This window comes from Lepisma saccharinum, chromosome 6, assembly GCF_977018435.1.
Source record: "Lepisma saccharinum chromosome 6, izLepSacc3.1, whole genome shotgun sequence".
Taxonomy (NCBI): domain Eukaryota; kingdom Metazoa; phylum Arthropoda; class Insecta; order Zygentoma; family Lepismatidae; genus Lepisma; species Lepisma saccharinum.
Window position 1 is genome coordinate 2,013,765 of NC_139234.1, and position 144,179 is coordinate 2,157,943.

The 144,179-nt window shown below is 38.4% G+C and overlaps 5 protein-coding genes across 5 annotated transcripts in view; 3 read left to right on the forward strand and 2 right to left on the reverse strand.

Annotated features, from left to right (window-relative positions):
- The first annotated feature begins 601 nt into the window (after positions 1-601).
- On the forward strand, positions 602-10,482 carry LOC145989188 (venom serine carboxypeptidase-like). Its single transcript, XM_083124492.1, has 6 exons — positions 602-930; positions 1,990-2,173; positions 6,673-6,819; positions 8,721-8,795; positions 9,409-9,575; positions 9,904-10,482. The coding sequence occupies exons 1-6, from the start codon at positions 649-651 to the stop codon at positions 10,432-10,434; spliced, it is 1,386 nt and encodes a 461-aa protein (XP_082980618.1). The 5' UTR covers positions 602-648; the 3' UTR covers positions 10,435-10,482.
- Positions 10,483-15,704: 5,222 nt separating this feature from the next.
- On the forward strand, positions 15,705-47,775 carry LOC145988500 (acylamino-acid-releasing enzyme-like). Its single transcript, XM_083123364.1, has 13 exons — positions 15,705-15,880; positions 19,124-19,341; positions 21,016-21,179; positions 22,186-22,343; positions 26,574-26,841; positions 27,714-27,856; positions 31,537-31,708; positions 33,743-33,994; positions 36,367-36,507; positions 38,523-38,743; positions 43,387-43,466; positions 46,368-46,577; positions 47,440-47,775. The coding sequence occupies exons 1-13, from the start codon at positions 15,866-15,868 to the stop codon at positions 47,573-47,575; spliced, it is 2,178 nt and encodes a 725-aa protein (XP_082979490.1). The 5' UTR covers positions 15,705-15,865; the 3' UTR covers positions 47,576-47,775.
- Positions 47,776-48,427: 652 nt separating this feature from the next.
- 128up (GTP-binding protein 128up) lies at positions 48,428-66,615 on the reverse strand. Its single transcript, XM_083124493.1, has 8 exons — positions 66,462-66,615; positions 63,520-63,685; positions 61,780-61,910; positions 59,690-59,929; positions 57,732-57,900; positions 55,304-55,433; positions 51,091-51,213; positions 48,428-48,707 (listed from the first exon to the last, which is right to left on the reverse strand). The coding sequence occupies exons 1-8, from the start codon at positions 66,501-66,503 to the stop codon at positions 48,605-48,607; spliced, it is 1,104 nt and encodes a 367-aa protein (XP_082980619.1). The 5' UTR covers positions 66,504-66,615; the 3' UTR covers positions 48,428-48,604.
- Positions 66,616-73,126: 6,511 nt separating this feature from the next.
- The window catches only part of LOC145988501 (uncharacterized), a 77,704-nt gene continuing 6,651 nt past the window's right edge, over positions 73,127-144,179 (forward strand). The window contains exons 1-10 of the mRNA XM_083123365.1: positions 73,127-73,202; positions 80,668-80,757; positions 87,273-87,371; positions 117,590-117,685; positions 122,633-122,728; positions 123,784-123,853; positions 124,959-125,095; positions 129,275-134,845; positions 137,441-137,636; positions 141,980-142,132. Of these exons, the coding sequence (XP_082979491.1) occupies positions 80,674-80,757; positions 87,273-87,371; positions 117,590-117,685; positions 122,633-122,728; positions 123,784-123,853; positions 124,959-125,095; positions 129,275-134,845; positions 137,441-137,636; positions 141,980-142,132 (6,502 nt within the window). The 5' untranslated portion in view covers positions 73,127-73,202; positions 80,668-80,673. The remainder of the gene's footprint in view (positions 73,203-80,667; positions 80,758-87,272; positions 87,372-117,589; positions 117,686-122,632; positions 122,729-123,783; positions 123,854-124,958; positions 125,096-129,274; positions 134,846-137,440; positions 137,637-141,979; positions 142,133-144,179) is intronic.
- Positions 96,739-106,278, reverse strand: LOC145989190 (insulin-like growth factor-binding protein 2-B). The gene is made up of 3 exons (XM_083124494.1): positions 106,183-106,278; positions 100,801-100,912; positions 96,739-98,487 (listed from the first exon to the last, which is right to left on the reverse strand). The coding sequence occupies exons 1-3, from the start codon at positions 106,236-106,238 to the stop codon at positions 98,068-98,070; spliced, it is 588 nt and encodes a 195-aa protein (XP_082980620.1). The 5' UTR covers positions 106,239-106,278; the 3' UTR covers positions 96,739-98,067.

Below are 144,179 nucleotides of genomic sequence, written 5' to 3' on the forward strand. Positions count from 1 at the left end.
AAACTTGCGAAGTGACCATTTAATTGTTCACTTAGTTAATCTTATCAAACTCTTCCAAAAGAGAGACCAGAAAACCCCATATTATCCTCTTCGATTGCCTTTTATATTCGATTTGTCTTTGTGCCATACCAAAAGAAGCAATCGTCCATTTGTTCGAAGAAAGCTAATAACCAAACACAATGAAATATGTAACAAAGATGTTACGCAAGAGATTACATCTTGTGGAACTCGATTCACCAACAAAAAATATGAACTTGTCTTCTAAGTTTTGTAATCTCAAATCAGACGAGACAATGTTCGTGATTTATGTCCTTCACTTTTTACTATCTTTTAATGTGTCTCTCAAGGTTACCTTATCATTATACTTTCTCACGAGGCACCATAAATAATAGATTGATAAATATCTTTTGCAATACAACATTATAAATTATATTAACAGAGCTGCAATGTGATAATATATAATCCATATCAGTCCTCAAACTTAAGTGATTCAGCATGAACTCATTGTCTGAATACGAGACAGTCCAAAGGTGTATTGTTGTCCACTCTTTCAAACATTTCCACATGCTAAACACATGTCTACCTGATTCTATAAAATACATGAAATTTGTCTATTGTGTTGATATCGGCCATTTTTCGCATGTAGCCATGTTGAGGTATCTCGTATTGGTTTTCCTGTTCTTGGGTACAGGATCTGGCAAGCATGTTTCGAATCTTCGAAGTATTTATCCAACGTGGGAGCCAATGCCAGTTGAGGGTGATCCAGGCGAGGCTCTTTTCCTTACTCCGTTGATCCAGTCTGGTAACATTGAAGAGGCACGGAATTTATCGAAAGTTGGCAACATTTCCGAAATCCCTAGTTATTCGGGATATTTGACTGTGAATGAAGATTTCAACTCGAATCTCTTCTTCTGGTTCTTTCCAGCCGAGGTAAGTTAACACTAGATAGAACTTGCAAAGGCAAAAGAGCGAGCGGGGCGTGCCTCCTGGAACCCCATTGGTTTTTTTTTTTTCAAGAATAGTAACTTATAATCTTAATGATGTGTTTCATATTAATAGCAAGAAGGAAACTCTTAATAGGGTAAAAAAAAATTAGATTAGGCAGAATTGTGATTTCTTGGCGCTCCTCTGGCATTAGGAGTATCAATAACAGATTTTCGATATGTAAATTATCTGTTTCTTTTTGTGAAGTTCGTGACAACAGCCTCCGAAACGTTGGTAAATCATATCTCTTTTAAATAACAGTGGTTAAAAGTCCAAATAAACCAGAATGAATAAATCACCACTGATTAGCTACAAAAAAGAACATAATCTAAGCATCATGTTAGGGAAACATTACTATGGACTATCACTGCTCGAATGGGGGGAAGATGCCCTTTTTACCAAACTTGATCAAGCATCCCCCAGCTAGGAATTTCCATTTCGAGCAATGGAACTTATTAAAGTTGTATAACTTTTGCATTATTGATTGAATGATTGATTTGCTTTATTTTATTTCGGTTTTTGTGCCACTTTTGGCTAATTTGCGAAGATTGGGATGAGTGATGATATGATGAAATTGATGAATGTACACTCACAAACATCCATGCCCAGTCAGGGATTCGAACCTGGGACCCCTCGCGTAGTAGCGCGATGTGCTAACCACTCCGCCACGGGGGGCGGATACTATTTTGCATTACTTTCAATGACTGTGATCATAATCTAAGCTAATTTTGGTGTTTTAGAAAATCGAAAAATACACTTTGTAATATAAATTATCATTATCTTTGAATAATCTAAACATTAATGTGTAATATCGATTGTACACGCTTACGCCCACATGCTATATAAGAGTACATTAAAAGAAGATATCTTCTAGAATAATTAACAAGTAACAACATTTGTACAAAGGAAGATATATATATATATGAGTTGATCAAGCGCTCTCCCCTTCCCCCGTTAATTTACGTTGCAGGGAGTATTGCCAAATTAATTCCATGGTATTTTCAGACAGACTATGAAAACGCTCCAGTCGTTCTTTGGCTTCAGGGTGGTCCTGGATCTTCTTCACTCTACGGTCTCTTCACAGAAAATGGACCTTTCACAATATCAGAAGACTACACCTTGGTGAACAACCCATATTCGTGGCACAAGAATCAGTCACTCATCTACATCGACAATCCAGTAGGAACAGGTAATGTTCACACGCAGTGACAAATTTCACTCAAATTGTATTTCACCTAATGAAGTTAAGATCAACCGCGACAGGTTCTCCTGAAATAATTCTTGAAGCTTTCCTGGTGGAGAATGATGGAAGAGTTTTTTTTCGGGGGGGGGGATATCAGCCAGGTGATTTCCGGATAGGTTTCCGAGCTTGCGAGAGCTAACATCACTCTTATCTTTAGGGATTGAAGTGCGGAAATCACCCGGTTGATATCCCAAAAAAAAAAAAAAAAAAAAAAAACTCTTCACCAGGTTCGCTTGAAGTTTGCGACTTGCAGCCCAATGTATAACCTTCAACGAGATTTCATGTTGTAACAAAATATTATCTGTCTAACAGAAATTTCATAAATTATTTGAGGACTCTCTCTCTGTGAGAACATTTGGGTCCTTATTTCTTCACATTTCTAGTTTGAATTGTTTATTTTACTTAAGGTAAAAGGTTTTGCATGCAGGAACTTTGCATACAACAGGCTCGAAATTACGTAGGATTCTGCTTTGAAATTGGCACATCAACAATGTTCAGTTTCAGTAGAGTGTTTATAGTTTAGAGTGTCCGTGCATTTACTCTATTTCAGTATTTATTTTTCCAAGCACACAGTCAATTACGGAAAACTCATGGTAGGTTATGATTATGTACAATAATAAAGGAATAAGTATGGGAGGGAATACTGTAGTCCTCACTTCCCAGTGAGATGATTCTTTTTTTTTCAATTCAACTAAAGGTAATTTTTCCTATCAGTGATGAAAGCATTTCTTGATTAGTTGCTTTCTTCAACCCGTGAATCATTGCTAGTTGAGTAAAGGAAGTGACAGAATGGTACAGTAAATGGGTACAGAAGAATTCTTTTCACCAATGATAAAGTAAAGTAAAGTGTTCCCCTGTGCTTAGCACCACGCCATGAAGGCGTATAGGGGGTGTAGGGGTAACGCCCCACACTTTCTTGATCCGGTCGTGAGTGGGGTGACGTGATCAGCACCACGCCCCTGACCGCCTTTACCCCCCAGGGTTTCCCCCAGGTACCCATGTTATTCGACGCTGGGTGGGCGCCGGGGCCGCTTCCAACCGTTAGAAAAGTTCCCGGATTTGAACCGGCCGGGGATCGAACCCGGGACCTTTAGCATGGTAGTCAGACGCGTTACCGACTGAGCCACCGCGGCCACCAATGATAAAATGTTTTACTGTTGAGGAGGCTTTCAAATCGGAAAATGACAGGGTGCATGCCGCAAGTTCATGAGAAGATAATGGGAAGGATGGTCCAGAGGGGTCACCTTCCTGCTTCAATCATGATGTGGTGGGGGTGAGTTATAATGACATCACCGAGCTCCATTTCTGCGAGAAAGGGTTAAAAACTTCAGCTTGAGTGTCCCAGGAGACAGCCATGGGCATAATGGTCAAGGACCTAAGCAACACTCTTTTTCATGGTCAGGAGTGGAGCTTTCAGCAGGATTCTCCACCAGCTCATAAGCTACAAACAACCCAGCAGTGGCTTGAGACTAATGTGCCTGATTGCATTCTTCCTTAGATGGGCCATCTGGCAGTCCAGAGCTCAACCCTCTAGATTACAAATTGTGGTCTGTACTTTAAGACATGCTTGCAAGACGACACACCCCTGTATTGCCAGTCTGAAGTGCTCTCTTGTGAAGGCAGTGGCAGATTTCCATCTCAAAAGAGTTTAATTATATTCTTTTTATCAGTAAAATACCAAAGACAGACTTTAAGTAATGATAACGTGTTTTTCTTTTCAATATCTGCTACACACTATTGTTTAAAGAATTGCTTTATTGCCTTACATAATTTTGTACAATTATGAAAACTATCATCAATTTTTTTAAAAAATGTGTCGTGGTTAAGCTATCAGAATGGTGGAGACCAGATCATTTTTAAAAGATGAAATTCCAGTATTACTTAAAGGATGGCAATTTATTGATATGGTGTAAATAAATAGGTCAGTATTTCATCAGTAATTTGTCATTATTTGGTCAGTTTTTTCGTTCAGTTAAATCAGTAATTTTGACCGCTTTACTAGTTTACACCCCTGTGTATGGATCTCCTCACGTTATGAACTTCTGAGGTGCCAGCATTTGAAATGGTTTGGCTATCCCTTGCATTGGAAAGAGACAAAAGAAAGGAATGAGAAAACGAATAAATCGTCTTTGCTCAATACATAGCAGTGAATTGTGGTGGGTGGATGTTGTTGAGCTTAGAATTGAAAAAGAAGAACTGAGATAAAAACTGGAACACTATTTCAGGAAGAAATCCAAAATGTAAGTAGTAACTTGCTTTACAACGGCATGCTATAGATATTCCATGTTCCGATTCAATTTCAATTTTTCTTTATTAAAGGGCGAGGTTCAGCCTGCGGCTGTTCTACCACCTAACCCCGTGTTCTACCACCTAACCCATGGTGCATAGGTAGAACAACTTTAGAACCTCAGAAAGTGCGCTTGCTTTTAACACTGTCTTGTTGCGAGGAGGCTGAAAGTAGTTTGTGCTTTGCATCCACCTGCAGAACTATTTTCGAAGTAGGATGACCCAAAAGCGTCTTAACTCTGTGGCGTTGCGTGAAGCACATAAGGAAAAACTGCATAATATTGACACCAATTACTGGTGAGAAATCAAAGCCGCTGAGACGGTACTGATGCCGTGCAGCCTCCAAATTTGAATTACAATCGTGGGTCTGTTCTCGAGTTACGGCCAGAAGGGTGAAGCGACTTATAGCCTCAGCTGGCAACCACCTGGAAAGATGGTCTTAGTAAATGCTATTTACGAGTAAAATTGTTGGGATCGAGGCATCGACTTTTAAAAAACGAACTTACCGGGCCGCGGGCTCCCGAAGGTTGAGAACCACTGCTCTAGAGGGGCTACGTATTACCAGATGTTCAAACATTTTGACAACTCGAGTAACACCTGCTACTTGCAAGTCCACTGAACTTCCGGGTTTCTAGCAAAATACACAAGGAGAAAAACGAGAGATAACAATTATAATTTAATAAGGTAGAAGATCTTGCTGTTACTAGTATCCTGATCCAGCGTCCAGGAAACTCACGGTCCAGGAAATCCCTCACTTCTTTCTCGCAATGGCACGGTGCTCCTATCGCTTAGCGCCTTAAAATCCCAGGACATTACTCCGCTTGTTTTTTTTTTTTCTGTGAGGTTTTGTAAAGTTTTAAGTATACCCAACACAAGTTCGTGACCTTCCTGTCACATTTGTGCTGTAATCCGGAATGTGACGCCAGTAATGCTGTAGAACACATGGGCGGAGCTTCAATATAGGTTGGACATCTGTCACGCAACTAATGGTGCACATATCGAAGTGTATTAGGTATGTAAAAAAAACTTTTGGTGTTACTCTGTAGGTAGAAGAAAACTGTACCCAAATACCTTAATAAACTTACAAGTTATTATTTTTCTCTTATTATACTTTTAAGACGGACGTACTCTATGTATGGCCGTGATAAACAGATTCGCCTGATAATGGCCAATGCACAACTAACTTCAGATCGGCATGTTTCCCTGAATTCCATCGAAGGTCTCGCGATACACCATAAAATAAACATTCATTTTTTTAAAACTATGATAACTTAAGTAACTCTCGCCGCGGTGGCTCAGTCGGTAACGCGTCTGACTACCATGCTAAAGGTCCCGGGTTCGATCCCCAGCCGGTTCAAATCCGGGAACTTTTCTAACGGTGGAAGCGGCCCCGGCGCCCACCCAGCGTCGAATAACATGGGTACCTGGGGGAAACCCTGGGGGGTAAAGCGGTTAGGGGCGTGATGCTGATCACATCACCTCCACTCACGACCGGATCAAGAAAGTGTGGGGTGTTACCCCCACACCCCCTATACGCCTTCATGGCGTGGTGCTATGCACAGGGGAACACTTTACCTTTTTTTAACTCTCCGCACCTCTTCATTTTTCCAAAACATTACTTTAAAGAATGATGCTAAAATATTTAATTGTGTTAAGCAATTTCACTAGGATGTGTCAAATGTACAAACATGCTTCAATTGGTTCTCAGTTCCCTCATATAAACCCGAAAGTCTCTTGGGCCATTGAAAAAAATCTGTTAGTTCGTTTGTTTACTCAGGAACAGCTCCTATTAAATTGTTCCAGATTGTCCAATAGAGGTTTTTGAACCAAGACTGTATATATAAAATTTTGCAGGAAGAATTTGGCAATAAATATTTAATTTAAAATATAGTTTCATATTTAACTGTTGTCTATGAAGTACGTCTTATCTGCTGAATCATCAGATCCAAGGTGCATTCGGAAGTTTTTCACCAAAACTAACTTTGGCATTCCACTTTTGATACCAATTGGTGGTGTGTAGCATGCCTCAATTTATCCTTAACAACTACAGCAAGGAATAGCTGTGTACCGCATTAATTTTGTAACTATGATATTACAAGACACCAGAATTTTCTTTTTTTCGTTAAGGTTAAATTATATACGTTTTTGGTTGCTTACAGGCTTCAGTTTCACCGAAGATGCCAGAGGATACCCAAGGAACGAAACAGCCGTCGGAAGGGACCTCTATGAGGCCCTGGTCCAATTTTTCACTCTGTTTCCTGAACTGCAGCAACGTGATTTTTTCGTCAGTGGAGAATCTTATGCTGGTAGGTAGGAGGGTTGACGCACACATGAGGGTTGTATTTTAGTAGAAAATATAGGTTTACTAATATTTTATTGTCTTCTGATAGTCACTGCATTCAACCGATTCCAGAAGCGCACTGATACGTGCTCAGTTCTAAATTTGGAACTAAGATGAGCCATTTTCTTTACATCATTATAAACTAGGGCTCAGCCGATACCAATTTGAACCGATACCGATGCCGATACTCTCACTGATACCCACCGATACCGATACTTGTATAATTCCAATTCAAAACAACAAAGGCTAGTTATTACTAATTACATATATACAAATATGAATACATATATATATAATGTACGAGTATAATTATTATTATTATTACATTTTATAGATATGTATTTCTGACAAGCTGCGATGAATAAATTAACCTACGAAACGATGCTCTGTTGCAACGATGCATCTCAACTTCACAGTCTTTTTTTAGATCAGTGACAATCGATCAGATTTTTCAAATATGAGAGAAATATTATGAGAAGCTAAGAGCGCGATCGTCCCCCGTCCCCCCAATGTTGAAAAATTAGATCATGCCCCTTCAACTTCCTCTAAAACTAAGGGATCACTCTTCCCAAACTAACATTAAATCATCCGTGGACACAAGAATAATTGGCGATTTACCAGCCCCGGACCTACCTCGTCTCTTTTATGTACTTTAACAAAGATAATAAAAAATAATAAGTGAAATGTAAGGAGAGAATGACAACTTACCAATCTCTTGCTTCCATATCAGGCGATTGACTTCGGTACATTGATATTTCGAGGTTACTTTACTTTCGACATCAGCAAATGATTTCTAAAAAAAAAGAAAAAATGCATAGTTCTATCCCTTGGTGTGGAAGGAAAGCGAAACCCATCACTACAGTATTCAGAAACTAAGTGCAATCAACTGTTGTTCAAAGAAAAGTATTCCCTTGCCGCGTTCCCTGTGTCGAAACCATGTCAAAACACGCCTGTTGAAACCCAGTTAGGCTATACAGGTCAGGACAAACAAAAGTCTAAAGTTGGAAATGAAAAGGGGGATTAGCCCAGGTATTTGAATTTCCAGGAATATGCTACGTGTCTGAGACACGACCACCACCCACATGACCGATGACTGTCTTGACTGCGGGGATCTTAAAGAGAAAGATGTCCACAATACACCAGGTGCCTCGTTGGCTGCAAGGACCTCATTGCGATTATTGTTACGCGAGGCTACATCTGTAGGATCAAAGCCTGGTAGACTTCGAAGGAACTCCTATGGGAATAATTTCACGTTACCCTTGATTTGCAAGATACTTGACCGCGAGTCTTATCTGCGTATGGATCTTTGCCACGTACGTACTTGCTGTTCACGAAACTTGAGTCCACGTTCAATTAACAAATGCACAAATTCGTATTTTTTAACCTTTCTTCAAAGCCAAAGTAAGTTGGAAAAAGTGAACGAGCCTTTAAAAAGAAACAAGTGTTGGTTTTGGACGAGCTCCTATCGACTCAAAAACGATGGTATCGGCTGGTATCGGTGAAAAAATTTCAGCCGATATTTACCGATACCGATACCACTGCTATCGACCGACACCGATACATCGGTATCGGTATCGACTCATCCCTATTATAAACACTATTTATTTAAATGCACAATAAATATTTATTGTTCCAAGATCAATGTCATAATTTAACTGACCTTCTTTAGATGGCTGAAGTCATCTCGCTATCTCAATACCGATAGTTTCGGGTTCTAGTCCCGAGCTAGTCATGAATGTTCTCTTGTGACTGTTTCTTCATCAGTTTTATCTAATCATCATTCATTCTCATTGATACGGTTACGAAAAGTGAGAAGAGAGCTTCGCACAATAAGAAAAACACAAATAAAATGTACAATATTTTCAGGTAAATATGGACCAGCAATTGCATACACAATCCACCAAAACAACCCAGGCGCAGCTTTGAAGATAAATCTACAAGGTAAGCGTATAAGTAATAAATGCATGCATGAAACAATATAGCAATAAGAACTATTCCCTCCGAAAATGTATTCTAGAAACTTTTTTTAGACTAAGTTTCATTACACAAACTTGAGCCACACCAGATCCAAAGCAACGTAATGTTCAGTTCTGGAGATGAAATCTTCAAGACATTGAGTGGCGGGCATTACATAGTCTCCGACAATGTAGATTAGTTGTTACGTTCTCTTGAAAGAATATAACCACAGAAAGAAAAATATTGTTTGTAGTTTGACATTGATATTCTTCACATACCCAATCATATTCAACTACCAGTCATAAAGTTCAAGGCAGGATAATGGGAATATGGCGAAAACCTTATATTCTTTTTATGGCCTTCATTTTACCTGCAACTTTGCATGAGTAACTTGCGACGCTTCAACTATTACTCAACTATAGCTAAGTTTAGTGAAATTATTTTTTGTCAATGTAGTATGCACGGACTGCACTTGAAAATTACGCTAATACAAATTAGTTGTCTGGCTCTATATTAATTAAAGCGCCTCTTTCAAGAAAATTTAGCTTCTTTTTTAATTTGCATAAAACAAATATTCCATGATGATTTCTGTTTTCAGGCATGGTGATAGGGAATGCTTGGAGCGATCCCTTACATCAAACACCTTATGGCGACTATCTCTACCAGCTGGGGCTTATTGATGGCGCTACAAGAGATTATTTCCATCAGTTGGAGAATGAGACTGTTCAATCAATTTTGAGTGAACAGTACGTTGAAGCTAACAATGTAAGTATTACCCAAGATGTCAAGTCGAATTTATAGTCTTAATTATGCTAATCAGCTGCTTGGGATTTCCAAAACTGGTGGTTAAAAGAAGGGAAGATAAGACTTATCTTGCACACAAAACGCAATCTGTTCAATTGTTTTTATCTATCTTCATTGTCAGCATATGCCCCGTTATTATACCTACTATATTCTAAAAACATTTTTTCTGAAAAACTGTACACTTGGACGGAGAAATTACTAGCTGCGAGACTGACAAAATTGCTTCACAGTATCAAAGCACACTGTCATTACAATTCATAATATCTGATAAAATTTAATTACATTTCAGATAAATGGAGTCTTACTAGAGACTTTTTCTACAAGATCAGGAATTTACGACATATACAATTATCTATACGAAGAAGAACCAGTCATAGGAGGTGATTATTACGTTTATGTTCAACGGGAAGCAGTACGTGCTGCCCTCCACGTCGGAAATTTGACTTACAACAACGGTGGCGAGTCGTACGATGCATTAGAAGAAGACATTCAGCATTCAATTAGGCCATGGATCGAAGTTTTAGCAAACAATTATCGAGTACTTTTGTTCACTGGACAAATGGATATTATCTGCGCATATCCATTGTCTCTCAAATTCTACGAAGCTATGGAATTTAACGCTGCAGAAGAGTACAAAACAGCTCCTAGAGAAATTTGGTATGTTGGAGAGGAACTTGCAGGTTACATCAAGACAGCTGGAAACTTTAGTGAATTGTTGGTAAGAAATGCTGGCCATATGGTGCCTATGGATCAACCAGTGTGGGCTCTTGATCTGATAACTCGGTACACGAGAAATTTGCCCTTCAGTAAGAAACTATGAATATCTATGTGTAATGTTAGTATTGGATAAATATAAACAGAGCATCTCCTCATAAGCATTTTTATTTGTGTTGTCAATGGTGTAGTGCCGGTTCTGTACAAGCAAATGTAGGCTTGCTGTTAAAGAATTTATCATAGCCTATATTTACGGTACTGTGTGTTTCACCGTAGCGCTTCTCTTTTTATCAAAGACAGTTTTCGAAAGCAAAGCAGTTTATATGGTGTCGCACATCACTGCAGCCTCTTACAGCATTTACAATCAACCTGGCCTGTGTGAGCTCTTCATCCCGTTGGCCATACCAGGCCACTTCAATCTTGTAAAATGTCTGGGGAAAGCTTGTAACCCAAGCACTCTATATACACAAATGTTAGATTCTGAATATTGTACATGACTTGGTTTGGGTGATTTTTCAGGGATATAGCAATTTGAAAACGTGGTGGCACGTTTGTTCGTTCACAAATCGTTTGTTTCGTGAGATTTGTATTAATTTCACGCAACTTGGCAAACAGAATTTTTGTAATTATAAGTTAATTTTTAATTTTGCTCCCAGTCCGTCGCTGATATTATCCTCATGTTCATTAGGCATTGACATCGAGACCGGCCTTAGGTGGGTGCTGGGCCTGATGCATTACGCGGAGCCTGTAACTGAAAATTTTCAGAAGTCTGAAAATCAGATTTTTCTTCTTAATCTGATGTACAGCCCTACATAATCACAACATAGACATTATTAAAATTAATAAACAATTAATTTATATATTTCGTATAATGTCCTAAGGGCAACAAGCGGAACATGTTTAAGGTCAAAACCAACAATTATGGGAGGCTACTAGAAGTTTCTCAATTAGTGCCCGCCACAGTTCCAAATGCCGTGTCGTTTTCTGCAATCCACATCGATCCCTCGAAAATTACCTTCGATGTTTCGGCAAAGATGTCATATTTTCCGGTCTACTCCGTAACACGATGTTTCATTGCAGCATCTCCCAAATCCTGAGATCTGCGGATGAGAACACACCTACTGGCGGAGTGCTTCTTCATCCGTGCTGGGTTCCACACTATCTCCTGCCTGACGCCTCGTGACCTCCGATGTCTGCGGGTGATATATCATCAGCTGACAGAACGCCTCGCACTTTCTTTTGTCAGTTGGTGTGTCACCTCAGCCATCTTGTCACTATCTTTCTTTCCTTCTGTCTGGCTATGGGCCTATATAATAATTTAATTTCTCTCTCTTCCGCGTTGAATGTGTTTTTAATCGCTGGAATTATATTAAAACTGGTGCAGTGGTTGTCAACTGCTTGTTTGGTGCTCTGTTTCAACGCTTCAATCTTGCACTATGTAATATAAATAATTTGCCTGCTAAGATCTGTGAATTACAGTCTACAATACAGAAGTGACTTTACACACACACACACACACACCAACATACATAGGACACAGGGTGTCGCGTAACTTCAGGAATGTGTTTCACTTATGTAAACAATGAAAATAGTTTATATAAACATAGGCCCGGACATACTTGGTTCCCGAGTTATGTGCTTTCACAACATGTGCTAACCGGAATCTTCTTCTCCCACAGGTGGTGTCCTAAAACACATGATACTGTTTAACACAGTGTGGTAGTTGTCTAGTACTTGTGGGGCCATTTAAGAGCACTGGTGTATTCGTCTTCGGTGGCAGATGTGGACACTCCCGGCAATCGAATTGCAGCAGGTTGAGAGACAATACGAAAAACGCCAAGAATGTGGGAGCGTGTTCGGGCGACGCGATGCGACGTCCATATGCGGCCTGTCTTGAGGCAGCAGGTGGACATTTTGAACGTCTCCTCTAGGGTACTGTGAGAAAGATTTTCCGGTTAGCATGTGTTGTGAAAGCCTATAATTCGGATACCAAGCATTTCCGGACCTGTGCTTATGTGAATAATTAGACTAAAATTGGTAAACGCTGTAAGTGCCACAATAATTCAAACACCGTTTTCTACGTTAAACTGTGAAATGTGCCATGCTTTATAATGTGGTAAGCGTGAAATGTGGCTGGAAGCCCTCCAAGTAGTTCAAAGGGTGTGTAAAGAGGTCACTAGTGCGCACGTTCTTACGGGCTGATATGCGGAACGATGCGATTTCCCAACACTTTCGCTTTTGGCACTTACAACGTTTACCACTTTTAGTCCTCAATTTTCATTGTTTATGTATGAGGAACAGATTCCTGAAGTTATGCCGCTTACTATGGGGACAGCTTGTGTGTGTGTGTGTGTGTGTGAGTGTGTGTGTGTGTGATTAGGGGAACTAACTGTAGACCTTCACACTACATTAACAAGAATGTATCCTCTTTCTAGCAAATAGAATTCTGGTACAAAAGAATCAAGTTTAATTTACACCTGAAAAGCACTAAATTACTGTAAGTGAAAATCTTTCTTGTCAGAAACCATAAAGTAATAAGAAGAATAGCCTATTGTTCTTAGCTATAAATTTCCTAGTAGATATATGACATACAAGTGGAAGCTTATCTGTTAACAAATATGCAGTGCGTGTCCTTGTTTCAGATTCAATTTCTATTTTCATAGAAATCTGCACACAGTTGGGAGCCATGTACACTTGAATATTTCTTAAGGTCTACTGGAGACTTATTAGACAAACTTTCAAGGAGAGCTCGTTGAAATCATTGAAGAGTGCTGTGTTGGGGGGGGGGGAGATCTTATTTCGCAGATGAGATTCACAATGCCTCTCCCGGTTCTCTGGAATGCCGAGCAGCGTAGAACACGTGATGCTAAGAGAGAGGGAGACGAAACGAAAATTGGTATGTGCGCAACGGCAAAGATATGTTTGTTGCACTCTACGCCAGTGCTTCTTGACGATGATTATTCACTGCTCAACAAATAACGAAACCCACACAAAGCAATACAACTGTCTGCTCGAACATTGTCGACGACCATGACGCTAATTATAAAAATCCATCAACATTTCTTTTTTAGCATGAAATGTCTCAAATTTAAATTTGGTTTTCAAGAACTCCTGGACTTTTATAAAAAGGGACAAATAGTTTTTTTTAAAAAAAATAATACCGACAGGACGACCGGGACACGCCTCTGAAATGGTACTGTCCTGGTCAAAGCGGGACGTATGGTCGTATGGTCACCTTAAGTTTAATGTTATTGGTGGAGATCTGTTATGTTAATGATCTTTTGAAAGAGAGGGTGTGTGTTTTCAATATTAACCTTGTAAAGTATATTTGAAGTCAAAACCAATTGCTCATTTTTTGTTGTTAAAAAGAACCTCTCCCCCGTAAATTTTTGGTGGGGAATTTTTGAGAACAAGATTGTTGGTGGGGGAATGCCCCTGTCTCCTCCAGGATTGCGTAACCTGAGTTCCACTTGCTTGCATCTGGGAAAGGGGGGAGTTGGTTGAGGCTTGTGCGATGAGGGAGTGTACGTTTAAATTTAGAGCCAGAATGACTATAACTTGAACCTTTGTGATGAATTTTTAGGGTATGTTGAGGAAATTTTGGGAGGGCTGTTGGGGATAAATCATTGAGTTAGTTCATATCTGTTATTGGTCAGGGTTAATACCCCTCTTAAACGAAAGATGTATATATTTTTTCATCTATAAATTTTGTATGCAGTGTGTGACAATTCGTAACACCTGGATTTAAGGTGCTGATTTCTCTGGGCCTCACTTATCGCACAAAACTTGAGCAACCTTGTGTTCTGACGTCACGGGGGACAGATCTTTCATTTTAGGCTATATGCCTACGTTGTTAGGTTAGGCTAGCTATGTTTAGTTCTCTTAGCCTAAATTATAATTTTTTATTGTATCTATGCTAATGGAACGTAACCTAACAGGCCTAACCTAACCTCGTAGGCAATCTTTATCTGACGTCAGAACACAACGTAGCAAGACTGTTGTGCGAAGAGGAAGACCCCTGATTCTCTTTTCCGATTCCACGAGCAGTGTTGCCACATGAAGGGAAATTTCCCTTTTTGAAGGGAAATTTGGAGCTAATTTTAAGTGAAAGGGGAAAAGGGAAATTCGATTAAAAATAGCAAATTTTCAGGGAAATTTTAAGACAGACTCAACATTAATTAGTATATTAACCATTATAAGAGATTCCAGTTTTGAAAATGAGAACTTATTTTAAAAAAAAATTGTCGTATACTTTGTTCTGAGAGGAAAGGTGGAATTTGGGTTGGTCCACATCTGGCTACCGTTTGGGGCCGGAGGTTATTGACCATTCACCCTTATGTTCCGGCTTTGGGAGTGGGAGTCTGAGGGTTTTGTTTATGTAAAGCTTTCCGTGGTTCTCTGAATTTTGCCTCAACACTGCACGTGCAAACCATAAAGTTCTCTTGGTCGCAAATCTTTACTTCAGTCTTCATTGGACACTGGGTTATTCGTGTGCGAGTGCGATTGATTGGTGGAAGGTTGTGTCCGTCTTGGACGATGAAAGAACAAGGAGAGCAAATTAAACTATCTGCAGCTCCAGAATATATTACAAAACGTCGTGGAGAATTATTGCAAGATGAAAAAACACTGCGGAAACAAGTTAAATATTTCCGTGCGGAGTGGCAAGAAGTGACCAACATTTCCTCTTAGACTCAATGGATTAAATTTTATTAAAAAAAAAAATACTTGCTGTGTTTTAGAAGTTTTCACCTAATATGTGAAATTTACTCAGGTATGTACTATATTTTTAAAAAAATAAAACGTGTATACACATGCGCCGAATTTCAAAATTTTGATCGGGAGGCAAAAATGTGATTTTCCACACAAACTCTTCATATCTAAAGGAAGTAACGTTTCATCTGCGCCTTACTAGAACAGCCTTACTAGAATACAAGACAAGGGGTATTGGTCTCCCTAAATGCAATCTCTGTTTGTGTGTTTTGCTTTTTACTTAAGAAATCTTCAGTTTCCAACTTTAACGTAGTTTTAGCTTTCATCTCAAAATGAAAAAAAAATGACTTGGTTTAGCAAAAAAAATATAAATCTTCCAAAAAAAACCTTTAAAGTTTTTGATTTTTATTGTTTATTGATTTGGTTTCTTATACTTCACTTTTCTGCCACTTTTGGCTAATTGATACGGCGTCGTAGCATTTAAAAGTTAAATTGTTTAACATTTTATACATACATACGAACATGGGTCAACGATAATATTTATTATTATTATTATTATTATTATTAATTCTTTAGATGAAGGGAAAAAATGGGCGAAAAAGGGAAATTTTACCCCTTGTAAAGGGAAATTGTGCTTACAGATTGTGGCAACACTGTCCACGAGTCCCAGTCGCCAGTTCCAAAGGTCAGAAACACTGTTGTATACTTTTTGGTTTGAACAAGGGAACTTGGCGACTTTACTTAAGATTAAGTGCAAGTGATAAGCATGTACTAAGAATTTGTCAAAGGCAGAATAGTCTACCGCCCTGCTACATTTATCGTCGGAAATGGAAATCACCCAGGTAAGCTTGTAGGGAGTTTAATGTTAATGATGACAAATTTCGTAGAGAGACTGATTCATTTGAGCGAATACGTCAATTTGAAGAATATCAAGTTAATTAATCGTTGTGTTTAGATTACTTGTTACAAGTTAAGGGTAACACTTATTAAAATTTCGGTAACCACCAAACGTCTCTAATTCCCTTATTTTCGTATTTTTCACATTGATACTTACATATTCTGCATTCGTAAGGATTCTTCTATTTCGCGTTTCGTTTTTTGCACGCAGATAATCTCAATTTTCGAAATATCGAGTATTTTTATTTTGTTCGCTTTCGCTTGCGTTGCACGCGATATGACGGAGAAATCTTGACTAGCGTAGTCCATGATCAGTGGTTATGCAGTGTTGCAACCTCCTTCATGGAAAAGTACCTACTTTCGTGTTACTGATTTTGTATTTTATTCCAGGTTCGAAAACTCCACGAACCATGCACGGATAGACCCACAAACCATTCATAAATATTAGCCCCACGAACCATGCACGGCAAGGTTAAGTTAGGTTCTGTTAGGTTAGGAAACATAGTTAAATTTGTTTTTCAAAATTAGAAATTTTTTACGAACCATTTTTTTTTTCGTGTTCGAAAACCCCACGAACCATTCATAAATAGCCCCACGAACCATTCACGGATAGCCCCACGAACCATTCATAAATAGCCCCACAAACCATTCACGGATAGCCCCACGAACCATTCATAAATAGCCCCACAAACCATGCACGGCAAGGTTAGGTTCTGTTAGGTTAGGAAAGATAGTTAAATTTGTTTTTCAAAATTAGAAATTTTTTACGAACCATTCACGGATAGCCCCACGAACCATTCACGGATAGCCCCACGAACCATTCATAAATAGCCCCACAAACCATTCACGGATAGCCCCACGAACCATTCATAAATAGCCCCACGAACCATGCACGGCAAGGTTAGGTTAGGTTCTGTTAGGTTAGGAAAGATAGTTAAATTTGTTTTTCAAAATTAGAAATTTTTTACGAACCATTCACGGATAGCCCCACGAACCATTCACGGATAGCCCCACAAACCATTCATATATAGCCCCACAAACCATTCATAAATAGCCCCACAAACCATTCATAAATAGCCCCACGAACCATTCATAAATAGCCCCACGAACCATTCATAAATAGCCTTAGAGATACTGGGCGAAGGGGGGGGGGGGTTATCACCCCCATCAACCTCACATTGAGTACGCCACTGATCCTGTGCACGTCATGTTGTCGCAAGTTTGTAATCAGAAATAATGAACAGTAACTCACGTTTATTTACGTTCTAGAACTGTTACACAGTTACAAAACTGCGCATTTGGAAACACTGACCGGTTGTTACGTCATGAAACGCTCGCAAATATTTGGTTCACGTAGTAGACGGACATCAAGGGAACAGCTTTCGTGCATCGGAGCGACATTAATGTCGAATATTACATGATTTATCGGCAAAAAAATTTCAACGAGGTGAAAGCAAACTCCCAAGACCTTCCTAAAGTATAAATAAACCCATTTCGGTAAGTACTTTCTCCTGTAAAATTGAAGAAATACGTTTTGGGGATACGAAAATTTTACCCTGCCACCATTTTCTTTCTGCACGAGAGCACAATATGCTCTCGTATTGTCCGTATATGCTAAATTGAACGAAAGGAGTGCTAATGGAACCTAACCTAGTAGGCATACCTTGTCACCGTGATGGTTCGTGGGGCTATCGTGAATTTTTGGGCTAGTGTCAATTGTTTTTGGGGCTAGCGTCGAATAACATGGGTACCTGGGGGAAACCCTGGGGGGTAAAGGTGGTCAGGGGCGTGATGCTGATCACATCATCCCCGCTCACGACCGGATCAAGAAAGTGTGGGGCGTTACCCCCTATACGCCTTCATGGCGTGGTGCTATGCACAGGGGAACACTTTACCTTTTTTACCTTTGCTACCCGTGGATGGTTTGTTGGAAATAAGGAACAACAGTAAGTACTCGTTAATGTAAGAAATAGATATTTTCGTTAGAAATTCATGATTTCACCTAAAGAAATGTTCCGAAATGCAGAATAGTACATTAGCAATGTAAGAAATTGCTAAATAAATCATTGATAGGTGTCTGCGGTATAGTAAAGTAGTACCCAAGTTATGTGCTTCAATTAAGTGCTTGTTTTTTGTTTTTTTTTGGTCCATCTTCGTCAAACGACGAGTCAAGTAGAACTTGATGTCATGTAAATCTACCCAGAAGGATTTTTTTTTATCATTTCAATAAACCGTAAGAATTGACAATATAGAGAAAGTCTGTAATTTTGTTAATTTTTGGTATACTTACAAAGTAACCAAGATGTGAAGTCGTTTAATGAGCACTGACTCTAGGTCAGTATAGCGTGAATAATAGACATAGAGTTTAGACTATATACAACACAGGTTGAATTTAAATTGTTAAAACATATATCTTTGTAATTTAAATGTAATAGGTTTTTAAGACACAGTAAATAAATTTTCAAGCCCGAATTCACAACCCACCAAACACCTCCCTGAGACCCAGCAGTGGGTTGAGAAACGATGCATCTAGATTATTGCCGAGAAATTTATACTTTATTGTTTGAATGCAAAGTTTTATTCTCTGCTTACACCATGTTATGTTAAGAAGTTACTTCGTTTACATTGCATTAATCTTTAATTTTTTTAGTACAAAATGAAGAGACAATGTACACAGTAAGTAAGAATTGTCTTATCTTTATGAAAATATTATTTTTGTGTGTTGAATAAAAAGGTTTGCCATGACTTATTATGAGGTTGTTTGATTCCAGATAATATATTTTTTAAATAATTCCCAGCTTGGTTTGTAAAATGTTAATTGATAAGCTGTAATTAAATTGGTCAGTAATTAGTATTTGGCAGGTTTCTTTTTACCAGTCAATTAAGTAATTTTGACACTTTGACTAGTTTACGCCATCTCCCCCCCCCCCCCCCAAGTGGTTTGTATCCTACTTGAACTGTAGGTCCAATCCCAATTAGCCTATCTGAGCATAAAGTGGGCTTACAACAAACTTTGACTCTTAACTTTGCACACCTGTAGAACCAACCTTATTCAGTGAAATCATAAGTTTCCATTTCAAAACAATGCTACCGCATATGAAATGTACTTGTTACATGATTTTATTTTTGTGTTTTTCAAATTTATGTAATAATATATATTCTGATTCAAAAATTGTTTTACTTTTCAGATTGATACAATAGTGAATATATTTAGGACTGTTGCACGCATTCCATTTGTAGCATCTGGAAGACTCTTGAAATCAAGCGAACCATTCCTCGCAATCAGAGCATCATGGTCACAGAGGAATCTGGAGAGGAAGAAGTCTATGAAGTTCCAGGGAACATACCTGGTTCATGGGAACAAGGATTTCATTCAAAAGTTGCCTGTAGTGGATGTTTCCACTGAGTAAGTAAACCAGTTTTGTTCACTGGGAAGTCAAGAATTTGCCATGGTTCCCACCAACCCTATAATCCTCTAATAGTCAATGAAATCAACTTATGGGAACTGTACCCTAAATAGACTCATTTAAATAAAATCTGTACATTATAGTAGGATGGATGTATGAAGGGAAAAAAAACTGTTCTGTAAGGAATTTTGTTTATCAACTAATTACATTTATTATCCTATGATTATTGTTCGACAAGCCTGTATATATCATTTAAATGTATTGCCAATGTGGAGCCAGGCTTGTCGAACAATAATCATAGGGATAATAAATGTAATTAGTTGATAAACAAAATTCCTTACAGAACAGGTTTTGCACCTGTCACGTTACATGAGATCCAGCTCCTTACCATAACAAATAACATGAATGTAGTGTCGCATAAGTAAAATCTTAAAATATTCTGACTTCCGTTAAAAGCTGAGGTTGTAAAAGGGCACCCAGCACACACAAGGACAAAAAGCAGGACAACACACATAATTATACTGGCCATGGGGCCAGTTGCCAGAGCCTCGTTAGACTGCAAAAAGCAGTCCAGGGAGTTCTACATGGAAGTGAGGTTAACGATTGGATATACTACATGGAAGGTCACCCCTTATACCCCAGTTTCAAATTAGAATGCAGAGGAAATGTCCTTACATGTACATCTTTGCATTTTAGAAGTTTCCTTCAGTACATTCACATTGAAAAAAATAGTGTTTTTTTTTGTTTTTTTAATGTTCACAAGAAATCACAAGGGAGGAATTCAGAACTGGGAGTGAATTGACAATATAGAGAAAGTCTCCAATTTTGTTAATTTTTGGTATACTAACTAATTTTGGCCTCCTAATCACAAATCTGTTGTAAAAGACCAGGGGTCACGTCTGGAAATTTAAAAAAAAAAGCAAATTGATTTTTTTTTATATATAGGTGTATATGTGTAGTTTTACGAACAAAAATGTAATCTCCTGTCATTGTTTCCAACCATGCCGTTGTTTTACAAGAAAATGATTTATGATGTTCAATTTTAGTACGAACCCTATTTTTTCGATGAATTTAGGTGTGGAGTGAGTGCTAATGGAACCTAACCTAACCTTGTGTGAATGGTTCGTGGGGCTACCCGTGGATGTTTTTGGGGGCTAATGTTAATGGTTTGTGGGGCTATCCGTGGATGGTTTTTGGGGCTAAGGAATAATGTTTCATCAAAATGTACAATTTCCAGACATGACCCCATTTTTTTACAACAGATTTGTGATTAGGAGGCCAAAATTAGTTAGTATACCGAAAATTAACAAAATTACAGACTTTCTCTATATTGTTAATTCTTACCCAGAAAGGTCATACACAAAACACACCCTCTTTCTTTCTTACTCATCAACTAACTGTATAAATGATACAGCTATAGTCTCTCAACAATTATTGTGGTTGGAAGGGAGGAAAGTCATCGCCTGGCATATTGTAGTTAACTTTTCTCAATTTTTTTTTGTGGACATCTCTGATAGTAACACTGTCTCCGCTCAAGCATTCCCAGGTCCAATCCCAATGGAGGCACATTACGTGGTGGTTTTTAAACTGTACGCCAGGTTCCCATTGGCCTGTCTGAACCTAAGGTGAAATTAAGCAACTCAAACATTTTTTTTGTTGTTGTTTCCTTGCAGGTTAATTTCTGATTTTTCTCCATCGGAAAAGTTCAGAGCAATAGTTCGTGAGCTCCCGCAGGAAAGCAAGAAAAATCAGTACCTGGAGATTTGGACGGATGATCACCTGAAGTTAAACTTTGATTTGACTGCATTGGATGTTCATGGTGATGTGAAGTGTGCAGGTACATAATTTCTGAATCTCATAATTTTTATTATTATTATTATTCATTTTTGTTACTACAAAACATGCTCAATATATGTACAATCCTCCTCAGGAAGTACTGGTGATACCTGTATCAGGAAGTGGTGATACCTTCTACCTCTTAACATCTGATTTTTGAACAGAATTGGATTTCTTTGTCTGAAGAAGACCCTGATACAGGGTCGAAACATTACATGTATAGTGTTTTTGTAACATGGAAACTGGTCTTAATTGTGTTACCATCTGAATTTTTTTGTTCTGCATCAAGTCATTAAAAGCTCCTTGCTTCAAGTACACGAAACATCAGCTTCAAATCAGGTAAGCAGCAGAGCGCGAGTGTAGGGTCATTTGCATTGAAAGGTTAAAAATAACAGAACTTTTCCTTTGACATCACCCTATTATAACTGAGCCAATTAAATTATACATATCAATCAGTTATAAAATGTTATGGTTTAATTAATTTTCATTGTTATTAGTAGGACTTTGAAGTTGATGAAAAATCATATTTTTTTTCTGAGCCTTGAAAACAATGCTAAACTTGATATCAGCCCATTTCCCTTCAGTTAGAAGCAGATAACATTGTTTGTATTTTGCATTTTTCAGCGGTTAGGTCATTTTTCAGTAATTTTTGTCTTTTTTTTGTTGCATTTTCTTCATTTTTGAGGTTTATTTTTCTCCTTCCCTGTTGTTTTCAGAAAAAAACATGTGGTGTATTTTATGTTAACTTGAATTAAAAATAAAGAAAACTGCATTGTTTTTATCCATTGACTTCAATAGCTTAAACCACCAAACAACAGGCTTTATCAAATTATTCAACTTTTCTCTTGTAATTTATGGAAGAAAATTCGAGCTCTCATTTTCAGAGCAAAAATTATTTTTAAGTATTTTTTTTATTAATTTTAAGGCCATTCTGTAGGTCATTTTTTGAGATTTATAGGTCACCAACTTCAGAACTCTAGTTATTAGCTAATTACTCAACATTTCAGAAGAGTTTGCATCATTAAAATGGTCGCCTACGGAGGATAAATTAGTGTACGTAGCAGAAGAGAAACCCCAGAAAACAGAGCCCTTTTACAAACCTAAGTCAGAGGAAGGAAAAAATAAGGCGGAAGAAAAGGATGAAGCTAAAGCACCAGCCTTGCAGGTAGGCGTTGAAAATTAAAACAAATTAAAAGAACACACAAAATTACAGCACCACTATAACACTAACTGAATGTAACAATGCAACCCATGTTTGAACATTTATTTATGCAGTGGAACTGTGATTTTACATTTATGGACAATTTACACCTCCCACCTTCCATATACGCTCCCATACATATACATTTCCTACGTTTGTCCGTAGGTTAAAAAAAATATGTAGTACCTGAAGTTCTGTGGAAATATAGCACTAACAATTGGCAATAGATTCTTCAAATCATCGTAATGCCCATTTCTCTTTAGATATATTGAGTTTATTTGTTATCAATTATTTACAGAAGTTAATACCTGGCCGTTATGCAGAAGAATCCCATCTCAGTGTACCCTGTCCCCCCATCCCGAAGAAGTGTGTAGACTCTTGTAGCTACTGACTTCAAGGAGTAAAGAAAAATAACCTTTCGGTACCAAAAAGGGTGGCCGAAGGTATGTGTGTTGTGTACCTGGTTTCCCACATGCAATAAACCTGAAATAATGTGAAAAGATCAAGTGTGGGTATAGAAAGAAATTAAAATCCCCGTCGGTTCACTTAGTTAAAGGAAAGCTCTCCCAGCCACTCCCCCGTAGAGAAGAAGATACTTCTTACATCGCGGTACTCCGCGAAACATTAGAAAGCCACTGCTCAGTTCCCTTCCTATTTATAGGTCCTGCTAATGACCTAACTCGTTACTGGAAACTTCCGCTGGTCAGCTGTCCAGCGACACATCCGCCTATCCCAATGGCCAAGGATTCAAAACCATTACAGAAATACACATATATACAATTTCTAACATAAAAAGTATCAAGTAATGATCTCTCATTACAGCCTTCTGGAAAATAAAATTGTAGTTACTGTAATTAACTGGCTGTTTTTTAAAGTGTAAATGTTTTAATACCTATACCTCTGCAAATTATATTTGTAGTCATAGTCATCTTAGATGATGCTTGCTCTGTGGCTGGGTGCATTAAGTGGTCGACCTTTGGTCACACAACCAAAGTCCTCAGGTGGGCATGGATGTTCTTGATATGGTCCCTTTATCAATTTAATCTAATAGTCACTTATCCTCTGTATTGCAATTTGCCAATTGTGCCAGAAAATCAACGTAAAGTAACAAATACAGGGTGAGGCAGTCAAGCGGGAAGATTTAAAATATTCACAAAAAATAGAGAGAGCAAATATAATTGATTTTTTGAACATGGTTGTACTGTACATGAGTGGAAATTACTAGTATACCTGAAAAATGTTCATTTTTTGAATATGGTGTCTGTAAGATGGCGTCCTTGGTTTTGTACACATTGTCAGAGTCTCAGAGTAAATCCACCCATCCAAAATTAATCTACACACACTCCATGAAACTCCTCTCCATTCAGAAAAAGTAACAGTGTAGTGTGCATTATCATCTCGTAGAATCATCGGTCCCTACTTTTTCGAAAATGAACACTGTGACTGTAGACGCTCTACGTTATGCTGACATGTTGGTAACCTTTTTCCTGCCTGCCCTCGATGGCTATGACCCAGATGAAGAAACACTCTTCCAGCAAGATGGTGCAACTAGCCCTACTGGCAGAGTGTCTATGGATGTGCTGAGACTCGCATTTCCTGGTCGTCTCATCAGTCGATTCGGCAATATTCCGTGACCTGCCTGTTCACCCAACTTGGCGGCTCCTGACTTTTTCCTTTGGGTTACCTCAAATCCTCGATGCAATACACTTACATCTTTCTCAAGAACTATGAATGGAACGAAATCTAGTCTTGGTTATAAGTAGAGCCCAGATTTTAGGCAAAATGCCCATTCGTTTCTGACGCTGGTAGACAAAAATTGAAGACAAAAGTACACCGATCCGAAGGTTCTTAACATTCTGAACAATACTTTATGTTGCCTTTTTTTGCCTATTTCACCTTATGCTGCCTTTTTTGCCTCTTGTCATTCCGACAAGGCATTTTTTAAAATTATATTTCTCTTCTTCTATTTGATTTCGTTTTTCAATAACCCTTGTTATTCAAATTATTATTTGTGAATACATTTTTAAAGATTTAAGAGGAATTTAAGTCCTCTTCAATTTTTAATGCCTCTTCTTCAATTTTCACTGCCTCTTTCTGAAACTTGACAGCCTTTTTTTCAATTTTCTGTTGCCTTTTTCCCTGCCATTTTTGAATACTTTTCAGTGCCTGAACATCCGGGCTCGTAGTTATAAGAAATAATTGACGACAAAGTTATAACAGCTGCAAGTACAGGATGGTTTGTTTTTTAAAGTAGGCATTAAACGAAATAACTGTTGTATTGTTGCACTTCAATTCTGCTTTGCAAGAATATCACACCAACTTTATAGAAAAGTGCTGGACAAGACCAAAAATCTTTCTTGGTGCATAGAGAGTGTCAAGACAAACAACTTTTCTTGGTAACATTTTGTTTCAGTACTACAAACCCTAAGACACTGTTTTCTGTCCTGTATACATGTAATCATGCAGCATTGATTCAGAGTTGCCACTGTCATTCACTGTTATCTTGGTTAACGGCATGGCCATGCGGTGTAGGGTGCAAGCTTTGGGTTCTGGCTACAAGACGCACACAGGTTCGAGTCTTCAGGGGGAAGACTAACAACTTGAATTTCGGCCTTTGGGGCCAGTGCCCATCTGCCATCATGAGGAATTTGCTGAGAACCCAGTCATAGAGAATGTGCAACAATGACTGGGGGTCCATCGTGCTGACCACATGTAACTCCGTAACTGGTGGGAGTGAGGTTGGCGATGGGTAGGTAGGCACTTGTCCTCACGGGATGTTACATCACAGTTTATTTTCTAATAGGGATTTAACCGATTAATCGGTACTCTTATTGGTGTCTGCCAATATAGACATCTGTTTATCGGTAAAATTACAGATTATTTTACTGATCCGATATATCGATAAATATCTGATAATTTAGTGCAAAATTTTGTGCCATTTTGTTGTAATTTTTATGGATAATCTCCATGCCCTACTTTCTAAAAAAGTAAATGTCTAGATGTGCAATTTCTTTTGCACTGCAGTCACCTTGAAACACATTTAATAAGGAGGTCAATGAACCTTTCAGGTTCTTCAGTGACCATTTCTAATTTTATATCTGATCAGTAGAATATCGGTTATCGGTATCGGTAAATTTTATGTCGGTTCTTTATCGGTATCGGCCCATCCCTATTTTCTAACGTACTAAAAGCAATAACATGCTACAGATACAGGATGAAAGAGCAGCAGGGTGTAACAACTGGGTTTAAGCACACTCCTTAAAATTATGCATATATCACTATCGAGGCATCATGTTGGCCTTCTGTTTTGTGCCTTATCATTGGATAAGGGTTTCAAACATTTTGTCTAGAAGTCTTCACACTCCAAAGCTCAACTTTGATTGCTCACACACACTCCAAAGGACAATGAAATGTTGTTTTTGAACAGAAAACTTAAATGTCAAGTGACAACCATGAAATTCTGGTGCATGGCTGCTACTTACAGGTTACAAATTGGCCTATTTTCAAGATCTGTGAAAGTTGATTGGTGTTGTACAGCAACACCATCTGCCTGTCTCTCTGTGAGTGTTTGTTTGTTTGTGTTTGTGAACATGTTTACTATTATGTATGTACATAGATATTATTGAAGAGGATAAATCACATTAGAAATTATGCACTTCCTTTGTGGGTCTTAAGTTACGTAAAGACACACACATTGTAAATTGTATTCAGTACCTGATTGTTTAATCAAGTTTTACTACTTATGTATTGCAACTTTCATTACATTTATAGCATATGAGAAATACTCGTTTGTAATATGTTGAAACATTGAGTAACTAAAAGATTACAGTTTTATTCTTATTGTCTTTTTATCTACAGTTGCCTTTGTGGCTACATTGAATGCTGAGGTGAAAACATTATTATGTCATCACTGATGGTCCCAGGTTCATTTCTTTATTTATTTGAAAAATTCTGAATACAGAGAAAATCCATTTCATATCAGGATATCAACAGAGGAAAAAAGAAAAAGAAATTAACAAATGAGAATCACACGCACACACATACACACTCACACATGCACACATATATTCAATTTCGTCTAATCATTGTTTGTCCTCATTGTAGCAATTAACGAAAAGAGGCAGAAAAGTGATACTAAAAATACAAATATAGACAGTCTGTAAAGATTTCAGTAGCTGTTTATTGTTTTTCTAGGGTGCCGAGTATTACTTCAAAGAATCATGGGGCGAGCAGATGTCTGACACTTACCAGACAGTCATTGTGCTTTGCGATGTGGGCCAGGAGAAGCTTTCCGTGATGACGGGCCTCCCTTCGGATTGTTCTCCTGGTCAAGTCACTTGGACTGCAGATGGCAGCGCTGTAGTGGGTGTTGGCTGGAAGAACACGTTCCGTCGCCTGGGGTTGATTTACTGCTCTAACAGGGAGAGCGTTGTCTTTCGCTTGACTCTCGATGGAGTTTACAGTAAGTAACAAATGGGTAAAAAATATTTTAAGTATCTCATTCGTAACCTCTCAAGTGTAGAATTTTCTGAACAAGTGGAAAGTGTAGTTTTTTTTAGAAGAATTCCGTTGAACAAAATTAACTGAAATAAAACACCAGTAGCCTTCTTCTTATATGTAGTATTTTTTTCATAAAATTGCTTTCATATTGCACAACAAATGTAAATAATTCAATTATACACAAATACAATTATACATAGCATGTTGGCTTGTATGCACTTCAGGTTTATGGTCCGGTGTGGATGTCTTTGAAACATGTGCAACTCAATGTCTGCATCACACAAGAGAGAGAACTTTTGTTACATGTAACTTGTATTATTTCTTCCTCTTTTTGTCTTCTTCTTCTGTTACTGTTTTTGTTTTTACTACAGCTAGCACAATCTCATCTAACATGAATATTATGTAACATCTGGACAAATGTATACGCCACCTGTAGTCGAAGCAAACAAGGCGTATATATACGCCATCTACACTTAAGGGGTTAAAGTGAAGATTTCATGGTGGCCAGATATTATGAAAAGACGCACACACACACATACTCACTCCCTCCCTCTCTTCCCTCCCCCCTCTATTCCAGCATGTAACTCCAAAATATGACTCTAACCTACATGCCAGTACCAATTTTAAGGTCAATGTTTTAAATGTTATGTCCATGACTATGTATTTCTGCCCAAAGCAGAAGATGTATTTCAAATTTCTGCTCAGCTTTGTATTTCATAAGGTTAGTTTTGAGAACAAACATTTTTGCAAATGCAAAAATGCATTTTGTGTTGCTTATTTTTTATTTTAAATGAAACTAGATCTGTAAGAGCATAATTACTTCATTGACAACAGGTGTTCTTAGCGATGAAGGAGTGTCCGTGCGTTCACCAAGAGTAAGTCCTGATGGAAAGTACATAGTGTGGCTGCAGGGAATTGTAGGTGGACCTCACCATGGGACTCAAGAACTGGTCTTATACAATACCCGGACCAAACAGGTAAGAGGTGCATTATTCCGTGCACTGTACTTGCACTTGGCCCTTGCAATAACACATTTTTGTATTTATGTATTGCTGCCTTAGTGGGCGAAGCAGGTTGAGTGATGGATGAACAATCTCACCACCGAAGATACTGATTTCCTGAGAAAATAGAGTACTGATTAATCGGTCCCATCCCTACAAGAAACAATTAACTATGTGGAAAATGACTAAACAAAGTATGTAACATATACAAGTATTGGACAGTGAAACTGAAACACCTGCGCATATAGCCTGGGATGTTCGCAGGGCTCACCAGAGCCATCTGGTAGTTGAAATCGTACTTAAGGGCAATGAGTCACGTTTGCGAGTCCTTGGTAGTCACTCCAGTAGAAGAGGTTCATCATTGAACGTCAAATCGTGTGTGTAGAACGGTATAATGGGGGAAATATCCTACTTCAAAAGAGGGCAGATCGTAGGGGCGCATCTAGCAGGTGCATCTGTGTCCAAAACTGCAACACTTTGACGTCTCACGAGCTACAGTATCTAGGGTGATGTGTGCATATGAACAGGTAGGACGAACCACATCCAGGAGGAGCAACTGCAGGGGACAACGGAAGTTGTCGGAAAGGGACCTCAGGGCATTGACTAGGATTGTTGCATAAAAACTGAAAATCACCGCGTCGACAATCACCGCAGAAGTGAATACACATCTCACAGAACCTGTGTGCACGAAAACAGTCCGTCGATACCTGCATAAGGGTTGGCAGGGTTGCTATCCCGAAGCCTTTCATCAGTAGCACAAATGCCATATAGCAGGTTCAGTGGTGCCAGACTCATAAAAACTGGACGTTGGATGACCTAAAACGTGTCATATTCTCGGATGAGTCCAGCTACACCGTGTTCCCAACAACAGGGAGAGTGTTCGTCTGGAGAAGTCCCTCTGATGCATACAACCCAGACTGCTTGGTACCCACTGTCAAACATGGAGGCGTGTCCGTGATGGTGTGGGGTGCAATATGTAACGCTTCTGTAGGGAGGCGTTAACTGACCCGACTTGTTGGTAATGATCGTATTGGAAGCGCGTGGTAAAATTACCCTCGTTAGCACCTACACCTATAGAAGCGATACAAACACAATCTGATGCGACGTTTCCGTTGCCTGTTTGTTCCCAAGTGTTGAGTAGGTCACAGAAAGATCGCGTCAGGTTCCATTAAACATAGGAATCCAACAGAACGGGAGAAATCGTAAAGATTCCGTTCCTTTTTTTTTTTGTCAGTTAGGTTGCAAATTGGAACTTATTATAACATATAAAAAAAAAGACAAAATACAAAGGTACTCAAGCACAAAGAATACTCGCACGTAAATAGTGCATACCATATCTCCATAGAACAGTTGCGTGTCAATATATATAAGGCGTCGCTAATAAAAGGTTAAACGCGACATTTCAATTATTTACTTTTTTCAATATTTGACACGTTCAAAAAAATGGAATAGAGAATCAGTTATCCATGTAAAGCAATATTCTCATCTCTTATACAATGATCTAATCAAATAACCACAAGGAGGTCATTCAAATAGGGTAAAACTTCCAATCAAACGAGAACAATTCAATTTTAATGCCTCTTAACAACTTCTGTTTGATTTTATTTCCAATAACAAATATAAAAAAGACCCATCAGGACTTACATTATCACTTACGCCTCCCAAGGAGGAGTATGTTAAAAAACAAGTGCAATATAAAGATACGATTATAAATATATATATATATATATGTATTTATCAAAAGATACACTATTTGCGTTAAAAACGGTTGCGGTATACGAACCGTGGGCAAACGGGGGCGTAGTTAAACAGAAGATTCAGGATAAGCTCCCGACGATTCTTGAGCAACAATTTCAAATGTGAAGAGGACCCTTTTGTCTTATGATAGTCCGTTCAATTCCCCTTTCCTTTTTTTTTTGTCGTATTTTAATATGAGTATCGTACATAAATGTAACACTTCATACGGGACACATTTAAGTCGATTTTGTTTGGGAACAATTAAGAATAGTCACTATCCAGCCAATCAACCCGTAGCACTCGTTTATTGCACTAGATTGAAAAAGGGAAAAAAGGGGGGGGGGTTGTGAAAGAGACGTCGAACGCGAGTTGCAATAATCAAAGTTCTTAAAGCGAGCAGACACAGGATATTTGATAGTAACGTCCACTTTACCTTGGGTGTGTTCCTTCGGAGGTTCCAGTCAAAAACCATGCACTCTCGACCATTCGGGTACCTATAACTGCAGTCAAGTTTTCCCATTCGAGTCCGGAAACCGTGGCTGCTATAGAATGTCTTCCGTCTCCGTGGTCTCAGTAGGTACCCGGAAGGTACTGACGTTCAAGGTGAAGCGTTCCTGTGTCGCTGCTAATCAGGCTGGTAGGCAACTGCGTGAAGTCTGGAAGCGAACTGGTTGTGGTCCCGATCGGAATCATCGGGGAAAAAGGGAAGGGGGAGAGGGAATGTAGTTTTCATTATCACCAATAGACTGTGACACGATCCAAACGCCGTAGAGCTGTCGTCTATTGGGTTGGAGAGTTTATTTACACAAAATAAGCTCCGTAATCGTACCCAAGTGGTACGTGTAATATTCACTAATGAAAGATAGAATATGGAAATATTACAAATATCGTGGCAGACTTTGGGCCCACTAATTGTTCTCGAGGGTCATGTCACTGCCAAGGACTATAGCACCATTCTGGAGGACCGTTTACACCCTATGGTTCAAACACTCTTCCCGGATGGTGGTGCTGTGTTTCAGGATGATAACTGCGCTATTCACACTGCTAAACTTACCACAGAGTGGTTCGATGAGCATGACAGTGAGGTTGAACATCTGCCTTGGCCCGCTCAATCGCCGGATCTCAACATTATTGAACCTGTATCGGGTTTGTTAGAGTATCGTTTCCCTCCACCATGTACACATGCTGAACTTGTCACTGTGCTTCAGGAGGAATGGCTCCAAATCCCTCTGCACATGGTGCAGAACCTCTATCGATCCTTCCCACGTCGTGTTGCTGCTGTACTGGCCGCCAAAGGTGCCCCAACACCTTATTAAATAAAAATTATGGCTTTCTACCAGGTGTTTCAGTTTCAATGTCCAATACCTGTAAGTACCTTCTTTAATTCATTGGGTCTGATGATACAAGTGAGAAGTTTGTGAAACTATCTGTTATTAAAACAATTAAACTGATTATTTATAAGTAAATAAGTGAAAAATAATATAATTTCCAGCACAAGACATAGGACAGTTCCTTATGTCAATTTTTGAAAATAATATTTTATGCTGTTCCATTTTATTTCAATTTGTACAATAAATTGATGAAGTAGGTGAAAAACAGACATGTCGAAAACTATCTTCTTAACCTGCCTCAACATATTTACACACCTTATTTTCATTTCTTCACTTTTTTTGTAGTGGTATTTTCAAAATGAAGTTCACATCACATTTTATAACTAAGTTCAGCCTTAGTAAAATGCTAGTGTAAGTATTATTAAATTTTCTGCAACCTCAGTACACATTTTTCAGATGACTGGTACTAAAGAACGTGTATTCTGGGAGTGTTTTATAACTTTTTGTTACACCAGAAAAGGAAAGTGCATTGAGAAAATGTCAATCAGTATTCTACTGTATTTAGTTTCTACTCCTCCTTTCTTACAGAAGCAGATAATAATAGAACGAATTGACACGGAAGCAAAATCCACAAACGGATCCTTATTTTATGGTTTGTACTGTCTGTCACTGCCCCAGCGATGTTGGTCCTCTGACGGGACGCGAATACTGTTCAGCACGCCCCAGAAGGCACAGATACGCTCATATGTGTATCACGTAGGTAAGTGACTCCCAAAGATCATAGATGGAATAAGACAGTTTGTTTCTTGTTTACCGTATATATGCCTTGTGATTCTGAATACTACTTTTTCGCAAACTCATTAAAGGATGCCTGTCATGTTAACTCTTGTAGTAGACTTTTGTATATCAGTTTAGTATACCATACGTAAATGTTATCTTTCAGAAGCCTAGTGCTTCCTTTTGTTTCTTCTTTCATGTAATCACATGTTATGAATGTATTAATTATTTATCTTGAATAAATTTCATTCTCTTGAATAACAAGTGAGTTTAACTGTTGGAAGTTTACGTAGAAATTTTCAGCAAAAAATTCAGGATCGACCAGGACTCGAACCTGGGTCTCTGGTATACCGTGCCATTGCTCTAACCACTGAGCTACCAAGCCAGTCTGGCCTCGCCTGACTTTTCGCTATCGCTGTTTTGGAAGTTTGTTTTAAGTGGGGCAACCCTGATGGGTAAAGACAGTCAGAGCATGGTGCATATCACATCACCTCCATTATGACCAAGATCGAGATGTCCTACATCCACACTCCCCTGTCTTGACTTCAAGACATGGTGCAATTACCTTTAACTACCTAGATAAATTGTACTAGAAGTTCTATTGTTTTTCTTCTATTTGAGCATATCCTCTTTGTATGTGTACATCAATATTTCATGTTGTAAAAATGTTCTTCATAACTCATAATAAATTTTGTGTATCTAAGTTTTTTGCACATATCTACATATCAGTTGTGTTTATTAATACTATGAGCTTTAATATTCATAAATTGTAAGTCCATTTGCTTTGATTTTACATGTGCCATTTTTTGGTGTGTGTTAATAGTACATAATTCTTTTAAAGGAAATAAACTAATAAAAAGATGTGGAACAACAACGCAAGTGACATCTATCGAATCAGCCTGAAATTAAGTTCACCAGCTGTGGTTGAAGTTTTCAATACTAAGACTAAACTAAATAACTTGGGTCATTGAATTTTCACGAAATGTGAAAAAACAATGTAATTTTTATGATCGAATTATCCCAGTGGTGAAATATGCATAAATTTTATTTGCAAATTCATTTTTTTTAATTTTTTTTTATTTTTTTTTTTTTGCGAAATGTTACCAACTTAGATCAGAAACACAAAACATGACACTTGAAGCTCTGTATTTGTGTTACTGATTTGTGAGGGGCAATACATATGAAGGAGCAATCGTAAAAAAAATATACATCACATCATAGGCTTAACTTGGTGGGGACAAAGCCCCCCCCCCCCCCAAGAAAAAATCAGGTTTATTAAAATTTACAAATTTATCTGAGGAGCAAAGTAAAATAGATTAATATTTGTAATTTCGCAAATGTCAAAGTTACTTAGCAAATAACCCTGGATGCCGTTCTCATGCTATGGAAAACTTTTTGATTCTCTTCCCCAAAATTAAGCCCCAGGTTTGATTCTACCCCCTCAAAATTAGGCCCGTTTAATTCTTCCCCCTCAAAATTAGGTCCATGTTTAATTCTGCACCCTCAAAGTTAGGCCCCAAGTTACACCCATGCATCACATGAAAACAGGGCAAGTAAAATGGTGCATTTTTTAAATGGATGCCCCCCTCCCCTGTGTCTGGAGTGGTGCCCAGTGGTCCCTAAAAATTCTAAACTGGGAAGAGATCGAGTGACACCATCTTGGATAGGTCTATTAATTTCAAGCAATTTTGGAGGGAAATATTTTTAATACGAGGCACTGTATTCATAAATGCGTGCCCTGAAACGTATTTCTTTACATGATTTAATTAATCCACAATTGAAGAAATAGCAATTTACAGCAATTTTTGTGTGGTCCAAAAATTGTTTTTCACAACAGGTTGTATACCACTGATCTAGCATTTTTTCACCACTTTTGTTAATTTTTATTTACCATAATTTCATGTCCTTAATAATAGCTTTCATGGATGATTTTCTATATAGTTCATCTCCTGTGTGTGCCAGATAGTAAGTAAAATTCAAAGTTGATAAAATAAGTTATCTTTTTCTTCTTCTTCAGAAAGCAAGACAATAACAGAAATTAAACATGCGAGCAGCCTTGCTATACTGGACGTGTCAAAAGATTATGTTCTCTGTGTGGGAACGTCACTGTTAGATCCTCATGCTCTGTTTGTGGGGCAGCTTCCTCCAGAAGCGCAGGAAGAGAGAATGACCCTTGAGAGACTCACAGGGTCACTGGCAATTACAGAATTGAATGAGTCTGCTTTCCAGTATGTCATCATGGAAGATATGGATGCCTTGGGCCACAAAAGTAAGTACTTTTCATTTAGTTTTTTCAATAGCTTTTGTGTTTTGGTTAGACATGCCAATGATATCTCTATCCAATGTACTTATATATTCCAAAGTGAACACAACAATTATTCATTACCATGCTGTACGATTTAATATTATAATGATAGCATTTTGCAAATTGTGCTCATCAAGAAGCCAATATCTCAAAATTGTGATGAGTGTGTATAGCAGTAGCATAGCATCCTAGTATGCCCATACGCCCGGCGTTCCCAGATTTAAAATTTAAAAAATGCGTAAATGCTGTAAATATAAAGTAAAACGTGACTAATTATGTATATGTTTGAACATTATGGCATTATAAAAGCTATTTTTTGCTATCCATCTACAACGCTCCACTAACAGCTCTCGTTGTAGCATTCTCTAATGTATTTCTTTGCTTGCCGGATGTTGGCTAGGTTTGGCGTACAGGACTCTGCCTGCCTGGAGGCAAAGAGGAGGAGGGAAAGCTTGTGGCTTGGGTCTCTACAGCATGGGCGAAATGCTGTCTCCTACGCTGGCGTACGGAACACCTGATTGGTTCTAGGGCCCGTGTGGCCTTTCCTGCCTTTCGATGCAGACGACACAAGTAGAATTCCTACCCAGTTTTTTGTGCTCGTGCCCATAGACAAACCTCGTGCCTCTGTTCGTGCTGTGTGATGCTACAATATGCAATATTGACTGACGTATGTTTACCAAACTCAAATATACCATTTCTTAATGACCACTGCATTGTGTAATTTATCGCAAGAACAGTGAAGTGCATTAAAAGCAGTTTTTGTCAAACAAATTGGTAAAGTCTGGACAAAATTATTTTAAAATGTTCATCAGCATTCTCAAGATGCAATAAACAGTGGTCTGAAACTCTGAATTACTAATAGGCACTGTTACGTCAGTAGAGTGTACGATTGTTGGATCATCCACCCACCTTCGTCTCAGAGTGCACTAAGATGTCAGAGGTTTCTGGTTCGAACACCGGCCTACGCATGTTTGTTCTTTGCGAGTGTCTCTTCATCAACTTCATCAATATCATCTCTCATATTCATATTTGAGATTAGCCAAAAGTGATAGAAAGCGAAGTAAAATAAACCAAATCAATCAATAGTTGTATCATCCACAACAATGAAGTCTAGTGTTGTTCTAGAGGCGCGTGTGATTCAGGTAGGTATTTTAATGACTTGTGTCATGCCGAAAGGTTTCATTGATTATAAAATTCAGTTCTGCTACACATGTGTTACGTGTGGAGCAAAATACTCCGAATGGTGTACAGTGTTTCTGACTTGAGCAATCTAATTAAAAATGGTATAAAACACCAGTGCTCCAAGCATTTGTTGCACACTGAGGCATCTCATTCTCTAGATAAAACAAGCATGGATCATGTTTTATTGGAACCCAGCTGACTTCATGCAATAAACACAATGAGATTGTGATTTTAAATAGACAATACCTATTTCAGCTAATTCCATAAGTAAACTCTTAAGCAAAAAAAAAAAAAGGCCTACCCTTCTTTCGGACTTGGCGTTCCCACCCGAAATGCTCATGCTACGCCACTGGTGTATAGGTAAGTATTGGGTATGAATTATTTAACTCGTACAGTGTTCTGTCAAGCAATGTGGATAGCAAGTACTAAAGACTGAAGTCATGAACTTCACTTCATTTGTTTGATAATATTTTTCATTTATCTAGTTAAGTAAATTCCATATTTCGAAACTTGCCCAAATAGTTAAAAATATCTTCCATCATCAACATTGCTGACATGTGGTTTAGTATTTAAGTGCTAGGTGAAAATATTGTGCCTCTTGTAACAAAGACACGTACGTATTGTCAAAATTCAGGTTCTGATAAAATTGTCTTCAAAGCTCCAATTTTTAACAACTTTCAATGAAATAATTAAATTGAGATCAAATTTTAAGCTATTTGGAATTCAAAAAGAAAAATTTCAATTTTTCCAGAAGGTTACATACTTTAGAACTATATGCAATTTGTATTCCTGTCCAGATATTATTAGAATAATGAAATCAAAACGACTTAGTGGGCAGGCCATGTGTTTACGAATGGGGGAGGAAAGAAGAGTTTACAGGATTCTTGTTGGGAAACCTGAGGGTAAGACAAAGATGGAGATATAACATTGCGATGTACCTAAAGGAAATTGGTAAGGATGGAAAAGATTGGATTGATCTTGCCCAGGATAGGGACAGATGGAAGGCTTGTGTTTCTGCAGCCATAAAGCTTCAGCTTTAAGAAGTCTAGAGAGTTAGTTAGTCATCTCAAGATACATCAGTCCATTTTGACATATTGTGTTTTCCCCTTGTTTTTTTAAAGTATTAAAGCCATAAACGTTTCCTTCAATTTCAGGATATTGCTCAAGCATATTTTATGGACCACGAGAAGATTCTGTAAAGGAGAAGGTGCCTCTTATTGTTGTACCCCACGGAGGACCCCATAGTGTGATAAGTGATGACTACAAGACAGGGTCAGCCTTCTTTGCCCTGCTGGGTGAGTACTTCTGTATTTGTACTTCTACATCTTACTTTCTTCAGGGGACAAAGCTGAAAAACTTAGAATGCAGGAAAATGTAAAATTGAGAAAAATTTTGTATCATTTTGCTATGTTGGGATCATCAAGATTGAATGTAGCGGGAAAATGTAAAATTGGGGTTCCACTGTATATTGTTTCATTATTTATACACTCATGTATTATGTTCAACTGCAAATCGTCAAGAATGGTGATACCTGAAACTACTATCCGTGACAAAAATATTGAGCCCTCGGTTTGCGTGCTTGTAAAATTGTACTCCGTGGGAGGAAAAAGTCAATTATAGCTCATTGGAAAGCTATAAGTGTCTGCTTTCAGACAAAAGCAAAACAAATCAATTTTAAGTCCGTCTGTTCTGTATTCAGACATATATGTTTGTAAAAGTGTAGTTTTTTCGTGTTTTTTGCATTAGTCGAATTCAATTGTGTGTAGCTTCGTGTAAAACCGTTGTAAAAGTATGATTTTTTTGTTGATTGAAGCTGGTTTATGTGGAAATATCTCAGCCAAATATAATGGTATTATCATCTGTGGAACAGCCACAATTAATTATGATGTTGCAATCTCAGTAATGGTCGGCCCAATGGTCATGAATTGCATATCAAAATGATGGCCGTGGAAAAATAATCAAATTCCCATATCTCATTCTTGCACACTGTGCGAATTGAAAACAACAGAGAGAATTGTTTTTCTTGGCAACCGGTTCCCACGCAATTCACGTCGTTGCTAAGAACGCACAGGGAGCAAGGGAGCTTTGTTGCCAATCCTCGCTGCTTTCCCTTTAAACTCAGTGTCCAAGCAGCTTTGACATGGGAAATGAGCCGAAACAAAGTGTTGCGCAAAGGAAAGCTTTGTAGAGATGCCGAAATTTTATCTTGTCGGTCCTGCCGTGAATTATTGTCTGGGCTCTCGTATATACATGATAATTGTTAGGTGCATTTTATCCAGGCAGTTGGTCTCTTCCAAGTTCGCATGTTTGTTCGACACAGAGTATTGAGTGATTGCAGTTCTTTGAAGTAATTTTTTGTTGCATGAAAATGGCAAGACGGTAATATCATAGTGGTGCAAAAGAAATGGCAGTCAGTGCCAAGAGATATTTCGACCAGGAGAAACGAATGGACGCATGTCACAACATAAACCAAAGTGTCAAGTACACGGCAGAGTGTCACAGTGAGAAAGGTATGTAAAGAAGAAAGGGAACAACAAAAAGTTGCATCAACTAGAAAGGAAGGAAAAGTAGGACCCAATATTCTATTGAGCGAGCTTTTGCAATGTGTGGTGAGAAGAAAGATACACTGCTTTTATTTTAATAATGCAGTTCAACAGAATCCATTATGAACAGCATTTTATACTTTTACTTTCACTCATTATATTCATTGACAATTTATTAATGTTTTTAGTCTTTCTGACTTTCTTAATGAACCCACAAGTCCTTGCTTATTACAAGAGTTGCAGCTGTGAAACAGACCAAAATATAAAAGAAACATTCATTTGGGATGTATAGCAATACATAAACCAATTTGCAAGGTTTTTGCTTAAAATATTTAAACATTACATGAGAATATTAAAATATGTAACGTATAATTACAAAATCCATTTTCCCCCATGATACTGGTGCAAAATGCATAAAAAAGAATTCAATTTTCCATAATTTCTAGGATAATTTAACTCCACGAAAGAGTCCTGCAACATTTTTGAAGACCCTGCAAAATACCCAAATTCGTATCTTCTGGTATCAGTGAAGAAATTCTAACCTATGCTTTCATTATACTTGTAAAGACTTCTCAAGCAGAAACATGTTTCGTGTCATTTATAGTAGACTAGCGGTTGGTAAATGTTTAACCAAGATATTCCAGGTAACGCTCATGGCTAGGATGCATTTGAGTAACACTGGGGCCCATTTTTACATGACATGTAGATGAAGTCATGAATACACGTGAGGGTGTGCCTAAAATGGATATTTGTGTATATTGTTGCAGGTTTTGGAGTTTTGTTTGTGAATTTCCGAGGATCCATTGGATTTGGCCAGGAAGCCGTGAACTCGCTTCTCGGACGAGTTGGAGAAATCGACGTGAGTGACGTTCAAAATGCTGTGAAAGCGACCCTTGAGAGGTTTAAGTTCTTGGACAAAGATAAGGTTGTATTGTATGGTGGCTCACACGGAGGATTTCTAGTTACGCATCTCAGCAGCCAGTTTCCAGTAAGTGCATTGGCATTTCTGCGTAGCACATTCACGAGTACGATGTTCACAAGGATTGAAAATGGTCATTAATGTCAGTTTTTTAAACATGGTCAGGAAAGTCAGTTTTTATGTGTGGGAATGTATATATTTTTTTTAATATATATAATATATTAAATATATATACACATGACAAATTCCTAGTAAGGTGACAGATTTTTCTTTACATTTTTTTGTGGATGGGCTGATATGAAGTTTTGGCCAATACCGATAAAGTTTACTTACTTAGTCGCGTCCTCTTCTACCTGCCGGTGTCGAGGGGTTACAGAGAGTTCTCCAGACGTTTCTGTCCATCGCCTTTTCCTGTGCCTCTTTCCATCTTATGCTTCGTTTCTCCAAAATCTCTTTGACACTCATATTCCATGTCTTTCTTGGTCTTCCTTTTGGTCTTGTTCCTTGTGGACGTGCTTCCCATATCTGTTTTGGCAGTCTCGTCTCACTCATTCTGCTCAAATGGCCGAACCATCTGAGTTGATTATGTTCAACTGTTTCTTGTAGTGGCTGAGCATTTAAAGATTGCCGGATGGTTTGGTTCCTTATCCGATCTTTCCTGGTTTTCCCACTTATTCTTCGAAGGTACCTCATTTCCATTGTTTGTACATTTTGCAGGTGTTTTCCAGTCATTGTCCAATTTTCACTGCTATATGTAAGTGTTGGTATATAAATTGTTTTATATACAGTGAATTTTGTTTGGGTAGATATTTCTTTTTTGCCTATAAATCCTCGGTTTATCATTTGATATAGCTTTCCTGTCTTCATGATTCTATCTCTTATTTCTTCCTCTTCTTTTCCTTGACTGTTTATAATTACTCCAAGATACTTGAAATTTGTCACTTGTTCTAAAGGTTTGTTATTCAGTTTTAACTTATGGTTTGTCTTTTCTCTGCTAATTATCATTGTTTTAGTTTTCTCCGTATTTATTTCCATATTCTTTTTCTTTAATTTTTCATTAAGAATATTTAGGTTATATTGTAAACTAGCCTGTGTATTAGCTATTAGTATAATATCATCAGCGTATATGAGCTCTGTTAGTTTAATTGATTTCATATTCCAGTATCCTACATGAAATTGTTTCATTTTTATATGGCATTCCTTTATTACTTCATCTAATAGGATTATAAATAGATATGGTGATAGTATATCTCCCTGTTTAACTCCTGTTGTTATTTCAAATTCCTCTGACTGGTGGTTTCTCGTCCTCACGTAGCATCTGCATCCTTTGTACCAACTTTGGATTGCTTTTATTAGGTTTTTATCCACTCCTTTCTTCTCTAAAGATTTCCATATCTCATTCCAAGGAACTCTATCAAAAGCCTTTTGTAGATCTATAAAACATACTTGTGCCTTTTTATTGTATTCTATTGTCTTGTCTGTTATTTGTTTGAGGGTGAAAATATGGTCTTGTACACTTCTTGCTGGTCTAAAGCCTGCTTGACTTTCTTCCAATTGCTCTTCGACATATTTTCTGAGTCTGTTCTCCAGGATTCTTGAATATATCTTCCCTGGCACACTGAGCAATGAGATTCCCCGATGGTTTCTGCATTCTCTGTTATCCCCTTTCTTGAAGATTGGGATTATTATTTTTTTGTGGATGGGCTGATATGAAGTTTTGGCCAATACCGATAAAGTACCAACATAAAATTTACTGATACGGACAACCGATATTCTACCGATCCGATTTAAATTCCAAATGGTCCTTGAAGAACCTGAATAGTTCATTTGCCTCCTTAATAAATGTGTGTTTCAAGGTGACTACAGAAGTTGCCTGTTTAGACATTCACTTTTTTAAAATATGGGGCATGGAGTTTATCCATAAAAAATTATAACAAAATGGCAGAATTTTGCAGTAAATTATTAAAATAGTTATAGATATATTGGATCGGGAAAAAATTTTGCCGATACACCAATATGCCTATATCGGCCGATATCGATCGAGTACCGATTAATCTATCCCATCCTTACAATTTTTCCTCACCTGGTAATAACTATTATCATACTTGGCCAAGTAGCCATTTATGAGAGCATTTCTTCAACACTCCATAATACTGAAAATTATGTATAAATGTGTATTTTTTTCTAGTTTGAAAGATAGGTTTTTCTTCTCTGTTCCCTACTGTTGTTCACCATGTTACGTTGTCTGTGTTTTAAGTTTATTCATCTTGATTTGTGTGTGTGTGTGTGTGTGTGTGTGTGTGTGTACAATAGAGTGCTGCATCGAGGCTTTTTTGCTCAATTGTCTAATAGTTCGCACAGATGACGCTAGATGGCTTACGAAATCAACTGTTTCTTTGCTCGAGCGAATAACGCTCGAACAGGCAAACTATCAATATACGCTCAAAGTCCAGTAGTTCATGTACAACCGTAATTTGTCTGTGGTAGTAGGCCTTCAAATATACTTCGTGCAGTGAAAAGTGCAGTGAAATTGAAACTTAAGTGAACGTAGTCATCATCTCCATATTAATCTTACCAATACATAGCAATATATGCAAATGAATAGATGACTGTGAACTGAAACTACCAGAATGAATTTTACACATATATTTGTACTATTATTGTCACTGATATATGATGTTCTATATATTCGAGCATATCACGCTCGAGTTTGGGAGATTCGATCAAGTTTGAGTGAGCGAAAGTGGTCCCATGCAGCACTCTAGTGTACAAGATGAAAACAGTGTCTCAAATTGATGAAAGTTGTGTGTGGATATGTCTGTGCCATGCAGATGGATACCAGGTAATAATATTTTGTTAGTGGAATTCCACTTTTGAAATGCTAGATAGACTAATTTATCAGCAATTACATAGGCTATCCAGAAAGTAACTTACGTTTCGGAATAAGTAAAACCCAAGTGAAGGGAAACATTTTTCATTATATACATTTTAAAGTCAAACTCTTACACTATTTTTCAATCACCGGTGCACCAGCTTATTAATTTCATCGTCATAGAATTTTTTGCGGCCCAATGGTCATGAATTGCATATCAAAATGATGGTGCAAAAGAAATGGTAGTCAGCCTGGATCCTGCGAGAGCCCAGACAATAATTCACGGCAGGAACCGACAAGATGAAATTTCGGCATCTCTACAAAGCTTTCCTCTGCGCAACACTTTGTTTCGGCTCATTTCCGTGTCAAAGCTGTTTGGACACAGAGTTTAAAGGGAAAGCGGCGAGGCTTGGCAACAAAACTCACTTGCTCCCCTTGCGTTCTTAGCAACGACGTGAATTGCGTGGGAACCGGTTGCCAAGAAAAACAATTCTCTGTTGTTTTCAATGCTTGTTTTGAATCGCTGTTCTTAATTTTTTTAATGTTTCACACAATCTGAGGTTATTGTTGAACCACATTTGAGGAAATCCACCAGAAGCACACCCTCCCTGCCCCAAAAAATGGTCACCATGATCTTTCTTGCTGACAACGTTTGCACTCCATAGACTGTTTTTTTGTCTCACAATTTACGTGTTTTACTCAAGTCTCATCCCCAGTTATGACACAATTTCGTACGCCTCAAGAAATTTGAACGATGTCTTGCACCAAATTTATAGTAGCCTAGCTTTTGCGTCACAATCTCATGCAACAAACTTCGTGAAGTTTGAGGAAACTCAAGCAAGAGGCTATGTAATTGTGAAGCGGCAGTTTTCATGAATCTGCATTGATTTTTGCCACAAGTTCATCAGCCACAATGCTCGGTCAGCCACTTCGCTCTACATCGTACACATTAGTGCAGCCATTTTTAAACATATTGCACCACTGCCTCACTCTGCCTTCACTCATTACTTCGTTTTCGTACACCTCACAAAGTTGCCAATGAATTTCTATTGGTTTGTGATTTTTCGCCAACAAAAATCTAATCACTGACACTTCACAACTTGCGGGATTTTCGATTGCAGCAAACATTTTAAACATTTTCAGTTAACACAGCAGAAGCAACACGAACCGCACACTACAACAGCTGGATGCATACTGAGTGAGGGGATGCTCTGACACCAAGATGGCAGCATTAGCCCCGCCCCTTGCCCCACTCTATCAAAAGGTAAGTTACTTTCTGGATAGCCCACATACATTATAATCATCAGCAAGACGTCAGAATTATGGGAACCAAAAATAATTTAAATGACAGTGAAAATGAATTTGGAAACCTGTATTTCTCTCATCAAAAGATGTACTATCAAGACAGTAACAACATCTAGTGATAAACTATCAAAATTTGCCATAAAACATAAGAGGTAATGTGTTTTTTCAACAACAGTTAACCATCTTGGAACTGATAACAAACTTAGTACGGTGAAACCTCGATTTTACAATTTCAAGGGATCCATGTCAAAAAAATGTTAAAGGCAGGAAAATGGAAAATTGAGGAAAATTTTGTAACATTTTGCTATATTGTGTCCATCAAGATTGAATGTATAATGTGGGAAATGTAAAACTGAGGAACGTAAAATCAGGGTTGCATTGTATTTATACATGGGTGCATTTTTCCAACTTCATTGGGTCTAATGGTGCAAACAAGAAGTTTGTACAACATGTTATAAGAAATCAGTGTGCTGTGAATAATAAATATAAATTGAAATTGTTTTTTTTAGCACTACTTATTCAATTCTCTTTGCAGGATTTTTACAAGGCTGTGGTGACAAGAAATCCCGTCGTGGATATCGCAACAATGTTTACTATTAGTGATATACCTGATTGGTAAGTAGCTTCATACAACTTTTCCAAAAGTTTCTAGCCAACTCCTTTTAATGAATCTACACTATGTTGCCATTCGTCACCGGACACCCCATACCAGTACGTTAATCCGATCGCAGCACCACATCAGTATCGTGTAGGACCACCTTTCGCCGCAATGACGTCCGCAACCTTTCGAGGAATACTTTCCACCAATTTGTGATACGTGTCGACGGGAATCTTGCCCCATTCCTCCGGTAAAGCGGCAAACAGCTCAGTGGTGTTTTTTGGGCAGCATGGCCTGGCTCTCAAGCGGCGCTCCAACTTGTCCCAAAGGTGTTCAATGGGGTTGATATCTGGACTTTGGGCTGGCCAAACAAGTTTTTGCACACCCATGTCCTCGAACCATGTGTTGATAATGCCTGCCGTATGACACGGAGCTTTGTCGTGCTGAAACAGATATGGGCCAATACCAAATTGTTCCCACAATATCGGTAGCACAGAATTGTCCAGAACTTTTTGGTATGCATTGGCATTCATGTTTCCCCAAACTAAAACAAGAGGGCCAAGACCAAACCACGAAAAGCAGGACCACACTATTGTTGACTTGTAGGTAAAAATTAGAAGGTGTACTGGAAAACGAAACATTACGGAGACAGGATGTTCTCGTCAGTTTGGAATGCAGACCTTACAAATTCCATTACTTGCCTCGTCCGTGGAAAGGTACCAGCCTGACAGACGGATATGAATTGACAGGTATTGGAATTTGTATAGCGAAGCAACCGAACCGATCTGAGAAGATCGGAAGAAAATTTCGAGATCAGTTTTGGATTGTAAACATCGAGGAAGACAGAGTGCAGGTATGTACCTGGAGGACGGAGGCGTCACTCCGAAATTATAAAGGTCTGAGCCTTGTTACACAACCTCTCGCTACTACCTTTTCTTACTTACATCCCAGTAATAAAATAAGGGAAGGAGGAAACACTATGATGCCACCTCCGCCGAATTTCACTGTGTGTACGATACAGTCCTGTAAACAGTGTTCACCGGGCATACAGCACACCCACACACGTCCATCAGACCACCACATCTGGTAGTGCGATTCATCACTCCATAGGACAGATTTCCATTGTTCGAGAGTCCAGTGGCGGCGTTCCTTGCACCACTGTAACCGACGGGTCGCATTGCGGGCTGTGATATGCGGCTTGTGAACTGCTGCGCGACCATGAAAACCAAGTGCGACAATCTCCTGGCGGACAGTACGATCACTTGCAGCACTACTGGAAGCCAATCAAAACTCCTGTGCCACCATCTGTAACGACGCCTGCCGGTTTGACTTCACCACACGTTTCAAGCATCGACGGTCACGATCTGTTAATATTTTCGGTTTACTGGGTCTGGGTCGGCATGTCATGACCCTCTTGCTTCCACTTCACGATAACATCACTCACTGTCGACCGGGGTATCTGAAATTTGTTGGAAATCTCACGGGTCAAATGCCCAAACCTGTGGGCTCCAATGATCATCCCTCTTTCCACCTCATTCAATTCGCGCGTCTGTCCATATTGACTGCTGTAGCTGGTATGAGTGTATTCTCAACCGGTAACGCCTTTTATTGGTTGTATGACGTGTACAGATGATCCCGAGCACTTTTTGAGGGGTGTCCGGTGACTAATGGCAACATAGTGGATATGCTCATTGAATTGTTTATTGTGTTTCTTCAATTACAGTTCTAACCTAAAATACAACATTTTGTAACATTATTAAACATATCTATCTATGAGACTGTTTCTTGTTCATAAGAAAATTATGACAGAATATATGTTGCATGACTTCATACAAACAGAATATGATTTTTTCTGGGGGGAGGGGGCATTGATACAAGGACTTAAGAAGCAAAGCTTTACTAAAAACATTATTTGTCCTCTAGTCTAAAATCTTATCAATGTTGTATATCTTGGTAGTGTCAGCATAAAAAGTTGTGGGAAACTAGAACATGAGAAGGCACTTTCAAAATAAAATGTAGCAAATAATTTATAATTTTGTAATATTGGACAGGCAGTTATGCAGATTTTCAAAGGGAACATTGAGCTCCAAGGTGTTCATAAGAAAAGAGCTATCTTTAAAATATGGTGTTCCTTGCAAATTAAGCCATAGGTTTCATGTTTCCACTCAAAAAATATGCTGTAAATAGAGTAAATGTAAGTGTAAACATTATGGAAAATTATTTGAAAATACCTGGGGGAAAAGTCAGTAAATTTGATTTAGTAACATGAGCTTGAACCTGATATTGAATACCAATTTTATGGTAGTAATTGTGCTGAACTGAAAATGCAAGTTTTCGCAAAAATATCTGAAATGTGAACAATAATAATAATTGAGATTGCTAGTTATCATTTTCCTTTTACATAGTTTACTTGCTTGTAATGACCATAAATTAAAAGAAAAATTCTACTATGCAAGCTACAAATACGAGAAGAACCCTGGTTAGCAGTATTGATGAAACTAACAGGGCATTTGTTTTTCATATTTGTATGTGCTTTTATATCATTATTATTATTTAGTGTTGCTTTTATGCCACTCTTCTTTGTTCATGGCGAGAACGAGTGATGATATTAAATTGATGAAGGGAACGAAGAATACCCATGCCGGGAACAAACAAAGCAATGACGCAGTACTATCTCTGCTCCAGATGCCGTACCCTTAGTGAATGAAGACAGTCTTCGAAATTAATAGGATTTAACCATTAAATTGTGCAACGTGGAAATACAAAAATTCAAAATTCCACGTAAGTAATAACCTGATAACTTTTGTGGTGAAGTTGAATTTCAACCACTAAACTCACTCGACCACTGAGACTGTTTTTTATATGTAAATATCTCGAATATAATTAGGTGAAGTTATAATGAGTACATATTCTTACAGGTGTGCAGTCGAGATGGGTTCGTCATATGAAAAAGTCGAGTATTCCAATTTGGACATGCTGCAGGAGATGATGAAGAAATCTCCGCTTTACAATGTCGACAAGGTCAAAGCTCCTACTCTTGTGGCTGTAGGCAAGAACGATCTCCGTGTTCCACCCAGTCAGGGGATTTCCTACTATCATGCTCTGCGACGAAAAGGTGTCAAAACCAAGTGAGTATTAATGTAGTTTGTTATTATTATTATTTCATAGCACAAACATGGTTAGAACTCACTTGTATAAATAAAACCCAAATTCATGTTTTGTGAAATACATTTGCCTGTTGATTTGGTGATTCATTGCCTAGACTACTGATCAGTAGAGCCACATATTTATGGGGAATAAAAGATCAAGATTTCAGTACTAAAACTTAGCATTCTTCGGGATCAAAGGTGGTATATGAAATGCCATTCCGGTGTTAAAATGGTAAATAAACTATACTTATTACACAAAATTAACATTTCACTTCTAATAGTACATTTATATAGTTATCAGATTATTAAGTTTATTCCTATGTAAAGGAGTCCATATTTGCTTCTCAAATAATTACAGCATAATCAAATTTCCATAACGAGCAGGATTATTCAGACCTTGGAAGGGGTTGCATTATTAAATAAACCCTAAATTTCATTTGAAAAATATGAAAAATTAACTGTACTGATCTATTAGTAGATTTTTATCGGGAGTTGAATAATTTTCATTACTTTGGCAACAGTCTTGCGAGGACAAATAGATTTTCTAATGAAATAGGTATCTTATGCAAAATTATGAAGATTTTAAATCAAAAATCTTGGTATATTTATGCAGCATAACCCATTGCAGTCACTTAGCTACATACATTAAGGAGGTGACAATAATTCAGATTCTTCATGGAACAACTTAACTAAATCAACAGAATATCAGTAAATTTTATTGGTATAAAAAAAAGTTCTTGAAAAACAAATTTTATAGAAACAGAACTTGGTTTTAGTTTAGGTGTATAGTAATTTTTGTTACAGAAAGTTGTAAAATCACAGAATTTTAATTATTTTGCAGATTGATATTGTATGATGACTGTCATCCACTATCCCAGGTGCCTGTGGAAATTGATAACATAATCAATGCCTCACTCTGGTTCCTGCACCACCTGGGCTACTCTATACCTGAATCTCACAAGAAAGCTTTCAGTTAAAGCTTTGCATTGCTTGATATTTCTTTCATAGGATTTTTTTGTATTTGTTATACATTTTGAAAATCTTAACAAGACTTTGTTTATTGAGTAAGGTGAGAAATGATCATCACTAAGTGCCACCATGTTGGAATTCCATTGATATCAAATGTAATGTAACTTTGCACTTTTTTCTGTGCAGATTATATTGTCTGTTTAAAATATCACGGCTATGTTCTTTCTTTCTTTTTGACCTTTACCACATGCTGGATGGAAAGTTGTACCTTCTACAAGAGAGAAGTAATAAGTGAGCAGCTTGAGAGTAAAACTTAATATCCCTCGCTACATTCAAATGTGAGATAACATTGGGTTCACTTACTGCAGTCTTCTGTTGCTCACACATTACTGAACAAAGTCCATTCAGTAGCCATTAATTAACCCAAATAGCTAGGTAAAAGTACAATGCAATGGGTGGCATTTTTCTCAGTTCCATACTTTTGTGGGTTATTAAGTTTTACTCAAGAACCTCCCATATGTACCTGTGTATATGAGGTAGTGGAAGCAGTATGGAACATTTGGGGCTAATGTTGCATTTATTTGAAGGTACTGTGCAAAAGCTACTTTTCTTAGTAATCATCAAGTTTAAATACTTGTAGCATGACACCAGTTTTGCTAAGCCTTCTTTGACACATTCCAGTCAAATGCATTTTGGACTTCCTCTTGGGAGTGATATTACCGCTTTGCAAGGCACTCTTTTACAGGACAGAAAGCATGGAAATTATTAGGTGAAAGTTGTTCCCCCACATACCATAGTCTACCTTTGGCACTAAGGCAACAGTGTTCTCTCTCCTACTCAATACATATAGGATGAAAATAAAGTAGTACGTATATCTTTTCAACCATACAATGTATTTTCATGCATGCTGCTAACAGGGTGTTTCTCAAAATGGCAAAAAAAAACCATACATTTCAAAGACAGATTATTATGGTATCAAGACATGATTTTGTTTTTGTGGCTACACAGTAGTCAGGAAATATGATGCCTTCCCATCTTCACACCTTCTTCACGATCTGGACAACATCTTCGTCAGCAAGCAAATGGTCTTTCCCAACTTTCTGAGGCTGGTGCTTCACGGAAGATCCCCACACAAGGGCACTGGAAAAAAGATTACGTCATTTATAAACATATCCATAAAAACTATAGTGTTTTATAGATTTAACATTACTTCTACATGACTTATTTTAAAAAATACAAAGTTCACAAGGGAGGGAGGGGAGTACAGTTTATTTTACAAAGAGCCAAATGAGAGGGGTAAAGACCTCCCCGACGGCGTACTGGTAACGTTGTTGCAATCAAGAGGTCCTGGGTTCGATACCCGGTGGAGGCACATAGTGGTTCGGATACCACTTCAAACTGTAGGCCCAGTCCCAATTAGTCTTTCTGTGTGTGTTTAAGTGGACTTAAAACGAGAGGGATATATACACTACCTGACAGAAGCTAGAATTTTACACTGGTGTAAAATAGTTCCATCCAGGTTTCTTGGCTATTCCGATTTTACTTTTCCTTAGTCTTGTGAACAAGATCCATCAAAGAAATCAATGAATTTTGTGTAATTGTTCTGCGAAAATACAAGGAAAACTAATAATTTATAATGGTTTAGATCAGTGGTTCTCAAACTGTGGTATGTGTACCCCCAGGGGTATGCGATCAGCTTGGAGAGTGGATTTTCATCCATGGTGTACCTAAAAGACAAGTACCAAAATTTGGAGCTGAATCTCTGATTGAAAGTTTCAAGTGCACGCAGGCACATCCTTCTCACTAGAAACACTGAAGTTTTACAATAAAAACTCCAAAATTGCTTTTTTTTGTTCTTTACTTTTTTCAATAACTGAAAACATTATATGAAAATTAAAAGTTTTTTTGTATACTTCATGTAATTCACATTTTTATTTTTGTGACTAATCATAAAGATTGCAAACATAGGAATACCCAATAACATACTGAACGTTATGATAAACGTTCAAACGTTGTACCAAAAAAAATTGTAGAAAGAGAACTAATATGAGTAGAGGGATAATTTTTTTTCGTAACAGACCTTTTATCAGATGTAAAATTCATACATTTCACCTCCCAATAATGAAAGTTTAAAAGAAGAAGAAAATATCTAAATTTGATGCAAAATTTCATATTTGGCACCCTCTCTCTGGCCACCACAATAGACCAAAGTTAACGTGAAATGTAGCAGTGGTCCATTTCTACATTCCATAAGTGTAGAGTGAATAGCCATGTGATGATGTGTTTAGTGTAACTTTGCAAGGAAAATTAAAAACCACTAAAAATAATTGAATTATTTTGCATCTACAAAAAGTAGGTATGCGAACCTTCAAGAACAACATTGATATGAAGGTATGACATACCAGAATGAGAACATAATATATTTATTGTTACTATCTTTAACAAATACACATGTAATAAAGACAAAAATTAGAAAATTAAAAAAACAAACTTGCAGTGTGCAATCCTCTGACTACCATGCGAGAGTCCTGGGTTCAATATTCTGTGGGGGAGAACCAGGATTTTTTCCACCTGTTCAAGTGGCTCTGGCACACACCCAGCATTGTATAAAGTGGGTACCTGGAGGAAACTCTTGAGGGTTAAAGGCAGCCAGGGGCATGGTGCTGATCGGCCGTGATCAAGAAAGTATGGGACCCAACTCCTCACCCCCCCTATACGCCTTCATGGCATGGTGCAAAGCACAGTGAGCAATTTTACTTTTTTTTTTTTTTTTTTTTTTTTTTTTTTTTTTTTTTTGCGCAACAATTAGAGGTCCAGCGGAAAACCCCCAGTTTTTAAAATCACCTGAAAATTGCTTTTTTTTGTTTTGTTCTTTCCCCTCCAAAATTTGGGGATGTGAATTACATGTCCTCAATCTTTTACCTTTTTCTGTAGGTTTACCTGCAAATTTGATGCATCCAGCATCCATAAGGCCGATGCTAGAACTGATTTTCTAGCAATATATTCTGTAAGATGCCTATGTTGCTTTTCATATACGTTGTTACTTTTGTCCCCAACAAGTATCTGCCTATTTTCAATGCAACTTGGCATGAGTGTAGGAACAAACCACTGCTGCTGCTTCTCGCATCGCAAGAAAAAATAAAAACAACTAAAAATAATTGTATTGTATTGTTTTGCATCATTCCTTCATATGTACATAAATGAATAAACAAGACTGCCAGTAGCTAAAGGTTAAAGGTTTAGTTTGATTGAATGGTTTATTTTACTTCACTTTTCTGCCACTTATAGCTAATTTCGAAGATGAGGATGAATTTTTTGAAGGAAAACTCCCATGCCCTGGCTGGTATTTGAACCCAGAGTCCCTGGTATCATAGCATGTTATGCTAACCACTCCACCCCAGAGGTTGGTTAAAGAAAAGAATTGCAAGTACAACAACAAAAAGGTACATTCCATTATTAAACCAGAACTACACACTACTCAAAATAAAGTACAATAATTAGCATATAAAATTCTCATACTTACTATTTGAATTCTTTTGCAATAGATCGATGCAATTTATTGCAAAAGTCCTCCACTAACCGCTTATCAGAGTGTAAGACAACTGGTGCATCATAGTCTGGAAGCTGTCCCTTAGGCTTAGTATATCTGTTCAGGAAAAAAAAAAAGTTCTCAGAAAATTTGAATGCCCGGCTCACGTAACGCACACCAAAACAAATAACTTATGAAGCAATTTGCATTAATAATTTGTTTCTGGGCACATAAAAAGGTTGTTTTGAGGGTCAGAAAACAATGGAATTTTGTACTTTATCATTTAGCTTTGCTGTATATATTTTATTCACTGGTGATGGTGATAATGAATGCTAATCTTAGTGCATATTTTATGAGATGGTTTAAAATATACAGTGGAACCAACATTTTCTGTTCCCGGATTTTACATTTTCCCGCATTATAAATTCATTCTTGATGGTCTCAACATAGCAAAATGTTATGAAATTTTCCTCAATTTTACATTTTCCTGCATTTTAAGTTTTATCACTTGGTCCCCTAAAAAAGGTAAAAATCGAGGTTTCACTGCATACATAATCTTTCTTATTTATACGAAATGTGATTTTTTTAACTGTCTTTTCTACACATTCCAAACAGAGGACCTGGAGAACAGAAAATTTAATAAATACAAACCAAGTACAGGAAAACCTCGTTAATACGATATTGGTTAATACGAAGTACCCTTTAATCCGAAGTTCTTCCCATTCCCCAGCCGATAAGATAGGATTTATAATGTATTTCAGTACGGATAAATCGAAATACGGATAATTTTTAATACGAAGTTGTTTACAAGACCCTTCCGAGCTTAATTCGAAGTAGACACCTGCCTATGCGTAAGTCGACACGAGAAGATCGAATGTGGAGAGAGCTTGGACGTTATTTTTAACTTGACCTTGACATGTTTCCTTGTCCTAAGAGCTGCTGACAACTCGAGGGAAGCAGCCCGAAATGCCCGCTGGACATTGACATTCTTTGTCTGTGCATGGGAGGTCAAGCTCTTTCCCAGCTGAATGCGCCACCTTGGAAATATTCACCAGTGCTAGATGAGAAATGCGAGATAAGATCGCACGAATGTTCCAAAATACAAGATGCGTGGCACCTGGAAGTCTCACCCATCTGCCTGGCTCTGAGCTCGAGATACAGCAATTTCCCGTGAGCGAGCAACTTTTGGCCCGGTAGCCGACAACTTCCGGTAACCACTTTCATTAAAAGCATGTTCTTTGAGCCCTGTAGAACTTCATAAAAAAAAAGGGAACTGTTACAGATAATCAAAGCCGCATAGGCCAACTAAAGATCGTCAACCCGCTTAATGCGTTGTCATCTAGGTTTCCCGCAAAAGTTGACGTCGATCTTACCTATGTTGCAACTCCAGTTTCCCGCTTCATACGTTTCCCAACTGTGCCGGTCATAAAATTTGCCAAAACAGTGTTTTGTTGTCTGAGTGACTTCTCCCCTTTATCTATCAGCAAACGGGGGGTGTTTCGGCCACAATTTTTTTGCTCGTGTGCGCACACGGGCTCCTTTCCTTTGGCCTCTAAAAAAAAAGCAAACAGTTCTGAATACCTTCTTTAAAACGAACAAAAACTGCATGATAAGTAAACGAAAAGTGACCCCCTTCCTTCTTCTACAACAGCTCATTATCCGCCACTGGTGTGCATGGTAATGTGATAATTGCAGAATTCATGTCTCTCTTTCTTGTTTGAATGCAGCTGTCTGGATAGGAAATATTGCCCGTATTATTGTCTGTTGCATGGTAAAAGGTAATGCAAGGATCATTTTTTTTTTCACACTGCTGATAAAAGTTCGGTCTTCAACAAAACTGCGTTATCTTTAAAATGCCGATGATTTCCCTTCTGCCACCTGCTGCTCTAACTTCCAGCCCGTCTCATTGTGTTCACGCTGCAGCTGGCGCCAGTGTTTAGTCTAGCGTCTGGAAAGCTCTCGCTTGCCGATAACTGCAATGACTCATCCAGTGCGAAGGAATAAGCTTCATTGTTTTGAATCTCGCAAAGCCATATAATCCCCGCTTTTCTTCAGAGTTAAAAAAAACAACAATAACAACAAAAAACCGCAATGCTCATTGTAGGAATATGAGAGGAAAAGTTTTGGCGGAGCGAGTGTTTGACCTCCAGAATACTCCTGAAACCTACAATAAATTGTCGATTAATCTGAAAATACGCAAGTTTCGTAAAGCTTGTTTTTAGTTCATTTTATGCTGATGAGCTAAGCGGGACTAAATATACAGTTTAAACTGGGATCCAAACCAGAGTGATTATCGAGTGCTGTTTAATGTGTCCTAGGATACACATTCGGTGCAAACAGATCGCAAGTTGTGTGTTTACTTTTTCAGAGCGGATTACAATGCAAGTTGAGGAAGAGTTAGAACTGATCACTGCAAAAGGGGGGGGGGGGGCGAATATGAAGTTAACTGAAGCAAAGAATACGTGACTTTTTTTACGATGTTGTTTTAGACAGCCGAACCAGAACGAAATTTACAGCCCCGATTTTTTTGTTTTGTTTTGTGCCAGGGAAAGGTTGTGTTCTATCCCAAGAGAATCTACTCTTACCAGTTAATGCTGTAACGGAACGCACATAAAATCCAATATTCATTCTGTCCGATTATCTCCCGTCTCTTGCTCGCGCCAGTGTGACTACTGTCAAGATTCTTCCGAGTTTCACTTCTTGCAATAAACGAGATTGTTTTCCTTTCCGTAAGTCTCCGTGCAAACGGGTTTTATGAACTAAAATTGTAAGAATTTCGTAGAAGAGCAACTACTTTGCACAATTAAAAGAAAATACCGTTTTTTATAAGACTTTTTGCCACGACATGCATCCTGTGCATAACCGGTTGTATAACTAGGTAGGATAAATATTGTGTTAACAGTCTTAAGCTCCGTGTTCTCATTTTGTGTAACATTTTTTACACTTTCTTTAAAACGTACAATATTATTATATAGTACATATAAAGCTTATTTTTTGAGCTGCCACCAAGTATAAAACATCCTTTGTGGGGGTAATTTATACTCTACTTTATTTACACCTGAAAACAGGCGCCATCTTGAAAAGTTTGGATAACTCGAAGTCGTTTAATTCGAAGTTGACATTTTTTGGTCCCTTCAACTTCGTATTAACGAGGTTTTCCTGTACTCTCTCTATCCACGATGGTCACTGAAATTAATATACCAAATAATAATCATGGAAAACATTATGTCACACACCTGAAGAGAAAAAACACAATCTGCTTCATGGACAAATTTAGTACTCGCACTTGTTTTTAGTAATTAAGTTGCCACTGAAACAATGTCAAAAAAACATTTACTAAATTACATTTACTGCAGTCCTCTTAACATTAGTATAAGGATTGGTTTCCAGATGTCAACACACTGTTAGGTGTAGGCCTTGACAAATTAGACATGGAACAAAACATAGTGGAACACCAAGGATGTTTCAAGAAAACTTTTTATGGTAATATGTGTTCTGTGAAAACCAAATTTCACCAAATATCTGATTATTTCGGTCTGCATAAGCACCCAACAGAAAAAACATAAGATCATGTGATCAGTGCTGCTGGCTTATTTGCTTTGAGCTATGTGAAAGGTAAGTTGTACATCAACAATTCGACAACCACTGATAAGCTCAAAGAAGAAATCTACATAAAAGGCAATATTATGCCAAAGGAGCCATGACTGGTATTTGTCTGGCATTGTCTTTCACATCCAATTATAATCAATCATACGATAAAATAAAGACATTCACTTTCTCTTACTGTGTGTTTTTTACACCCAAAAAAGGGTTTTGTATGTTTTGAAGTATCCCCTCTCCTCAGGTTGTCTAATCTTGATTAGTCACACAGTCTGGGAGTATAAATTTTCTTGAAAGAAGCTCAATTCATCTCCTTAATATTAGTGGTATTCTGCAGTAAACATGGTGAAACACTGTTATGAAAGTATTTTCATATTTCTGCAATGCTCTTCTCCATTTTTGTTATCAATTCATTTCAAAGGTCAAATGCCTTCATTTTTGTAGTAATACCATCTCACTGGATAGAGGTTTCAGACATAATTCAATACCAGTGGGTAAAACAGAAGACGCAAGCTATATTGGATGATGCTAATCAAGTACTAATGAATCCTACTATTCAGGATTTTAAAATTCAAATAAGTCTGTGTATCACTAGAGGTATACTTACATCCTTACAAGTTTCAGATATTCCCACATCTTTTCCAACAGATCATCAAAGTTCCACTTGTGATGTGCAGAGATTGGTACGCAGTGAGGTATCTTGTATATTATGTCAAGTTCTTCTATGCTAATCTGATCTAGGGGAAAAAAGGTTTAAAAATGTCATGTATAAGCAACAATACGACATACTCCTGTAAAATAAAAGTAGTCAAGATTAGAATATACTACATTCAGTGGTGCAACAGCCCTTTGAGGACCAGGGCCTGCTGAACTGTAAACATCTGTCTTGGTCTCGCCTCAAAATATATAGCATATACAATATGTCACAGAAAGAACTTTCATGGCATATAGAGGCCATTATGACAAACAAGGTTTTGTTTAACAAACAAATCCTTAAAATGAAATAGAAATTTACCCTGAATATATGTAACCACACAGGCTCACAACTGCCACTAATTACTTAACTTTGTAAAATTACTATAAACAAAATATATGATTTGTCTGTAAGATATGAGGTACGTATCAACTTGGTGTCTGAAGAAGTCCTACAGTAAAGTATACTAGACGCTCGCTAAACGACGCACGCTTTTAGAAGCAATATCGGGCGGGGCCACACAGAGGGTGTGCGTGGCGATCAGCCAATGGCAGGAGTGCAACGTTGTACAGTTAGGAGACTGCGGCATGGAAGTTAAAAGCTGTGTTCTGTATTTTTCTTGCGCGCAACAAGTTTTCATAAAATTCGCCACATTAAGGTTCATCATAAGATGGGGAAATACATTTTTAACCTGACTGTCCAAGTCCCATGAATTTCCGTCGCCTACAGCCGGAGTTATCGTTCCTTGAAGAAACAATGGAAACATCACCTATCATTTTCTTCCGCCTGTTTTTTTCGTTGCCACCGTGTTGACGCAGCTGAGTTGTTGTGTCTAGGGAAAACTGTGGTTGTTAAATTCGCCTCGATATAAACAATGACCCTTCATTGTTCTGGGCGTTCTCGAACATTGAAAGTCTGTGTCAGTTTGAGTTCAGCGTTTTCGTATCAAGGCCGGTGTAACATTATTCGCTTATCGTTCACTTGTGCGCCACAAAGAACAGTTTGTGAAAAGATTAAATACAGCCCTTTCGTGCAATAGTGGTGTTTCGTGTGTTCTTTTTATTTTAAATAATGTCACTCTCAAAACCTAGCACCAGTAGTACAGGCTCCAAGCGTGCAAAATCTAATCATTAACCTCCAGGAGAGTGATTCGGAAATGAGTGAAATCAGTGACACGGAGACCGAGGAAGACGACGAGAGCGGTGATGACGACCTGGCAGTTCCTTCAAGCTTCTGTCAGGTATGGGTTTCTCGTATATGCTACAGTGATATGATATTATAATCCTGTGTAGAAATATTCACTATATTATTTCACTGTACTCATATACGTATACTGTGCATGCATTATCAAAATAATGGACACATCGCAAATTTTCTGTCCGTCCCTTGCGCTAGCAGTTAGTTTGGCAACAGCGCAGTAGGACTGGCTGGGTATTGGCCGAACTCATGTTCCTTCTAAAAGCGTGCGCCGTATAATCCGGCCATTCCTTGCACATATGGGTGCCGGATTATTGAGAGGGTTGGAAATTACGTACTAGTATGTAGTTTAAACACAGGGACTATACAGGCTGTACTTTATTAAATCCAAAGACACTGTACATTCATTTACATAGAAAATTTAGTCGTTCAGTGTGTACATATACAGTAGTATCACTCACTATGAAACATGTCACGAATTTTTAGTTGTCGCAATGATGGTACGCGACGGCGGCATGCTTTATCACGCACAAGCTGTTGAACACAATAATTCATTCAGGCCGGATGTTGGCCGGATTAGCGAGAGTCTAGTGTAATTTTGGTTTAGGTAAATGTTTCAAATAGAATACCAAAGTCTCACATGACCAAGAACCTTGGACACTAAGCATTAATCTTGTCTCAGTTTTCCAAGGCCTGCCTTTTTCTTGTTCTCATCTTGATTTTTACAAGGCTATCTCTGTAATATGCATAGTGCTGGCTAGTATTTCAAAGTATCTCCCACATTGTCCTCACCATGATGGGTCACACTCATATGGTTGAAGGACTTAAAAAAAAAAGAGGTGAAAATGTCCTTTAAATGTCTTAAAATATGATAAAATGTTGTTGAATGGCTTAAAATAGGTGAAATCATGGTTTAAATTACTTACAATAGGTTAAAGCATGGTTCAAAATGACAAATAGGTTAAAAGTATAAAAAGTTAATACCATAATCACGTAGGGAAAATGCCTAGCTGTTTTCAGCTAAAATACATTGATCTTTTCATCATTCTGAAAAAAAATTGACAGTAAAATTCAGAATGAATGACTGTATGTGCACAGCATATTTGGTACCACCTAACCTTATAACGAAAACTGGTTTACTTACCAATTTTATTCAGCAAATATATGCAAGGAATATAAATCCGGTTCCCTTCTATCACATCTATTAGATCATCGCTGGTTGCATCGTATCTCAATGAGATATCAGCATTATGGATGCGGTACTCAGCCAGAACAGACTTCACAATGTCCACATCTAACTCAGATTGGGGTACCTGCGTAAAACAACACATACCTGTTCCTCAATTCACATTCCTGTTCAGACAAATATTAATAATAAAGTAGAATGGTGACTAACACTTTTAAAAAATAAAGAAATTACTTACTTAGCTCATCTAGGGGTGTGAAGGATCCTGAAATTTTCAGTAATGGGATACGAAAAAATACCATCCCAAACGAAGAAATTTTTGAATCATTAAGAGTTGAAAATCTCTTGGAAATGGCATTTCTCATTCAAGTAATGCACAAATAATCATTTCAGGAAGGAAAAGTGTGTTGAATTAAATAATTTTCAGTGTTTTTCCACACCCCTTCTCCTAACGACTCTCCTGCTCTTCGATAACTAAATGTATTATCCATGTTATTCATTTGTTTTTTTGCTTTGCAAGAAATTACATACTTGTTACTATTTAAATTTATTTTAGGGCAAAGAACACACCATCTATAGGCTCTTAAAACCTTTGAAATACACAAATATAAATTTTAAAAAATCCCCCAAAACAGAAGTGATCATGTAACATAATTAATGATTTGTAGACAATACAATTTTGTTCACTGGATATTTTTCTACATTTTCTGCAGTAAATATTGCAATAGTGTGTGTCACTGCATTATACTTGAAGGTATAAAGTTACTTCCTGCAAGATTATTTCCAAGCTGTTGCTAATCTCCAAAATTTCCATTCTACCGTACTTTACAGAACGAGAAAGTTGCAAATATAAACAGGATTATACTCTGTCCCACCTTAGCTCTGGAGCAAGGTTGCGCATACCAGCAGTGAATGGGGGGGGGGGGGTATCAAGTGGGCAGAGCGAAGCAGTACACGTTGCTGCGAAGGCTGGTAACTGCAGTCGTTTCCCCCTCCGCACAATCCCATTCCCTCTCGTGTTTATTGGTGGAGCTGTTTCGTGTCACTACTTGCACAGACTTGTTTTTGTTTGCTTGTTCCAGAGATGCCTGGGACAGAGTATAATACTAATTTACTAGACTGTGCGAGAGTAAGCTATTCCAGCAGCTAATTCAGTCTGAAATAGTTCCATTAATTGCAGAGAGATGGCACTAGTTATCCTACATCTACAGGCAACCTGATGTTAAGGTGTACTTGGAACGGACATATCACACATACTGACATCTAAGTTGTGGAAATTGTGGAGGTCAGAGGTTTCCATGGAAGCTTTTAGACTGAACCGAGAAGAAACTGACATGCAACATGGGGATTTCACACAAAACAAGAAATACAACCATGTACTGCACATGCACAACCAACAGACACATGCAACATGATGCAAACCACCACGGCAGTCCAGTCCAAGTGACACGAAGGTAACAAATGCAGCTTTTCATGTCATTTAACAAGAAAATATTGCATTTATTTCTGAGGTGACACGTGTCCCTTGTAGCTTCAGTCTGAAAACTTCCATAGAGCATCCACACAGAATGCCAAATCCTTACAAAAATGTTAACCGTCAGAGAATGGAACCTGTTTACAACGTAAACCCTCTTCAGAGATGAGGGGTTTTCAAATATGTGCTTTGCAAATGTGTACAACAAATAAAAATAATAAATGTCCCTCCAATGCTCATAAAAATTTGTTTTAGGTACAATCACGAACACTGCCGGCTTGTAATGAATACATTGACTTTCAATGGAATCGTTACAAGCCGGCAGTGTCCGTGACTGTACACTTATTCTCAGGTAGGCTAACTGAGACTGAACGTGTAATTTAAAATAGGATCAGAACCACTATGCTCTCCAATGTTCACATAAAACAAAAGGTAAGGATACCAATGTTTGAAGATTAATTCCACCCTTGTCCTTCTTGCGGAACCCAATATTTGGTGGAGACTTGTTCAGACGAAGACCGAAGCCTTCCAATTCGTGCTCGATCAGCTTCTTGTGCTGAAGAGGTTTTAGAACATCCAGGACGATGAATATAAGGCTGCACGTTCGAGCGACTGCTATCACCTGCCGACCTCTGCCCTTTCCATCCTTGGCTCCTTCTATGATGCCAGGCAAGTCCAGCAGCTGAAAGACAGTGTTGTAAATCAATACCGTCGCTCACATAGTTGAGCTGTTCGCACATGGATATAATGCCTCAAAAGATTAATTCTACTTTCAATTGTGATTTGTTATTTCTAGGGCCGCATATTTATGGTGACTGAAAGATCAAGATTACGATTAAAAAACTATGCACATTTCGGAATCAAAGGTATATAAAATGGCATTTTGGTGTTAAAATAAATAAACCTAACTATGATTTAAAAACTACACTTATTAGACAAAATAAACATTACCGTTCTAAGAGTATATTTATATAGTTATCACAGTATTAAGATTATTCCTGCATAAAGGAGTCCATTTTTGCTTATCAAATATTTACAGCAGAATTAATCAATTTCCCATGACTTGCATAACTCACAGTATAATTCAGACTTCAGAAAGTGGCGCGTTGGTATATAAACATTAAATTTCATGTTTAAGAGTTTATTGTGCACTTCTGATAGCATCATTTTGTGTAAAAACATGTCAGAAAAATGAACTCGAACCTTTCAAAAACATGAAAAATGAACATTCCAGTGGGGTATCTCACATTTTGTGTTTCCGTCAAAAACAAAATATTTGTGCCTCTAGTTTTTCCTAATACAAGGTGTGTTCAAAAAAAGACCGGATTGTTGGAATAGCAACTTTACCTGAACATGTACATCTTATTCATGTTTGTCCCCTTCAAAGTACTGTCCTTGGCTGGCCACACACCGTTCCCAACGTTTCTTCCAACTTTGAAACGCCTCCTGGAACGTTTCTTCCGGAATGCTCTTTAGGTCCCTCGGACATTTTTGTTTGATGTCATCAATTGTATCAAACCGACGACCTTTCAATGTCGATATCAATTTTGGAAAGAGGAAAAAGTCTGCCGGAGCCAAATGGAGGCTGAGGAATCACCGTCATCGTCTTTTGGCCAAACATTCAGTCACAAGTAGAGTTGTGTGAACCCGCACGTTGTCATGGTGTAGCATCCAGTTTTGGTTCCGCCAAAGCTCAGGCCTTTTCCGCATCACTGCACGTCTTAACCTCTTGATAACCTCCACATACAGTTCCTTGTTGACTGTTTGTCATTCGTAATGAACTATTCCTTGCCAATCGAAAAATGTTGTGAACATCATCTGTTGACGTGGATGGTCTCCCACTTCGAGGATCTTCGTCCATCGAAGTTCTAATAGTTTTGAATCGAGTGTACCAGTCACAACACTGTGATTGGCTCATTGCTTCATCACCGAAGGCTTCCCGAAGCATTGTGAACATCTCGCTGTGGCACTTTTACCAAGCTTGAAACAAAATTTAACGCACACACGTTGCTCCTGCAAATCTTTCGTTTTTCACAGCCACAAAAGTCCCAGTGACCGCTGCAGACTCTGACACGTGTTGCTTGCGCGCGTGAATGGCTTGCACTGAACTCTGGGCCTTGTTGCAATGTACTTCACAAAGATGCGGCTAGATGGCACAACTGTGTTTATTTGATTCCACCAAGTAGTTTGCGCATAGTGCACTCAATTCGGTCTTTTTTTTAACACACCTTGTACCTGATACCTTTATGCCAATGTAACAAAGTTCCAAGTGTCCACTTCATATATAATAACACTTCATTAAGTATATCAAAAGGGATGCTGCAATGGTATGTAAGCAAATCAAACTTCATAAAATTAACGCTGTGGTAACGTTGACAATTGCATAGAATTTGACAGTTTTTATCACTCAACATTTTGGCACATTTTGCATTTATCTCTTTCAAAAGTTATACATCTATACACAAGAAACAAAACTTTGGCAACAGGATATTGAACTTGTTGAATCTTTTGCTTCAGAAGATAATGGCCTACCTGAATCTTTGCTCCCTTGTACTTGATGCATCCAGGAACAGTTGTTAGGGTGGTGAATTCATAAGCTGCAACTTCTGAGTACACACCAGCAAGATTACTCAGCAGGGTGGACTTTCCGACAGACGGAAATCCTGTATTTGGGGACAAATAAAGAAAGATTTAATTACTTAAATTAATTAGTTTTTTGAAAATTTTCATGTAGCATTGACTTATATGTTCATTAGTATGTAGAAAAATGTAGAGAAATATGTATGCAAACAATGGAATATCCAAAAAGAATATTTCTACTCACATTCCACATTCTGAATTTTTGACAAAATTAAATATTTAAAGCATAGCTGTTGTCATGTGTCAACAATGCAAGGTAAAAACTCAACTTGGGGTCCCCCCTGATGGTGTTTTGATTGATTGAATTGCTTTATTTTACTTTGCTTTTGTGCCACCTTTGGCTAATTGTGAAGATGGGGATGAGTGATGAGATAGGCTATGATGAAATTGATGAATGGACACTCATAAACATCCATGCCAGGATTCGAACCTGGGACTCCTGGCGTTGTAGCTCTATGTGCTAACCACTCTGCATCAGGGGCCGGCTCCATCCCTGATGGTGCAATGGTAACATTGTTGCCATGTAATCAAAGGGTCCCAGGTTTAATACCTGGTGGGGGCACATTGCACAATGATTCGAATCCCACAAAGCACATCTCTAACTGCAATAGTAAGCGAGTTAAGACCAGTTGAAGTTCATAAGGCACTGGCCAAAACATAAACTTCTCCCCTCCATAATTCCAAAATTTAGAGCATTTTGAGGTTTGAATTTCATATCTATATTACACCCATTACGGTGAACTATGTACTGTGATACTTTGGCATGCAATAACCCATCTATATGTTGATTGGGCAACAATGTAGTATGGACACAACACCTCTCACTCGTTTATTTCCGCATTTTTAACATTCGTACTTACGTATTCTGCATTGCAAAAGATTCTTGAAGGTTGCATTTTTATTTTTTCACGAAAATAATTTAAATTTTTCACATTAACAGTAATTATTGTTCTTTCTCTTTTCGCTTGCGTAACACACAATATGGCAGGCTCAGCTTGAGTCGCGTTGTGTCTCATCAGTGGATATGCAGTGTTTCCAACATTCTTCACCAAAAAATACCTACTTTCGTGTTTGTCACATGTGCAAATTGTACATTATGCATGGATTTTTTAATTTTTTTTTATTTTAACTATGCTTGCCTAAACTAACCTTACCGGAAATTGTTTGTGGGGCTACCTGTGCATGCATAGTTAAATGCACAGGTAGCCCCACAAACCATCTTCAACACCCTCCAACAACCTAAAGACACATCCTGGACAAGTCATCTTGTTCCAAAACAATGGAGTGGTTGGAAACACTGACAGGGAGTTACATCATCAAACGTACGCAACACCCGGTACACGTAGAGAAAGCAAATGAAAGCAACGTCTATTGTGTATCGGAGAGATATTTTTCTTGAAAAACACATGAATTCCTGGTCAAATAGATTCCACGACGAAACAAAACACTTCCACGAACTTTAAAAATGCTACAGAAACTCATCTCAATAAGTAGTTTCTTCTGTAAAAATGAAGAAATATACTCTGCCCATACTACATTGTTACCTTTTGATTGTTAGTTGCTAAACATGAAAACCTCATATCCCTACACATGGCAGAAATGCAACACATTCTATATACTCCGGTAACTTACCAACAAAACCTATTCTTGCATCTCCAGTCTTTGCAACATCAAACCCCTCACCCGTTGCACCCCCACCACCTTTTGGGGTGATAAGTTCCCTTCGGAGTTTGGCAAGACGAGCTTTCAATAAACCCAGATGCCCTGCTGTTGCCTTATTCTTCTGGGTGCGGGCCATCTGAAAGAAAAGCAAGACTTAAGACAGAATCCTTAACTGAAGGTGTCTGAATTAGCAGGATTCTAAATGGGTTGATATTTATTTTCTTCTCTTCACTTTCTGTTTCCAATTTCAACTTAGTCTGATAAACTGATAAACTTACTTGAATTTTTCAATCTTCTGCTTTTATTAAAACATGATGAAGTTAAGAGCCTATGAAAACTTTCAAATATTTATGAGGCCCTTAGATATTCAGTAAATTGCATTCACAAGAATCTTGCATGTTATTGCACTGGTGTACATAGAGGGTGGGCAGATGGTGTTACAGCACCCTCCAAAATAATCCCCGGTTGCCATTTTTGAGAGTGGAAAGTTCTAATTATACTAAATATCCTATTGCGTGTGCCTGCCCTCTGGAAAGAAGCTTATGCTACCAACCTTTACCATTCCAACACCTCCCGAAAAAAAAAAAGTTTACCAAATTGTTGAGAAACTACACAAAAGAAATACAACTTGCTTAAGTTCACGGTAAATTTCTCGTATCGGACAAACGGATTTCTTCAAATTTACAGGAGAAATTACTTACCGAATGCAGTTTCTTTAGACTTGTGGAAGTTCGGGGAAGTGTTTTCTTGCATCGTTCATTGAATTTTGCCGGTAAATCATCTATTTTTTCGATATAAATGTGTGACCTTGCACGAAAGCTCTTGCATCCATTTACTTCCAGGTGCATGTACCTGTGCGTGATGACGTAATCCCGGTCAGTGTTTCCAAACATGTGTTTTTGTAACTGAAGATGGTACGTTTCCGTAAATGGTTCGTGGGGCTATGCGAGAATGGTGTGTGGGGCTACGCATATTTTTTTCGAAACCAATTTTTAACTATTGTAACCTATACGTGACCCCATCTAACCTAACCTTACCGCAAATGGTTTGTGGGGCTATGTGTCAATGGTTCGTGAGGCTATGTGTCAATGGTTCGTGGGGCTATGCGAGAATAGTGTGTGGGGCTACGCATATTTTTTCGAAACCAATTTTTCACTATTGTAACCTATAGTGACCCTACCTAACCTAACCTTACCGGAAATGGTTCGTGGGGCTATGCGTCAATGGTTTGTGGGGCTACGTAGGTATTTTTGGGTGCAGTGGGGTGGAAACACTGCATGCCGAGTACGGTAGTGAAACTGTGACCGCCATTTTGCGTGTTACCGAAGGCAAAAAGAAACAAAGGAAACTTACTCGATATGTCGCAAATAGAGCTTATTTCCGTGAAATAAGCGAAATGCCACCTTCAGCAATGTTTCTCAATGCAGAATACGTAAGTACGAATATTCAAATTAAATGAACTAGCAAATTTCAGCCGTTTGTCCGATACGAGAAATTTACCAAGTTCACTATTCACAAAATAATTACTCAAGTCTCTGAGGCTAAGGATGTTGAGTGGTCAACAACTTTACCACTGAAGGTTTCTAGTCCAGGAATGGGTGTACCCTTCCGAGTTCCGGGTCAAGTTTAGACTCTAATTCAGGACTAATAATTGTTCACACACATTTTTAGCATGGTTCTATTTCTATTCATGTCTATACACACATCCTTAATTGTCATAGCGATTACTTACTAAATGTTTTCTGGAGAATTGTTTGTGGCGATTGAAAGGGGTTTCTACTTCAGACCTGTTACTGCATGATGAGCTAGTAGCTCCATCTAGTTCGCTGCACTTTTTGACTCTCTTTGCACCGAAGCATCTAGTTGGTTGCATGGTGCAACACAGAGTCGTTTAGTTCATTGATTTGGAGTCAAGTAGTGTATTTGGTGTCTGCACAACCTTCTGGACCAATGTATGTATGGTGTATGGTCACGTGATGTGTGCTAACTAATCAAATGACCGTTCAAAGCAACAGACAGGCATTTGTTGAATCTTCTGAACTGGAACACCGCTTTCCATCTAGTTGGTTGAACGTAATTTCCTTGCACCACTATGACACTGGATACACCTGCACTGCTCGGAGTGTCAAAAAGTGCAGCCAACTAGACGGGGTTATTGTGTTGTTTTGTGCTCTTACAATTACAGTCCCTAAATACCTAAGTGGTTATGTTAGGTGGGTCAGGTTTGGGACTCTAACATTAAATTACATTGTGTTGAATTGGGTTGGTCAGGTTTAGGGCTCTTAGCATTAACATAATGTCACTACAATGCTATCAACAGCTGATCGCATGATATATAATCGCTATCACAAATCCCTTTGAGCCTCCCACATCCAAGAAGACTGTAAAAGAAGAATGTAACACTGAATGGCGATCTTGCATCATGTTTTCTAAAAAAAAAAAACAAAAAAAAACACTACTTGGTGAAACTCTAAATTGCGCTTATTCCTTTTTCGAAGCTTCAAACATACTACCCCAACCATTTCCAGTATTCTACAAGTCTTCCTATTAGTTCTATAAAACTTGCAAAAATCATAAAACATTTGGAACCATTACCCGTCTGTTCCTTCATCAATTCAATGTAATTATCATTCATAGTCATGGTCGCAATAGAAAATTATTACTGCGTCAGCACGGACAATTGCCAACAGCTGTATCAAGAGTGGAACTTTGGGAACAGTATATATCTTGAAGCTGTTCTGCAATTGGGTTTAGGATTCCAAAGATTACTTGAAGTAACTTTGCCAGCAAATGTCTGTTATATGTAACACGTTAATTTATCTAATATTGTAACGTGTGCCGTGTGTTCAATGAATTGCGATGCCATTCTTAACCCTTCCTGAGAAAATAAAAGCTTCCTTAATTTAACTCACCTCAGCCTCAATGGCTGCTATTTTTTCTAAAATAGTACTCATTGTTGTTTTATAAGATTTTCCGGTTAAATATTATTTTTTACTTAATCTTCTGCATCACGAAAGTACGCGAAGGTAAAACACACACAACAGGACAAGCAGGTTGGGATATCGGTTATCGAACCATAGTAGATCGATTTCACCATACGTTCCGATTCGAGATTTCAATCGATAGTTGCAAGGCTTCACGTTCGCTGATTTTTAATCATTCTTTCATCCATCAATGCATCAATCAACCACCGGGCCGCGATTTTCAGAATAATGCCTTTCAAACGAGACATCACCATTTTCAAATCAACTGCAATAATAGATCTATCTGCAAAATGATTTTTTTAAATAATATAATCTGAATAAGACAAACATTTCATTTCATATTCGTGATTGTGTGGAAAAGCTCATACCATCTCTTACCCAGAACGCCTAAATAACATCCATAGGCGGGCGCACGGGGGCCAGTTACCCGCCTTAATCACGGACGTTCGCAGATATTTTCCACGAAGGGACAAGCAAGGTATTTTTCCATGGGGCACATTAGCCCGATAATAGTGCTGCACACTTAAAAACACCACTTGAATTTGAAATTATCACATTCCTGCGTCGTCCCCCCCACTATACAATAATTCAAGTAAATTACTATGTCTGAAATCAAATTATACGTGTGAAATATGTACATTTAGGTTGACATTCGTTTTCGAAGGGGGGAGGAGGTGTGGCCATCCTCCCCCCCCCCCCGCACTTCCAGACTTTCCATGCCCCTACATTGTTATACTTTCACCTAGAAATTTTGGTGTAGAGGAATCTTGTCGCTGTTATTAATGATATTATAGGAGAAAGTGAAGTATTTTCAAGCCGATGAATGTTCATAGCAACTATGTGGGAAAAGGGTGCAGTGGTGCAACCACAAGGGGCAGCGAGGGGCATTGCGTGATCCCAATCTTGGACGGAAATCAATTCTAGGGGAGAAAACATTGAATTAAAACTAAGCAAGCCTAGCAGAACCTAAGAGTAGCAGGACAAAAGGATACTCAAGATGGAATTAGTTTTCACGTCTTCTTGCATTATTTCTTCCAGACGGCCAAGAGCGCCTGCAGGGGTCCACAGATGGGCAATTGCCCCCTCGACTTCAAATTTTAAACAAATAAGAATACATATTGTAAAATATTCTTCCTCGCTTCGCTCGCAATATCACTTCTCAGTCTTGTCAAGTTCATAGCCATAACGAGGGAGTGGCGAGATTTTTCCCTGGGCACCGAACAATCTGAATGAGAGAAATTTCAAAATAGAATGCCATGGCATCCCATGAAATGTTTTGCGCCCTATTAAATCAATGCTGTTTTAAATATGCAAAATTTGGATTGAAAATTTTTCTTCCTCGGTTCGCTCGCAGTTTATTTTCTGTAATGCATTGTAAATTACCATAGAGAAGCAGTGGCGGATTAAGCTTCCTCGCCGCCCTAGGCACAAACTTAATGGGTGCCCTTCTCGAAAGAAAAGTAGTAACCTATTTGCAGTATTTTTACAGGCTAATATAAAAATTAGTGAACATACTGAAATAAAAACAAATATAAAAATCAATAACAAACAATTAATTTTCTGTATGTGCTATATCTAAAATTATGTAATGTATTGAGAAATTAAATTCACCACTCACCAGTCATAAATGAAGCCGCTTCCGCCTCACTTGGGTTGCTGCAAACTCGTGTATAAGTTCTTCAAAGTTGATGTGTCCATCAGTCAAGATATCTGCTTCGATGTGGAGATCAGCTGTTACAGCAGCACACAAAAATATTCTTAATGCAATGTCCACATTTGGAAACACAGACTGCAGCTTTTCTTTCCGTATAACTGCTGGCGAGTCACAGATTTCTCTGGTCTTCAGAAGCCTCGCAAAATGCACACATTCGTTTGGAAAGGTTGATTCCAGATCAGTTTCATATCAGCCTGAAGGTTAGCTGCGCGTTCAGAAATGACACAAGAAGAACTTTGCAGAAACTTACTGAAAATCATGAAGTTGTCAGACATTAATTTATAGCTTTCTTTTCTTCTAATGAATTCAGCGTGCAATTTATCAAGAATAGGAAGAAACACCTCAACTTTAAATTTTTCGCTTCCTGTTAGAACAACCTCATTGTCTGTTACTTCATCGGCTTGAATCTTACGTTTTCTAAACCTTTTATAACTACACTCGTAATCCATAACAGTTTTCTCCATGGATTTTTGCTCATAAGAGTCGAACATGTCACAAAGAGAAGTTATAAAGTTCACAAGTGATTCAAATAAATCATGTACAATTGTTAAATCTATGTCGACACTTTGTAATTTCATGGTGACACTCTGGAATCTCTGCAGTATTTCCTTCCAAATAGTGATCATGAAAGCTGTCTCCAGCCTGTTTAGTTAATTCAAGAGGGATAAGGCCTCATTTCGAACTAGGATCATCGCTTACATGAGTAAAAGCTTTCATTACACTATCCCAGTTATCATATATATAAATGTACAAGCCTCCTCTCGTACTGACCAACGTGTCTGTGATAAGGGTTTTAGTGTTTTGCTTCCTGGATACATGAAAGAATCAAGTAAGTTCCAGCGTTTTGTTGAACTGGGGGAAAAAAATGTAAATAATTTGAAGCATAGTGAAAAAAGAACATGCTTCCCTACAACTGCTTGCTGCACTACTTCCGACCAAATTCAAAGAATGAGCTGCGCAGGGCACATAATATGCTTTAGAATTTATTCCTTTAAACCTGTATATGCCCCCGACATATTGCTGCCATTGTCGTACGACTGACCTCTGCAATTAGTAAGGTCAATAGAATGTCTGGTCAAAATATCTATCACAGCTTCGGCTAGATTTTCAGACTTGTGACCTGGATTTGACAGAAACGAAAGAAACCTTTCAACAGGTTTACCATCTTCATTCACATATCTTAACACAAAAGCTAACTGATCAGTATGCAAAATATCTAAGATGAATCAACAATTATGGAGAAATATTTACTTTGTTTTATTTCATTAATAATTTCTTTTCTCACTCTATCAGCAAGCAGTTCAATAACTTCATCACAAATTGTAGAAGACAAGTTGCTTGTATGACCTTTCCCCAGATTTCCATACCGTTCAATATGTTCTGCAAAAAATGGATCAAACTCGGCGATAAGCTCTAGAGACATCATGTATTGCCCGTTGTGCAGAGAATGGAATTTTTCTTCGTGACCACGTAAGGGAAGCCCGCGACTTGTCAACTTCTTTACGACAGCAAAAACTCTTCTTAAGACACTGATCCAGTACGTAAGTTCCGTCTGTATATGTGATTGAAAATGGTTCTCCAAGGTCCCAACAGATTTCTGCCTTGTTAAGAGTGCCATATCGCAGTTTTTGTGTTCTTCAGAATTTTCGTGTGATGCTAGAATATTTGAAATGATTTTCGAGTCTGAAATGCCATGAGTTGCGATGTTTGTTTTGCCCTTGAACAACCTGCATGATGCACAATAAACGCCACCAGTGCTGCACGAATATACCAAATAATTCCGCAAAATTGATTCGCCATTTACAAGTTTACGAAAAAAAACCAACTATTATTTAAAAATCTTGTCTTACCTGATATGAGTCTTTGCGATTTAGAAAAAAATGTTTTCAGCATTCTGATTAATTCCACGTCTTAGAAGAATGTCAATTGTAGACTCATTGAGACACCACTCGGCAGGATCGTCACTAACGAAATTTGCACTCTCACTGTCACAATCAGGAAACTCCTACGAACTGAGGGGACACTACCTCAAATGCACTTTCCTCCTCCAGTAAATCCACAATATTTTCGACATTTTGCGTTTCACAGAGTTCACTCGATGTAGCCGCTTTCACTTCAATTTTTGAACTGCTTTCGGAAATCACTAGTTCCTTTCGCCTAGAAAACGTGTCCACTGTACCAAGCTTTGTCTGTAAGGTTGCTTCTCTTTCACGCTTTTCGTTTGCAAGTTTACGATAAGCCGCTCCACTTAACTTTGTTCGCTTCATGCTGCCTGCTGCATAAAAAAAACACCAAATCGCAAGCGCACTAGCAACAAACTAAATGCACCAGCCAGAGAATACAGTAAAACAAAAACTAGTTGCGGTCCACGCGAAAGCTGCACTCACTCACTCACTTATCAGCAGTGTCTATGTGTTTATTTTTTTTAAGACTGTCATTGTTACAGATGCGAGGTAAAACAATCAGTTTTCTTTACTGCCTGGCCTTTAACAAACGCTTAGTGGAAGATCGAGTGGTATGTATTTACAAAAACAAAGCAACAAAGGCAATTGCAATGTCATTGTAAGCGATAAAAGCCACAGCACCGGTTAAAAAACAAATTGATTGGTGCCTGAAGAAGGCAGAGCAGACGAAACATTTCTTGATAACACATAAATCCGATACATCAAGGTTTCTTTCGTATGAAGCGAAAATGTTGCAAACCGTTGATTTGAAACATTGATTTCATAGGTCTAAATTGTCACTGTGTACGTAAGACACTTTTTATTATTCTTGATATTCTGGAAAAACGATTTGCCGCCCATGAGAGTTGTCGGCCCTAGGCACGTGCCTAGTGGGCCTATTTGGTAATCCGCCACTGTAGAGAAGTAAGAACAACTAAGTACGCGTACTTCATACAGTTGCTGCAATAACAGTTTGGAGGAAAAGGAGCGCGCAGATTTCAGAGACGATTTATATATTTTTTGCTGTTGGTTAGTTATGGGGTGGATGAATTGAATATGTAATGTATTAACATTATATATATATATATATATATATATACATACATACATATATATATACACACACACATACACACACACATACATACCCATCAATGCAATAAAACTAAAACAGTTAGATAAGATTTGGTTTTTCTTTCCCGACTGAACTTTCAAGGCTTTTGCCCTCCCTAATCATAGGGTTTGCGGGACAGAATTTTTTGGGTCGGACGGGAATTTTTTAAATCCCGACCAAGTTGGGAAGGGAAATGTTGGAAATTTCCCGAAGCTCTTGAAATCTCGAATTCTACACTTCATTTTCACCATACGTGCTCGATTTTGCATTTATGGAATTAAAACTAACAATTTACGATACAGAACAACTTACAATGCAGAAAACGTCGAGAATTAACGACCTTTTAAAATGACCATTCGGTATTTCCCGACTACTCGGAATCCCGAAAAGTCGAGAAGTCATTTCCCGAAGTCAGGATCGGGACGGGAAATTTTTTTCCCGATCTCGGTCTCGACTTTTCGGGATCCCGCACACCCCTACAAAAAATATTCATGAACGATCGGGAATTTTAGAATCGAAAGATTGAGTCATGAAACCCAATATCTGATATGACTGCAGAAATGTTTGTCTTACTCAGATTATATTACTGAAGAAGATTCATTTTACAGATATATCTATTATTGCATGATTTGAAGATGATGATGTCTCGTTTGAACATTAAGATCCCCGAAGGATAAATATGTGGATTGTGAATCCTTTGTTGTTGAAACCAAAGCGACAGCCCTTTCCCATGAAGAAACCCTTCAACTTATTGAATTATCATAGGACAAAGGACTAGAAAGTACAATTTAATGACCTTTTAATTCTGTACTTCTAAATTCTGGATAAGAATGAAAACTGAATATCCAAACTTACATGAGATATCAATAAAATTTCTTGTTTGTTTTCGTTTGGCTACCATCCATCCAAGAATGAATAACCTAACGGAGAGAAAATAGCAGTAAAAGTATCACCTTTAAGAAATCAGTTGTGATAAAAGAAACTAAGTATAACTTGGTCTGTGCTGTGTATTAAAAATTCAAAATATTCGTGTTGGCTCTAGTCCTTATTGATTAAATTTCATACTTTGCATATAAAATACTTGGCGTGTGTACCTGATAAAAATGTTTTGCCCAGAAGTTTACATCCTACTCCTGTGTTCACCTGCTCAGCTGACATCTATGGCATTATGGATAACAATGCATAACTATTTTTCTCAGTACAGCTTCTTTTTTTAAACCAACGTCATTAAAATGAATCAATTTTATACTGAATAATATTATACATTTCTGATCAGAAAGGTACATGTCAATCAATATAAATCAGCACAAATTAATTTAATGATGTCCTGAAGAAGATATACAATTTGCTGCGGAGTGCGGATTCTCCGTAGTAGCATAGAGTTGTGGTAGCTCCACTTTTAACACCTTCTCTGCACTAAAAATGTAAAAACCTAGTCTGTGCTAAAAACGTTTTAAAAAGTAAAAGTCCTCATGTATAATCAGAGAATATTCTCTGTGGTATAATATCATATTCTTTTTCACTTGGTGGTGTAATAGATTCCTTAACAACAACTGTCTTCTAGAAAATACGTGTCCTTGACATATTGTTTTTAACGTTTTATTTCGTTTAAAACATTTTTCTCGTGATTAAAGCACTAAAGCACTGTGTTTTGACAACCATGATTGGAAATATATCTAAAATAAAGATTTGATATGTATTTATTTAACAACATATTTGTAAAAACAGATTGCAAAGTGTTAGATTGTGGATCTACAATGGCGACAAAGCCACAGTGCTAATTTATGGCCATCTACCACCCAGTAGCTCCCTCTGTTGAGGTGTTGCCTGAACTTGATATTCATGTTGATTGTATTTTGTTTTCGTGTCCGCGTCTATCGCGGGATTATCATATAATTGTAAGTAATAGTAGCTATTAAGCTTACTTAAACTCTTCTTATTGTAAGAAACGTTTTTCTGTTTCATATGTAGCTATTTCTTGCATGAAAATTATTGTTTCAGTAAAATTCTTGGATAAATTGACTTGGAAAAGCAAGTGACTTGGCCAATGTAATTGTTCTTTGTAAAATATTTTAATCACTTAGACATTTCACGAAGCTCAAATATCGAACTGAAAGTTGTGCATGTCTATAAATACTATAAGAATATATGTGATAGAACGTTGGATGTATTCACCAAGAACGTGCTGGAACTTATTTGATAATTTTCGGTGTATTCGTGGATGAGGACGTCGACTAGGCTGCCATTGTTGATAAACATTGTACTACCTCACGTTCAATAACTGTCGCTTCCATGCTCTTCCTAAGAGAGTACCTAAATGTATTTTCAGTACTTACATAGAAATCGTAAATAAAAGTTCATGTTTCACAACGTTCTTTGATAAGTTTAGTAATTGAAATAATGGAATAAATTACATCGGCCAGTCAAGGTCATCGTTACTCGAAGATTTTAGGCGGTAACAATAGGTAAGGTTTCAAAGTTCATTACGAGTTATTTTACAATTTGAAATGTAATTATAAGCGACGTTAACTCTATTTTGCTTTTATATTTCAATTTGCATTGTTTCTAAATTTAAAATTATCTTAATACTTTCTAATGTAATTGAGGATTAGAGTGAATGCAATTTGATCTTTCAGTAAATAAAAATGTATGGTCTTTTTTTTTTGTAATTAATATTTCGGTAACAGTTCCGTATATCGGAAACGCATTTGGTACTACTTTACTATAGGGGTCACACCTATAAATAATTTATTTCGCACTTTTTTTTACAGTGCTAACGTACTATTCTGCATTGCGGAACATTTATTTAGGTGAAATAATGAATTTCTAACGAAAATAATGTCTATTTGTTACATTTACGAGTACTTACTATTACTGATTATTTCGATTCTGTACCACATTATGGCAATAGCATACTAGGTCATCACGCGTTGTGAGAGTGTTTTGTCGATTTTTGCAGTGTTGCAACCTTGTTCACCGGAAAATACCTACTTTCGTGCCTGGATTTTAAATTAGGAACGAGTTTACAATACCGGACCACTCTCCAATTTCTATGAAATGTCGCCTACTCACTAATTGTGAACTAAACACGAATCTGCATGTAATAATTGGCGGTCAAGTATGGAAATCGAGAAAAAAACGAAATAAACTATGTTTTCTTAACGTAACGTAACCCTACCATAATAACAGTAGCTCCACGGAAGACGCCATTTTCCCAACATGAAGAAATCAACAGGCAAGACAAGGTATAGTTCTCGTAGCTAAAATATTAATTTTTCTTTGTATTTATGCTAATGGAACCTAACCCAACAGGCCTAACCTAACCTCGTAGGCATTCCTCGTCTTACGTCAGCAAGATTGTTGTGCATAAAGGAAGACCATTAACGAATTGCGAAAGAAAGATGGTTCCGAATTGCTGTGTAGGGACAATCAGCGTGCTAAATCGCAAGGTTATTTTACAATTTCTAGACGTAAATGTACAATTTTAACAAGCGACCGCCAAATATGAACTACAGTTACGTCATCAGGACACCGAAATTAGTAAGTAGGCGAAATTTTATAGAAATTGGAGAATGGTCCGGTATTGTAAACTCATGCCTTAAATTATGGTAATACCTAGCAAACCATTGGCGTTAGCCTCACAAACCATTGATGTTAGCCCCACAAACAATTTTCCGTAAGGTTAGGTAAAAGGTAAAGTGCTCCTCTGTGCATAGCACCACGCCATGAAGGCGTATAGTGGGTGTGGGGGTAACGCCCCACACTTTCATGATCCGGTCGTGAGTGGAAGTGATGTGATCAGCATCATGTCCCTGACCGCCTTTACCCCCCAGGGTTTCCCCCAGGTACCCATGTTATTCGACACGGTGGGCGCCGGGTCCGCTTCCAACGTTAGAAAAGTTCCCGGATTTGAACCGGCTGGAGATCGAAACCGGGACCTTTAGCATGGTAGTCAGACGCGTTACCGACTGAGCCACCGTGGCCACATTTTTCCGTAAGGTTAGGTTAGGCAATCATAGTTAAAAAAAATATATAAATACTCGACACGTCATGTTATAGTGAAAACACTGACTACAGGGTTTACGTCATCTAACACACCGAACATTGTGCTCGTGTGCAGAAAGCAAATGGCGGCAGCAGAAATAGCGTGTGGACAGAGATTTTCGCAGAAAACAACATACATTCGCATTAAAATGGATCAAAACTACATTCACGAACTTCCACAATGCTACAGAAACTGATTTGCATAAGTACTTTCTCCTGTAAAAAGTGAGAAAATCCATCACCCCTATAGTACTTATGGAAATGAGTTTCTGCAAGCTTTGCAACGTTCGTCAAGGTATTTTCTTTCATCGTGGAATCTATTTGACCGGGAAATCATGTCTTTTCCAAGAGAAATAACTCACCGACGCACAATTGCCATTGATTTCGCTACGTGAACTGCATGTTCTGCACGTTCGATGACATAACCCACTGTCAGTGTTTCAAACTCCTTTCTTTTTTTTTTACTATGCTTGCCTAACCCAACCAAACCTAACTTAACCTTATGGAAATGGTTCGTGGGGCTATCTGTGAATGGTTCGTGGGGCTATCTGTGAATGGTTCGTGGAGCTATCTGTGAATGGTTCGTGGGGCTATCTGTGAATGGTTTGTGGGATTATCCGTCAATGGTTCGTGGGGCTATCGTCAGCTACCCGTTCATAATGTATAATTTCCACTGGTGACGAACATGACAATAGGTATTTTTCGGTGAAGAAGGTTGAAACACTGCATACCCACAACTTGAGTCAAGATGTGCCCGCCATATTGTGTGTTCCGGAAGCGAAGAAAGTAATAAAAGAAGTGCTCGGAATGTGAAAAATTGAGTTTGTTTTCATGTAAAAAGCATAATGTCACCTTGAACTATGTTCTGCAATACACAATTGGTAAGTACGAACCATGCGAAGCACAAAATATGCGATTTTCAGGTGTTTCTGATATATGGAACTGTTACCAATATTTTTAAGTTCTGCTTAAAGTTACAGTTTGCTAGTTACTATTGGTATAGTTTTAGGGACAAAGTTCCTTTTGTTTTATTGCGATTTCATCATCCTACGAATGCAATTTTAACATGGTTCGAGTATGATTTACTTCTTTTCTTTTAACACATACTGCAGAGTTTGAGCAATTACTTAAGATTTTGTTCAATATATGCTCTCGTAGTTAGGTTAGGCAAGCTAGGTTTGGTTTTATTAGAATTAAAACAAGGGTGCGACTATTTTCACCAGGTGGTGAGAATAGCATATAAGGCTATTTTCACCAGCAAAAGTAATTACCTGACTATAGCATTGTATTTTATCATATTTTATTACATTCATTGGCTGTATTGGGGGGGGGGGGGTTATGATGGTCTAGTGGTAACGTCTTCACCTTGTAATCAAGGGGTCTAGGGTTCGATACCCGGTGGAGACACATTGTGGTTTGGATCCCATTTTAAAATGTATGTAGGCCTACAGTTCCGATTAGCCTAACTGCATAAAGTGGACTTAAAATCTAATTGGCAGTATTACCTAAGTTACTGCTAAGGAGTTAAATTTAAATTAAAAATTGGTTGGTTGATTTGGTGTTTTAGTCCACTTTATGCACAGTAAGGCTAATCAAGACTGGACCTGCAGTTTAAAGTGGGATCCGAACCACTATGTGCCTCCATTGGTTATCGAACCTGGGACCCATTGATTACAAGGCAACGATGCTACCATTGCGCCATCGGGGAGGCCCTTAAAAATTGGTGGAACTACTACTGTCACCAGGTAGTGAGAATAGCAGAAAGTGCTAAGACCAGAAATCTGGTGTTGGGAAATATTTACACAAATAATTTTAATGCTAACAGCCCTAAACCTGACCTGCCTAACTTAACAACAAAAGCATTAAGGAATTCAATACCCTTCATACTTACGTCATGTGACATATTACCAGCACTAATTCATATTGGAACATCTTGCAGTATTTTTCCAACTTCATAGTGTGCAGAAATATTACTTGTTGATGTTGTTGTCCAAATATATGCACGCCGACATAAGCTTCTTACACATCAACAACTAAAGAATACACACGTACGTGTAGTAGATCATGCACCTGCATAGTTTAAAATCTGGTGAAAATAGCTCAAAAGCTAGCTTCACCACCTGGTGAAAATAGTCACTCCGTTAGAATCAAGTCCCTAAGTGCATTCTAGTAAGGTCCTGATTTACATCTACATTAATTCATACTAGTCTACAATACTTGCAGTCGCTTGTCAACGGAACCTACATTGTCCATGAGAAGTGTGCATGCTTGTGTAAGGTAATATTTAATGTTGATTTTTAACTTTTTTCAAAATCCAAACAGTGCTCAATACTTTAAGGAAGGTTCAAATATCGTGTGACAATGATTGCAAAATTCTACGGTAATTAGTCTTCCTGCTAGGAGAATTTGAAAAGAATCATAAAAAAATCTGAACCGTACTATTTTAGCGGGGTTGGAATTTTGTCCCTTTTTTTTTCATAAAAAGACCTGGGCAATACTGTTTTTTTGGGGGGTTATGTTTATAAATATATATATTTTAAAAATGAAATACAATTTTCCTGGTAGGAATTTATTGGAAGATTCAATTTAGATTGTTTTAGTTCACAGAATCAAAAACTATTTAATATTTTCTGATAGTTAAGAGTTGACAATCAAGGTCTCACCTCACACCTTTAAAATGATTAAACTAAAAACATACAAAACCTGTTGTACAACAGACCATTGAGGTACCAGGCCTACCTACCACTGCTGGCCACACTCCCACCCGATCCTACTCTGAGGTGGGAGATCATCCAAACAGTTACAGGGTGACGTGTGGTCAGCACGATGAACCCCCAGTTGATGTTGTAGTTTTAATGAGCAGGTCACGCTACTCATTCGTAGCTCCCCAATTTAATCATGATGATGAATATTAACCAGTGTCATACACAGGCTGAAATCTCAGGAGAAAGGCTGGTATGTTTTCCTCAGGAGACTTGAACCTGCACGTGTCCCAAAGCTGGACGCGTTAGACCACACAGCCACAGTGTGGGACAAATGATTAAATTAACTAAAATACTATGTTCTAAAATATTTGACCAACAGTTTGCTACTCTTCCTGGATGGCGTAACAATTAATAGATCTGTGATCAGTTTCCAGGGTTGCATTGCAATACTATACTAATATTTGAAAACTGCCGTGGCTGAACGGTTGGCACATAACGCTGCAATGCCAGTGGTCCTGGTTTTGAATCCTGCTTCGGACATGGATGTTTGTCCCAATGAGAACATAGAGAAAACTGATGTGTGTGGAAATTGAGGAAAGAGAGAGAAAACGGGATACTATTGTTTAGGGGTATTACTTTTATTAAAAATGTAAGAAAGAAGTCTGCAGGCTGCCTGACTGCCATGCGGGAGACCTAGGGTCGATTCTCGGGTTGGGTGATCTAAGGTCAGAATTTTTCCGCTCTTGTCCACGCATAAAGCAGCTCTGGGACTCACCCAGCCTCAAATCAATGGGTCCGGGAGGTAATGGAAGCCAGAGCATGGTTGTGATCACATCACCTCCAAAATGGCCGAGATGGAGAATATGTGGGACCTAGGGGTGGCACCAGGGGTTTCTTGCTCATCCCTTGATTTTCTTCGGTACCCCTTTTTCAAAACCAACTTTCAACAGAAAATACTGTTAACTCTTCACAAAGGAAAAAGTTTGGAATAACCAAAAATATTTTCTGGCAAACCAAACTCTTGTTGAAACAAGGGTCAAACAAATGAATGTTTGGCAGTATCTCAATGATCTTAGCCGGCCCCCGTGGCAGAGTGGTTAGTACATCATGCTACGGCTCCAGGGGGTCCCAGGTTCAAATCCTGGCCTGGGCATGGATGTTTGTGAGTGTCTATTCATCATATCATCACTCATCCCGATCTTCGCAAATTAGCAAAAAGTGGCACAAAAGCGAAGTAATATAATGCAATTCAATCAGTCAATGCTTTTTTAGTAATGGAGCACGTGGGCTTGTAGTTACCAATGAATTTCTTCAAAATTACCAACTTTAGTAAACGGTACTCCATTTATTGTTTATTTGTACCAACTAACTTAACCAAACGTGTTTTCTTAATTCAACCAAGTCAGTTTTTTCTGTGTTGCAGTGTCATTTAGTTCGAAAACATGTTGTCATGGGTGTATAATATTAACTATTGAAGGGAGACCATTATTATTGTATACTAGAGGCAAGCCGTTGATACTAATCTGAAAGGGGTGTCACGTTTATTCCTTTGTACAAGCAAGCAAGCAAAAATGAATGAAGTCATTTGTATATTTTCATAGAAGCCTACATGAAGTTGGTTGGTATTTGATGTAGTGGCTATAGCATACATGCATGTTTTTCCTTTATTTTTCCACATGGCACTCCCTAAATTTCATCCTTCACCCCTCGATGGTTAATCCTGGCACCTTCCCTGGTGAGGCCCTACCCCCATATCCTCTCAATGTGCATTCATGGCACGATGCTACATTCACTGGGAACTCTACCTTTACTTACTATACAACACGCAATAGCTGCACACACACTCTTTTAAATCTGCTTCAATACAGTTTGTTCACAGTATATCACATTTGCGTTTTCCCATTATTTTTCTGGATGTTTCAAGCTTAAATATCTCCGTGTAGTGGTCAGCACGAGGAACCCTTGCTTGTTGTTGTAGTAGGTTTTCATGACCGGGTTACAATACTCATTCGTAGCTCCCCAATTTTCTCATGATGGAGAATGTCCACCAGTCCCATACATAGGCCGAAATCTCAGGAGAAAAGTTACACTTCCCCCCAGGAGACTCGAACCTGTGTGTGTCCCATAGGCTGAGCCCAAAGCATGATGCCTTGGACCGCACAGTCACGGTGCAGGTTAATTAGACAAAAATAATTAGAAATTGAACCATGTTAAAATTGCCTGTGCGTCATGATAAATTTGGAATTAAACAATCGGAACATTGGTTGTCTTGTCTTGTTTTTTCAAAGCCTTAAGAAATGTGTGTATCTTCAAAGTTATGCCATGCAGGAATGAAAGGTGACAGGATTCGTTCATTTTTTATTATTTTTATATTTGAAACTGCTAGAAATTAACTTTGTGTTAATATTTAAAAAAAAACAATTTTGATAATTTTTGAACATTGTTCAAGTAACTTAAATTATTTTTCAACCTATAAGCAGCCCACAGTAAGGGAATGCAAATTTTGGAAAGAAGAATGGAAGGAAGAAAATAATATCTGTTACATTTGTTGCTTATTAATTGTATGTATTTGTAGTAGTTATATTTGAATGATTAAGTTATTTCTTCCTTTCAGGAAAAAATGGATACTCTACCAGCTACACAAAGGCTAGATGTGTCCTTCGAGGATGAACCTTGTTATAAAGAAGAAGAAGAGAAAGTCCAGGTAAATATACTAATTTCTTTCCGTACCCCATTTCCAGTGATATTTTCATTAAGCCAGGTTCAGATCTTCGCATCAAGGTGCTCTTTCCCTCGTGCATTCTATGCATATGATGCCTACCTCTTAGCACACCCAAGCATCTTTCTGTTCTCACCTGGGGAGGAACACGTACCTCTGAACTCTGAAGGGGGGGGGGGGGGATTTATAAAATTTGGGCCCCTAGGCTATCCTTTTTTGGACATTATTATTTGTTATCGTGGTACTTCACTTCCACTAATTGTATGATCTGTATTAATAACACTTGTAAACTTAAGAACATAGACACATCTGATTAAAAAATATTCATAAACTTCGATAATACAATGCACTTAGATTTAACAAGAGAACCTAATTGTTCCTCGAAGAAAAGAAAGTAAACATTTTGAATGCCAACAACAATTGAAATCAACATCCTTATCCTGCAAGAAATTGACTTTGAATATCTCATTGATCAGTTTGTGCCATGAAAACCAGAAGGAAACAGTTTTAGGGCAGCAACCTGGTGAATGAGATATTCAAAGTCAATTTCTTGCAGGGTCCTGGGTTCGATACCCGGTGGAGGCACATAGTGGTTAGGATTCCACTTTAAACTATAGGTCCAGTCCCGATTAGCCTTACTGTGCACAAAGTGGACTTAAAACATCAAATCAAAATCAGTTTCTTGCAGGATAAGGACGTTGATTTCAATCGTCAATATCCCTCCACTTCACTCTCAGTTGTTGGCATTCAAAGGGCTCCTGCGTAGCCAAGTGGTTAGCGCTCTCAGCTTTGGTGCGAGCAGTGCTGGGTTCGATTCCTGGTGGGTTCCCACAAATTTTTGTCATTGGCCCAGCGTCGTGAGGACAATTGGGAAGCTACTTAAAGAAGTAGCGGGCTCTGGTCACAAGAAGCCAGAAAAAACAGCGGCAATGGGATCCGATGTGCTGACCACGCATCACCCAATGGAAAAAGCCACTCTGGCAGGCCCTGGCCCTTCGAGGGCTTTTGTGCCAGTCACGGAGTTTAGAGAGAGTTGGCATTCAAAATGTTTATGCATTCATTTCTTCAAGGAACAATTTCCTATATTCGAGCATTGTTAAGTGATCTCGCACAGCTTCAAATTGGGTTATGATGTAAGAAGGTATTTAAACGGTAGCAACTCCTTCCTTCTACCTTCTTTCGTGAAATGAAACATGTTGTTTTATTTTGCTATTATCACAATATTAAGGAATTCTAATAGTCAATGGTCTTTGTCATTTCTGCCCATTCTAGTCTCATTTTTGTGCATCCCCTAGGCTATAGCGGACTGGGGAATCCCCCACCCCTGTCCGAACAGCAAGATGACAAACTTGGAAATAACACTTGTTGATATATTAGGCCTGTTCAACCAAGACTGCTCTCATATGCTTGTGTGGATTGCAGTGTGCATCAGTACTGTGGCATTGTAAGAGGGAAAGAAAGGCAGGTAGTTAACGAGGTGGTAGGCTCTTGGTCATCTGATTTGCGAGAAACTGCAATGTGGCATTGTGATAATGGCAGAGGAAACCACAAGTGGTTCCAGGTAAAGGAGGATTCAATGCAAGCGGATTCCTCATTCCTCTGCTGCTTACTTTTAAGTCCTTTCATCACCTCATATTAAGTGCATACCATTGAAAGTTCATTCATTGTATGAATTCGTGCAACTTCCAACTTCAACTTTTGAGAAACCTGAACAGTTGGGGGAATTCGAAGTTATTTCCTTAAAAGTGGTTCTAGATGTTTTTTGTTCCACATGTGTCTGAAATTTCATTGAGATGGCAGTTTTTATTCGAGAACTGCAAAACAGTCACTTCAGGGGAAAATAGTCTGTAGAATTAGAGATTTTCACAGTGTTGGGAAATTTCAGACATTTCCCTGGTCAGGAAATGGTGAATTTTCCCTGTTTGGAACATCGAGGTTTTAAAAATTTCCCATCCTGATCCTCTCCCGACCAGAACTTCCCACCCCACACACCCATAGTTATTATATGTTAACCACCACAGGAATTCCTGGAAGAAAGGGATTTATTTTTACCCAAAATGAGTCTGAACTCTCCCAGTTCTCTAAATGCATTTCTCCTTCTCTACAAATTGTAAAGATCATTACATAATCAGAACTGTAACCTGTACATGAATTTGGTTATATATAATTTTGCTACTACATGTTTCCAGTGTTACCATTCATACACTTTGAGTATGTTGGGATTGTGAGACTTTATTACCTTAGTTTTTCTGCACTTGCATCATTTTCCATGCAGGGAAAATAATGTTTCCAATAGTAGGTATTGTATATACGAGCACAGCCACCTGCAACCTATTTTTCCCAACATAATGTCTAGGAATAATAATTCCTATGACTTTAAGGCAAGGTAGATTGATTCAAATCGTGATTTAAATAAATAATTTAATGAATAATGTACATAAGGATTTTATATATCTATACCAGAATCACTTTTGGTGAAAGTACATTAATCTCATAATTATTTAATAGTATTTATTAGGCTCTAAGAAAGGAAACAAAATACAGAGGTTGATTCATGTATTATTTTCCTGTAGTTTACGGTTATTACAAGCATAAGAAAACAGTTTTTTTTTGTGACATTTCAGGAGAACACATGCTGCATTCATCAGACATTTATTTTCATTTTGACTAAAGATGCTAGTTTTTTTTTCCATAAACTACAGGAAAATAATTCTATAATGCAAGCAATGCGTACATACAAGAAAAACTATGATTCATGTATATTGAGCCGAATTCAATGTGCGACTGTACTGTGCAATGCATCGCTGTGAGATTGCCACGAGGCAAGCAACAGTATCTCATTAGTCATGCAGTAGAGTAGTGTGGTCGAGCGTAGTCTGATGCTGCCGAAACTGAACAGATTCTGGGAGGGGTACATTGTTGCCCTTTCCGACGGGAAGTTCACTGCGTCGCGCATCGTAGAAATGTATAAAGTGCGTAATTTTTGTGTAGGTCGTGCCACTGTGATTCATATTATATGGAAATATGCAACACAGAGTCCTGGGTGCCCCACACCGGCACGAGCAGCTAGAAACCCGCCTCCCGTGAAGAGGACCCCGCCGCTATTGCATGTTGTTTGGCATATGGCGACCTCCGAAAATCCCCCCCCACACACACACACAGCGTGCAATGGCCAGCAAATGCGGCACATCGCAGGCGACAATCAACCGTGCCATTCACAGGGATTTACACCTGAAGGTCGTTCGCAAGTAGTGTGCATGCCCTGAACCCATGTCATGTGGCTGAGCAAAAAAGGAACTGCAGGAGGCTGTATGAACGTCATCTAGCGGGTGATTGGTGGAAGTTTGTTGTGACCCTTGATGAAGCGTGGATATACCTCACAGACAGTGGTAAAGTTCGTGCCATTACATACAGACCTGTTGACGCCAAGGGCAGAATGAAAAACTAAATATGCTGACCAAGGCAGTAATTTATTTTATTAAAAACATAAACTAAAACGTAACGTTTCAACCTTCTAGCAAGGTCTTCATCAGACTCTGTATGAAGTACAAAAGTAACAAGATACACAAAAAGGGCATTATATATACACAAACATTACTGGCCGCGGTGGCTCAGTCGGTAACGCGTCTGACTACCATGCTAAAGGTCCCGGGTTCGATCCCCGGCCGGTTCAAATCCGGGAACTTTTCTAACGGTGGAAGCGGCCCCGGCGCCTACCCAGCGTTGAATAACATGGGTACCTGGGGGAATCCCTGGGGGGTAAAGGCGGTCAGGGGCGTGATGCTGATCACATTACCCCCACTCACGACCGGATCAAGAAAGTGTGGGGCGTTACCCCCACACCCCCTATACGCCTTCATGGCGTGGTGCTAAGCACAGGGGAACACTTTACCTTTTTTTTTTTTTTACCAAACATTACTCCCTCCAGACTATTAGAAAGTTGTTAGGAACTTTCTAGCAGGTGGCTTTCACTTTCCAACTGTACTTTCACCTAAAAGGCTAAACATAATTACTTTCATATAGAATGTGAAGAGATATTCATATAGAATATCTCTCGCCCTTTTGTTACTTTTGTACTTGATACAGAGTCTGATGAAGACCTTGCTAGAAGGTTGAAACGTTACGTTTTAGTTTATGTTTTTAATAAAATAAATTACTGCCTTGGTCAGCATATTTAGTTTTTCATAATCATGGAAACAAGGCTTAATGGTGTTACAAGGGCAGAAGCACGTTCTTCCGTCAGTGCGCAGAGAGCTTCCCAAAAGGTTCATGATTGTGGCCGGTTTCTCGTATAGGGGCAAACTGCATCTCCGAAAGGTGGTGCGAAACATACGGACAAGACGTGAACCAGGTTGAACTGCACCAAGACAAGGAATCCAGCCACACGGGGAAAACATCGCTGGAATTCTATCGCCGCATGGAACAGGATACTGGAATTTTTGCAATTCCCTTCTCTGACATCCCTGTCAAGAGTCCAGATGCCAGCCCAATGGACTATTGTGCTTTCAGACTCCGAGCGGTGCCTGTCCCATCGTCGAGTCTGCACCGTCTCCGGCCTGTGGAAAGCCTGTAACGAGGAGTGGGATGCAATATCCATGGTCCATCTGCAACGCAGTCTCCTGCAATGAAAACTCCGATGCCGGTCAATAGTCAGTAGTGGTGGCGTGCAGATCGAACACAACCGGTGGTGGAAACACTGCATTTCCTAGGTACGTGGCACATTCGAATTCAGCTCAATATAAATGAATCAACCTCTGTATTTGTACTGATGAGGTGAAACTCATACGAAAGGAAATGTAATATGTACCTATAAACTGTAAACACACTTAAATTTGTTATAATTTAATTAAAATTCAATAATTTTTATAGGCAAAAATAGAAAACATTTTGGGTAGAATAATGTACAAAAACACTAATCATGTTAATCCTTAAATAGTGTCATTATCATTAAAGTGTAAATAGACATGGCAGCTGATATTTTGCAAACTATCATTTAAAAATTTCCAAAATTCAGCTACAAACACTATAATAAATATTTTAAGTTACAATCAAAGAGTACACCCAGAATGTTTTATTTTAACTGGAAGAAAAGTTACTGAAATTATTATAGTTTCATTAACATACTCAACAAACTTTCCATAATAGGTTCTTAAATACCGTATCAAACAGAAAAATGTATATTTACATATATAAATTGTTATTTGCTTTAATCAAACTGTTCAGGTATTTTACTGGGCTGTTTACCAGAAAAGTAATTAAAAAACAAACAAATGTATATCTATATGTATGGTGCCAAAAACCATGCAAACAAGTTTAAGTGTTTTTTTAAATTAAAAAATCGATTTAGATAGAAAAAAATTGCCAAAAATGATTTTTTAAATAAAAATCATGATTTTTATCCACCCTGCTTTAAAGTATGCAAATTAGTTTCTCCAGACTTCAAACTTACTTCCTAAATTCCATTATTGTGAACACATTCAACATCCTGCTCCACTTTTAAGAATTATCACACAACCAGACCGCGAAAAATGTTACTGCGTGTCATGCACTCAGCTGTAAAGATATTTGACAAGCCACACATAAATATAAGTGGAGAGTGGCTACTTACTCTTCCTTAAGGAAGGCCTCATTACTTGGTTGCTCAAGGGAACCTGCTTTCAAGAAGGAGATTTGTTCACCTATTTGAACTTCTTAACACTGGCGATTGGCATAAATACTTGCATTAATTAACCATGTTTTCTTACTTTTACACAACTCAGGTGTGGTGATTGCTTAATGTTCGATGTGAAGAAGGTAAGGGAGAGATCGCCTTGTTATATGTGCAATGGAGGAGTCATTTACTGTTAATATTAAAAGTTAGTTTTTGACATATTGGCAGGGTCCATAAAATAACTATTTTTACATGTTTAGTGTAAAGTTTTAATACATGCGTTTTCACCAAGAATTTTTGGAAAAATCACCTTGAAAGTCTTGAATAATTTTTTTTATTTTATCTGGTTTGTAGTGTATTCACCCTGTATGCATAAGTTACTTCCTGTGTTCCAATGCTCAGGGCAGTTTTTTTACATGTATTTTGTGCAGTATTTACTAGGGCTGAGCCGATACTGATGCCGATGTATTAGTATCGGAAAGTGCCAGTTGGATTTTATTTACCGACATCTGCCGATACTATTACTGCATTTTGAATGTTTGCAGGGTGCAAAAATGCCACGTGACACTTTTGTAGACTAATTATCCTGGAAGTTATACAAAATTTGAAGTTTCCAATAATTTTGCACCAGCATTATGCAAAAAAATCTATATGTTATATTTTAAATATTTTGAAAAAGCTTTTCATTGTTACAATTTTCAAGCGTTTGTGGAAATCGTTCAGAGTATTGTATGAGTATGGGCTCAATTCTAGTATTTACCACATATGTCTGCATGCACTTGAGCACATGTATGCCGGTGTGGATGTGATATGATAATGAAATATACCATGATCATATTTGTATTTCCAGGTGGCTGCCCTTGAAATAAAAGGGAAGAGATATCCCGTATATAGTGGCAAAAACACAATCGGAAGAGATCATGCATGTAACATACTGGTCGAAGAGATGGTAAGTACTGTTACTGATCATCATTATGGTCAACTTTTTATTGTCCCATGTGAGGTTTCATCCTGCAGTTTGTAAACTTATCTTTCTTTGCCATCTACTTTGTATTTTGTTCACGCAAAGACCTTGTGCATTCATTCCTTGAGTGCCTACTTTCAAAATACAAGACAGACAGACTTGCAAGTCAAAGAAGTGAATCGCCATCAATAATTATAGTTTACAAAGTTATGTCGGCTTACAAGTCTGATCCGAAACAAGAGAGCAGGTTACTGTGTTGGTTTATTCTGTGATGTATTCTCTCCGCTTTTTTATACATATCTAGGTTATTCATCATGATGGAAATTGAAGAAAATGTAGAAAGGGAGTGGGGTTTCAGAGATTCCTCTTTTCACATTTTGACACTTTTTCACCTAATACAGTTATAAATACTTACTAAATCTTTTGCAATGGAGGAGGTTGCAAAGATGCCCAACCAACTTCATTTTCATAAAAGGAAAACTTCACTGTCATTCTCCTTCAATACTTTCTCATTTAGGACAAACACAAACATCTGTCTTACCTGGGAATCTTGGCATCGTAGCATTCTATGCTAACCATTCCAAAACAGAGGTCGACTTGAATTGACCATTGCGAGTATGTAGCTTTTTGCACGAGGATAGTAACAACAGAAACCTGATTCCAAAGTGAATAATTTATGTTTTAGGTATTGTACTACATAATCTATGTTATTTGGCTATTTTACTGTAACGATATAAATGTACCAATGGAAAAAAAAAAGGACAAGGAACGACGAAACATGCATCACAGTGTATAGGCTGGTGATCTCAAAGGATGATGGGAAAGCTTTCTTTCAACTGAGGGTGGAAACAATTTACTTCAGGGTTCAGGCACATTTGCCCATGACCAGTGGGCACAACCATTCCCTTCTTTCCTTCCCTGCCATATCGTAAAAGCAGCTACAGCGCAGAGGGAATAACTTGGCAGTGATGTCATCTCCCACCTTCACCTCTCCTTCCAGAAGCGAAGGCTCATTTGCTAGAGCGGACGACAAGGTGACGTGCAAACCAATCAAAATCATTCCGAGAGGGGTGATGCAGGCGTGCAAACCCCCACACTGCTACATTAGTCTAACAAACTGCAGCTACAAGCAAGGGATTGCAGGGTATTTTGTTTCTTTGTTAGGGAGGTTTTTTTTGCTGGTTTTGTCATTGTTGTACAATGAGCTGTGGCATAAAGAAAGGTAAGCCCTTGCACAGCGATGCAAGAGAAATAGTTTTCAATGTGTATAAGTAACTTTGATTGCGATGAAAACAAAACCACAGCTGTTCACAGAATGTCCGTGGCGACAGGTGTCAGTGAAAGATCTGTGTGGAGAATTTTGAAGGAGAAAGACAAAAGTGTTGCGAGTGCGAGTGGTGGGCAACGGTGGGCAAAAACCAACCGAACGCCCAGCAACATGTCACAAATCTGGATTCTTTTGATGAAGCAGTCCTGCTCCGAACAATCCATAATTTATACACGAAAGGCATTGTTGTCGCTGTACAAAAACTGATGAAGGAACTGGAAGAAAATATTAATTTTAAGGGTTCGCGTTGGTCGTTGCTTATGATCATAAGAAAATTAGGATTCAGATTTAAAAAGCATAGTGTAAACAGCAGGAAGCTACTCCTTGAATGAAACAGCATCGTTGCGTTGCGGGCGGCGATCATTTTTGCGTGAACTTAAAGAACTGCACAGAGAGCAAACTGCCGGTCTTTCATTTACATGGATGAAAGTTTCGTGAACACACACCACACTGTCCCCAAAGTTTGGCTGGATTCCAAAGATTCCAGGGGGGGGGGGGGTAAAAGTGCCAACAGGAAAGGGTCCCACATTTATTATTTTGCATGCCAGTGGTGAAAGTGGATTTGTGGAGGGGGCGAAGTTAGTGTTCCTTTCAAAAATAACTTCTGGGGGCTATCATGGGGAGATGAACACCAACAATTTTATGTTGTGGTTCGAAGAACAGCTTCTTCCCAATCTGGCTCCAAACTCTGTTATTGTGTGTGACAATGCTCCGTACCACAACAAGTTAATGGAAAAAATCCCAACATCAAACAGCAGGAAGGATGAAATGAAGTCGTGGCTGTCATCTCACAATATTCCGCATACAGAAGGTTTGCTGAAAGCCGAATTATATGAAATAGTTAAAATAAACATCTAGCAGTGCTAACATAAAATTGAAAATTGATAGTTTGCACCGCGATTCTTACTGCTCGTACTTTTACTCGTGCCATGGTTCCTTTCATAGTAGTTGGCTATGCTGACTTAGCAGGGAGTGACGTCAGCACTGCCATTTTATTCCTTCCCGGCTGTAGGTAGGGTTGCGGAAACTATGGTAAGTATATGGGAGGGGGTGTGGCTGAAAAAATGTGGAATTTCTTGAAACTGACATCAATGCCTCCTTTGTATTCCCTCGGTACTATTGTTAGAATTCTTTCAACATCCAGTTTCGGCTTAAGGGAGCTTTCAAACTATTGCCACTTGTAAACACAACTCCAGAAATCAATGCAACATACCGAAGTGACATGACAAATTTCACATGTTGCGTGTCACTTGGACTGGGCTGTTTTCTCAATAGTGTGCATGGTGTCTGTACACATGCACGATGAATGCTTTGTACAGAGTGCAGGGGCCCCTTGTTGTTTGTCACTGTGGTCTGAAAGCTCCTGTTGGGGTTCAAAATGGCAATCCTCAGTTTCCTTTGATGACTTGAACTTAAGATAAATCCTTGATTATAGCTTGTCACACCACATGCAAACTTTTAACGTGGGATGGCTATTCCAATATTTCACCATGGCCATTTGGCTTCATCAGGATATTAAAGCAGGAATATTTGCATGTGGAGGTGGAAGACAAGTATCCATAGCAAGTTAATAGGTTGTAGTACTGCATGTAAAAGGATGCATGCTAAAACGTGATAGTTCCTACAGAAGGGAAGAGTGCATTCACCGGGTTACATACATTAATTAAGGAAGTTCATGAACTATTCACGCACTTCAAGGAACATTTGAAATTCTATATTGGATTTGTAGAACATTAGTATTATTAATTTGTTTTATCGGTAATGGCAGAAATTTCATATCAGCCCATCCCAGATAATATTATACATAAATATTAAAAGTTACAATCATGACTGCATAATGTGCCAATTGATATAATTCTCATTAAGGTTAGAACTGAATTTTAAAAATTTGTTCTGAAATCCAGTGAAAAATGTGAAATGTTACTGTTAATGCAAGATTATACAATATTCTTCGCATATTATAAAAATAAGGTTTGAAAATAGTATCTTTTGGATTAGAGATTCATAATTTTAGGTTTTTTCATCATTCACAATTTTTAATGTAATGCCTATTACAAGTCTTATTTTTAGTGCCTATTATTGAATAATTTTGCTGCCTATTTGAGCAATTTTTAGTGCCTAGATTTTCAAGATCTGCATTTGAGCTGTAGTCAACATTATTTGATTAGTTGGAAACTAGTTTGAGGTGAGCTACAGCCTCACATCTAACCAGACATGTGTTATGTAAGTGTGGAGCAGTCACTGTTAACAGCTTGCTTGAGTCTCATTCCACATCATTTATGACTACTTTTTCATCCTTCCACCACAGCAGATATTCTTTTCGTATGATGCTGACGAAAGAACAAAAGGTCCACCAAATTGATGTTGAATAAGATATGTCTAACGAGAGGTACCTGAAATGCTGACCCAAAAATTTGACAACTGAATATGGATCATGAGTTTATTGTTATTACTAGGGCTCGGGACTATATGTTATAACATATTTTTCATTTGGCTTCGGATCTAATATTGGGATGAGATCTTTACCTATCTGATGATAATCAGCCGAAATAGACAAACTTTACACAGCATATTTTGACATATTTCACCATTTTCGCATTTTTACAACATATTTCTTCACTTTTGTTGTAAAAAAAGGTAAAAAAAAGGTAAAGTGCTCCCCTGTGCTTAGCACTACGCCATGAAGGCGTATAGGGGGTGTGGGGGTAAAGCCCCACACTTTCTTGATTCCCCTGACCGCCTTTACCCCCCAGGGTTTCCCCCAGGTACCCATGTTATTCGACGCCGGGTGGGTGCCGGGGCCGCTTCCATCGTTAGAAAAGTTCCCGGATTTGAACCGGCCGGGGATCGAACCCGGGACCTTCAGCATGGTAGTCAGATGCGTTACCGACTGAGCCACCGCGGCCGCTTCACTTTTGTTGTAATAAGACATATTTCTGTATAATTTCGTAATTCTCTCGCACATAATCGGTTATTTCATACTTTTTTCTTCGTAGCTTTAGCACAAAGGATAGTATATATCGTTGGTGGCAGGATATGGGAATTACGGAGGAAGAAAGGTGCAGTCTTTTCTTAGTACAGAACAATAATACCCCACTTTTTTTATCCTGCCGACAATTGATAGCCATGCAAACATTATTGAGGAAAAATGTTCTCTCTCATTGGTGCACGGGAAGTAAAGAAGTGTTGTTCTCATTTCTTTGCCTTTTACGCTTTTCACAAAAATCAGTCAAAAGTAAAACTAACATTCGGTACATTACAGCCCCTACTCTACTCTATCAGGTATGAGAGAAATTCCAGAGTACTGTTGTGCATATTGTTGGCTTTACTGGAAATATTTCTGCATTTTTCTGACATATTTGCAATTTTTCATGACATATTTTCCAATTTATATGACATAATTACATACATATTTTACAGTTTTATAGGACATAAAGTCCCGGACCCTAGTTTTTACACTGAGATGTTTGAAAACAATAATCAATAGTTGCAGATTTTTGTCTATTTACCCTCTTTATTCCTTTGTAGTAAATCATAAGCTTCAATATTTTGAATGTGTTTCGAGCCTGATAGTGCATTTTTATAGTGCCTATTTTTATAGTGTTTATTCTCACTTTCTTTTACTATTTAAGGATTTAATATTTTCTGAGGTTGAAGATCTATCATATGCTAGTTAAATGTAAAACATAAAAAAAGTATTAACAATCAAAAATATTAACTTGATTTTGTGATATCATTGAAACTATTCAGCCTACAAATATCAAATGTGAATCAATAACTTTGTGATTTTTCCAATACCTCAAATGATTCAAGACAAAATGGAAGCTCAGATTGTTTATTTCTGGAACCGTTTCAATATTTTCACAGATTGTTCATATGCTGGAATATCAAGAAGTTTGTCAAAGTTTAAGACCACTTTATGATTTCATGTGTTAATAGGGGACTGGGTTTATAGTTTAACACATTGACTGCCACAATGAAACAAAAAAATCCCTGCGGGCACAATGTTTTATTACAAGAATATAATAAAATGTTGAAAGTTTTTAATTATTTTATGTGGGTGGGTCATATGCAACTCATACGGTGCTGGAATCAATTATTACGCTACATGCCACATGAGTTACGTATATTTGACTCGCAGCATATTTATTGTTTTTTTTTTTTCAAGCAGTACTGTTTCTTTCCGAGTATTGTTATTTTTTTCTAAGCATTGAGTGCTTACTCTGCATATACTATTGTATCAATATCGTTCGAGGAGCTGGCCAGCAATAATTTATGGCCAAATGCACATTCGGAAAGCTTGAAAACTATCATGAGTGAAAATTTTTTTGTTTACTTGTCAGATTTAAGTGAAATATAAAGGCAAAAATAAATATAAAAGAAATTAATGTACATCTATTCATCCATGCTTTTTAAATTGTTTGTATTAATTGTGACAATACCAGCATCACTAAATAAGATTTTCACAAACCCTTTGCAAAATTTTGTCCACGGGGCCACTCTTTATGTAACATGTATGTTGTAGCATGGTATTGGTGAGCCCAACTTAAGAGTTCAGTATGGGGCTTATGGGGACAGTGTTGCCGCATGGTGCGCAGTGGAAGAAGGCTCCGGCGTGCATCGAACTTCTGCTGTAGTACACGCCGCAACTAAAGTTAGTGATTAACGGAACGGGTACTGTTCAATACAAGAATACAAATCCTTTCGCCATGATTTGATGGGAAGCTGTTCTTTCATGCGGCTGTGGTACAGAGTAATGACGGTCCATGGAGGGAGATTTGCAAATAACTGCTCCCGAATATACTTGTCATACGTCTTGCTGTTCATTTCATCGTGTACGTCGGCCGTGTTTTTTCCCTTTAAGTCCACTTTTTGCACAGAAAGGCTAATCGGGACTGGACCTACAGTTTAAACTGGGATCCGAACCACTATATGCCTCCAAAGGGTATCAAACTAGGACGTTACCACTGTGCCATCGGAGAGGCCTGTTTCACATTTATCGGCACACTGTCTTGTTTGAGACAAAACCGTGTTCATTACCGGCATGCACCAAAGCAAATCTCTCCCCCCGACCTGTAAGTGCTCGCAAACAACTCGTAAGACCGCACAGAAAGTCTTGTTGTGTCTTTATTGTTTTGTCCCTCTATTCGTTTTGCACAGCAGCAGCTCGACAGTCATAGGCGGGTCTAGATTATTTTTTTCTGGGACGTGCACAGAATATGCTGTAAGCATTACGTAATATTGGAAATATAATGTGCAGATTTGCAACTTATTCGACACATCAAAGAGTGCCCTTATATCGGTGTTGTGCCCAGTGTTTTCGAATGGGGAGGGGGGTAGTACGTACACTTTTTAGTAGCTGGTCCTCATATGCCATCTTCTCCTGCTGTTGACCCTCTTCTTTTAGGAATACTTATCCAAGGGGGAGTTATGACCAGCACATACGCCCATTGGACACGTCACGTCATTCACATCAATATAATTGCAAGGGTTCGTTCTAGGTGTAATTTGTGGTCAGATGAATTAATCGGAACTGAGCCTTCAATGTATAATCCATCCTAGAATGTACCTCCGCCAGGAAATGAACCCAGGGCCCTTGGATTCTAAGGGGATAGCATTAGCAGAATTTCCGTCGTCGCATTATAATCAAGTGATCCAGGGTTCGATACCTGCTGGAGGTACATAGTACTTCGTATCTCACATAAAACTGTAGGTCCAGTCCCAACTAACCTATCTGCGCATAAAATTGGACTTAAAACTCAATCAATCAATTATTAGTAGAGGTGTGAAATAAAAGGAGTTCTATTGTATTTTTACTCATATGAAGGATAATTACAGAAAGGAGACTGACATTCTTTTAACTATCTAGGAAAAATGGCTCGATCATTTTTTTTATCTTTTAATATAACGCTCTCAATACTTTTCATAATACTTAGTCATCATTTTGGGAGGGGCAAGTGAACCTACTCCCGAAAAATCCGGCAATGTATTATATACAATGTGCCTGGGAAGTTTCGCCGCACATCGCCTCGTATTAAAGTTATATTCGAAGTCGTTGGATTTTGCGTACCTCTTGACGTTTTTTCTGCTCGTTTGGTGTTGCAAGAGGACCTTTAATCGCTTCGCTATTAATTTTGTAAACAGTTTTGAACGAAATTCCAGTCGTTTCAGCATTTTTGCTTGCAGTCCAACTAACACTTTTACCAGGATTTTTCTGCTTGAAGTATATTTATATTTATTACAATTTGTCTCTCTTTACTTGTAAGACTCTGGACACTTTTATGCTTGATAATACCACCCCTTGCCATTTTGCTGTTGTAGAATAATTATAATAATAAATTCCTTCAAGAAATACCCAAAATGAGAAAGCGCGTACGCAAACAACAAACCACTTGACCCCCGACAGGAGCCGCCTATTCACGAACTTTTGCCTGGCCATTCCCCGCCCCCTTCCCTCTTCCCAACACGTGTTTGCAGCAAGTGGCAACCCTCGGACAGCTGTTAGTTTTAACTCCCCAAATCGCGGTAAACACAAGAAAGGAAAACGTCTTCTTTTGATGGTCCGAATTGCAAAAGAAGGTGTAAACCATCAAAGCCTTACATTTCCTCTGGTTTTTGCTTATTTATTATTTTCTCTTCGAATGATAACGACTTTTGTTTCTGACAGAAACACACTTGTTTAGGGGTGGTGATCTCAAAAGTAAAAGCCCATAAGGGCCCATACTGAACTCTTAACTTGGGCTCCACTATAGTGTGAGTTGCCTCTGCAACACGAGTCCCCCAAGCTAAAGAAACATGTAAGATGCTTCATGAGGCCCCGGGCGTAAAACAAGCGTAAGTTAAATAAAAGTCATGTTGCAGCTAGCATGTTAAAGTGGGATCCAAATTATCTTTGAAACGTGCCTCCACTGGAGATTGAACCCAGGACCATTGACCGAAGGGAATTCATAATGGCTACAATATAAAACAATGTTTTTTATCTAACACTAGAGAAGAAGTAAAACATGACTGGAGATGTCTCGAACAAGAATGTTTGGCTAAGCAAATTTAAATTTGCAATTTATCACGGTCAACACTTTTTAGTATCTTTGTTACCCTTAGGGGGAGTTCACACCCAAGTGACAAGCGACATGACGTTTGAGAAAGAACAAGTCAACAGCAGTGTTTCACACCAAACCAGCGTGACAGGCTGCACAAGTGACATCCAACGTGTGTTGCTTGTAGCTTCAGTGTGAAATCTCAGACAAGAAGCATTGTTGCCATTTCATATTGTAACCTTTGTTTGTTCAGTTGTGCTTAATGAAAGGTTCTTGGTTAATCAAGCTGTCGCAGGTTCGATTCCTGCATCAGGGTTCCCACTAACCTGTAAGTCGTTGAAAAATCAGGGAAATCAGTTTAAGAGTGAAATGGGCATGGAAAGTCAGGGAAAGTGGATGGTTTCTGTGCTTAATTGAGTCTGGAAAAGTGAGCATTTTTGTATTTTTGTTCCGTCAACAACATGACTGAAATTTTCCGGTAACATTGATTTATTGGCCTCCCCGATGGCACAGAGGTAGTGTCGTCGCCTTGTAATCAAAGGGTCTTGAGTTCGATACCCGGTGAAGGCACATAGTGGTTCGGACCCCACTTTAAACTGTAGGTCCAGTCCCGATTAGCCTTATTGTGCATAAAGTGGACTTAAAACACCAACTCAACAACAACACCAAAACATTGATTCATTGGAACATGTAACGTTGATGGCATAACATTTCCATATTAATATATTAGTGTTATAAAATAGTTTGAACAATTATTTGAAAATACCCGGTAAACCTGGAGAAGTCTGAGAATTTGGTGTGGCAAAATGAGTGGGAAGCCTGTCAACCTCTATAAATTTGAAGTCCAGACCCAATTAGCTAATCTGAGCGTACAGTGTAGTCAGATAGGGGCTAGTGATAAACAATTTGACTTTGTGATTTCCCAGTTTCAGTTATTTGAGGAATGAATAACACATATCTTAATCACATTGTTTTATTTTTTATAAAATGTATATATACTTCACATAAATATTTACAGTTTTGTATAAAAGATAATATATAAATTCATTATGTATAAATACATGCACTCTGATGTGATTACACAATCTAAAGTTCACAGGAATAGAAAAGGCTGCATAAAAGTAGCATTGATAACATTTTGTTTATTGCTTATACCGCACATAGAACCATACACTGTTGATGATGGCATATTCACGGTAAATTCCAAATTAGATTTCATGTTAAATGATTAGTGAAATCCATAGAATTTCCATATTGTGGAACACATATTTTACCTTCACTGTGAAATAACAGAATCTCTCAACGCAATATGCTCAACCATCTTAGAAATCTGATTTTTGTGTCACGATACCTCTGGAACTGGGGCAAGAAACGTTCAAATCATCACATTTCCTGCAGTTATAATATTTTTTGTAAATCTCTTTTTCGAGTAATTTTGTTCAGTGGTTCCCAGAAAGTCTCTATCGAAGGATGGATTTTTAATTTCAGGGCTAATTTTTATCTTGAAGATAAGCATATTTACCAGTAATATTAAAGTTCGAAATGAGAAATCTTAAAAATACTCTGTTGTGCTTTTGTGTGTCCATCAGTTCTTAAGCTTTCTAATTTATGGTGGCCAGTTTTGAGACCTAATCCTAATATATCTGATGAAATGCAAAACAAGATTTGATTTGATCCATGAGTGAGCCACACATTTTCACATAATATTGCCTGTGAGAAGAATTCACATGCAATAATGTACACCCCCCCTGTCCCCCACCCCCTTTGTGTGTGTGTGTGTGTGTGTGTGTGTGAGAGAGAGAGATGAAAAGCTTGGAAGGCTTTCAAGGTTTCAAGAATATAGCATACCTACCTTTTCGTATTGTTTGTTATGCTTTTATCCAGGTTAATACAGGTAACCAATGTAAATTTTCACTTAAAGTTTTCAGTAAATTATTCTACCAGGGTGGCTACTCACCAGGAATTCCCTAAATTTCGGCAATTGTACGTGAAGTATTGGAATTGTGCTTGAATTTATACTTATTTATAAATGCCCCTAGGCAAGTTTAATCAGTTTAGCTTTTATATTTATCGAGAAAGGAGAAGAAAGTTGTGTGGGAAATAAAACAGAATTCTCTAAATCTGTTTACTTTGTTAGTGGCCTTTGTAGAACAATCTATCTGACAGATGGAAGAAAGTTCACGTTGATAACTGGGAATTATACTTGAATATTATCATGGTCCTAGAGTGGCCACCCTGACTACGTGTTTGTATGTTGCCCTCCCTATTTCATATTATTGCTTTTCAATAAATGTTGCTTTAGTGTTTCATCACGTCACTATTCACTGATATACAATCTTCTCACTGGCCGCAATCGCATGTTGCTGCTGTCTAGCATGTAACTTGAGCTGGACCGTTTTGGCGAAGTCACTGGATCGTGGTGCACTTTTTCGTAATTAGGATCTGCCCTCAATGTGTCGCGGTGCAGACTGAGCTTCCGTTTAGGGAGTCGTATGTAGCTGGGTGACCCCTGTTGGTTCCATGTGGGTGTCCTAAGAATCTTTCTCTTTCCTTCTGTGTTCTGTATTTCCATATTTTCGTCTTGCGTGTTCGGTTTTCTGTCCTTTTGCACTATGCACGCTCCTTCAGCCATCCCTAGTGGCAAAGCCTCGTTTTCAGAGTTGCTTGTTTTGCAAACCATGCCTCTTCCGCACTTTCCATATATTCCAAAAGGACCCATGCATATCTCTCCTGGACCCTAGAAGAAAATATTTACATTAGATAGTGTCAGTTCTAAAAGGTACAATATAATTTGCATAATATTTGTATGCAACTGTATGTACGTTACACATTTTTTAAGATGTCTCAAATAGCTTATGCATAAGCCTAATGTTCTAGCTTCGAGTCTAAGCCTGGAGATGTATGTTTCTTTGTTGTGAATGTATAATCATTAGAGGCTTAATATAGGCACCAAGAATGATGAACATAAACTTAAAGAAGTCAAAATAGGAAGTTAACATGAAATTATTATTTTTCTTCTTGTCAGTTGTGCACTTATTGATTTCTGTTTATTGTATTGTATTGTTGTTTTTTTACATTGCCTTTTCTACTTCTGGCTAATCAGAACATGGAGAATGAACGGCTATTAAGTGCCCTAACCAGATCTCGAACCCAGAACATTCAGTAGCGACCCTGCAGGGTGTATTATGATTTTGAATTATCATTAAGGGATGAACCGATACGAAATTTTGGCCAATATCGATGAAGCACAGATATAAAATTTACCATGTACTGATAACCGATTTTCTACTGATCCAATATAAAATTTCAAATAGTTCATTGACTGCCTTAATAAATATATTATCAGATGAACAAAGCTTTTACATTGGAAAAGAAGCTACATATTTAGACATTTTCAAGTATGGAATGGACAACATTATATGTTTATATCCATAAAAATTATACCAAAATGGCACAATATTGCACTAAATTGTAATATATTTATGGATAAACCAATACACTGATATAACAATATCAGATTGGCCAATACCGATAAATATAAAAAAGAAAAATACCAATAAGAGTACTGTCACGTCCCTACAATAATCGCTGGGAGCCAATGAGCAAAATCAAAGGCATGACTAGAAGATTTATATTTGCAGGTTGATCAATGTGCACTAACTTATATTTATGTCAACTGCGAAATTCAAGATTTGTTAAGTGTGCTTCGAAAATAGTTGAAGTAATTAAAAACAATACCTGAATAGCATTTTTAGGCAAGATTCTGCATGATAAGCACTAAACCTGGAAATAGGCATTCATAGATTCTGTAGAAATGTATTATTAGGCTCAAATTAACATAAAACAAATGTCGAACATTAAAGTGTATTTAAATTCATAGCTCAAACATGGTCTAATTCCCTTTATACATGTGGGTCATTCCGTATGAAATCATACAGAAAAAGTCTAAAATGTAACCCACCATGTCATATTCGCTGCAATGTTATTTGTAAATTGTTGTCCAACACAAAACCATGTTTCAGAAGGAATGTCTGCATTTATCAGGAATCACAATCTGGTCTTCCTAATTGCAAATCGTCAATCAGTGTGCATTCTGTGTTGAAAATTCAAGCACATAATGTTGAAAACAACAACAACCTGAACCACCCTGTATATTTGTTTAATTTTTTTTTGCCAACCAAAATCATCCATGCAATTAAAAAGGAGTAAAATACTATGATACAAATATTTCAAAGAAGGGTATGAATCCAAATATGGTGTCACTTTACGAGCTCAATGTTCTCATCTTCACATTCCACCATAGAGGGTGTTAACAAAGGGTTTCTTTACGTTTCTCCATTATGGATTTTCGCCTTAATGTATTAAGGTATCACTGTAGCAATTTTCATCCATATATAGAATAGAATATAGAATATTTAGGCAAACAATCTACTCAGCAAAAGGTCTTAAACAAAATTGGTGAAAAATTTGCAGATAAATGAAAAATTACGAAAATTGTAAAGAAAAATCTTCAAAATTTTGGATGAAATCATCTATAAACAACACAAAATTAAGCACATGAATATTTTGCCTGTAGTTGGGAAAGTAGTAGAAATAAAAAAAAATAATAAAAAAACAAAACAGAAGCTAACCTCCATGACAGAGTGGTTAGCACAACGTGCTACGACACCAAGAGTTCAAGGTTCGAATCCCATCTTGGGCATGGGTGTTCTTTGTGAGTGCTCCTTAATCAGTATCATCACTCATCCTCATGTTTGCGAATAGCCAAAAGTGGCAGGAAAGCAAAGTAATATAAACAAAGTTAATTATGCAACCAACTATAAGTGCACATGTAACATCCACGTAATTATAAAAAGATGTATATTTGTAAATTTTCATGAAATTTGCCTGCAGAAGTTTTCCATGTTCCTTGAATGGTCGAATTAGAACTGTGCCTTACATAGATGAATCATTACCGTTGTTTTATTTTACACATGAGTGAAATTGACCCTCATGGGAATACTATGTTAGGCAGATGTGAGAGCAGGCACAATAAAAAAAATGAACTTACTTTTGCACAGACATAACAGCAGCCACAGGTATCTTTGACAACTCCGAACGAACACTTAGGTTTATTTCCACATGTCACCTGTTCACATGGAAAGCAGGACAATCCCAAAGCACTGAAAGGAAAGTAGTTTATAATTATGAGACCTGTATGAGATGGCTAAGGGTATATATATACAAGGTGGTTATAATTAAAGTGACGGTGTTCAGAGTGGTACAGCACGGGCTGTAATGAGAGTAGCAGTATGAAACTTCGTAGATATGCTAATGAAACAATGCGCTCGCGAATTATGCAAAAAAAAAAAAATAGTTCCAATTCTCGCCACCAGGGTAAAAATGGCGCTGTAAGCAGTCAAAACTTGGTATAGTTACAGGAAAAACACTATAAATCGCAGAAAACAATACTCTTTGTAATAAAATATCGCTACAATTTCACTATTCGAATTACATGAACATTACTAAAGGAAAAGGCAACAAGCGTCACCAACAACAACCAGGGAGCTCACACAGTGGTTAGGCATTGTCACCGACTTTGACGTCAGAGTTACGGAAAATTCCACGTTTTGACTGCTTACAGCGCCATTTTTTACCCTGGTGGCGAGAATTGGAACAATTTTTTTATTTTTGCATAATTCGCGAGCGCATTGCTTCATTATCATATCTACGAAGTTTCAGACTGCTACTCTCATTACAGCCCGTGCTGTACCACTCTGAACACCGTCACTTTAATTATAACCACCTGGTATATATATACTATAAATCATGTCACAATACCCTAAGCAGCAGTTTTTAACTTTTCCTTGCCACGGACCATTTGTAAGTACAACAGATATCCACCAAATATGCTCAGTTTACAAATATTGCCATTGTAGTCACCACAGTGCATGCCAAGTTTGTTGATTCTTTGGCAGGGTGTGTATGCCATTTGCCGACATTCAGACAGCATTTGCACATTGTGATGTGTGTTCATACTATTTAAGATAATTGAGAAGTGCACCACATCTGTGAAGTCCTAAAGTATGGGAACTTTTATTCAAAATTACTCATCAGACTTGTTTTATTACAATTACAACAATAATACTGAACACCGTGAATGATGGTCTATTACTGTAAAGTATTTTTTTAATGAGAATGGTTTTCCTTCCACTTATTATAGGAAACTTAATAGCTGCAGCTTGTATTCTGAGGTATATGAAAAGTTTCAAGTTTTCAAGAGCAGAAAAGTTTTTTTCACACTCTGAAAGTCTTACAAACAAGCCCAGAAATTCATCGGAGTGTTCTTTGATGATATTCAAATAGGGATCTTGTGTTTTGTATTATAAACAATCTACAACTTTCATAGAAAAGATAAACAATCTGTTTTTTAATGGTAGTAAACCGTGGAATATATTTAATTTTTTGCTCAGTTTATTTAGTAAGTGACAATTTTTTTAACCTTTCTAACTCAACTTACCTTCCCATGTTTTAAACTTCGACTATTTTTGCCTTAACCTGAAGAAGCCACATGAAGTGGTGAAAGCTAGAGTAAAATAGTAAGTACATGCCTTATCTAATTTACTATTAGTTTTAAGGTTTCAAGTTGCACATGCAATGGCTTAATTTTAGAGCTGTCCGTGATTCAAGTGAAAGTCTTGGCAGTAGCAGTGATTTGTTTATGTACATTTTTCACATTTTAAGAGCGGTTATGAACAGGAAGGCACAAAAGCCCACTTTTCACACATGATGTCTTTGTACCTCTGTATTCCTTCGAGGCACCAATAGTCAAAGTAGTTTAGTAGAATTTACGTGTATTGATTGTTGTACCCTGAAATGAACTTTTGTACATAAGGCCTACAAATCTGTTAACATTATTCATTTCCAAAAAGATTTTGTATCAAATAGCCTTTCTATGTAACAGAAAACTCCATTCCAAATTACACTTGCAATAAAAATAACAAGAGTATTCTGAAACCAGGTGTCCTGAGTTTGAATCATAAGTTAGGTGTGGAAACAAATCTCAGATTGTCATTTATAAGCACACAGGAAACATCAGGAAACTCTGTGAAAGCAATGATGATTTTGAATTGCCTGATGATATTTGGGATTCATAATATATTTTTTAATAAAAATAATGTGGTCAAAATTTTTATCCTAAATAAAAATAAAACAGACTGCTTGTTTTTTCACAGTTGTGTTGCTATATTACAACAATGTAACATTGACAACATCCATTGTATAAGGGATTCCCTTTTTTATTTAAAAAAATCTTAACCATTGTTATAACTGTATCTTTAGTCAAACTAAAAATAAATGTCTGATGAAGGGAGAGTGTGTTCTCCTGAAACGTCACAATGAAAAACTGTGTTTTTATGCTTGTAATCACCGTAGAGTACAAGAGAAATAACACATTATAGTGTAAGCAGGTTGAATTAAGATAAAGTTCATTTGATTTTTCAGTGTTCTGTAGTGAACAGTTGGTCAGATAACATAATACTGACCTGCATAATCTATATTCAGGGGTATAAGGCATGACTTTCACAGAGGGCACTCAAAAGTCAACCTCACTTCCATGGACACTCCGGTAACTGCAAATGAGGCTTTGACATCTTTACCTACCGTCAGTATAATCCTCTGTAGGCCTGTGTGCAGTCCTCAGCCACAAGTTGATTTTAATAATTTTTCTTGTATGTATGCATTGCTTGCATTGTAGATTATTTCTCTAATAGTCTACAGTTATTACAAGCATAAGAACACAGTTTTTTGTTATGACGTTTCAGGAGAACACAAATAAATGTCTTGTGTTCTTCTGAAACGTCACAACGAAAAACTGTGTTTTTATTAGACTACAAGATAAGGAAGTTGATTTTAGTTATGGTAAGTAGCTGAGCCCCATATAATGTGATGGAAGCAAATAGCTCGAAGTGCTGATGCACCCAAAATTTTCGTTTCAGTCAATCAATGTATATTCGCCCCCTGATATTGTTAGAATAAACAAATCAAGGGAAAAAATTGATGAGAGACCATGTAGCACACATGAGATTATAGAAACATTTATGGTACCCTTGTTGGAAACCTGATAGAGATCTTCTGTAGCTTAAATCATGTAGTGAACATTTATGTACGAATCAGGATGTCTACTCACTGGGAATTCTGTGTGAATTATTTGCTCCAGGAATTATGCATGAATTTGTCAATTTCTACCGATAAGTTTCAACGGTCTGACCTCCCCACAAAATTTTCAGGCATCGCCCATAATGTGAAGTTCAGCAGGATTGAACTATTTATCTAAATGGAATTGGTCGTCATAAAAGAATACAACAGTTAAGAATTAAATGGAGAGAATTCTTCATAAATAACGTGTAGTGTTGAGATGTTAAGTCGTAAAATTGGTGAAAATTAGGGATGAGACCTCGATGGGCATATAAAAGTTGAGATGGGTACGAGACCAGAATCTTCGAGAATCGAGACAAGGCGGAATCGTAGTGTGCGAGACTTTCGATCTCGCCACCAAAGTTCTCGAGTCCCAGCCTGGGTATGATTTACATCAATTTCATCTGATCATGACTGATTCTCTTCGTCGCGATTAGTCCAAAGTGGCAGAAAAGCAACGCTAAATAGCAAAATGGTAATTACGAAGTTCGAGACTTGATATGAAATCGTAGATTTTGTTGATATTAATTGTCAGGTCAGTCCATCAGCCACAGTTACGAACCTGTGCTGCATGGTTGATGTAACTTTTTCGATGATTTGTAGCACCAAACCGAGTCACCGAACAACAACAAACGTTATTAATAGGGAAAGGATTTTAAGGTGCGAAATTATGGTTGGGAAAGGGAAAAAAATGGTCTGAAAATGTTTTAAAAAAGGTGCTGATGAAATGCCTATATTCAATGCTCTCTTTTTTTGCACCTTCTGTATATAATGCGCGCGGACCGCATAGAGAACTGTGGTTCTGTCGAATAGGTTTTGTTGAAGTTCGTCATTTCTCTCGCGGGTTTTGCTACATTATGTTGGGAACTATTGGGGCTGAAATACCATTTTAGAACTCTCCTTCTGCTCTGTAAAATGAGACTAGGATTTTATGTAACTGCTCAGGAAGAGTGAAAAGCATTTATTTTTCTCTCCAATTTTTCAACAAAACCTGAAAGAAAAGGAAGGAAAAAGGTGCTGAAGCATCAAAGAGGGTGTAAAAAGGGGATAAATGTGCTAATCTCACGAAAAGATGCAACAAAGTGTGTTCATTTTACTTGATTTCATGTCCTAAAATAAATATCCCAAACGGTATGAGAACAGCTATATTTTTGGAAAGAGGGCTGCACCTTGAAATCCGTTCCCTAGATATTAACACGAGTTGCAATTTGTGCAGCGACACGTTGTGTATACTACGTATATATATTTCGCAACTTCGTTCGAGAACGAGACAGGCATTTACAGCTCGAGATGATACCGAGAAGGGGCCAAGTCTTGTCTCGATTCGATACCATCCCTAAAAAGGCACCCCCCACGGTAACTCTGTCGTATTTTAATTAAGACATCCGTGGTTTGATACCCGATGGAGGCACATGCAAGTTCGGATATCATTTTATCATAAAGGGGGCTTATACTTTGACAAACAAGTCCCGAAACTCCCCTAAACAAAATTGTTTACATTTAAACCACATCTATTATAAACATGCGGGGAAGTTCCCCTCCACAAAAGAATCATCCCTGGCAAAAGAAAATTATTTTTACCCTGCCAGGGATGTTTTTATTCCCCTCAAAGAAAAAATTGAATTGAAAGCGTATTGTACACAATTTCTTAAGCATGTAACAAACACAATTTAAAAATCATTATTGGCCCAGTCATCAAAGATTTCCCTGCCGAAAAGTCTGCAGCCTCGTCGATTAAAGAAGGATACCATTCTGCAACTGACTAACTCATCGAGTCGAATCAACAACAGGCTGTTTTTCACTTATGTTTTCATGGCATAGTGCTGATATTTTACATGTATTAAAACGTTTGCAAGAAGCATGGGGTAGGTGAGACGGACATTAAGTTTGAACTTGGACTGGTCAAGTTTTCGGTGTAACTACGTAGTTCAATATCTCTTATTGTGTATGAGTTTAGGTTTTCCTACAATGTAAATATTATTGTTCCTAAATTACGTGTAAATGTTATCATAAGATTTAATGGCGTAGGTTATATCCAATGTTGTGAGACACTTAGAACCTCAAGGCAATAGTTTAGTGTACTGGCTAACCTTCAGAAATGAAAACGCACATAGGCCACTAAGTGAGCATCCCTCAAAGCAAAAAGCTTAATTCGCACGGTGATTATAAATAGCAGAACCAATACAGTGGTGTCCCAAGTGCACCCAAGATTGAGATTGGTACTGTAAAGCTATCTCGGGAAAACCATACGACATACCTGCTGGCGAGATGGTAGGAAAGACAGAACGCAAGCAACAAAGCAGCGTAGTCCATGGTGGAGGCCTGATGTCTGCTGCGTTTGTGATTGCGACCTCCTAGGCACCGCCCAGTTATATGCTGACTCTCCGGAAATTCCCTCTTGGCGCTTGTTACGGCGGAACCCGCCTTCCTAGAAGGATGGCATGACGTCACATTTTGGATTAACGTCTTACGTGAGCATGTAGGTTGGTGTCACTACCTATGGGGTCCTTGAAATGAAGAGCGCTGGTTTTCGCCCCCCCTTTTCTCCATGTGTAAAAATATGCTCTCTTGGTGAAAATAGTAAGGGTACAATAGCGTATATGCCACCGACTGTCCCGGTTTGAATCTTGTGTGTTCCTTCGTAGCGCTGGCACCGAGACGAGATGAGACTTCAGTCAAATATAATGCATGGTATATCTACGCAATGTATTATTAATCCGTTAATGGAAGTGGAGAGCCTGTGCAGCGTGGTTGCACACATTTGGGATAAAATTTAGTTTTCCGGGTGTTGGGGGCGCGTCGAAACGAGGCGGCATGCGTAACAATGTCGTTAGGAAACGTTGTTTCCCCTTAATAACCCAGGATCCGTCGTGTCTTGTTCTGTATTTCGAGACGAGATGAGAGACTTCAAAGTTTCGTCTCGTCACCTTTCCTACCGAGACCGAGCACGACCGAAGATTTCAGGTTCGAGTCCTGGCGTTGTTCATCAGTTTCATCCTCGTCGCCGCTATTAGCACAAAGGAAAAAAGTGAGGTAATGTAAAAAATACGAAATAACCAAAATAGAATACAATGAATTTCAATTGTACCTTACAATCGTACGTGGGAACTGGGAAGGCATGAGAACGTGGCTACGACCGTGGGAAAGTGTTGCCTGCAAGGAAAAGTACATATAAAAAACTGAAAGAATATTAGTCGAGTCCAAATAAATTATGTTCGTGCCCACACATTTTTTTTTTTTTTTTTTTTTTTTTTTTTTTTTTTTTTTTTTTTTTTGCAGGATGAGATAGCAGTCACCGAAATTGATCTCGATACCGTTGAGCAGACCACCCATTAGTATTAGTAATGTGTTGTTAAGTCAATTTTATGCTCAAGTAGGCTAATCGGGACTGAACCTGCAGTTTAAAGTGAATTCCGTACAACAATGTGAAATAGTTTACTTGTAGGTGGCGTATTTTTAGCAATTTGCATACTTTATTCCTTTGTGGTAAGTTCGTTTAATGTCGTTGCGCTCCAGATAACATATTTTTATAGTGTCTAAATGTTATTTTGAGCATTTGTGCCAGTTTTGCACAATTTTGCCTAAAACACATTTTTCGAATTTTGAGCGCACTTCAGATTTTATACACGAATGTTGACTTGGCATACACCAAATGGTATTTTATTTACTTCAGTAGCAATTCATTTTTTAAAGAAGTGGATACTACCACTAGTGAGTGGATGTTATAAGGAGATCAGTTCAAACTCGGGATGATATCGAGACTGTCGCGTCTGTGCTTGAGGGGGCCTGTCTCGGTCTTATTTCGAGGGAGTCTCGAATTATTTATAGTAGAAGCAACGTATTCCGTGTATCACCGCGGAAACTTTCACTACACATAGATAAATATTAAGAAATTGAATCCTCGTTTCGATGCTACGAAACCTCGACTTCTTTTATCTTTGATATAGCCTATGCAACACCACCACACTTATTTCCAGTTGCCACGTATCTCACTTTGCAGATACGGTAAACAAAATATATGCCTGTCTATAAATAATCCGCTTGGTATGTCTGAATAAGTCGTAAAGTAAAGAATTTTGGCTTTTCAAATTAATTTTTATATATTACTAAAATACCGGGAAGTCTTCCTCTCGTCTCGGTACCATCACAGATCAAACCGTCTTTACCTTTGCCCTATCCTAGGCCATCACGGTCGACAGATCTGTACATTGGAAAAATGTAGAAACGAACTCATACGTACTGTACGTAACGGAAGCCGCTATTGCTTTTTTTTTCTTTCTTTTCTTGTCCTCGAATAGGGAGGGGTCGGTTTTTTGCGTACAGCATCCGGCCCTACAGAGGATGTGGTTGGCATACTCGCACCATCACTACAAAGCATGCGTGAACTGATAACCATGTGCGGATGCGCGTTATCTTGATGAAGCAGGTGCCAATTAGTGCCCGGTCATTGACGCCGTGTTCAGTCACTTGCCCTCCGAACTAGATTCCTTACTAAAGTTTGCTACCTTTTAATAGGCTGTTGAAGGCCACTCTCTCTTGCTTCCCACAGCCTAAGAATCAGCAACAACTTGTATAGTTGAAGTCGTGATTCGAACGCCAATTTACTTCCAAGAAAGTTCCGAAAGGTCAGTTTCCTTCTGACAAGCATATGTCGAGTCCACGTGGAGCCCAGTATATCCTCCCCTCAAACCTTTCCCACCATTAGCGTCCGCTTTAGGAACTGGCAGTACTTAATCAAGTCCACGTGGAGTACATGAGATGTTACCAAATCAGTTTTTCATGGCGTGAGGTTGCGGTTATCTTTTCTAGGTTGTGTTATTGTGTTGTGCTATTTTTTATACAATATGGAGACCTTGGGAGTGTAGCGTCGTCGCAGTTCGTGTTGGATGTTCGTAGCTTCTTTATCTCCCAAGATACGGAACTGGCGTTGGAATCAGGACTTCACCTATAGCTGTTGCTGCCTTTTCTCTTTTTTTTACCATTTGTCCTTGAGATTTTTTTTGTAACTTTTGTAGAAACAGAATTAGAAAGGATTGACGAATTGTTTTTGTTTTCAAAAGCTAATTCTATTTTCACTAAAATTCTGCGCAAAAATTGAACATTCGTCGATACGGTTATTCGTGAAATTATTTCGACAAATTTTAGAATTAGGTATTGCACATTCCAGTGTAACCAAGGAGTGATCATTTAATTAATGTGTATACAATTTAGGTAGAATTGGAACTTATGTATCTAGTGATAACCGGTGTTATGCTGCTGGCAACACTGCAGCCAGGCCAGTATGTTCGGAGGAGAGGTAGAAGAAGGGAGGAATTGATTCTGTTTTGGCGGGGGTTACAATCTTGACCTTGAGCCGCCTCTATTCGCATAACGCGACGTAGAATTGGATAGGAACCAAACTAAACTCTGTCCCAGGAATCTGTGAAGCAAAGCCGCGCATAAAAATACAGAAGGGGAGAAAATGAGTGGGCGGAGGGAAGCAGTGCGCGCTGCTGTAAACAGCTGGTAGATGTACTCGCTTCCCTTCTCACTAGTTCATTGGTCTGTCTCGAGTCACCATTTACGCAGAACAGAGTATAGTTGGAGAAGAGATTTTTCGTTCGAGACCTATTGTAGTGAGACTTTGTTGACTCCTCTACTCTCAGCTAATATTTTGTATCTTAAATAACAGAGATTTATATGAGAAACGTTAAGCTATTTTTTTTAGGTTTCTATTCGTTTAGTCATAGGCGGATGTAGCATTTGTTTCTGGGAGGGGCAACAGAATATACTGTAAGAATATGATAAGATGTAACATTGGAAATATATCGTGCACATTTTTCGACAAGTTAAAAAAGAACCCTAATTATATATTACACATATAATGTGAATATTATTTAATTATTATTATATGTAATATTCACATCAAGACAATTACAGGGGTTTGTTTTAGATCCAATTTGTGGCCAGATGAACTAATTGGAACTGGACCTTCAAAATGGAATTCGAACCACTAATACAATGCATCTCCACCGGCGAACGAACGAACCCAAGGGCCCTTGGATTATAAGGTGATGGCATTAGTAGGTTTTGTGAAATACCAGTAGTTCAACTTTATTTGGAATTCGATTAACAATGATTACAGAAAATCGATTGATTTGCTTTATTTTACTTCGCTTTTTTGTCACTTTGCCTAATTTGCGAAGATGGGGATGAGTGATGATATGGTGAAATTGATGAATGGACACTCACAAACATCCATGCCCAGGCCAGGATTCGAACCCGGGACCCCTGTCTTCGTAGCGCGATGTGCTAACCACATCGCCACGGGGGCCGACAATTACAGAAAAGAATAAGCTTGAGAATCCATTTTCTCAGGTAAAACTGTCGCAAACATGAAAATACACTCTCGCTGTGTGTCCAACGTTATTGCCTTGTAAGTAATCAATAAGTTCCCGGATTCGATTCAAGATGTCGACCTATTTTGTGTAGTAAATTTAGTCCCGATTAATGCATTTATGCTAAACTTCGTTAATTTTTTTTACTATCTAGAAAAGGGTTGCTCGAACGTATCTTGTTTGTTGTAATATAATGCTATCAATACTTTCTATAACACTTAGTCATCCCTTTTGGAAGGGGCACTACTTGCCCCCGGGTGATCTGCTTCAGAACAGCAATCAGGCCGAAACGTCAAGGGGTCTGAAGTTGTGTGTGTTTACACCACGATAACGCGCGACAGCACACAACTCATGAAAATAGGAACATCGTTTCAATTGTCGTCTTCATCCTACACATTCACCCAATCTCGTACCGAGCGATTATGATGTGTTTTGAAAAGTCGGTGGCAAGAAGTTCAGTGTAGACGACAATAAAGAAATAAAACGTGAACACACTCAAAAGATTATTCTTCACGCTGAAGCAAGTCATTACGAAAGGTTTTGGGGCATGCTCATTGGATCTGGTGTGAAGAGTGACAAAGTGTTTTCAATCTTATTTTATATTTGTTTTGTTAATAGAAATAAAAACACTACGGCTACTTTTTGACTGCCTTGTGTTTGTAGCACTGTCTTCGAGGTCCCACTCTCTAAACTGTAGGTCCAGTCTCTATTATTCTATCTGGGCATAAAATGGGCTTAAACTTTGAATGTGGATATTTTTTCTCAGGATGTCACTATTGCAAATGAATGGGTGATGTAAGAGGCCTGTGTGCGCTTGGAGGAACCGCAAGCCGTAGAAAGAAGTTATCTCAACAGTGCTGTCTTGGTTTTTCGTGAAAGACCGAGGATCGTGAGTCAAGTGGCAGATTTCGATGCGAGGTCAAATGGTTCTACTTAGAGACCCAGAGAGAGATCCGTTTTCGTGGAATTAGCGAATGGCGGCGTGTTCACAAGGTGGCCGGCCGTTGGTGCAATGTTCGAAAATGGGGCAAGGTAGCCGAACGGTTTATCTGCATGGAATGGAGTTTATCAGCCGCGACTCAACCGTGCGTTCTTCGTCTGGCGCCACTCTTCGGTGTCCATCTCATCATGATATGAAACTGGACCTTAAGTCTGGGGATGGGCGGATACAAAACTCCAAAGATTTTAACGTCGGATCCTGACGGATTCGTGCATCAGAAAGTTGTTGAGTTTCTGTTTAAGTCCAGAGAGGTAATCGGGGATGGACCTACAGTTTAAAGTGGGATCAAACGGTTTATTTTTCTAATTTTATGCCGCATTTTTGCTCACTAATGTGTAGGCTAATCGCGACGTTGAGGATAGTTGACGATTATATGAAATTGGTGAAGGTACGCACAGCAAGGAACACCCGTGCCCAGCCGGAACTCTTAACCTGGAGAGATCGTGAGTCGTTCAACTCTCGCTCACCGAGGTTCCAAATTAGCTGTACCGTAACTAACAGGCTTTGCGCCACCCTCCCTCCCGCAACTTTTAAGTTGTGCGCCCTTACTCGTTTTTTTTTTTTTAAAAAAAAAAGCTTTCCTTTCTAATTCACGCCTTCATTTATATTAGGTATATACAAATATGAAAATACATGTAATTTGAATTAATATAAAAACTAGTACGAAAGGTTAAGACAACATACAAACTAAAAACTTATATATTATAATTATATATACAAATTCATGAGTTTTTAAGAAGTCTGTGAGAGCCAAATTCCAGATGGATAATGCTATTTTTACATCTAAAATTATTTTAATGATTTCGCGGCATTTATTTAAACCTAGTTGCTAACATTGTTTGAATATCTTTATGATTTTTCCAGGCACTATATGCCGTACATGCATTCAAGTTTATTCGGCATATTTCATGTTCTTTGATTTTTTTACTTACATTTTTCCAATCTTTAATTTTCTCTTTACACCATGCATCATTAAATTGTTCATCGAACCTATTGGCAAACAACCAATAGATGAGTAATGTAAATTCTCTATTTTCTGTCCGGTTTTAGTGCTAGTGTAATAATCAGAGGTTGAAATATTCAACCAATGAAAGTTTTCTTCTAATCTGGTAATTCACTTTTTCTAGTGATTAACATTTTCTGTTTGCAGTTGTAGGGACATAAAAATATGTTTGGTTGAAAGTATATTTTAACGTCAAAAAGAAAACTTTTGGGGACTATCGGTCTTTGTTAGTCTATCATACTTAATGCACCCCCGAAGCTCGTGCGCCCCCCCCCCCCCCCCGCACGGCGGGGGTGTTATTTACGCCACTGCAAAAAGCGATGAAACGTAATTTTAGGTGGTGTCATACGTGCCCCGCGGTAATTCCGTCCTTGCAGCGGTCAGACGAACAAAAGAGTTGTCAAGGTTGACTCTTCCTATGGGTTCTATTTATGTTGTACGTCGCTTTTCTACTTATCGGCTTAACCGCGACGATGAGGGTGAATTGATTAAATGAGTAATGTGTCAAATACAATGATACTCCAGGCTTTCAATTTCAAATTCACTAAGATTCGAGAGAACAGTAAAGGCTCGATCTCGTCTTGATATTTAAACCTTGCCGTTTTGTAACTATTTTCAGTGATTGACCGTAAGTGTAGTGATGTAATAACGAAATATCAGAAAGACCTTGCACCACTTTCCACTGCGAGAGGTTGTGCGGTTTTTAGCTGTCAGGATGCTTGTAAAATTTCACAACCGATTGACCACGTCATCGAGAAAAAAAGTTCAGCATCTTCCATGCTGTAACGTGACCTTCCTGAGACCCCACCGTTTGAGCTTGTTTGGTGATTCAGTGTTGATCGAACCTGGCTGGATTTTTCTGAATGAAAAATTGTTGATGACTGTATCTGAAGTCGCTTGCTTGGTGTCGTCAGCGAAAACACGTTTCCTGTTCACTCTTTCTAGCCACGGTCGCCTTCTTTCATGTCAGTGTTGCCAGCTCTAGCGTAATTGAGCCGAGCGCAGAATAATTTGAATCTTCATTGAGATTACATTTCTGGCGGCGTCAGCAGTCAGGCTATTTACACCGGTCACCTCAGCGACACAGCCGAATCCCGTTTTGTCCGTACACGATTCAGCAGTCATTGAAAGACTACGTCTTAGCAGTAAAACTGGTGAAAGGCGTTTAACTATTTTGGAAAACTCGAAAGTTCTAAAATTAACAGCGATTTCACTTTTTATCGAAATATGGCAGCGTGTACATCAAGAAATGACAAATAGACGGACCGAAATGAAGATGATAACTTTCTAGTTTGGACTCTAATTAAAAATTAACCAGCAGTTAGCTTATTCAATTCTGCGTTAAGCTATGCTAATCATTTTCTTCGAATATGTCTTCGATTTTTTATCATCGTGATAACAAAAAAGTGCCGATTTTTTGTTTTCTAAACGGCAGCTCTCTTTGCAATTCTATAAATAAAAAACTTGTGGTCCGATCGTGATTAAATTTAAATACAGTGCAGGTAGAAAGGCTTTAAACACGATTCTTAATTTTCATTTTTCAAAAAAATCTGCCAAAAAGAGTCCTTAATTTCGTGAAACAACTTTTTCTTAGTATTGGGTAAGATCTTGGTGTTGTTAGAAGCTCTTTGTATCCGTTATTGTCAATTCACATTGCGAAACCGATTTTATACATATTTTTATTCAACTGGGTAAAGACGTGTGTTGAATGTTGCGACACCGCTCGTAGTCACAGTTCCCACGGTTGAACGAACATCGCGATAGTGACTGAACGTGGGTATCCATAATTTTTAACCCGACAGTAGTTCAACAGATGGCGCTTATGGTCCTCAATCGGTTGCATGCCGAACAGTGATGTGCGTCTACGCGTAAACAACGATAGTATACATTCTACATGTAGACTATTTTATACACATAGATTACGTAATCTATGTAAACAACATGGTGAAAGGTGATAACTTAGCTAGGGGCGCCGTGGAATTAAAATAAAATTATACTGCGTATAATTTGCTGATGTGTGAGGAGAAGTTTTCATACTCTTTATTCCAAATTCGAACAATTTCTCACCTAGGAAGAAACCTAATATAAGAAATATTCTAGTGTTTTATGGGAAAAACACCACTCTTGCTTCACGACTGCCATCTGTTGTTGATTTTTGCATACTGTTTATCTTCTTCCATAGTTGATAATAGAAGAGAAGAGAAATTTTGTTGTAAATAGGATTCTTTTCATTTCGTTAGGAACCAATATAGTTGAAAATGTCACTTTCCTTTCATGAAACCCTTGAAAATTAATTTTAATGCACTTTAGATTGTCTACGTAGTCTATGTAAACTACAACCCAATGTAATCTACGCGTAGATTACGTGTAGACAACACATGTAGACGTAAACTTATAGTCTACGGCACATCTCTGATGCCGAATGAACAAATTGAACATCCGAGTGTAAGAAACGCAATCCGGGATTTCCGTGTGTATTAGATGAGAGAGAAGTTGATAATTATGTGTGTGTGTCGTAATATAATTGTAAGATATGTCATTCGTTGTGGGTAGATGCCTACCCCCTCCAACGAGTTTACAAAAACATCCACAAATTTAAAAGAAGCAATACGTACTTTTGGGTGTGTTCTAGTGCGTTTGCAGTGACATTGCTGAAACGTTGCTGGCAACATTGCTGGAGTAGATAATTAGCTTACAAATTAAATTTGCAAAGGATTTCCTTTGAAACAAAATGTCGCAGGAAAAGTGGTTAAGCTAGGGATGTTGATTGTGGTTTGTTCTATTCCTGGCAGTTTCTTGGGTTATTACGTGGAATAAAAGAAATTTCGTCGTAATGCGTCAAAAAATAGATGACGTACATTTTCTTCCACCTTATCTCCGTGCGAGGTTTGGAATAGTCAGTGATGTCAGATACTGCAATGAAGAACAGCCATCATTTTACGAAGATAATGGATGGCTGGCCTGCACACATTAACGGACCGCAGTGGGTTATATACTAAATGCCAAATCTACTGGCGTGTGACCTCGGGGGCTATTTCTATCTGTCAATTGTTTTCGAGGCCTGTCACGGGAATGTTCTAGGAATCACATCGAGTATCCTAAGGAAACATTGCTAAGCGTTACTTGTCAAACACCAACCCTCGCGTTGACAACTGCGCACGAGGGAGGAAGCTAGTACCGGCCTCCGTGGCGGATTGGTTAGCATGCCGCGCTACGGCGTCAGTGGCCCCGGGTTCGAATCCAGGCTTGGGCATGGGTGTTACTCGTGAGCGCCCCTTCATCAATTTCGTCATATTATTCCTCATCTTCGCGATTATCCAAAAATGACAGAAATGCGAAGTAAATCAATGAAAGCAACATACTAGTGTCTCTGATTCTCGTTTGTTTCGTACAGCGAGCGACATTCGACACTTTGAGACACGAAAGAGAATGATGAGAGCTGAACCGATTGTTGATTAGTCCCTTTCATGATACGACGTTTTACTTGCCATCTGGGTACGTCAACATAGTTGTTATTTGCTCCCATTTCTTTCCATTCCACCTTATGCCCGAGATAGGCTGGCTAATCAAGACTGGACCTACAGTTTAAGTGTATAACTGATCGCACCCTTCTCAAACAGCAGCTCTCTTAGCATAAATACACTGCAGTTTTTCGGGCCTTTACCAAAAATGTATTATTTTAATAGATACAAGCAATGTGCTAAAGCTGATAAAACTTTAACCTTGAATGCACATGGGACTTGGAGTGGTGTGATCAGCACCACACTCCTGCCACACACAACCCCAAGGTACAGTGGGATCCATGAGTATTACCATCCAACTTCTGCACCAGCATACATAAAAATCCATCACTTAAAAACACACAGGGTGTAAGAGAAATATCAATGAAAATAGTCGTGGACAATTTGAACGGTAATACTCATGCATCCCACTGTACCTATTGATTGGAGACTGAGTGAGCCCTAGAGCTGTTTTATGCAGAAAAAATACCACCTGATATCGCCCACAATGGGAATTGAACCTACGGGTGGCACAGGAAATGACCAGTGTGAATATCTTATCAAAGACCACTTACAAATACATATATCCTTTCTTGCTGATAATAAGCAAATATACATGTTGTAAAAAAATTTAAAATAATACATGTTGTAAAAAAATTAAATAACATCACTTTCACATGCAACTGTTTGGAAAATGCACTGTGTTTTCTGTATCCTCTTCACATGTGACCATGCTCTAGACCACATTTTGATATAAACTGCTTTAGTAGCAGGCTGAACAGGGTACTTTTTGTTTTTTAAATTATGCATATTGACTTCAATTCCTAAATAGTGTGGGTAATTTTTTAAACACCAATATTTTAAATTTGTGAATACGTTTTTTGTCTAGAATTTATCAATTTTCTTTGAAAGTTTCAAGTTTGGGGGAAAATTTGATGTTATTAAAGGAAGGTGTAAAATCTAACTAACTCTCTATCCTTCTTAAACCCCAAGGATTATGGCTGCAGCAACAGAGGCCTTCCATCTGTCTCTATCTTGAGCAAGATCTAAATACTCTTTTTCCATCCCTACCGATTTCCTTTAGGGCCATCTCAATGTTGTCCCTCCATCTTCGTCTTGACCTTCCTACAGGTCTCTTACCATCAGGTTTCCCAACAAAAATCCTGTAAACTCTTCTTTCCTTTCCCATTCATGCTACATGGCCTGCCCACCTAAGTCTTCTTGATTTAATTATTCTAATAATATCTGGACATGAATACAAATTATGTAGTTCTAAATTATGTAACCTTCTCCACTCACCTGTCTCCTCATCCCCTTTTAAGTCCTAATATTTTCCTAAGGATCTTATTTTCAAATACTCTCAATTTATGTTCCTTTTTCAATGTAAGGGACCAAGTTTCACACCCATATAATACTACAGGCAAAATTACTGTTTTGTATATTTTAACTTGTATTATATTTTATGTATAAATTTTGAATATTTGCACAGACAACTTGTACATTCATTAATGTGACATTTGTGTCATATCCAGACTTTAGTAATTAGTTTTAACTTTAGTATAATTTGCTATTAATTGTTAGATTTGACAAGAAATTACATTTTAGAAATGTTTTTCCCAGACGTATACTCATAAATCTGGAGGAGTTACATTGTTTTGTCAGTAAACTTTTCACTGCCATATCAATCATATCTTAGCTACTATATGTGATATTTGAAATGAAAAAATATAAATGTATTTTTCTCATTTCTAATAACCATTAATATGGCCCTCTCATAATTTCAGGCACTGTCTAAGGAGCATGCCAGATTGGAAGTACTTCAGAAGAACTCCCACATCCTCTATGACCTGGGAAGTACAAATGGTACTTATTTAGGATCGGTGAGTTCTTTATATTTCTATTGTTTTAAAATAAATGTACCTTACTGTACAGTGTGCATGCAAAGTCCACATATTCCCTACATATACAGTAGCGTGCAAGTTAATCCGAACAAGATACACATTTTGTCATTTAATGCAATTGCTACAATATACAGGGCATTCCCTGACATTCACTACGAGACTTGGCGGCTAGCGGCCCGGCGTCAGCGCTTGTCTTTCCCGGCGAACGGGGTCCGCGACAGTCGGTAGAGTCGGCTATTAAAATTACAGTTTTCATATTATGTACTAACCTTGACTGCAGAACGTGTTGAAAATGATGTCCCTCTGCTGCAACACATTCCTGGCATCTCCTAAGGAAATTGGCATTTACACGTACAAGTTCGTCTACTGTAATTCTCCCGATTTCTCGTACAGTACTTTCATTTAACTCATGGATGATGTGCGAATTGTCTTTGTATACTTTATTTTTTAGATTTTCCCATAAATAAACAACGCAGGCTGACAAATCGGGGGACCTAGAGGGTTTTTGAAACACCAGTTTCTTGTGAGGGGTGGCGGATAGATTTCCGAGGAGACTGTCGTATCCCATCTAGTTTTTCCTCAGTAAGTACACGTGGGTTTTTCTTTCCACTTTTATTGAGAACTGACCCTGTTACTCTAAACTTTTTTACGAGGTTTTATATAGTGGTCCTATGTGGAACGGGAACACCAGGAAATTCCGTTGCAAAACGTCATCGCACTTCTCCACAATTCCTCTTTCCGAAGTAACACTCGACAAGATAAATCCTTTGTTGTAATGTAAACTTTTGTGGTGCCATGTTAAACCACAATCTTCAACACACGGACACTACACAACACAACTTCCGATGGAGTATTATACTGGCATCAGTCTGCAACATCAACAGAAAGGGAAAGAGAGCGAAAAAAACAGACTGTAGTGTGCGACTGTCGCGGACCCCGTTCACCGGAAAGGAGAAGCGCTGATGCCGGACCGCTTGCTGCCAAGTCTTGTAGCGAATGTCAGGGAATGCTCTGTACATAACTATACATGTATTTAGAAATACCCTTAGTACTTTATGTGACTCCCTTGTTTGTAATCACATCTTTTACACGTTTAGGCATGGATGACACTAAATTTGCACAAATGTTTTTAATTTCTTCATCATGGTACCACATGTTAACAAGGGCACAAAGGATTTTCTCCTTGGTTGAACAGTCCACTTTTGACATCTTTCTTTCGCAGATAGACAAATTTTGAATTGGATTTACGTCAGTTGAGTTTCCTGTTATTATCAAATATCAATCATTGACTTTTCGAGATGTATGACATTTTGCTAGGTACTGTTGGAAAACACCATCACCATCATCATCAGGAAAAAATTCTTGAGATGAGGTATGACGTTTCGTCGCAGTATGTCAATATATTTATCACTGTTCATCATCCCCTTCACAGGAACTATTGGTCTAGGCCCTTCAGATGTGAAACAACCCCAGAACATTTTTTCGGTGGTGTTTTGGAGTTTGTTGCATGTGTTCTTGTGAATGTTTTTCACATTTTCCTTTACGAACGAAATAAACCTTGTGACCATGCACTTCAAAATGGCATTCCTCCGAAAAAAGTACTTTCTTCCAGTCACGGTCCAGTCCCGATGACGTTTTGCCCACGTTACATGCTTTTTACACATTTTTTTGTAAGCAACTGTTTTTTCAATGGCCTACAAGCTTTTCGTCCAGATGCAAGCAGTCTGCAACGCACTGTTGTAACGTGGATCTCCACTCCGCTTGACAATAAATCATGTGTTAAATCAACAGCAGTCAGTCTGGGGTACTGTTTGCTTTTTCTAATAAGAATTCGGTCATCCTGCAACAAAGTCTTCCGTTTGCGACCACATTTTCCCTTTCTTTGAGGCTCGATGGATCCAGTCTCTCGGTATTGTTTCAAAATTGAATTAACCGTACCCAATCGGACACCACATTCTGTAGCAGTTTGTCTCTGTGTCATTGAAGTAATAACTTCGATAACGTAACAATTTTTGATCGTTTGCGTGGCGTTGTATCCATTTGGGTAGCAGCCGAAATAAGAACCACTCACACAAAAAACTTACCTTCCGCTTGGCACATAACTTGCAACACAACTGACTCTTCGTCTGTCGACTAAACAAAACTAAATACTTCAACAATAGACTCCATTTTGGGTCTTCAACGATGAACTATTGAGTAAAAATGGATCCTTGTTCATAGCACAGGGCATTATTGAGAGAATGTGCAATTATTTTTGATTAATTTGCATGCTACTGTATTATTATTATTACAAAGTGAAATGTACCTCTTAGAAATCCAAAATATCCCTTTGTGGTATCTGTATATCTGAATACACTGCCAAGTTTTCTTGTTCATCTTATCCAAAATTCTTGGGGTCACTTTCTGAAAGGCTGGGCACACCACATTTTTTAGTTCATTGTTTGTTTAACAATAGCATTTCTGCTCCTTCTTGATGAAATCCCTGTGCTGTAAAATCAGAACTTCTTTGAGGCCACTGAAGAGGAGTCGACAATTGTTTGACTTTTCGTCGGATCCATCGATTCTGAAAGACTGCTTTCAAATGGTGTCGAACAGCCAATGTGAAGTGGGTTGGCACCCCATCGTGCTGAAACCCAACTCAGGATTCTCACGTCTTGTACTTGTGGGATGAACCAGGCAGTGATCATTTGGAGATAACATTATTATCAATAGAATCTGTAAAAGTATGGTTCAAAAGATGGATTGTCGTCATTCCAATCTAGATCATGCTTTAAAGAGGATGGTACTCAATTTCTCTGAGAAAGTTTGTAAAGTCATGTATGTTGTGTCAAAAAAGGCCCCAGATTTTCCACCTCCAGTTCAAGGGGAGGAAAGGGGTGTTGCTACCGGTTACTGCACGCCTGATTTTTGTCCAGTCGTACACGACACCTCTTCCTGTCAACAACCCCCCCCCCCTTCACTCGCATTTCAGGTTGAGTCAGGGAATCGGAGACCCATTCGCTTGCTTCGCTGCGGCAACCATTAGGCACCGCTGTGCTTGGTCTTGTTCCGGGTGCCACCTGTTTCGAACGAAAAATTTGGCAACGAGTCACCACGGCAACTCAACAAAGCAGATTGGTTCAGCGGTTCATGTGACCCTCTTTGGCTTTCGACAGAAAAGATAAAAATAGAATATCCAAGTTCATTCTCTAGCTGGAACAACTGTAGCAACATGTGTAACTTTTCATGTCACTGCGGTATGAAAGGTTGTGTTTATTTCTGAAGGTTCCTTTTCGAACCTTTGGTCTGAAAGCTCCCCAAGGAGTACAATAGCATGATGCATTGTCTGTGCACTTTTAAAGAAACTGGTTGTATTGGAAACCTACGCTCGGCAAACGTTTGGAAGCAGGTGGCAAGGATTGAACAGCTGTCCAGTCTGCAAAGGGGATCATGTACATGCCTCCTTTATAAATCTTTTGACTGCCAAATGTTGACTTCCTATATCTGTCACAGTTCATACCAACTGCTAAAGTTCTTGGTGCAATCTTCAAGCAGGCCTGTACCCAGGGGCCAGATCTGGGAATGTGGAACAAATAGGAGATTCAAAATGCTGTTTATGTCGCTTTTTTGTCTCTAATCAAAACAATGAGGATGAGTGATGCTATCCTAAAATCGATGAAGGATAAAGGAACACCCATACCCAGGCTGGAATTCGAACTTGGGGCCCTCTGCCGTCATAGCATGCTGCGCTAACCACTCCACAACAGTAGTGAGCGAAGTGCTGTTGGAGTATTAGATGTGACCACCAATGATATGGTAGTATTGAAGTTAGAGCTAACCGTCCAATTTTAGAGTTGCAATATTATGGTCCAAAGTAACGGAAAAAATTCAACTTCTCAATAGGCCCTCTGACCCGACAAGCTATCAGCATAGAGTCTCTTACAAAGGCCGTCACATGGCGTACAGCTTACTGCATATTGTTTACATTCATTTCTCAGAAGTATTCGAATAGTACTGTGTTCCGCAAATCAACAAATATTATTGTAAATTAAATTATACATGTTAGCAATGATTATTATTATTATTAAAATAAAGAACATGTCTAAATGTGCGTTAAGAAAAAATGAGACATTTTTTCAATATGACTACAGTTCGAATAAAGTCGGGACAATAATTAAAAAAATGACTAACCTGACTAAGAGTCTGGTATCTGGTTATAATACTAAAATTACTCAGTATTGCAGACTTCTGGAGCCTGCCTCTCTGCACATCAAGCCTGTTATTTATGTAAGGACAAAATCTAAATTCTTGCAAAATCTGAAAAAAATCGCCAGTGTCATTTTCGTAGGTTTTTATAGGTTCACATTATTGTATTTCATGGTTCAAGGGGGAGGCGCATGGCTTCCATGGCCCCTCCCCTGGGTACGGGCTTGTCTTCAAGTGTCATGATATGCCTAGCAGTTTTTCATTAGGTCAGCACATTGAGTCCGTCACTCCTGTTTTCTATCTTCCAAGATCAGATTCTGCTTTCAAGGAGCTATCCAATTGTCCACACAGTGCTTGGCCAACCGTGAAATTTTGAAGCTTGCACCTCAGATTGAACTCACGACATCCTGCACCAAAGGCCAGTGCTAATCAATCAGCTACACTGGAGCACAATCCATACCAAAGCATTATTCTATCCGTATGGATCATGCAGGAACTGTTATTGTGAAAAGTGATGCAGTGAAGAATTTTATTTGTGTATATCGCACTTGAAGATGATATTTTAAAGGCAAATATCCAGGCTGTAGAAAGGTTTGAATTTCATTTATGAATTCAAAAGTTGTTCGCAAAAGTATTTTGCTTACCATAATATTTTTTCATGTAGTTTTCTCTCTGTACTTAAAGAATTAAGCCTTTAGTTCTATAAGTAGGATCTTAAATATAATTTGTTTATTATTTCAGACTAAACTAAAGGCAAATGTTAGATACCACATAAAGGATGGGGACAAAATAAAATTTGGAAACATTGCCTGCTTGTATATTGCTGATCCAAAAAAGGTTAGTATTTGTAATATCTGTTATATCTGTTTAAAGTAGACTCTTATGTATTGTTTGTGGCCTAGACCTCCTATTTATTCCATTTATGTGGCAAAATTTTAGAGAGAACTTTAAAATTTTCCAATTGATCAATTTGTACTTGTAAGTAAGAGAAAGTTAGGTTGTTCACTGTGCATTCATTTTAACAAGCCACGAAGGCATATAAGGGCTCCACACAGTTTTGGTTTCTGCACTTGCAGAGGGTAGAATCATGCTCCTGCCTACCTTTGCCCCCTCCCCACTATTGTCGCTCATGAGAGACTGAGTGAACCTTGTTAATCACTTATGAATGAACAATGAACATCAGTGGAAAGTGATACAAGGTGGCGCAAAAAGAACGCATGTTTTTGGAATAAGTGTAACATCGCTGATTTTCAAAATACAAACTTTTTTTTAACACCAAAACCATCCGTAAGAAATGCAGTTTGGATAGGTATACAGTGATGATTTAAGTATGGAAGATGATTCCGGAAAGATGTTTTCAAGGGCAATGTGGAACTTTGAGGGGAGGCTCCGGATGTGTGTACAGCAACAGTGACGTCATCTTTCCGACACCATCTTCCTAAGTTGCAAGCTCTACATGTTTAATAATACTCTTCTGTGCAAATAGCAAGAATGCAGTAGAATAGGTGTGGAAGTTCACTGAGAATAATACTTTGTTTGCCAAAACATAATGTAATGAAATTCAACTTTGTTCTGGGATATACCATTTATGACATCAGTAGGACCTCTATTTTTATATATTTACATATTTTTTCTTTGTATTTAACTCAAGCATGAGAAATTACATGTCAATGCATTGTGATGTTAGAAACAATATACATGAATTTCATATTAGATATTTTCAGTTAGAGAGTACATATGTTTACATAAAATGTGGTGTTTGCACTATTTCTCTATTTTCATTGTGTAATGCAGATATATTTGTGAGGCAAATTCAAAATATGACTTCTCTTTAAAAAAAATGTTTTCATAAATTGTGTATTATTGTTGATAACACTTGCTTTTTGTTTCAGTTGGGGCTGGACGTCGAGTCAGAAGAAGATATAAGTTCTCAGTCTTTGTTGGAAGATTCCAGCAGTACCGGTAATTAACTTTACTTCCTTGATTTTTCAAGTGCTATGACCACCAGGTTGAATTTGTAATCTAGAGGATTATTGTCTTGTGTAGAAAGGCACACTTTGTTACAATCTTTTTATGCTGTGGCATCTTAAAGTGCAGCTAGCATTGTGTTTCTACTAGCAAGTTTGCTTCTTGTCTCTTTTATGTCCTTTTTCTGTCTCATTGTTTTGTCTGTGGATGAGGATTCTTTGCATTTGCTCAATAAGTGTTTGTTTGGTTTTTACAATGCATGTAAAAAAAGTATTAATTAGGACTGGCCTACAGTTTAAAGTGGGATCAGACCAACTGTGTATCTCAAATGTACATTGAACCCAGGACCCCTTGATTGCAAGATGACAACGTTACCACTATGCCAGCAGGGAGATCCTATAGGAGGCAATCACCCACCAATACAATTATTGTTAACCAGCCTGTTGGTAAATTAGTATTTGGTGAGGTTTCGGTCAGTTAAGTCAGTCATTTTGACCAAGACTATACTGAACTCAACTCCAACTGGCAGCTGGGAAACAGCGAATCAGCAATCAGTTGAATTTCCTTCGCCTGAAATCGGGCATTTTTGAGTCACAAGGTACCGAACGTTGTTCGCGGGATGAAACAAATGAGCGTTGGGTCTGCCACATGTTGCCAAATGTACTGTAAAGTGCGAGAGCTTATCGGGAAACGATATTTCCAGCATCAGAAATGAGCGGGGTGTTGCTGGTACAACTGCACACGTGGTCCTACATGAGGGAGTTTCACACGCAAACATTCTACAAACACGCAAGTAGATAACTGACAAAAACAGAAGTACGCTTGGCAACGTTGCTTCGGGAGAACGATGTGACCCCTTCAGCTTTTACTTTGCAAATGAGTTTGTTGTCGCCCAATGAGCCACATGCCCCCGAAGACGATTAGGGTCAGAAAGGGCCAGAAATAGCTGTCAAGGTCAGCCGCCAGTTGGAGTTGAGTTCAGTAGAGACATTTGCCACTAAGAATAACTTCTCATATTAGCATTCTGATAAAGTAATCGTAGGATAGTATTATTGTTGCATTCTCTCAGTTATATTAACTACAGCTTGTTATTTTTCAGATGACGGTAGCTTTATTGTTCCTGAAACACCAGCACAGGCAAGAAATGAACAAAACAAAACTAACGTCGAAAGGTTTTCTGTCTTGAAGGAGTCAGTCCTACTTGTCCCAGAATCCCCTGGAGCACAGCAAAATAAAGTAAGTGTCAGTTAATTTTATTCCATATATGGTCTGTGGACAAAATCTAAAAGTTCTAAAATTTAATGCAGGAAAATTTGCTGATAGAATTAAGAAAGATTACCAAATTAAACTGTCAAATAGATTCGATATTTTGCAGGATTTAAATAATAATGATGAAAATGTGAATGAAACAGACGTAAATAAGAATTGGGAGCACATACGTAATGCAATAGAATCAGCAGCTAAAGAAAGTATAGGATACCATAAACCAAGAAAAAGTAAGCCATGGTTTGATAATGAATGTCATAACCTAATAGAAATAAGAAATCAGGCTAGACTTAGGTGGTTAAATAACTCTGATGATACAAATTTATGCAATTATAATAGAATAAAGCGAGAAGTTAACCACACGTTTACAAGTAAAAAAGGAGATTACTTGAAAAGCAAAATTAACGAAATTGAAACAAACAGCAAAAATAAAAATATCAGAAATTTATATAAAGGTGTAAATGAGTTTAGAAAGGGGTGGCAACCTAAAGTAAACTTGATAAAAGATAAAAACGGCAATTTTTTGGCTGACCCAAGCGATGTTTTAAATAGATGGAAGAACTACTTTAATGACCTTTTAAATGTTCATGTAGGAGATGAATCAGAAGTAAATGAAGTACACACAGCAGAACCTTTAGTTCCAGAACCTAACTTGACTGAAGTTAAAGATGCTATTAAAAGGCTAAGGAATAACAAAGCATCTGGCATTGATTTAATACCAGCTGAGTTAATTAAATATGGTGGGAATTCGTTAATATGCCAAATTCATAAATTAATTTGTTTAATATGGAATAAAGAAGAAATCCCTCAACAGTGGAAAGAATCCATACTTATTCCTATGTTTAGAAAAGTTGATAAAATGAACTGCAATAATTACCATTGAATTTTCTACTCTCAACAACATAATTATCTAACATTCTTTTAGCAAGACTAACCCCATATTCTAATGAAATTATAGGTGATTATCAATGTGGATTTAAAGGAAACAGATCAATTACAGATCAAAATTTTCACATTAGACAGACACTTGAGAAGAAGGGGGAATATAATTAAAATGTCCATCAGCTATTCATTGATTTCAAAAAAGCATATGATTCGGTAAAAAGAGATAAATTATATAATATATTAGTCGACTTTGAAATACCTAAGAAGCTTGTTAATATGATAAAACTATCTGACAGTGAAACAGAAAGTAAGATTCATGGGGGTATTAATGTGTCTGACAAATTTACAATTCATGATGGGTTAAAACAAGGAGATGAATTATCTCCATTGCTCTTTAATTTTGCCTTAGAATATGCTGTTAGAAATGTAAAAGAAACTAAAGAAGGACTAAAATTAAACAGTGTGACTCAGCTGTTGACATATGCAGATAATGTAGACTTACAATTAAGAATAATGCTAAAATATTTTTCAAAGCAGCTAAAGAGAGAGGTTTGGAAGTTAGCAAAGAGAAAACTAAATATATGCTTACTGGCAAAAACCACGTGTTAGGTAATAATCAAAATCTAATAATTGATAACAACTCGTTTGAACTAGTTTCCAAATTCAAGTACTTAGGAGTAATACTAACAAATGAAAATGATATTAAAGAGGAAATAAAAAGCAGGCTTAATTCAGGAAATGCGTGTTACTTTCTCTTCATAAACTTTTGTCTTCTCGTTTAATATCTAAGAAACGAAAGTTAAAATATACATTGAAAGAGGAACATAAATTGAGAGTATTTGAAAATAAGATCATTAGGAAAATATTTGGGCCTAAAAGGGATGAAGAGACAGGTGAGTGGAGAAGATTACATAATTTAGAAGTACACAAATTGTATTCATGTTCAGGTTTTTTTAGAATTATTAAATCAAGAAGACTTAGGTGGGCAGGCCATGTGGCACGAATGGGAAAATAAAGAAGAGTTTGCAGGATTCTTGTTGGGAAACCTGGTGGTAAGAGACCAGTAGGAAGACCAAGATGAAGATTGAGGGATAATGTTGAGATGGACCTAAAGGAAATCAGTAGGGATGGAAAAGAGTATATAGATCTTGCTCAGGATAGAGACAGATAGAAGGCCTGTGTTGCTGCAGCCATGAACCTTCAGGTTTAAGAAGACTAGAGAGTTAGTTAATATGGTCTGTGGATATACCAGGTGTATAAGCTTAAATCTGCTGTTTTGTAGTCAGAAAAACACATGGTTTGTTCATAGAAAGCAACAAGAAATTTATTCAAAGTACTTGCCCTCGCGAGCTACATATTTTGCCCACCTCTCGGACAATTTGTGGATACCACGCCAAAAAAAGTCCTTCTCTTTCGAGGCAAACCACTAATCAAGCCATGTTCGGACGTCTGCATACGAATCGAAGTGCTGCTCAGTGAGGGCGTGCCCCATCGACGAAAACAGATGGTAGTCGGAAGGGGCCAGGTCTGGTGAATAGGTGGGATGGGGTAGCACCTCCCAGTTGCGTGTCTCCAAGTAGTTTTGGACCAGTCTTGACATGTGCAATGGGGCGTTGTCGTGGAGGAAATTCAGCTTGTCATGTCTTTGTTGATAATCTGGCCTTTTGTCACACAGAGCACGGTGCAATTTGATTAGTTGTTGGTGGTAGCGGTGGGCAGTGACAGTTTCACCAGGTTTCAACAGCTCAAAGTAGACGATACCCTGTTGATCCCACCAAACACACAGCATTGTCTTCCGGCCGAAGCTATTTGGTCTCGAGGAAGATGTTGATGGTTGGCCGGGATCAACCCACGATTTCTTGCATTTAGGATTCTCAAAATATATCCACTTTTCATCGCCAGTCACAATCCGATGCAGGAAAGACTTTCTTTTTTGTCAGGCAAGCAAGATTTCGCATGTGTTTTGGGGTCTCTCCAGCTGCCGACCGGTCAATTCATGCGGCACCCATTTTCCGATCTTTTGAACCTTTCCCATGGCACGTAGACGCATGGAAATGGCAGCTTGAGTAACACCCAATTGCTCGGCAATCATCTTTTGCGTTTGGGTATCGTCCTCGTCCAAAAGAGCCTGCAATTGATGGTCCTCAACCTTCGTGGGCCGATTTTCACGCTTCTTGTCGCTCAGGTCAAAATTGCCGTCTTTGAACCGACGAAACCAATCCCTGCATGTTGTTTCCGATACAGCAGTCACCATATGCCTCCACAAGCATTCAATGCGATTCGGCAGCCGATTTCTTCAAATGGAAGCAGAAAAGCAGAGCTTCCCGCATATGCTCTTTTTCTGGCACAAAACTAGACATGCTTACCACAGGAACACTGTCTGTTGTTGTCTGCACGTGCTGACGATGTGCACTGATTCGTGTTGGCAGATGTCCAACTCATACAAACACCAGGTATGGCATGCCCATGGTAGCTTTATACGCTCACTAACGCCATCTATGAGCAAACAGCAGATTTAAGCTTATACACCTGGTAAGTGGCTCGGTTAGTAGAGCATAGGCATGAAATTTTACAGGCAGCACCCTAAAATGATTGCCATAATTTGTTTATGTAAAACTACAGATCAGGAAGTTTAACCTGAAACAGTTCCTGTCAGTGAATGGTCTATAATCTATGGGCTACTGTTGCCCAACATATGTTTGATAGCAAACATGGCAACTGACCATGCTGTTGCATGAACCCTTTTACGGAACTTATAACAACAGTGAGCTATTCAAGCCCTGAGAGAACAAAACATGATTATTTATGTAGGGCCCCCTGTATTCAGTTAAGCTCGCCAGTATTACTTTTACTGTATATCTGACTACCATGCATGATACCGAGGTTTGATCCCGGCAGGGGAGAACCGGGATTTTATCCACCTGTTCAAGTGGCTCAGGTGCCCACCCAGTGTTGTATGAAGTGGGTACTGGAGGGAACTCTGGGGGGGGTAAAGGCAGCCAGGGGCATGGTGCTGATCACATCATCCCCACCTTCGGCTGTGGTGAAGAAAGTGTGGAGCCCTAACCTCACACCCCTTATATGCCTTCATGGCATGGTGCAAAGCACAGGGGAGCACTTTACCTTTTTTTGTTTTTGTGTGTATTAATTTTTGTCAAATTTTATTTGAAGTTCAAGGTAATTTGATTTCGAATAGGCGAACCCTGTCCATTTTTGTGATTCCTTTTTGTGCATGGTAATTTTTATCTCTCTCTCTCTTTTCAGAGTGTAAATTCTCCAGATGTGTCCTTCATAGAGTCATCTCAAAGAATTTCTAACCCCCAACCGAGTGACAAACAAAATGGAGAACAGTCCGTAAAGAGTGGATCCGTTCAGAATAATCACAGTACGTTGGAACAAAGTCCTAAGAATGCATACCTCGATGAGTCTCTCTCTGGTGATGAGGATATTTTCTGTGCAGTCACACAGGACTACTTAGCAGGAGAGAAGAAGAAAGAGGCAAGTGAAGAGGATGATATATTTGACCAGCCAACGCAGCTTTTTACATCGGATGAGAAATCAAGTGCTAAAAGTGGACCATCTTCAGATTTCAAAGTTCCAACAGTTCCCACTCCACAGAAGAAACCTCAAGACTTGCTGTCGGAAGAGGACGATATATTTGACATGGCGACTCAGCCAAATCCAAACAGTGTGGAGGATGCTCAAAATGGCCAAGTTAATCACTCGAAACAGAAACGGGAGGCTGATGTCAAAGCTTCACGCAGTGGGAAGGATATGGAGCTTGATGATATATCTAGTGATGAAGATGAAGATATTTTCTGTGCTCCAACACAGAAGATACGGCAGGATAAAATAAGAAAGACTGAGGACAGAGAGGAGGAGGATAAATTTGGAGAGAAAGATGAGGACATATTTGATATGCCAACGCAGGTGCCAGAAGGGTTAGGTGTTCCTTTACGTGCAAAGGCAGCGAATGAACCAAAAAGCAGCAAAGAAGAGGATAGTCAATCGGACAGTATTTACGACATGGCTACACAAGCATTTTCTAGAGGAATCGGGAGCCCAAAGGTCCTCAGCCAAGAATCTAAGAAGAGTGACAAGGATGAGGATTCAGAGGACCTCTACAATGCTCCCACGCAGTTACCAGATGATATATATGACATACCTACGCAGTTACAGTTTGGCACTGAAATGAAAAATTCTCCTGAGAAACCTAAACCAAGTAGTGCTGCAGTACATGAAAAACCAAAAGAACCATCTTCTAGTGGTAAAGAAAATAGTGCAGCAAAGAAAGAACAAGAGAGCCCTGCAAAGTCAAAAATGGGCCAAAATGTTACCAGGCAGAAGACAGAAATTTCGCCATCAAAACCAACCAGTATATCCTTGTTCAAACTGGAGGACGTTCAACAGCAGAAGACCAGTCAACCTGTATCTAGTGTCAATGTTTTGAAAAGCCCTGTGACACCTAAGAAGGAAGTACAGAAGTCGCCAACTCAGCAAACAGGCCCTACAGTAAAACCTGCAGGCATAACTGCTTCACCGCAGAAACCACAGGAGTGTAAGGATAGTAGTGTTCAGAATTCACAGCAGAATATCTCACAGGAAAAGACAAAGCAAAATATTCCAACTAAGTCATTAAGTGCCCAAAACATTCCCCAAGATAAAAGTAAAGAAGTTTCTAAGGATGCAAAGCAGCAGAATGTTACATCAATGCAAGAAAGTGACAAGATGCAAGAGTCTGATAAACAAAGAGCTCTCTCCCCAGACAAGAACAAACTTCCATCAGAGAAATTGCAGCAGAATGTGCCAACAGAGAAGTCGACTGCACAAATGATTTCCACTGAAAAGCCAAAATTGCAACATACTAATATTGCAGAAAAGTCTAAACGTGTAGAACAGAATCCGAAAGAGAAGCCTGTGCTTGAATCATTAGAAAAGCCAAAAGTGCCTGGAAATGTCTCGACTGAACCCAAAGAAGTGCAAAATGTCACTACAGAGAAATCAAAAGCAGAGGGAAACATCACAGTGGAAAAATCCAAAGCACAGCAGAATATTGCAGCAGAACAAAAATTAGCAACAACTCCACCAAAACTTAAAAATATGCAAGATAGTGGTGTGAGGCACCAAGAACAAAGTAATAACTTAACAACAGACAAAGTACAAGTGACTTCAAAAGAACCAGCTACTTCACCATCGAAAGCAGAACAATTGTCTGTATCTCCTACAAAACCTGGAAGCCAGACTACTTCAGTCATATCCCCAACTCAGTCTCCAGCAAAAACATCACACCAGAGTACTCCACCTAAACCAGCAAGTCAGGCATCTTCTCCAGTCAGATCCCCAAGTCTGACTCCTTTTCCAGCTAAATTGACAAGTCACGCCCCTTCTACGGTCAAACCTCCAAGTCTAACTCCTTCTCCAAGTAAATCCCCAAGTCAGGTTCCTTCTTCAGTGAAGCCTCCAAGTCTTACTCCTCCTTCAGGTAAACCAGCTAGTCAGAGCCCTCCAGCTAAAGCAGCAAATCAGACTCCTTCTCCAGTCAGATCAACAAGTCAGACTCCTTCTCCAATCAAAACTTCAAGTCAGACTTCTTCTCTAGTAAAACCAACAACTCAGCCTCCTTCTCCAATAAAACCAACAAGTCAAACTCCTTCTCCAATAAAGCCGACAAGTCAGGCTCCTTCTCCAATAAAGCTGACAAGTCAGGCTCCTTCTCCAATAAAACCAACAAGTCAGGCTCCTTCTCCAATAAAGCCGACAAGTCAGGCTCCTTCTCTAGTAAAACCAACAAGCCAAACTCCTTCTCCAATAAAACCAACATGCCAAACTCCTTCTCCAATAAAACCAACAAGCCAAACTCCTTCTCCAATGAAACCATCAAGTCAGTCTCCTTCTCCAATGAAACCATCAAGTCAGCCTCCTTCTCCAATGAAACCAACAAGTCAAACTCCTTCTCCAATAAAACCAACAGGTCAAGCTCCTTCTCCAATAAAACTGACAAGTCAGACTCTTTCTCCAATAAAACCGACAAGTCAGACTCTTTCTCCAATAAAACCGACAAGTCAGACTCTTTCTCCAATAAAACCAACAAGTCAGACTCTTTCTCCAATAAAACCAACAAGTCAGACTCTTTCTCCAATAAAACCGACAAGTCAGACTCTTTCTCCAATAAAACCGACATGTCAGACTCTTTCTCCAATAAAACCGACAAGTCAGGCTCCTTCTCCGACAAAACCAATAAGTCAGTATCCTTCTCCGACAAAACCAATAAGTCAGTCTCCTTCTCCGACAAAACCAATAAGTCAGACTCCTTCCCCTACAAAACCTGTAAGTCAGACTCCTTCCCCAACAAAACCTGTAAGTCAGACTCCTTCTCCAGCTAAAGCAACAGATCAGTCTCCTCTAATTGAACCAATAAGTCAAACTTCTCCTACCAAACTTAGTCAGACTCCTTCTTCAGTTAAATCTGCACTTCAAGCTCCTTCTCCAGCTAAACCAGAAAGTTTGTCTTCTCCAGCAAAAACGGTAACTCAGATTCCTTCTGTAGCTAAACCAGAAAGTGGATTTAAAGCAGTCGAATCTGGAAAACAGGTTGCATCTCCTACTAGATCAATTGTTTCCCCAGGAAAGTCAGAAAGTGATCACAAGATAGTCACCGATAAAGTGGAAGCAATAAAAAATATAAAGCTAAACATTCCAACCATAATTGTAAGCAGTGCTGAAACTATACAGCCTGAAGAATTGAAACTAGCAACAGCCACTGCAGAAGGAATACAAAAGTTTACAACACAGGAGGAGGTATCTAAGAAGAGTGATATAGACAAACCTGAAAGTAAATTACAGGATGCAGACAAAGTTGAAGATGTTAAGGGTCTTCAGCAGGACTCAAAAGTGGAGGAGAAACTAGATGAAGAAGAAGACATTTTTGAGATGCAAACACAGGTTTTAGAACATGTGAATGAAAGATACGAGAGCCGCAAAGAAACTGCTGAACAGAAAATTGAAAAGAAGAAAGTTGTGGATGAGAAGGATATATTTGAGGTGCCAACACAGGTCATTGGAGACGAGGATGAATGTGAAGCATCCCAGAGTATTTTGCTTGAGGAGCCTCAAGATCATTCCGATGAAGAGTCTCAGAGTCTGTTGAGTCCAGAAGCTGTTGCAGAAGATAATAATGAAACTGTTACAGATGATGAGGTTGAAGCACAAGCAGGAGATGAAGCAGCAGATGTTGAAGAAACTCAGATAATTGTAAGCGAAGAAGAAGCAGCGAAGAAAAAGGTTAGAGCCGGAAGGAAGGCTGCAGGAAAACCAAAAACTACCCAGAAGTCTCCAGCAAAACCAAAACGGGCTATTCCGGTCAGAACAGACACGAGCAGGTCAAGACCCCTGAGATCGACAAGAAGTAACGAGGCTAGTCCAGGAATTAGTCAAAGACTCGGAAAGGGCAAGAAGCCAGATGTGTCGCAGGCAAAACAGCCAGTGAAACCTGCACAAGGAAGAAGAACAAGGGAAAAAGTGCAAGAGGAGGCAGAAAGTACCAAAGTGAGAGGCAAGAGGAAATTGAGTGCGACAGAAACTGAAAAAGTGGAGACTCCATCCAAAAGGCAGCGAACAACAAGAGTCAGCACGTCTGTATCTCCCGTCGTGACGGAACAAAAACGGCAACCCAGAAGAGGCAGGGCAACTCGGGAAACCGAAGATGAAAAGAGACCGGTGCGGGAAAAGAAGATGACTTGGAAAGTGAGAGAGAGCTTGAATGATAGTCAGAGTGATGTTTCGCCAGACCCTCCAAGAAGCAGAACAAGAAAGAAAGACGGCTCCGTTGATAAAGAGTCGGAGTCTTCAAGACTGTCAGATGTCGATTCGCAGTCACAACAAAGCATTGAAAGCCTCGCCACTAGTAGTTACCAGTCAAGTAGTCAAACTAGAGGCAGGAGAAATATTTCCAGAGAAAATATCCAGACTGCGGTAACAGCAACACCTATTCATGGTCGAAAACGAAAACTTGCATCAGTAGAAGTCGAACCTATTGTGGTAAGTCCAAAGCAAAGAACTCGTAGAAATCAGATTAGTGAATCTGCAACGCAAGAAATAACAGCAGAAACAAGGAAAGGAAAGAGAAGAATGTCAGAGGAAAATCTGTTGCCAAGAAAACGGCAGAAGAGAAGTGAGGACACGCCTGCTGAAAGTATTGTGCCCACTCGTGGCAAAAGGGTATCGAGGTTAAGCCAAGGTAAAGCTGAATCTGATGTTAGGCCACAAAGGCGATCTGGTCAGGCATCAGAGAGTCCCGCCGTACCTGTTGTTGCAAAGAGAACCTCGCGAGGCAGTGTATCCAAACCTGAAGTTCAAGAAGTTAGTAGTCGTAGATCTAGAGGAAAGCAAGGTAAGAAGAGTGACCCAGGAAGTTTCGAAGTGCAGCCAAGCACCTCCGGTCTATCCACCAAAAAACAGACTCGCAATAGTGACATGTCAAGTCAAGACTTAAGTGACTCTCAAGTCGTGAGCGGTCGGAAGTCTGGCCGTCAGGGTAAAAAGAGCAGCGAAGCAGCGCCTGTGGTCAGCCAGAGTGTGACTGGTCAGAAGTCCAGAAGAAGTAACAGCCAGAGTGTGACTGGTCGGAAGTCCAGAAGAAGTAACAAAGTGGAGGAGGACCAAAGTGAACCTGAAGCGACACAACCAACAGAAACCATGACGAGACGTAAAGGCAGCAGAGGGCAGAAGGCTGGATTAGAGGTGGCTGTTGCATCGCAGGTGACCAAAATACCGCAAGCACGAGCGGGGAGACCGTCATCAAAGAGAAAAGCACCTTTAGTGAAGAACAGCCAAGCTGTAAGTACTTGTAAATTAGTGCTGTTGTTACTAACTACATGTAATCATATTCTTAATCCTGTTGCTCGTACAGATTTAGGTATATTTGCATTGCTTTTCTTCCACTTTTGGCTAATAGTGACAATGAGGATGAGTGATGATGATAAGATAAAATTGATGAAGAGACACTCACAAAGGACAACCATGCCCAGGCTCGAACCTGGGAGCTTTGGTCGTGAGATTGTAAGTTGACTGCTCAAATGAGCTTGGGCATTGAGCCAGATTTCACACAGAATTGAGATGTCCCACTGAATACCACACTAATTAGTACACAGGATATATGCAAAAGATACATTTCAACTAGGATGATGAGTACCTGAATTAAATTATGTTATCCATTGAATTTGATTCCCAAACTTTGAATGCTAATTTATTTTTAGTCCCAAAGATTTTATACAAATTAAACGTAACATAATAAATATCAAGAAAATTAACCATTCCTGTGTTAACCCTTAAATGCCGAAGATCACTTTCTCATGTTTTGGGACAATAACAAGCATATTTTGAGTATGAAATTTTAAATTATGCAAGGTTTTCAATAAAATTTGATATCTTGGAGAAACTACAACTACTCGAGTTACAAATTTTACCTAATTTTGTTCAGTACAGATTAGGCTACAAGCCTATGGTACAAAAAAATCCTATATCAAGTAGAAGGAGGAGACAAGCATCTTCTCAGGCCCCTACATAACCAACACCAGGACCTGAGGTTTCCGTGCCTCATGGCAAAAATTGCGCACTTGTTGCTAATACAGGGTGGCTATTCACCAGGAATTCTGCGTGAATTTTTGACTCCGGGAATTGTGTGTGAATTCTGTATGAATTTTTTTTCGTATACATGAAATGTTGCAACTTTTATTAATCCAAATTGAATTTATACATATTTATAAATGTCCTGATGCAAGTTTTTCAAAGTTTAGCTTCTATTTTTATCGAGGAAGAAAAAGAGAGCTGTGTGGAAAATAAAACAGAATTCTCAATCTGTTTACTTTGTTTGTGTCCTTTGCAGTTCAGTTATTGCAAGATAAGATATCTTGAAGTTTATTATTAGTTAAATTTGAGTTTGGAATTCTTATACAATTAACAGTTTTTCATGCATTAGTATATCGTAACATTGTAACATTTGTGACCTGTATTTCGAGCCTGAGTATGTGAAATGGCAGATGTAAATTCCATACCTTAAATTAAATATTTTAAATATATATACTATTTAATTGAATTGAATTAGAATTTTTTGATGCATTGGAATCACACAGCCCCTTTGTATTTTTAATATGTATGTGTTGGGGGGGAGGGGTGAGAGATGGTAGTACGTAAGGTTGAAGTAGAGAAAACATCTGCATGTACTTGGACAGTTTACGTGAAAACCTGTGATTATACTTGAATTTTATCATGGTCCTAGAGTGGCCACACTGTCATATCATCCTTAACATTCATGTGTAGTTCAGTCATTCTACAGCTGGCAGAAAAGTTAAGAATGTGCCAGCTAAGATATTGTACATTGTTGGAAGCTTTGAATGCAAGAGGAGAATTGAGAAGTTAATTGGGAGGAATGAACTAATGCCTGGAGCAGGAGAGAGAAGTTAAGAGTGTTGGTTTTTGGGTAGAGAGGTTCAGTTGTTGCTTTGGAGATCGAGGGAGAGTAATGGTTGATCTTACGGAGAAGTAGGGAGTGAGTCTGTCGTTTAGAGTTCAGGAAGAACACTTAGTTTTAGACTCTAACATTTTTGAGAACGGGGAGATGTCATTTGGAGTTAAGTTATCTTCAACCTGTTAAATAGACGTTCTGTGCGTGTGAGAATAAGGAGCAGCTACCTGACAAGGTCTACTATACGAGACAGGTAAACCCTTTTATTGATGATGACCATGCCGGTTCAGTCATAAAGGTATTAAAACCCAATTGTGTCTGCCACCTTTCATTTCAGTGTTTGTTTAGATTATGTTAGTTGTACATCCTTTGCATGCTTTACAGAAGCCTGAGCTACTTGCTGGGAAGTAACGCACCCCATGGTTCGATCCCAGTACCATTAAGGTAATGTTGAGACACCATGATTCAGTGTTATTCATGGTGGTAAACTGCACTCAAGAGTGTTGTTTTACGCTGTAATGCTTTCAGAGATTTACAATGGAAAATATTTTTAAACTTGTGTTGCTTGTCACTTTGCCGTGAATCTGATTTTTTTGTAATTTTGCTGAAAGACGAGATCATAAACAAAATATATGAGAAATATGGCAACATTGCAAATTCATAAGTTCGCACTTGCCAAGATAACAGGACTAAGAAGGAGATTAGCATTGACAAAGGGTAAGTTTTGCTCATCCACAAATAAAACCACTGATTATACTCGTAGTTTTTCAAGGTATATAGTGCTAATTAAGTATAAGTTGCTTCAATTATATATGACTTTTAGTTATATCAAATATAAGGCACACCTAATATTTTTCATCGAATTTTGGGTTTGAATAATGCAGCTATTACATACCTAAATATGATATCTTGTGTAATTCTAACTCCACAAAGCACAAAGGTAGTTAATGTGTTCTGTTTCTTTGTAGGATGGCAGCAGTGTGGACAGCTTTGATTTCTCTACTCAGCAAGGAGCCAATAGGGCTCAGAAGAGAGGAGCCAATGCAGCTCAAAAAAGAGGAGCTAATGTGGCTCAGAAAAGAGGAACCAATGGGGCTCAGAAAGTGCAAGTAATGTTCACTGGATATTCTGCCCCAGGAGAAGTAGATGTCGTTAATGAACTAGGTATGTACTTGTAGCTTATGGAACCTGAATTTGTGTATTGTAATGTATCAAGATGGTGACATGTAACTAGATTTCTGTAATTCATGCATAAGCCATAATTTATATAGAGTCATTCAAAATTATTGACTGATTTTTGATTTTGTTTATTTTACTTTGCGTTTTGTGCCTCATGGCTAATTTTCACAAGATGGGGATGAGTGATGAAATGATTAAATTGATGAATGGACATTCACAAACAACCAAGCCCGAGCGGCATTCGAACCCGGGACCCTTGTCATCGCAGCGTGATGTGCTAACCACTCGGCCACAGGGTCCGGCTTCAAAATTATTGTCAGGGTTTTCATGGACTATAATTTTCAAATGACAAATTGGGAAAATTAAGATGTTGTATTTCTTACTTTCAAAATTTTCTTCATAGAGGATGTATTGAAATGGTCTGGTAAATTTAATTCAGTACAATGCCATGTTGTTTCCAATTGCATAACTTAATTTCTTCCCTTAAATATATAAGGTCTGTGGCAGTGTAAAATATCTAAGGATATTGATAAAACAAAGAGTTTTTACAGCATTTTCTTTAATAATAATTGTGTACAAGGTGCATTTCAAAAGTAAGTGCCAATAGACATTTTACTACGACATGAAATAAGTCTTCCATTCATTTTACGGATAATGACACAAAAATGAGTTGTGCAAAATATCTCAGCAATGTTTGTTTTGGTTCTTGAGAAAGATGCCTTCAAACATTGCTGAAATTCATGTCCTGCATCACGGAAGCAAAAACGTCCTCTGATTGGCCTGACCTCATCAGTTAGGAAGGCATGCAGGCAGGGCTTTCTGCTTGCCCCATAAAATTTGCATGGGCCATGAAAGCAACAGCAAAAAGTCATTAGTTGTCGTGTAAAAGACAAGTATCATAACTTGCAGTGCAAAATGTGTGCTCCATTTCTTGCAGATATATTATGTCCTACCAGCATAGCAGCATTTACTGTAATTCAGCCAGAGTTCTTCCATTAGACTGACAAAGCAATACTGGTAACAGTGAATGGCTGAACACATGAACAGCCTTTTTCATTGCGAGTACATAGTTTCTGATAGGCAAGAAATTATTGTTACAAGAAGGCCTTTCTTTGGAATTGCAATTATTTTCGTCAGAATATTTTGTTCACAAATTTTAAAATAACAATATGTTTAAAACACTCGGGTTTGCATGTCAATTTCTTCAATATAAGTAATTGATATGGTAAAAAAAAATAATAAGAGTTTATAATTCCCTGCAGTTGGGTTATTTATGTATTTATCCTACTTTTACATCACTTTTCTGTCACTTTATCTAATCGCAACAATGAGAATGCTATGTTAATGTAGTATTTTTCTTCTCTTGCATCGCTTTTCTTACCACATTTGCCTAATTGCGACAATGAAGATGAATGACGATACGTAGTGTTCAAAGTCTGGTACAGAAGGACACGATTCAACCCCACTACCAACCAGCACAATTTAAGTATCACCTAACCTGTCTCATTTTCACCATGTTGACTAGTGTTGTCCATGAGAAGTGACAAGATGTTGGTCTGTCCCCATCTCATCTTGAAAATATTCACTGCCCCATTTCATGCCTTGTCTTGTTTTACGAGATGAGACAGAAAATGTCTTGTCTCGTTAACAACACAACCTTGGAAGCATCCCCCCAGCTGTCTCCACCTAACAATTTCCACTTCAATAAAAGGACATGCACAAAGGAGTCATACAAAGATCAAGAGTCAAACCTGGAACATTTGATTATGAGTAGGTTTGGTACCGAGAAGAGCCTAAGATGGACTTGTAAAAATAGATGCTAGACCGAGATGGGCTAGTAATAATAGAGACGACAATGAGAAAATGAGAACAGACTATGAGGCTGACCTCTTGAAAATCGAGGAGAGACTGACAAGGGAGGTTATCTAAGTGTCTCCCCTTTTTTTTGTTTCGGCTAAAAAAGGGTTTTAGGGGGCAAAACCTCCCCTCAAATGTCAAGATGAGGAGAAATTGAAGTGGGGATCTGACCCCGAAACCACGTAAATATGTCATAGGAAGAACACACACAGCACAGAACTGTAGGATTGTCGGTACCAAATGAAAGTGCTATCGTGAAGGGCGATGGCGGTTGAAATTCTGTGCTAATAGTACTGGCAGATACACAAGTGCGTTTGCCAGTGATATGCACTTCTAATCTCAAGTGCATATCACTGGCAAAAACAGCTCTGTGCTGTGTGTGTTCCAATTATATGTGCGTGTAATTCCTATGCCATATTTACGTGGTTTCGGGATCAGATCCTCACTTCAATTTCTCCTCATCTTGACATATTAGGGGGGTTTTGCCCCCTAAAACAGTTTTTTTTAGCCGAAACAAAAAAAAACACGTATTTCTTCCTTTGGGCCCCTCTATACACCTGCCAAGTTTCATGGAAATCGGAGGGGGACACTTAGATAACCTCCCTTGTAAGACTCAGTGTCCGAGATTCTGGATCTCTTTTGAGACTGGTACGATATTGAAAAGAATCGATGTAAACCGAATTTATGTTAATAGGTGACTTCCTCAGATTAGTCATGAATTTTGTGTATAATAATTACAATGCCAGTTCATTTGTGGTAATTCTGAATTGGCAGTTTGGTTTGCATGTATAATCAGGATAGTATCCAGTTTTTGAGGATTCCAAGTGTTGAAACAAAGCATAAACAATAGAACTTCATTAACCTCTTAGTGCCCAAGTATCTCGATCGAGATACTTTTCTGTAACCCCCGGGTGCCCAAGTATCTCGATCGAGATACTTTTCTGTAACCCCCGGGTGCCCAAGTATCTCTATTGAGATACCTTGTTATGCTCGTAGTTTTTACGTTATAATGTCGCTATCTTTGACTGGAATTGCGATTTTCTTCTTTCATATTATTGTTAAGACATATATTAAACAATAATGACTCTTTCACATCTTGGTGTTGAACAAAAAAGGCAGGAAAATGGTGACTTTCTTTTTTGTGCGGCTTCCTCTCAAAGAAAAAAGTATTCCGACAAACAAAGGTGGGACTTGTTGTTCTAAAGCAATGCGTTTCTTCCACCACTGGAAACTCGATGGGTGAAAAGTTTGCTTGTTGGTACCCGAGGTCACAAGTCCCCGTGTCGGCACAAGGGTAGGGGGAAGAGGGGTTGACGAAAACTGCGTTGTAACAAAGCGAAGATTTAGGCACACATGAAAACAGGTCTTTGTTGTCAAGCACAAGTGTTTCTCAAGTGGCTGCAACGTGACCTGCATTGTATAAAAATAGACTGGTGACACACATGCAAGAAAGTGCAATATTTGGCACGCTTTAGTCACTCCGGTCTAGATTATCAGAGCGGTTACATCCATCAGCGTGGCTCGTGAAGTGTGCACGTGCCTGAAGTTGTTCTTGTGGTGTGGTGGTTTTTATACGTCACAAACTGACAAGTGTGCATGTGACTTGTGCCATGTGAAAGTGTCATTTGTGCCTGCAGTGTCTCCAAAAGGCTTGTAGTTGACCATGGCTTCCCCGAGTGATCTCCGTTTTGATGAAATTCGAGATGACCTGGAGGCAATGGATACGGACTCTTGAGTGGGATGAAGAAGAACTTGACATTCCCTCTGACATGTCATCAGAATCTGATTCTGATGATATATCACAAGGATGAGACACACGTTCCCCTTCCCCTCCTCCTGTATCTCCTGTCGACTGGCACCACCCTCCCGAAACTGGTAGGATCGCTCCCAACCTGCAACCTTTCCTAGGACAGACTGGACTGAAGGCTCGACACATTGACAATCAATCCTCACCCTTGGACTTTTTTACACTGACTTTTTCTGCAGAAATCTTCACTCCAGCGATTATTTCCATGTGTATTTTGACAATGTTCTGTACTTTTTTGTCGAGTTGGGGGTGGGGTGAAACCCCCATTTTTTTTTTCAAAAAAATTCTTGAGTTTTCTGGTTCCTCCCCTCCCTCCATATATATGCCGAAATAGTCACCAACTCATTTGGAACTGGAACCACAATGAATACCTGAAAGTCAAACAACAGGAACCTCATTGATACAAAACACAATAACAGCCTAATGAAACAGGTGAAGGATCTGCACATGTGCAACCACCTCATCCATTTCGAACCATTTGTTATGAGGAACCTGCCTTTACTTTGGAACACAGTCGTACATAACTAAAAAATAATAGCCATTTAAATAAAAAAAAATGCTAAATAATTTCTTGCTTTGTCCCATTTTACTAGTAACAGTTAGCAATCAATGCAATTTTGGTTTTTATTGCTTCTGTATTGAAATTAATTTTTGTCTGATGCAGGTGGTGCCATTGTAGAAGATCCAGAAAAATGCACTGTTTTGGTAACAGATAAAATTCGACGGACGTACAAGTTCTTGTGTATTATGGCCAAAGGAAAGCCAATTGTTTCGCCCGAATGGATTGCTCAGTCAAGCAAGGAATCATCCTTTGTTGGTGAGTATAAATCTATGTTGATAACCTGGTGATGTAGACGTTCATATTTACTAAGTGCGAATTACTCACAAAATTAACAATATAAATTACAATTTTACTTACTTTTTTTTGCGAGTATGATACGTTTTCTTCAATTACGACGTTCTGAGAGATTTTGAACTGGATATGACGCAATCCGGAGGGGAAATGATGAACAAAAGACAGTCTGTTCGGCTGCTTCCACATTCGCAAGGGAAGCTTGTTGCAGACAACTTGACTGTGAAATAGTGAACGGTTTTTAGAATTTTAAAGGTTTTTACAGTTTTTTTTAAAAATTATACAGGAGGATAAATAAGTTTTTAGGTAAACGATGGCTTTAAAGCACATAAAATGGCAGTGTGTAATCGATCTTCCTATACTTGTTCCCGCTCACATTACAATTAACCCTTGATCCTGTTGACTATTAAATAAATATTTTGACGAAGCTATGACTTTATGAATTGCTTATAACACCGAAACCTGAAGAAGATAGAAGTTATCTCTCGAAACGTCGTAATTGAAGAAAACGTATCATACTCGCAAAAAAACGTAAGTAAAATTGTAATTTATACTGGTGATGTACGGGTGAATTTTTCCTTCCACGTGCAGAATGGAGATTATATTTGAAGTGCAAGTTTGCTGGTGAAATTACTCTTATGTCCCGTCCATAGGTTAAGTTTGCATCAACTTTTCACATGTATAGACTCAAGCATACATGCTGAATATAGTTGAGCTGTAATACAGCCAATTTTCTCACTGTCTATAATATGAAAGCTCGGCGGTTGAGGCAAGACTGGTACGGAATATTCTAGCACCATTATCGCATGTATTAATACAGAAAATGTGCTGCTAACTTAACCTGTTGCAGGGTATAGATACCTCTTTGAATTAATCAGGCCCACCCACCCCACAATTTGCCACTGCGTAGGCAGGAAAAATGTCAAATAATTTGCTCAAAACTGAATGCAGAGTCGGGACTTATTTTTCCCCCGTGATGGCACGTTGTGCTCTACCCAGTTTGCCATAGGTCATCCGGGAAGAGTCACAATCAAGCCTGCCCAGATGTTGGATCCAGGAATCGGATATTGGATTGAGAGTTCAAGATTTGGGATTTGAATATCAGATTCAGGACTTAGGATTGAATCCAGGATCCAGTTATTGATATAGGATTCAAAATCGGGGAAACTTTTACAGCAGGAAATGTTCAGGATTTCGTGACACTTCCAATATCTTGAATTCTACACACTAATGATTGTTTGCACATATTTGAAATGAAAATCGGTCATGGCCAAAAAAAAAAACACAAAAAACTGAGAATTAAGCACATTTAATACAGACCATTCGTTTTCTGACTATTCAGCATCCAGAAAAATCTGGAAATTATTTCTTGAGAATTCCCCACCCCTTCTTTTTTTGGTACTGACATTTTGAGATCCTGCACAATACTAGATTTGGGATCAGATGGATATAACTAGATAATGAACCTCTGTTCCCTCACCCTGTACATCTCACCCAACTCCAGTTGGCCTACTCTGAGACGAGGCAATCACCAGGACGTTTTGCAGAGAAGAAGCCATTGTTATAAAATTGTTTAAGTAGTAATAACAAGAAAATAGTATAATGAATGGTAGAAATTGTTATTGTAGACACGGTGTCTACCAGTCTGGAAAAGTCAGGAAATTTGCTTCTTTGAAAAATCATGGAAATGGCAGAGAAAGTTACTCTTTTTCTGCAAAAGTCGACATTCTTTTTTTTTTTTTTGTAGAAATCTGCTAAGTGGCTATTGATATTTACCGCTGTATTGGTGCAATTTCTTTTGGTGGGGGAGGGGGGATGATAATTATGTGTGGCTATTTATTTTTGTAAGATAATCTTGTCCTGCACTATTATCATCATTTTTTTTCTTTCAATTCAGTGGAATCTCAATTTTTCGTTTTTGAGGGGACCAAGCTGCAAACAACTTAAAAAGCAGGAAAGTGTAAAATCGAGGAAACTTTCATAACATATTGCTATGTTAGAATTGCAAGAT

Excerpts from the sequence above, each read along its gene's own strand:
- LOC145988500 (XM_083123364.1), top strand. Across the intron at positions 22,344-26,573 it reads CTAAAGCACCAGCCTTGCAG|GGTGCCGAGTATTACTTCAA; the intron begins GTAGGCGTTGAA and ends TTGTTTTTCTAG. Across the intron at positions 26,842-27,713 it reads GACTCTCGATGGAGTTTACA|GTGTTCTTAGCGATGAAGGA; the intron begins GTAAGTAACAAA and ends CATTGACAACAG.
- LOC145989190 (XM_083124494.1), bottom strand. The coding sequence starts at position 106,238 with ATGGACTACGCTGCTTTGTTGCTTGCGTTCTGTCTTTCCTACCATCTC. Across the intron at positions 100,913-106,182 it reads TCCTACCATCTCGCCAGCAG|TGCTTTGGGATTGTCCTGCT; the intron begins GTATGTCGTATG and ends CTTTCCTTTCAG. Across the intron at positions 98,488-100,800 it reads GCTGTTATGTCTGTGCAAAA|GGTCCAGGAGAGATATGCAT; the intron begins GTAAGTTCATTT and ends ATTTTCTTCTAG.
- 128up (XM_083124493.1), bottom strand. The coding sequence starts at position 66,503 with ATGAGTACTATTTTAGAAAAAATAGCAGCCATTGAGGCTGAG. Across the intron at positions 63,686-66,461 it reads TAGCAGCCATTGAGGCTGAG|ATGGCCCGCACCCAGAAGAA; the intron begins GTGAGTTAAATT and ends CTTTTCTTTCAG. Across the intron at positions 48,708-51,090 it reads ATTGCAAAAGAATTCAAATA|TGCCCTTGTGTGGGGATCTT; the intron begins GTAAGTATGAGA and ends TCTTTTTTCCAG.
- LOC145989188 (XM_083124492.1), top strand. The coding sequence starts at position 649 with ATGTTGAGGTATCTCGTATTGGTTTTCCTGTTCTTGGGTACAGGATCT. Across the intron at positions 2,174-6,672 it reads CGACAATCCAGTAGGAACAG|GCTTCAGTTTCACCGAAGAT; the intron begins GTAATGTTCACA and ends GGTTGCTTACAG. Across the intron at positions 9,576-9,903 it reads AGTACGTTGAAGCTAACAAT|ATAAATGGAGTCTTACTAGA; the intron begins GTAAGTATTACC and ends ATTACATTTCAG.